A 127,659-nucleotide genomic window follows, 5' to 3' on the forward strand; every position below is an offset into this window, starting at 1 on the left:
GCAAAAATGACAGCCTTGCCTTTCAAGATCTCCCAGTCTCTAGGAGAAGGCATCTACAAAACCAGATCATCACCATTCACTGCCATGGGTTTGCTATTGGAAATGCGTACGGGAGGTTGTGAGAATATGGAGGAGGAAGTTGCTTGTTCTGTGTGGTTAATTATAGAGGAATTGAAATTTGGAGAAGCCTTCACATATGGCTCCCATTACAGACCCCAACCCTTTCGGTGGGGCATTCCAGGGTCTCCAATACGTGTGTCTTTTTCAGTTTGGGCTGCTGTAACCATTCCATATACAAATACCATTTACTGCGTGGTATAACAAATACCAAAGACCTGGGTGGCTTACAAACAACAGAAGTTTATTTCTCATAGTTCTGCGGGCTGGGAAGTCCAGGATCATGGCACCGGCAGATTTGGTATTTATTTGGTCAGGGCTTCCTGGTTCATAGACTGCTCTTTTGCCCGTGTTCTCACATGGCAGAAGGGACAAAGGCTTTCTCTGTGGTCTCTCTTCAAAGTGCACTAGTCCAGGATACCTGGGTGGCTCAGTAAGTTAAGTGTCTGACTCTTGATTTCAGATCAGGTCATGATCTCACGGTTTGTGGATTCCAGCCCCTCATGGGGCTCTGTGCTAACGGCATGGAGCCTGCTTGGGATTCTCTGTCTTTCCCTCTCTGGCTGCCCCTCTTCCACTCTGTCTCTCTAAATTAATTAATTAATTAATTAATTAATTAATATACACTAGTACTCCAAAGGCCCCACCTCCTAATACCATTATCTTGGCCATTAGGTTTTCAACATATGCATTGTTAGGGGAGACAAACATTCAGTCACTGTGTCTACCCTAGTCCAATTTCACCATCCACGATGCTTGACACAATCTCTTTACTCCACTCAGCTTGTGTTATTCTCAGTTTTGTCCTCTTTATTCCCCAGTTGGATGCCCCACTTCTCTTTACTAATCCTGAATCTTCTCTCTCAAAGATCAGCTTATGTCACACCTCCTCTGTGAAGCCGCCTTTGATTAATACAGCCCTCAGTGGTCTCCCGAGTCTGAACGCATCGTTTAGAATCCTACTTTGACACCTGGTTTTGTCCTGCATTGTAACCTCTCTTGTGTTGTTATGGAGGTCCTCTGTTACTGATTTAATAGACATGCTTCCTTTTCTGTTCAACTGAAATTAAAGGCATGACGTGGCAGAAGGCATTATCCAATATGCTGTATCAACTGTAGTAAAGCAGAAGACACTGCAGTCAGTAAATACTCGTTGAATGAATGAATGGGAAAATGCAGGCGTTTTGTTCCTTAGGGGAGATTCAGGATGAAACTCTTTTTTCTTTTTTTAGCACCCACGTTCAATATGAAGAGTCTTCCTCCCTTGTGGCTATTAATTGGCTAATGCTATATTTCCCTGAAGGCCATACATCCATTTACCCATCCATCAAATATTTACTCGGGACTTCACTGTGAGCTACTGCTTGGTTCCCCTGAAGTGAATACGTTCCAAGAACTGATGTCTAAAGGGGAAGGGCCAGCATGTAAAGGGATTTATATCTGTCAGGGTGGGGATACAGAGGACTGAAAGTCAAGGGGAAGTAATAATTTCAAGAGTCAGGGGATGTTCATTCCTGTGCTTGCCGGGGAATGATGTGATCAGACTGGGGACTTGGATGGGGAAGAAGTGTGAACAAAGGAGGAGAGCTCTCTAGAGCTTAAGGCAGCCCAGGACAACTACCACCTCACAATTCTTACACCCAAGTGAGGAGCCTCATCGTCAGCTGGTCGCCTCAGTTTGTGGTGCCTTCCTTTTGCATTTCTGAGCTAATTCCATTGCAACCCTGCACATCTGAATATGGCTTTATTCTATCCTTTGTAGATTGATACTTTGGCAGGAGATAACAGTTCATGATGGGAAGTTTCCTTCAGAATTCTTATGGCATTGCCCACTTATTCCTGGCTTTCACTATGTGTAGAGTTATATGCCATTTCTGATTCTTCATATTTTTTTCAATTTTTTTTCCATGTGTATTTATTTTTTGAGGGGGAGAGAGGATGAGCTGGGGACGGGCAGGGAGAGAGGGGGAAAGAGAATGCCAAGTAGGTTCTGTGCTGAGGGGCTTGATCTCATGAACCATGAAATCATGACCTGAGTCAAAATCAAGAGTCGATGCTTAACTGACTGAGTCACCCAAGAGCTCTTGATTCTTTGTTTTTTATACGTGACCTTTTCCTCTGCCATTGGCCCCATTTGTTAGTATCATCTCTTTGCCCCTCGTATCAATGATAATGTACCTTAATATGTTTAGTTATGTTGTTGATGTTGTTCTTTTTTGATTCCTGCTTTCATCCATTTTAAATTAATTTTTTAATTTACATCCAAGTTAACATATAGTCAACAATGATTTCAGGAGTAGATTCCTTAATGCCCCTTACCCATTTAGGCCTTCCCCTCCACCCACAACCCCTCCAGCAACCCTCTGTTTGTTCTCCATATTTAAGAGTCTCTTATGTTTTGTCCCCCTCCCTGTTTTTGTATTATTTTTGATTCTCTTCCCTTTCGTTCATCTGTTTTGTATCTTAAAGTCCTCACATGAGTGAAGTCCTATGATATTTGTCTTTCTCTAATTTCAGTTAGCATAATACCCTCTAATTCCATCCACGTAGTTGCAAATGGCAAGATTTCATTCTTTTTGATTGCCAAGTAATATTCCATTGTGTGTGTGTGTGTGTGTGTGTGTGTGTATACACACACACACACACACACACAACATCTTCTTTATCAATTCATCTGTCAATGACATTTGGGTTCTTTCCATACTTTGGCTATTGTTGATAGCACTACTATAAACATGGAGATGCAAGTGCCCCTTCCAAACAGTATACCTGTATCCCTTGGATAAATACCTCATAGTGCAATTGCTGGGTCTTAGGGTAGTTCTACTTTTAATTTTTTGAGGAACCTCCAATCTGTTTTCCAGAGTGGCTGCACCAGTTTGCATTCCTACCAGCATTGCAAAAGAGATCATCTTTCTCCACATCTTGCCAACATCTGTTGTTGCCTGAGTTGTTAATGTTAGCCATTCTGACAGGGGTGAGGTGGTATCTCTTTGTGGTTTTGATTTGTATTTCCCTGATGATGAGTGATGTTGAGCATTTTTTCATGTGTTTGTTAGTCATCTGGTTGTCTTTGGAGAAGTGTATATTCATGTCTTTTGCCCATTTCTTCACTGGATTATTTGTTTTTTGGGTGTTGAATTGGATAAATTCTTTATAGATTTTGGATACTAACCCTTTAATTGATATGTTGTTTGCAAATATCTTCTCCTATTCCATTGGTTGCCTTTTAGTTTTGCTGATTGTTTCTTTCACTGTGCCCAAGCTTTGTATTTTGATGAGGTCCTAATAGTTCATTTTTGCTCTTGTTTCTCTTGCCTCATGAGGCCAAGGTCAAAGAGTTTTTTGCCCACTTTCTCTTCGAGGATTTTGATAGCTTCCTGTTTTAAGTTTAGGTCTTTCATCCATTTTAAGTTTATTTTTGTGTATGATGTAAGAAAATGGTCCAGGTTCGTTTTTCTGCATGTCACTGTCCAGTTTTCCCAGCACCATTTGCTGAAAAGATGGCCTTTATTCCATTAGATATTCTTTCCTGCTTTGTCAAAGATTAGTTGGCCATATGTTTGTGGGTCTATTTCTGGGTTCTTTATTCTGTTACATTGATTTGAGTGTTTTTTGTGCCACTGAGTTCTCTAATTCTTTGATCATGCTCTTTTGCCTTAGTCTTCCTCTTTTTTTCAGCTTCATTATTCTCCATATGTTTGTCCTCTGTATCTGTAATTCATTGCTCTACTTCATCCATCATTGACACCCTGGTATCCATATGAGATTGCAGCTCAGTTATGACATTCTTTTATTTCATCTTGACTAGCTTTTACCTCCACAGAAAGGGATTCTAATCTGTTTTCAACCTCAGCTAGTATTCTTATCATAGTGATTCTAAATTGTGGCTCAGACATCTTGTTTGTATCTTGCTTGTTGATTAGGTCCCTGGCTGCCATTTCTTCCTGTTCTTTATTTTGGGGTGAATTCCTTCATTCTGTAATTTTGAAGGAAGAAAAGGAATTAATAAAGTTTTAAAAAATTAAATGCATAAAATTTATAAAAATAAATTTATAAAATTTATTTAAAAATTTTATAAATAAATTTATAAAAATAAATAAGAAAATTAAATAAATAAATAAACAAAGATAACACACAAAAAAATCAAAGGATGCTTTATCCTAGGTGTATTTCGGTCTGGTTGTTGAAAGAAGCTTGATATATTAGAGAAAAAAGGGAAAGATAAGGGGAAAAAAGGAAAAAAAAGGAAAACATTTGAAAATTTGAAAACATGAATACAATAAAATAGAATAAAATAAAATGATGGAAGTAAAATAGAATTTTAAAAATTTACAAAAAGATAAAAAATGTAGAAAAAAATGAAAAACCTTTTTGATAAAAATGAAAAATAAAAATAATTTTTTTCTAATTCTGTATGAAAGAATAAGACAAGAAAAAAAAATTGAATAGATGGACCAGCAAACAGAATGAAATACTATTGAAATGACAACCGGTTTCCCCTAGAAGTCAGACGATGAAGCACCTTATCGTCCATAAACTAAGCAGGCAGAGAGACTTGTGCTGTTCCTCAAGTGCCTAGTTGGCCCAGTTGGGCGGGGCTTAGTGTAACAGCTCCGTTCTCCACTAGATGGCGCTGCTTAGCTTACTGGGGTGGATTGTTGTGGTGCATGTATGTGCCTATGCACATGAGCAGGAGGGGTGAAAATGGCATCACTGAGATACTCAGTCTCTAGTATCAGAACTCTGTGCTCTCCCTGACAGGCAATCAAGCTCTATTCCTTTGTCTCTAGTTTCTGCCCACTCCCTGCTTCTACACTGTCTGTGACCAAGCCCTTAGGCTGCCAGGAAGCATTTGCCTCCTGAGTTTTATCTGTGTTTCCCGACCCCTCGCTTCTGAGGGACTGTGGCTTTGACCTGTTCTGACCCTTTGGGTCAGGTCTCACTAAGCAATGGCCAGGTGCCAGCCCACCCCCAAGAATGTCCATGAGACTGTGCCAATGCCCAGAGACTGCGGCTGGGTGCCAGCCCACCCCAGAAAAAGTGCGATCGTGTAGCAGCAGCATTTCAGGGATTATGGCAAATCACACCCTGTCTCTGTCCTCTCTCCAAAAGCAAAACAGCTCCCTGACCTCCATGAGTTCTCTCTCCCCCAGTTCACCTTTCTGCACCATGTGTGTGCTGAGTTCTGTGGTTCAGGTGGTTCAGATTGTGTTAATCCTCAAATCAGTTTTCTAGGTGTGCAAGATGGTTTGGTGTTGATCTGGCTTCATTTCAGGGATTAGAGACACACAAAAAAACCTTCCATGCTGTTCTCCCATCTTGGCCCCCTCCCTCTGTTTAGTTGTTTTTAAGTCATGACTTTAATTCGGTTAAATTAAAAATTGGATTTTTTAAAAAACTTTTGATCAGCTCTTTGAAAATTGAGATTCATGTTCTTATTTTGTTTGTTTCAAATAATTTACCCTTCTCCATTTTTCTCCCTTTTTCTTCCTGGAATTGCTATTGGGTAGAGGTCTAATACAAACTGTTTCTCTAGTTTTCAGCCCCCTTTCCTATTTTTCATCTCTTTGATCACTTGTTCTTTCTGAGGTTTCTTTAACTTGGCCTTCTGATCATCTTACAGAAGGTTTTCTGTTACCCCATTTTTTATTTTGTATTTGTTATTTCTTGCTCTGAATCTTTTTAAAAAAATGATACCTCATTGTTTCCTTCATGCAAAACATTCTCTTATTTCTCTGAGATTACTAGTTAAAATTTTCCTGAAGGTTTTTCGTAGGCCCTTTTATCTTTTTCTGTTAATTTTGGGGTCTCTCTCCCATTTTCAAAAGTTTCCCTAAATATCATTCACCCCTGGTGGTCCATCCCTGGCTAAGAATATGGTGAGAAGAAGCAGAATGAGTGATCTATCTGCAAAGGCAGGGCTGGCTGATGGCAGGTAGTATGGTAAAGCGATAGGTCAGGGATCCAGTAATTTTCCTGTGAATTGCTCGCAAATATCAGTGGATGTTTTCCCTTAAGCTAGGGTACTGGCAATCTGAAGGAAGGGAGTGGGCATCTTAGCATTTGAAGTGTGGACCTAAGTATTGTGTTTTCAGCAGTATTGTGTTTTCTTCCATGCTTTTCTGTGCCTGATGTGTTCAGCTACAAAGCCTGTCCTGTTCCTGTCCTCCAATATACCTGCCAGTTCCTCTGAGTTTGGGGCAGTGAAGGTGTCTGGGCATGACTCACTTCTAGGCAGACTAAGCCTTCCCCACCCCCAATGCCTTCTGAGGCCCCTGGGTTCCCCTAATTCCTGGACTTTCTAGATTTTTGAAGCTTTAATCAGTTTCTCCCCCTGCAGGCTTTATCTACTATGTAGTCAGTTACCACTATTACTGTCTATCTCCTCCAATTTTTCAAAATCTGTCATCTACTGTCATGCCCTACTCTATTTGCCTTCATAACTTGGGGATTTTCTTCTTTATTCTCTGTCATTGTGAAAATTTTCCTGGACAGAATTGAGATAGACTTGCAATGCTCAGATGGCCATATTTAACTGACAGTTCTTTTCCTTACACTGACCCCTGGATTTCTACTCCTGACTGTCTTTGGAGGCCCCCCTCCCCCTCACCTTCCACCCCACACCCAGCGCTGTGGAATAGGGTTGACAGGTTTGGCAAATACAAATACAGGATGTCCAGCTGAGTTTGAACTTTAGAGAAACAAATACTGCATAGAACATAGGTCAACTAAAAAAATTATTGTTTTCCTGAAATTCAAATTAACCTGGTCATCTTATATTCCATTTGGCAACCATGCTAGGAATGAAGCTTCTCACTCTGGCTTTGATGCTATAGAACCCAGTCCTTCCATCTAACCACTTGGCTGGTGCTCACATAACACTCCCTTGTTCTGCCTGCACAGAGGGCAATGCTAGACCTCTCTGTGTTCAGGGCCTTCTGCAACCTTCTGAAACAAGGTGGGCAAAGGTTGGCTCTTTCCAGATTGCATACTCAGCTAAAGAGTTTGAATTTTAGCCTTAGAGCTTGGGAGAATCTCCAAATAGTTTTAGCAATGAAGTGACCTGATCAGATTTGGATTAAAAAATTATCTTAATGCTATACCTTAGAGGCTAACAAGCCTGGGGAGCAGGGAGACCTTTGGATCCCTGTTGTAGTGAATAATTCAAGCAATAACAATATGGCATCCTGAAGCAGGGCAGAACACATGAGAATGGAGAAGACACATGAGTGGAATATTAAGGAGGTAGGAGCTGCTGGCCTGGGAAATTGAAATCTCTGGTGAAGGGACGGGGAAGGGTTGGAGACGTTTGCTGAGTTGCTGGCTTAGGCAAATGATGGGGAGTAGAGCCTTTCACCAAGACAAGAAACCCAGGAGAACAGATTCTGGGGAGTAGATGGCTTTGCCTTGTCTCCTAAATGATTCTCATTTGCACAGGGGGAAAGGGTTTTCTTCTGGGAGTCATGAATGTGCTTGGACTTGTCCCAAACTCCAGCAAAAAGAAACCACAAGGATGTACCCTGCTTTGTGAAATCATTTGCAAGTTGTCACTCCTACCCTGGCTGCAAACTCAGCTATTGAGGAAGGCTGTTGATTTCCCAGATACAAGCATTAGAGGGACCTGCTCACGTGATGGTCCTAGCCAACCAACCAGTGGGTGACAACTGTGGCCAATTGTCAGCTCAGCAACTTGGGGAAAGAGTTAATCTCATGTTACCTGAGCCCATGGTGAAAGCACAGGGATGGTGGGAGCTGTTCTGTACTCAACCTGAGCGGAGTAACCCAGCCTAGACTGAGACCTGTTAGCACCTGAGGGCGGGGCGGGGCACAGGACCGACTCTCTCATGGGACCATTTTCCTAGCACTTCAGCAGCCTCACTTGCTCTGAACTTTCAGATCACGTCCTTTACATCCAGTTCTCTCCCTGCCCTAAATCATCTGCCTGGAATAATTGTGGCCGAGATAGTTTATCAGCTGCCGTCAGCACATGTCACTCCCCGAGGCAGTGGAAATCCTACGGACTCCTCCGTGGGTGTTCATTTTTTGGCTCACACCAAATCTTATTATTGAACCGAGATGGTTGTGAGTTGAACATTAACTTCAACACCAGTTCTTGGCCCTGTTGATAGTCAAGGCAATGAAGGCAACCGCTCTCTCTGTTAAGCTAATGAGGCAGGGGAAACACTGGGGATGGCAGGTGCGGCCAGCCTTCATCTCTTGAGTGTCTGCGTTGCCCAGGCAACCTCTCCCACAACTGCAAATGGCAGTGTTTTGCTTTTCAACGTTCTTCCGTCTGTCCTGTGTTAGCAAATCAACTGGCCTCTCGTCTTTATTGTCTCAAAGAGGATATAGAATGAACTTGAACGAGCCATCATCTTGGCGATTCAAGGCATGGCTTCCCTTTCGATTTCTGTTGCCGTTGGTTTAATGTTTTTGTTGTACAGCACAGAAAGCACAATTCTGCATGTGAAATTACCAGCAAAAAAGCGGCAAATTGACACAGGGCCCGGGAAAAGGAAAGTGAAGTGTTGGGGGGGGGGTACACTTTTAAACTTGTAGGCTGTGGGAAGGTAGTTCTAAAACTCAGGTTTCCAACTGAATCACTGAGCCCATCGAGAAAGGGAAAGAGAGTTTGCAAAACCTGAAGCACAATTAATTCACATAAGCATTACTGTGCCTGAGTTTGTGTCATTAGATTGTTCATCTTAAGTCAAAGGACAGGGGAATAATAGGTTATCAACAGAGTAGATTGTTCTAAATGGAGAGCTGAGCATACAGGACTTGAGTGGAAACAGGGAGACACTTCACCTTAGGTTATATGAAAAAACATTCATGAACCATGTGAGCTTGCTGTTGGTTTTTTTTTTAATTTTTTTTCAACGTTTATATATTTTTGGGACAGAGAGAGATAGAGCATGAACGGGGGAGGGGCAGAGAGAGAGGGAGACACAGAATCGGAAACAGGCTCCAGGCTCTGAGCCATCAGCCCAGAGCCTGACGCGGGGCTCGAACTCCCGGACTGCGAGATCGTGACCTGGCTGAAGTCGGACGCTTAACCAACTGTGCCACCCAGGCGCCCCGCTGTTGGTTTTTTAATGGGACTACCTTTCTTGAGTAATCATGGACTATGATGAATTAAATTCAACGTTCAAATTCTTAATGCGCACACACACACACACACACACACACACAGACACACACACTCTTAAGCATGTTCTGAAGATAGCCCACTGGTTTCCAAGAAGCACTATCAGGCAGTGGTGAAGAATCTGGCCTCTAGAGTAAAAAGGCCAAGAGGCATGTCCCAGGTCTGTAATCAGCTGAAGGATTTGAGGGAAATTATTCACTGTCTGAGCCTCGGCGTGTTCCTCTGAAAAGTGGGTGTGACAAAAAGAGAAAAAGCCAGGAGGCATTCAGCAGGGTGCCTGGCACGGCCAGCTATTTTGGGAGATATACCTACATCCTTTCCATCTCTCTGACTCCGCAGCCAGATCGTGGCACACACCATCCTGTTTCCTCTGTTTCCTCTTGGGAAGTGCTTTCTACATCTCTGCCGCCCCGTTTCGTTGTTGCTGGCCAGGCTCGAGGCCTCGGGGCTCTGGGTCTGCAGAGGAGGCTTGGTTACTTGCCAGGCTGCGAGGACGGGCTCCCCTTGAGGACTGTGTCTGAGACACTAATGAGATCTCTGTTTAACCGTGGCTGTGAGCTCTGCCGGCAGGTGGGGGAGAGCAGAAACACCTTGCACAACAATTAGCTTTTCACAGCCATTAGCAATTTGTAGTCATTAGCACCATGGAAACATTGCAAATAACACTCAGGAAGCAAATACCACTCTGAGCTGGAACAGGGCTTCCCAGCCACATCAGTCCCTAGTGAGTCAGGGGTCTTACAGTGTGACACCCCTGTGCTTGGTCACTGCTGCAAAGGGGACATACGACCCAAAGTGCCTCTGTTCCTTCCCATCACATCTCTGAAAACGGCTGCATCAAAGCTCATGATTTGTTGCAGTGAAATACAAATCTTTCAGAAGGAAAGCCCAGAAGATGAAGTGCATAATAAGGCAATTCTGAACTCCTGCACAGACCCAGAAATCTAAACTGCATTGGAATGAATGGTATGAATAATTGAAATGCAATTTGAACGAAACCCCAGCGCCGTGCTATGATTTAGTCCCAAAGCTGTTCAGAGCCACACTGCCCAACACTGGAACCACCTATGTGTCTTACAGTAGGGTTTGGTTAAATAATTGTGCTGCACCTGTGTAATGGAGTATAACACAGCCTTTAAAAATAATAGCCTGGAATTTGGATACCATTAAAAAGGTTAGAAAATACTATTAACGTACGATTTTTTTTTCTTTGTAAAAATGATTCACACCAGAAAGGTTGTTTTTGACTGCCGGGAATGATAATGGATGGGTTTTAATTTTTGTTCTTTTGCTTTTCTATTTTATGCTCTTTTTCTAAAATAACTGTGTATACATGTGTAATCCTTTTGAATCAGAGAAAGCAAGAGAGAAAAGGAGCTGAGTGAGGCAGTATGCTTTGTCTGGCAAAGAGGATTTAACACAAATGCAAAAATTTTAAGCAAGTACCTTATTGAAGTCTAACATGCACAGAAAAAAATACACAAATACTAAGTACACAGTTTGACTCTTCACAAGGTGCATAGACCCAGGTGCAGAATGAATCTTAAATACAGTGGTGGTTCTGCTTGTGGTTCCCCACCATGAATCTGGATGGTGAACAATTAGAGTAGGAGAGGAGTGGACAGGGGGTCAGTGATCCCCGTTGGCAAATTGGAAGCCGGTGACAGTGACTCTGGGAGGAGAGGTGGTGAATCTCTGTTTTACAGAAGCCGCCACGGAGAGAAAGGGAGGAAGAGTAACTTGAATCCTGAGTGGAGAAGCTCAGGGATGTCGCTAGGCTGTCAGGCTCTGGAATCAGTGCTTCTCCAAGAAGAAGAAACAACAGCTGGGCAACTAGCAGAAGGCCGGGACGTTCCTAAGGGCTTGACGACTAGACGGTAGAGAAGGGATGGAGAAAGGTGTATAAGGGAAGTTGGGAAGGCTTACGGGTTAGGAAAGAGTAATAGAAAAACCAGTTCCTGGCAACGTGTATAAAAGGTAGAACAGCGGGGAAATTAGAAAGTCTACCTTTGTGCACTGAAGGCCCCTGTGGAACTGAAAGTTGCTCTTGGGGCTAATGGACCAGGGCTGCAGAGCACAAGAGCTCTAGCCTTGTTCAGAAATCACAGCTATGTAGGAGAATGGGATCTGACCTGCTTTTTCTTTACATCTACTGATGCATAGGCAAGCATGGCACTCCTTATAATCCCCTTCACCTAGAAAAACACCCCCACCCCAAATCTTCGCACAGTTATCAAACTTATCCCTCCCACCCCCCCCCCCCCCCCAGTGAAATAACTACTCTGTGTGAACCATGCAGAGGGTGTATTCTGGGCAAGGGGTGCCTCTGGAGAATAGGTGGTAAATGTTGAGGACTTTGGGTGATGATGGCATAAAAGCCACCCCCCACACACACCCCAAAAGAAAGTCAGCTGGGGAGGACCATGCTTGGGAAGTTTTCATGGATGCCATTTTGTCAAAGGCATGTGCCTACGAATTGATTTTCTTAATTAACTCAGTGGTGGCAGGTTGGCATGCATACTCCTTGATCTGCTGACAGCTGGATGTGATACTTTGCAAATACCTCTGGTTAGGTCGTAACGTCCTGTCTTGTCACTTTCAGATTTGCAAGGATAGGGGCTCTGTGGTAAGTCATTTCTACATCCCAGTGCATCCTAAAGTGCCTGGCAGGTACAACACGTTGACTAAATGCTTACTAAATGTATAAAACACACGTCCTGAATTTTCCAGGACAATGCCAATTTAAATACTCCATTGGTTATATATGCTGATTTAAATTCAGAACCGTTGATCCCTGTAGAGTTTGATCTAACTGTGGTTGGAGAAAACTGGTGAGAATTCTCAGGAAATACTTCTCAGTGGTAGCTGCAATACCAGTCAGTGTTGACAGTTCTTCTGTACCATTCTTTGGCTCTAGTGAGGGTCAGACAGAAATAAAGAAGTTCCTAGCAGGGAGGGAAGCAAGAATATTGTAAAACCTAAAATTGAATCCTAATCTTCATGCTTCAGCAACTTCAGAAATTTGTTTGTTTTTAATTTTTTAAGTATAGTTGACACACAGCGTTAAATTAATCTCAGGCGTAAGCATAGAAATTCAACAAGTTTATGCCTTATGCTATGCTCACCACCAGTGTGGTTATCATCTGTCACCCTACAACGCTGTCATAGTCCCATTGAGTATATTCCCTATGCTGTGCCTTTCACCCCCATGGCTTATTCATTCCATAACTAGAAGTTCGTATCTTCCACTCCCCTTCACCCAGTTTGCCTGTCTCCCTATCCCTCTCCCCTCTGGCAACGGTCAGTTTATTATCTGCATTTATGGGTCTCTTTCTGCTTTTTGTTGACTTCTTTTTTGTTAGACTCCATATATGAGTGAAATCCTATGACATTTGTCTTTCCGACTTATTTCACTTAGCGTGACACCCTCTATGTCCACCCATGCTGTCGCAAATGGCAAGATCTCATTTTATGGCTGTGTGATATTCCACTGTGTGCATACACACGTTCCAGAAGTTGTTATAACCAAAACACCTCCTAAACAAACATTTAGTGACTCTTCCTGAGTGCCAGGATGATACCCAAAGTTAAAAATGCAAAAGTTAGACACCGAATCTAGACATGAACTAGAAAAATGGTAACACAAGTTGGATAGTGTTTGTATCATGTAAGATGTGTTTGGTTACAAGTAGCAGGAAAAAAATTGTGGGTAAAACAATAGAAATTTTTAATCATCTCACGAATTATCAAAGTCTAGAAGTCATTGGTTCCAGATTGGTTCAGCAGTTTAATGATATCATCTAATCTAATGATATCATTCTGTCTTTTCACTGTTTTATCCTGTGCCCTTTGGCTTGTTGCCTCATGATCACAGAATGGCTGCTGTAGCTCCAAGTATCATGTTCCCATGCAATTACATTCAAGTCAGGCAGGAGGGAACTGGCTGTTACTCTTTGTAGCAGAAAACATAAATCTTGGGAGAAGATATCATCAACAGATTGTCTCTCTAGTCTCACTGGTCAGAATTGGGTCACATGCCAGCTCCCAAGTCAATCATAGGGAAAAGGGAATGGAATTGCCATGTTTGGCACAAACCAATTATGTTGCATTCTGTCAGGCTGGGGGAAAGTTGCTCTCTTCCTTGAGCATGTTCCACTCCTTAGAAATGGGGACTTCATGACCTAAAGAAGATAGAAAGAAGAGAAAGTCACCGACTGTGTGTGCCCCTGGCTTAAGCTTAGAGTTGTGCCAGGTCAACATACCTGATTTCTCTGATTTGATGCCCTGTCTTCAGCTCTCAATCCCTTTTCCAGGGTAAGGCAAACAGTCCAAGGGTACTGGCAAACCCTGGCTCTTCACGAACACTGGCCTGAGTGCTGTCAGACTCTGCTTTGGCCCCATTCTTCTTTTTTTGTTGTTGTTTTTAATTTTTTTAATGTTTATTTATTCTTAGAGACAGAGCATGAGCAGAGTAGGGGCAAAGTAAGAGAGGGACACAGAATCTGAAGCAGGCTTCTGGCTCTGAGTTGTCAGCTCAAAGTCCAATGCAAGGCTCTAACTCACAAGCCATGAGATCATGACCTGAGCCGAAGTGGGACACCCAACTGACTGAGCCCTCCCAGGCCCCCCCAGTGCTTTGGCCCCATTCTTGAGCTCTCTTAACCTTAACTGCTCAGTCTCAACCAACTCTTAAAAATGCAGCTTGTTGATGTGAGTGGGAGCCTGGAATGCTGGAGGGGAAGGGTGAAAGTCAGGTCAACAGAGGAGATCGAAGCTGATTTTCTTCTGCAGACACAGAGCTCCCTTGAGGATTCTGAACCCCCATGACTTCTGAGTGGGAAGACGGAGAAAGCCCTGCAAGACAGCCAGGATTTGCCATGGATGCAGCTGAAAAGTCTGAGAAGAAGGACAAGTAGATTTTCTTCTTGACGAGCACTGCGTTCTACTTCGTAGAAGCACCCAACAGAGAACTAAGGATTGGTCTTGAGTCTGGGGAAGAAAGTCAAGAAGCACTTAGAGGACATATTTTTGAAGGGTGTTACTTTGGCCAACACACCGATAGACACAGGTTCTGCAAGGAAGTGTAAATTTACTAGTACTGTATGTAATATGATACGATACAGCGCCAGGCAGTGCAATAAACGCAATACGCAACAAGGTAGGGCATGTAATAGGTAATGTAACCTAATATAATCCTATCTGTCAATACAATACACTATAACAGTAACTAAATTTTATTGAGCACTCATCCTGTGATAGACCTGCTACAATGTACTCTCCTTGCATGACTACTTACGATATTCACAGTGCATGTTCCATTATGACCCAGAGATTGGTAACCTGCCCAAAGCCACTTCATCAGATGGTGGACTTGAGACTCTAGGGCCCAGGGCTGTCTGCCTCTGGTTTGCCTTTTCCCTACTGGGGTGTTAAGGAATGTTGTGGTGACAAGACCAGGTGGTGGCAGCAGGCAAGACGGAGAGAGTTGAAGTGAAAAATAGCTCATTCGGCTGGCTAGGGAAATAAAAGAAACAACACCAAAGAGTTATTTTAATTCTGCCCAAATGTTCAGAGAACAAAATAGTTAAAGGTTTCTTGTTAAACACAGTTCAGGAGAGTAAAGAAGAGGAAATGCTGTACCGATAGGAATTATACAAACAGATAAACTTCTTTTTCCAGCATAGAACCATGCAAATTTATGCATGCATTATGAAGGTCTTGCAGTTCATTTGTACATCTCCACAGTCATTCTCTGCCTGGATAGTTGGTTCATTTCGTCACTAACTCCAGCGCTCACTTTATTCTTTCTTTCCTTCATTTATTTACCTAGTCACTTGTCAAATGTTTATTCAGACTCTTTCATGCACCCCTACCAAAAAGGATAATGAAGGTTTAAGACTTAAAAACAAACGAACGAACAAAAACCAAAAAGCTGTGTCCTCTTGACTTAGATGGGATGGAATTAAGAGATAGAGATTTTCTTCTTTAGTTCTGCTTTCAGCTCTCCAGTATTGGGAAGGGCTGTCTATTCTGGACAGACCTCCTTTAGTTCTCTGGCATTGCCATACTATAGAGAGTTGCCTGTCCCTGATTTGTGGCTGGGACACTGTGAAGAACAGAGGACGTATCTAATGCCCGGTGTCTGTCTGTCTGTCTGATTGGAGCATACCCTGGTTCAGGGACCTCCTGTGAGTTTCCATAGGATCTCGAAGACATCAGAGTTTCCTGGAACTAATGAACACAGGTTGGTCCCTTTAAAATTTCCCTCCCCAGGGGCACATGTGTGGCTCAGCCAGGTAAGTGTTCGACTTCAGCTCAGGGCAGGATCTTGCAGTTCAGGAGTTCAAGCCCTGCCTCGGGCTCTGTGCTGACAGCTCAGAGCCTGGAGCCTGCTTTGGACTCTGTGTCTCCCCCTCACTCTACCCCTCCCCCACTTGTGTTCTGTCTCCCTCTCTCTCAAAAATAAAACATCAAAAATAATCAAAATTTCCCTCCCACCTAGGGAGGGCACTAGACTATGGGTAGGGCAGGTGCCTGGGAATTCTCTAAGCCCATTCAAGAGCTACCTGTGACCCAAAGCTATCTACACATTCAATGCAATCCCAATCAAAATTGCACCAGCATTCTTCTCGAAACTAGAACAAGCAATCCTAAAATTCATATGGAACCACAAAAGGCCCCGAATAGCCAAAGGAATTTTGAAGAAGAAGACCAAAGCAGGAGGCATCACAATCCCAGACTTTAGCCTCTACTACAAAGCTGTCATCATCAAGACAGCATGGTATTGGCACCAAAACAGACACATAGACCAATGGAATAGAATAGAAACCCCAGAACTAGACCCACAAATGTATGGCCAACTCATCTTTGACAAAGCAGGAAAGAACATCCAATGGAAAAACGACAGCCTCTTTAACAAATGGTGCTGGGAGAACTGGACAGCAACATGCAGAAGGTTGAAACTAGACCACTTTCTCACACCATTCACAAAAATAAACTCAAAATGGATAAAGGACCTAAATGTGAGACAAGAAACCATCAAAACCTTAGAGGAGAAAGCAGGAAAAGACCTCTCTGACCTCAGCCGTAGCAATCTCTTACTCGACACATCCCCAAAGGCAAGGGAATTAAAAGCAAAAGTGAATTACTGGGACCTTATGAAGATCAAAAGCTTCTGCACAGCAAAGGAAACAACCAACAAAACTAAAAGGCAACCAACGGAATGGGAAAAGATATTCGCAAATGACATATCGGACAAAGGGCTAGTATCCAAAATCTATAAAGAGCTCACCAAACTCCACACCCGAAAAACAAATAACCCAGTGAAGAAATGGGCAGAAAACATGAATAGACACTTCTCTAAAGAAGACATCCGGATGGCCAACAGGCACATGAAAAGATGTTCAGCGTCGCTCCTTATCAGGGAAATACAAATCAAAACCACACTCAGGTATCACCTCACGCCAGTCAGAGTGGCCAAAATGAACAAATCAGGAGACTATAGATGCTGGAGAGGATGTGGAGAAACGGGAACCCTCTTGCACTGTTGGTGGGAATGCAAATTGGTGCAGCCACTCTGGAAAGCAGTGTGGAGGTTCCTCAGAAAATTAAAAATAGACCTACCTTATGACCCAGCAATAGCACTGCTAGGAATTTATCCAAGGGATACAGGAGCACTGATGCATAGGGCCACTTGTACCCCAATGTTCATAGCAGCACTCTCAACAATAGCCAAATTATGGAAAGAGCCTAAATGTCCATCAACTGATGAATGGATAAAGAAATTGTGGTTTATATACACAATGGAATATTACGTGGCAATGAGAAAAAATGAAATATGGCCTTTTGTAGCAACGTGGATGGAACTGGAGAGTGTGATGCTAAGTGAAATAAGCTATACAGAGAAAGACAGATACCATATGGTTTCACTCTTATGTGGATCCTGAGAAACTTACCAGGAACCCATGGGGGAGGGGAAGGAAAAAAAAAAAAGAGGTTAGAATGGGAGAGAGCCAAAGCATAAGAGACTGTTAAAAACTGAGAACAAACTGAGGGTTGATGGGGGGTGGGAGGGAGGAGAGGGTGGGTGATGGGTATTGAGGAGGGCACCTTTTGGGATGAGCACTGGGTGTTGTATGGAAACCAATTTGTCAATAAATTTCATAAAAAAAAAAAAAAAAAGAGCTACCTGTGGCAACTGGATGGCTGATGGCCATGTCCCTGATCTGGCCTTTTGTCTTGACTCGCAGATCCGAATGAAGGTCTCATCTCTCCAGAGCATTGCTCTCTATACTGAAAACCTAGCAATGAGCAACATTCTTTACCCTCTAGAATCGTCCACACTTCTATTTGGCCTCTCTTAGAGTTCCTGTTACACAAATTCCTCAGACTAAGACACTCCCCCCCACCACCCAAAAATCATCCCATCCTGAGAAGGTGTTCCAGATCACCCAAGAGGACCTATGTCGAAATGGCTTGCTACAGTGATGGCAAATGCCCTAAGCAGGTTTCTCCATCTGAGTCAGGCAATCTCCATAAGTGCCATCCCATTACAGCAATGCTCTAGAAAAATGTGTATTGGTGTGATGGAAAGGACACTGGAATGAAACTCAGAACACCACCCCCACGACCACCACCACCAAAGCCTGGGTATTTCTTCCTGCCCTTTGCTATGCCCAGAATTTCTCTACAAAATAAACTGTTCAGATTAAGATAAGGCTCCAGATCCTGTCAAGCTTGGAGAATCTATGACTTTTCGAGGGCTTTGTACATTATCTGCTTTGGCCGTTTGCACTGAGAACCAGACTTCAGAGACTTAGCACACCCTAACGTTCATTCAAGTGGCCAGTGTGTTTGGGCTCAGTGGTATACATCTACCCAGCGTCTCTGGCCTTTGGAGTGCAGGAGGTAGATGGAACTCCCACCCTCGTCCCGGGGGGGAGACAGCAGTTACTTTACAAAAGGACGCTATGGTCTCTGTGGGAGCCAGTCTGTCCTCGTGGCAGAGGGCACCCTGAGCAGAGGACCTACTCTGCACCTCCTGGGCAGAATGCTCTGCAAGCCTACAATCTCAAGCAGCTAGGAATGGAGAGAGGGCAACAGTCAGTTGCGGTGTGCTTGTTTGGAATCCTAAGTCCTATTTGATCTCAGAAATTCGGAAGCCTGTAGGACCTGGAAATGCTAATGCCCACGGGCAGTGCAGTGTGGTGGAAAGAGAACTGGCTTTGGAATCAGTTCTGGTTTGAGTCTCAGCCCTGCCCTGACTGGCTACGTGACTAGGAGCAGGTCTCCTCAACCTGCTGACTGTGGCTTTTCTTGTCTGTCCAATGAGGAGAATTGGGTCTTCCCTGATAATCTCACGCATTGGTCTTGGTTGGTTACTTTTCCTGCACACAGTGTACATCCCCTCCCCCCGGTAGTCTCCGTCATGGTCTAAGGACATTAGGGCAGAATAATGATAAAATTGATACTAGTTTCTGTAGCAAATACAACATTAATAACTTGCTACCAGCTGTTAAGCTCCTAATACCAGACACTCTGCTAAGGATTGTAGAAACATTATTTCATCGCCTGAGGTCATCTGGCTATGGTAAATCTTTGGGCAGGGCTTCACACAGACATCCTGAGTTCAGAGCCAAGATCTTAACCCTATGCGTGCTTCATTCCTCGTGACCAACCAGCCAGATTTCTTTGTAGTCCTGACTGGCAGAGAACGAGATGTGCTGGGTTCTCCACGAACATCAGTAAACAAAACCAATTAAATCCTTTAAAACAGGCGAACACAGCAACTTTAGAATATCGTATGTTAAAAGATGTTTTGTGGAGAAGAATGAATAGGGAAAAAATGGGATCCTATATTCACTAATAGTTAAACAACACTGCCTACTATCTTAAGTAAAGCTTTCTCTTTGGCTCATACAAAATGGACATCCAAATCCAACCATCCACCCCCCTCCACCATCTCTAAAAGAAGTAATTTGTGAGCACCTGCTTTGCTCCAAGCCCCCAAGCAGTGGTCAGATCCAACAGTGAATGAGGTGTTTGTGCCCTCCGGGATTGTTCCAGAGGAATATGTTAATAGGTATACAGTTAGATCATGAATGTCCTGTGTTAGGCCATGGGCAGGGTACCAAGGACAAGTAGACAATAAAAAGCTGACACAGTCTGAGACTATTAACGAAGCCTTCCCAAAAAGGTGACAGCTAAGTTGAGTTAGAGTCAAACGGTTGCAAAGGAGAAGATGAGGCCTTGGTTGGGAAGGACGAAAAGGAACAGCACACTTCAGGACGTGGAACCATCCTATACGATGGCTAAGAGGCGAGATCCAACCAAGGAGCCAAAGGAAGTTCCAAATGGCTGGGGAACAGGGTCCAAAGACAGGGTTGGTGAGAGCTGAAAAGGAGGGCCATATACCCCGCAAAAGAGTTTGAATTTCATTGCAATCACATCTGGAATTGAAGGGATTCATGCCATGGGGGGATGGGGGGTAGAATGTAGGTCAAAATGGGATTCGTGTGTTTTGAAGGTGATTTTGAACACAGCATGGAGAATGGTTTAATATGGCGGAAAGGAGGAGGATAGCATACAGAAGATAGAACCCTTTCGAGAGCATTTGGAATAGTCCAGCCCAAAGATGAAAATGACTCAGACTGGGATTCTGGCAGTGGGGCTGGGGAAAAGTGGGTGACACTGAAGGAGGTTGAGAGAGGTGCTGTGATCAAGACTGAGTGAAGGTGTGGTGAGGGAGGGCACAGCTCAGGGTGGCTATGTCTGTGCCAGGCTCTTGGTCCCTGAGAATAAGGGCTGATATGTTTTGTTCCAGGTTCTTTCTAATTGAGGTAGAATTGCTTTGTGTCCCCAAATTTATGAATCCACCCTCATATATATATATTATATATTATATATTATATTTTATATTTTATATTTATATTATATATATATATATATTTGTCTTTAAGTGTATTAACTAGGGCAATGTGAACTGCTATATCATACTCAAAACTTACAGTGGTTTATCCTCATAGAAGTTTCTTTCTTGCTCATGTGGGACTCTTTGCAGGTAAGCCAGTGGCTTCTCTCTGCATGCAGGTTCAACAAAGCAGACTTCTTTCCATTGTATGGCTTTGCCACTCCCTAGGGTCCCAGTGTTCTTAGCATTCATCTAGTAGAGGGGGCAAGAGAGAGTGGAGAAAGTATCTTTGCTGCTTAGAAACCTCATTTATATATCCTTAGTGAGAGCTTGTCACATTTAGCTTCTCCTAGTTGACAGTTGTTGACCATAGGAATGACACAAATGTTTCATTTCTCTGGTTCAGATAGTGATGGAGGATGACACTCCTCGAAGACACAAAGGACAGGGAAAGGACAACTCAGGAGCTTTCCATCACAGGTGAAACCATGACCATTGTACTGTCACTGAGCAGAGGGTATGGAGATATGAAAGATGGAAATTGTGGGTTTAAGTTCTGGCTCCATCAGCAACTTAAAGCATGACTTGTGCAAGTCACCTTGCTTCTGTGGACTCCAGTTTCCTCATCAGTGAAACAAATGGATTGGGCTATACCATGTTGCCCCAAGTGTGTTCTGTAGAACACTAGTTCCATGAAAATCTATGGGAAAATCTTTTCTGGGAGAATAGTTTTAAGAAATACTATGAACTTGAAACTTCTCCTTGAGGGTAGTCAAGGCTTATAGACATACTGAAGGGTCTTGGAAATCCTGTGGTAAGGAACCTTGTTTGGCTTTCTTTACATTGACTTCTTCTAATCTTGAGATGTGGAATTTACATTATTAATTTCCAAAATTAATGTTTTACCACGAATTATTGGGGGCTATAGTACAGAGAGGTTTGGACTGATGTCAGCAGAATGAGTTCTCTCAGTAGCTAAGCCTCAATAAGGTGAAAAGGAGAAGCTGAGAACCGTGGTAAGAAGGTAGGCACCTTTCATGTGCCAAGAAGCTTATGAGGACACTGACTCCACACCTAAATGTCCCTTTTCTCTCATTATGGACCAATCTCTAGACAGTGGAGTCCCTGCATGTAAGTGAGGTTTGTTGCTGCCTGTGAGACTCTGCCTAGACCCCTCCACTGTTCTGCATGGATCCATCTCCTATGGACAAGCTACTGGTGGAGGTCCTAGATGCTCATCAGTCCCACAGATCAGAAAAGGACTTTGTCACTTGTGGGGTGATGAAACTGAAGGGAAATCCACCTCCTAATCAAGATGGGGCAGGAAAGGTGAATTGGAAATTGCCTTTTGAGCCAGAGCAGTGGTGGAAATCCCATCCCTCTTATGTGTCCTTTGTCACAAGAGACTGTAGTTGATGTTGTTTGTCCACCTCTCAACTCCACAGCCCACCTAAGCTCACTCAAAGCTGTAGAAAGTTCCAGAAAGCTGATGGCTTTCCCCTCAAGCATCTGCTTTGCTTTTTCTAAGCCTGAAGGATTTCTTCAGCAGAAGCTTCTTCTATGGCAGGCAGACACAGCCCAAACGTGAGGGAGAGTTAACTCTTCGACACCAGTCCCCAACTAAGAGGACATGTGAGCTGGTGGTTACATGCCTCAGTCTCCCTATACTCCTCTGGGGCAATTTTGAGACATATTGTACATATCTTCACAGAGTGTCCCCAGTGGGATTGAGCCCCAATTGCCCACTTAAGGCAACCCATGTTTCATCATATCTTTTATTGGTTTTTCTTCCTTTTGTGTCTTTCTCCACTTATTAGTTCTTCCTGCAATTACCACTTGAGGAAACTATCAGAATCCAAGCCCTTATTTGCTTTGGTAGAATCCATAGCAAGATAAAAATTTGTTCATGGGATGCTTCTTAGCTGGTCACTAGACCCCCTTCTTGCTCTAAAATTCAGTGATCACTTATTTGGCCACTTGGAGTGGCCAAGTCCTGAGCCTCGTCCCCATTTTAACAAAAAGGCTGAGAAGGGAGAAGATTTACCACCTTCTGAGTTTAATTATTCATCCAGAGAAGTACTTTTGTTTAAGACTAAAAACAGTCTATATGTCCGGAACCATTTTTTTTTTTCAGAGCAGCCCAAAGCATTGGGGAATTGTGAGCTGGTTTCTGGGACATTTTAAGAACTTAAAATAAGGAATGAACATATTTATATAAGTTAAACATGTTATAATGATCTTCTATAAACAATAGCTTTATTGAGATAAAATTCATATAACCATACAATTTACCTCTCTTTAGAATACAGAATTAAATGATTTTTAGTATATTCACCAAGTTAAAATCATAATCAATTTTATATTTTTTAAGTAGGCTCCACACCCAATGTGGGGCTTGAACTCACGACCTTGATATCAAGAATTGTGTGCTGTACCAACTGAACCAGCCAGGTGCCCCACAAATCAATTTTATAACATTTATATTACTTCTAAAAGAAACCCCAGACCCATTAGCAGTCTCCCCATATGCCCTCAAGGCCCCGACCCCTAGGCAACCACAAAAGTACTTTCTGTCTCTCCATTACTTGCCTCAACTGGACATTTCATGTGAAGAAAATCACACAATATATGACATTTTATGACTGGCTTCTTTCATTTGGCAAAATTTTGTCACGATTCATCCATGTTGTAGCGGGTATAGTATTTCATTCTTGTTTGTGGCTGAATAGTATTCCATGGTATGGATATACCACATTTTAGTCATTCATCAGTTAATGGACACTTGAGTTCATATCCACAAGGACGGCTAGGATTAAAAATGAAAAACAAGTGTCGATGAGATTAGAACTCTCATACACTGCTCATGGGAATGAAACATGGTACAGTTGTTTTGGAAAATAGTCTGGCAGTTTCTAAAAAGGTTAAACAGTAGTTGTGTTGCCCAGAAATTTGATACCTAGGTAACAGTCAAGAAAAATGAAGACATGTGTTCACACAATAATTTGCACATGAATGTTCATAGCAGCGTTCTTCATAATATCCAAAAAAGTGGAAGGAAGTGATATTTCACTGTAATTTTAATTTCCATTTCCCTGATGACTGCTCATGTCAAGTAACTTTACATGTGCTTACTGGCCATTTATAAATCTTCTTAGGGAAAATGTCTATTCAGATCCTATGCCTACTCTTTAACTGTTTTTTAATTAGTATTGAGTTGTAAGAGTTCTTTATCACTCCTCAAATATATACTTTGGAAATATTTTCTCCTATTTTATAGACTGTCTTCTAACTTTCTTAATGGTGTAGCACAAAAGTTTTACATTTTTTTTATTTTTTATTTTTTTTTCAACATTTATTTATTTTTGGGACAGAGAGAGACAGAGCATGAACGGGGGAGGGGCAGAGAGAGAGGGAGACACAGAATTGGAAACAGGCTCCAGGCTCCGAGCCATCAGCCCAGAGCCTGACGCGGGGCTCGAACTCACGGACCGCGAGATCGTGACCTGGCTGAAGTCGGACGCTTAACCGACTGCGCCACCCAGGCGCCCCAAAAGTTTTACATTTTGATGAAGTCCAACTTATCTGTTTTTGTTGTTGCTTGAGCTTTTAGTCATATTTAAGAAAACATTGCCTAATCCAAGGTCATGAAAATTTATACCTGTGATATTTTTCTAAGTATTGTCTACTTTTAGTTCTTACATTTATGTTGTTGCACTTTTATATATAATGTGAGTTAGGGGATCCAACTTCTTTTGCTTATGATTATCCAGTTGTCCCAGCATCATTTGTTGAAAAGACTATTCCTTCCTTTGTTGAATATCTTACTACCTTTTTTGAAATCAATGGACCAGAAGTGTGAGAGTAAAATCTGGACTTTCAATTCTATTCACTTGCTCTGTATGTTTGTTTTTATGCTGGTATCACATTGTTTTGAGTATTGTAACTTTGTATTTTATTTTATTTATTTATTTTTACATTTATTTACTTTTGAGAGACACAACACAATTGGGGGTGGGGGTCAGAGACAAAAGGAGAGACAGAATCCAAAGCAGGCTCCAGGCTCTGAGCTGTCAGCACAGAGCCTGACATGGGGCTTGAACTCACAAACTGTGATATTATGACCTGAGCCGAAGTCAGATGCTTAACTGACTGAGTCACCCAGGCGCCCCTTTGTAGTTCATTTTAAAATTGGAAAGTGTAAGTCTTTCAGTTTTGTTCTTTTTCAAGATTGTTTTGGCTCTTCTAAGGTCCCTTAAATTTCCATATAAGTTTTAGGATCAGCTTGTCCATTTCTATTTAAAAAGCCAGTTTCGATTTGATAGGGCTTACAGATCATTTTGAAGAGTATTGCTATACTAACAATATTAAGTCTTCCAATGCATGAACACGGGATACTTTGTTTCATTAGGTCTTTAATTTCTTTCAGCAGTATTTTGTAGTACTCAGAGTATAATGTTTGCATTTCTCTTGTGAAACCTATTCCTAAGTGTTTTATTCCTTTTGATGCCATTGTAAATGAAGTTATTTTTTAATTGCATTTTTGGTTTATTCATTACTATTATTTAGAAACACATTTGATTTTTGTGTATTGATCTTAGAGCCCTGCCACCTTGCTGAACACCTCTGCTAGTCCTAATAGTTTTTAGTGGATTCATTAGTATTTTCTGTATACATGATGATGTCATGGGCAAACAGAGATAGCTTTACTTCTCCCTTTATAATATGATCACTTTTTTCTCATTTTGTTGTGTAATTGTCCTGGGGAGAATTTAACTGTCTAATTGCCCTACACTAGTATGTTGAATGGCAGTGGTGTGAGAACTTGTCTTGTTCCTGATATTAGGAGGGATGCGTTCAGATTTTTTCTTTTCATGTTTCCATGATGAAACATGGACCAAAATATGGCTCACCATGAGTGAACTGGAAATGTTAGACATTCCTTGGTTTAATGTAGGGCAAGGGATTCGAAGACTGGGAGAGACTGGAATGTTAGAGTGTATTTGTCATTTAAGACCTACTCACCTACACTGGAAGGGGCCAAAATGTACACCTTGCACCAGTGCTCTGAGGAATCGATGTGTGAGGGGAACTGTGCTACCACTCTTCTCTGTAGGCCAGACATCCCCCATAGAAACTGAAGTCACTGAAATGGAAAACTGATGTGCGGTGAGAGTGAGAGTAGCTGGAAACCCTCACCACCAAAGGCCAAGTGAGATGGCTACTGCAATGGACAGGAGAGTCAAAGCAGCAATAAGTAGTCTGACTCGTATAGGACTATGGCTCTGGATGACTAATTAGAGTGAGCTAGAAGTAAAATAAGTAGGAAGCCTACTAAATTCTTTATTGGTAGAAGCAGAAAAATTTTGAGTTGAAGGAACCAAAAAGTTCAACCTGAATCCTAAAGGCAGAGTCATGGCCCCTCAATCAATTCCCAGACTGGAGCCAACTTACAGACCCAGAACCAATTAAACAAGTGGGGGGGGGGGCATGTCCCCTTGAAGAAAGAATTTAGGACTACCAAAAGGTTATATTGTTAATCTTTCTTCCAGTCTCCCTAGAGGGACCTATAGCCTTTTTAATAGAGTAGCTGTATACTTGGGGGAAAGAAGTAATCAGACCCATTGGGGACTACTGGACACTGGCTTTGAACTAAGTACAAGACACCCAACATCTGTGACTGTGCCCCATCAATCGCAGGAAGAGCTTATGGAAGTTAGGTCAATGGAGTTTTAGGTCAGGCCCATCTTGCAGTGGGTCCAGTGGGTGGTGATTTCCCCAGTTCAATAATGCATAACTGGAATAGACCTACTTAACAGATGGCAGAATTTTCCTGTCAGTTCCCTTTAGCTTTGGTGTTTTCATAGGTGTTCTTTTTTAGATTGAGGATGTTCCTTTCTAGTCCAAGTTAGTTAGGTGTTTTTTTTTTTTTTTATCACAAAGGGATGTTTGATTTTTTCATTTTTGCCTTTTTCAGCAGCTATTGAGATTATGATGTGTTGTGTCATTTATTTTTATTAATATGTAAATCATTTTTGGATGTTGAACCAGTTTTATACCTCTTGGGGATAAATACTACTTGCTCATGATGTATAATCCTTTTTATATCTTGATCATGACATAACTTTTTTAACATGTTGCTTGATTTGGTTTGCTAATATCTTAGTGATTTTTGTGTCTATTCATAAGAGATGCTGATCTATAGTTTACTTGTGATATTTGTCGGGTTTTGGTATCAAGGTAATACTGACCTCATAAAGTGAGTTGAGAAATGTTGCTTCCTCTTCTCTTTTTTAGAAGAATTTGTGAAGTATTGATACTGATACTTTTTAAATGTTTGATAGAATTCTTTAGTGAAGTTATGTTTTTCTATTTTCCATTTTATTGTTTGTACTGTAATCTTTATTATATGTCTATGTTTGTTTGTCTTAAAGTTTGTGTGTCTTCTTTGTCTAGTGTCTTAAAGTGGAATGTTAGGTTATTGTGTAGAGGCATTTCTAACATAGGCTATAAATTTCCCTCTCTCTACTATTTTAACTGTCCCATATGTTTTCCTATATTGTATTTTAATTTTTATCCATCAAAGTATTGTTTGATTTCCTTTGTGGTTTCTTCTTTGACCTATTGGATATTTAAGAGTGTTTTTAAATATCAACTCATTTCTGAATTCCCCGAATTTCTTTCTGTTATTGACTTTAAAGTTGATTCCATTGTGGAGATGATCATTTATGTAATTTCAGTCCTCTTAAATTTATCAAGGCTTGTTTTATCATTTAATGTATTTGTGGGGATTGTCTTGTGCACCTGTAAAACAAACACATACGATGTTGTTGGTAGAGAGAGTCTCTCTTAGGTCTAACTGGTTTGCAGTGTTGTTCAACTCTTCTTTTTGTTCATCTTCTGCCTATTTGGTTTATTCATTATTGAAATTGGAGTATTAAGGCCTCCAACCATTGTTGATTTTCAGTGTCTCCCTTCATTTCTGTTAGTTTTTGCTTCGTGTGTTTTAGGCCTTGTTTTTAGGTGTATATGTGTTTGTAATTGCTATATCTTTCTTGGTGGGTTGACTCTTTTGTAATAATTAAATGTCTCTCTTTATCTTTATTAACACTTTCTGTTTCAAAGCCTCTGTTGACTGATAATACTATAGCCACAACAGCTTTCTTATGGTTACTGTTGGTAAGATATATCTTTTTTTCCATCCTTTTACTTATAATTTATTTTTATCTTTGAATCTAAAAGGTATCTTCTATAGATAGCATATAATTGGGTCTTGTCTTTTTATTCAGTTTGACAGTCTCTGCTTTCTGACTGGAATGTTTAACCCATTCATACTTAATGTCACTATTGATAGAGTTAGATTTACATCTGCCATTTTACCTTTTGTTTTCTATGTAGACATTATTTTTCTAAGGCAGTCATAACAAAGTACCACAAACTGGAGGGCTTAAACAACAAAAATTTGTTGTCTCACACATGGAGGCCTGAAGTTCTGAGATCAAGTTATCAACAGGGTTGGTTCTTTCTGAGAGCTGTGAGGGGGAAGGGTCCATTCCAGCCCTCTCTCCTTGGCTTTAACTTAGCTGTCTTTGCCCTGTATCTACTCACATCATCTTCCTTCTGTGTATGTGTGTTGAAATTTTCCCTTCTTATAAGGACACTTGTTGTATTGGATTAGGGCCCATCCTAATGACCTCATTTTAGCTGTACTCCCTCTATAATGGCCCTACCTCCAAATAAAGTAACATTCTGAGGTATCGGGGATTAGGACTTCACCGTATGACTTTTAGGGGGATGTAAATCAAGCCACAACATTTTGTTCCTCTATTCTTCTTTCTTTCACATTCATGATTTTTTTTTCTAGTGTGACATTACACTATACATATTTTTGAGTTATTTTCTTATTGGCTGCTCTAGGACTTACCATCTGTATCTTAATTTGCAGACTCTAGATCAGATTTCTACTGAATTCCAGTGAAATACAAAAAAGATGCTCCTATATAGCTCTGTTGTTTCTGCCCCTTCTTTTGTGCTGCTCTTGTTATGCATTATGCATACCATATCTAGGTAACCACTTCCAAAATACATTTTGTAATTATTACTTTACGTAATTGATGTCTTTCTAAGAAACTGAGAGAGGAAAGGAGAGCAAGTACGTATTTGTAGAGTTTGTTTTATCGACTATTTGATTTGTCATTTCCGGTTCTCTTCATTTGTTGCTCTTGCTTTCAGTTAGCATATGGTGTCGTTACCTTACTACATTATAGCTTTGCTCCCACCTCCTTTTTGCCATTAGCAAATAGATTGCGTTTCTACATTATAGACCACCAAATACAATTACATGCATATTGTTTGACACAGCTGCTTTTTCTATTTTATTTTGATTAAGATTTTAGTTTTAAGTAAGCTCCACACCTAACATGGGGCTTGAACTTACAACCCCCGGATCAAGAGTCACATGCTCTACCAACTAAGCCAGCTAGGCACCTTGACACAGCTGCATTTTATATTTTTAAATTTTTTAAAATATTTATTTATTTTTGATAGAGACAGAGCACAAGTGGGGGAGGGGCAGAGAGAGGAGACCCCGAATCCGAGGCAGGCTCTAGGCTCCAGGCTCTGAGCTGTCAGCACAGAGCCCGATGTGGGGCTCAAACTCATGAACCATAAGATCATGACCTGAGCTCAAGTCAGACGCTTAACCGACTGAGCCACCCAGGTGCTCCTACAGAGCTGCTTTTTAAATAAGCTAAGAGAGAGAAGAAGAAACATGCATTTATATTGTGTTTTACAATTATGTTATTATCTCTATCAGTGCTCTTTTCTTTTTCACGTAGATTTATATTACTGTCTGTGGTCACTTGCTTTCAGCCTGAACTTCCCTTAGTATTTCTTATAAGATATTGTGAGAGCAACAAATTCTCTCAGTTTTATTTATCTGGGAAGGTCTTGATTTTGCTTTCGTTTTTGAAACATTGTTTTTCTGGATATAAGTTTCTTGGGAGACCTATTTTTGAAATTTCAGCACTTTAAATGTATCATGCCACTGCCTTCCAGTCTCATTGTTTCTGATGGGAAGTCAGCTGTTAATCTTCTGGGTTCTCTTGTGCTTGATGAGTTCTTCTTCTCACTGCTTTCAAGATTTTTCTCTTTGTCTTTTAACATTTTAGTTATGAAGTGTCTGGTTGTATATCTTTCTGCATTTATCCTTCTTGAAAGATGTTGAGTTTCTTGGATGTCTAGATTACTTTAAAAAAAAATAAAATTTGGGAGTATTTCGCCATTATTTTATTAAACACATATTTTTTACTCCCTTCTCCCCTTCCTGTCATTCTCCTAGTCTCATTATGAGTATATTGCTGCTCTTTATGATGTCCTACATTTCTCTAAGGCATTACTCAGTATCACTGTTACTGAGGTTGATACACGTTATACAATCCATCTTCAAGATCTTTGATTCTGTCTTCTACCAGTTCAAATCTGCTTTTGAGTCTTTTTAGTAAATTTTTCATGTTAGTTGATTTTTAACTTGGAAATTTCCATTTGGTTTATTTTTATAATTTATATATTATTATTCCTAATTTGATGAGACATTATGATTATACTTATTTTTGAAAGCATGGTTTCCATTAGTTCTTTGAGCATAGTATAGTGGCTGCTATAAACTTGTTTTAGGTCTGTTATCTGGGCCCTCTTAGAGGCAGTCCTTGTTGCCTGTTTGCCCTCACCCCCTGTATTGGTCACACTGGCCTGCATCTGTGCATGTCTCATAATTTGTTGTTGTTACTGAAAACTGAACATTTGTGGTAATATATTGTAGCAACTATGGATACTGATTTCTCATCTCTCATCTCTCAGATTTGTTGTTGTTATTTGCTTATTTGTTTAGTAACTTGGCTGGAGAACTTCAGTGAAATTTCCCATGGGGTATGAGGCCTGTGACGTCATTCTTGAGAACTTGCAGCCTTGGGCGCGGGCACAGTCACCTTTGGATAACCAGTTTTAGCAGGGTTCTCTTTGGCTATTTTCCTGATCTCGCTGCTAAGTCCGTTTTGTCTGTTGGTATCACATCCAGCTTAATTAGGCTCCCCTTACTGCTGGCTGATTACTCTATGGTTTTTGATAATGTCCTTATACATACAGTGCTCCATAGTCTGATCCAACTAATTTGGGACCTTTTATAGAGCTAGCCTTGGAGGTTTTTTCTGACTCCAGAAAGGCTCATCTTAGCAGTTATCTCTTTACCTGATTTTCTCTGGTAATCTAGTTGGCTTAAAGTTTTTCCTTGTTGCTTTCATAGAGATATCAGCCTCCTCTTAATTGTCTACCCCCAAATCATCATTGTTCTTTGAGAATCTCTTAGGATTAAACTTACATTCTATTCCAAATACATGTAGTTGGTCTGGTAAGAGCTTCTACATCTTTTCTTCTTTTTGCCTCTCTCTATGCAAAAAAATCTCAGAGTTAAACTGCTTTGGGCGTGGGAGCAGAGACAATGACCCCCTTCTCTTAGAGCACCATTTTTCCTCTAATGAGCAGGGCACTGCGCAGGAGCAGTAGCCTCTGGTCTTCCCAGCTTGCCTCTCCCAGTGTGGAATATCCTCTGTATGAACAAACTGTGGTGATGATAATTGGCTCTAGTATTTTCAGCTACCTTTGCCTGGAGTAGAACCAGTGGGACTAAGAGTGGGGCTAGAGGGAGGAAGGGATCCCCTGACCTCTTGGTCACCCTTGTTTAGAAATTAGTTTCACAACAGGCAGCTGGAGAGGATGAGAAATGTTGGCACATGTCCATCCCAGGGAGAAATAGCACTTGACTGGTAGCTTGGGGGAGAGGAACCCCTCTCTGGAACAGAGCCTCAAGCATGCTGAGTTGGGGGGAAGGGTAAGGGATGGAGTAGATCATGACTCAAGTGACATAGGCTCTCATTGTTCTTACCACAGTTTATTACATTTTGTTGAATAAATGCTTCTTCATTTATTGTACTCTCTTAGGCACTGCATAGAGATTTTAAATAGTTGTTGGTGTTTTGGTTTTTACTAGTTCAGGTTATTTTGTTAGGAAGTGAGTCTTCAGAGCTCCTCATACTGCCATTCCAGAAGTTATGTCTAATGATATTTAGGTGAAATGTATTAGGGTAAGCAAAGTAGTGTAAAAACAAAGAGAAGAAACCTGAAGTCTAATTAATTTGCCCATTAGTGGTGGTTATTATTTACAGATAGATTATGTGTAGCTCATTAACGGCAAACTTCATTTCTGTTGTAACTCATTAATAAAAAAAAATAGGTTGAGTGATAAGGCTCTAATGTAGGTTGACTTTTTAAAGAAATCCCAAGATTTGGATACCAAATTCCAAAAGAGCATTAAATAAGCCATTTAGAAGATTGAAGAATGGGTGGTTATATGCATTTTCTATGATACACATATTTTAGTATCTTAAATGTCAGTTATCTACCCAGAGTCTGGGTGGGTTTCAGGATGTCTTCTCTGCACCCTCTCTCATGTTTGCAGAGCTGGCACAATAAGAAGCAATTTTATCTCATAGAACACATAGTCTTGGATTTAATTAACCAGGAAATATTTATAGAGTATCTACTGCCTAAAAAGTCACTGTGCGAGAACTCAACAAATGTAGTACAAAATACCTGTCTCCAAGAGGATATCTAAACACATTAAAAAATAACTTGTAACACAATATAGCATAGTTCAATGATAAATGGGTACAGAGGGTCTCGTGCTTTAGGATCAAAGTCATGTTTTAGTTAAAATGGGCTTAAAACAGCAGTAATTTTTTTTCCTCATAAATCTTTAATTTGGGCAGGGCTCAGTGGGGTAAGGCTTGTCTCTGCTCCATGCAGTATTAGCGGAGGTAGTTGGTGGTTGCTGGTGATTAACTGAGGGCTGGAGGATTTGCTTCCAAGATGGTTCCCTTGTATGACTAGTAAATTGGTACCGGCTTTGGGCGAGCAGCTCAACCAGAGCTCTTAGTTTCTCTCCTGGAAAGTTCTAGAAAGAGAGGGCAAGGAAAATGAGGATTTTGAAAGGTCATTGGAATTGCCTACATTAGAATCCAAGAATATTAGAGTTTTGATGAATGAAACCACACTGCAATGAGGAAAGGGGGTTATTGAAGCAGGTTTATCTCTAGTCTATAAAATAAATAGTGAAAGGCAGGAGAGAAATGGGTTGATAGCCAAAGAGACCATTCAGTCAGATAAAGCTTTCTTTCAAATCAAGAAAAACCAAATTATCATTGAAAGCAGATGAAAAAGAAAAATGTCCCATATGTGGCTTGCTTTAGATTTGGTTTCTAATAGTATTTGATTAATCTACCTGGAATTACTAACATATTTCTCGGACTCTTCTGGGGTCTTGCTTTGTTTAGATGCTTCTGTACCCCAAGAAGGGAGAGTCTGAGATTTTTATAGCATTACATCTTCACATAACCTGAATCCAGGTACTTCCAGAAAAGAGTAAGTGGCTCCCTATTGCTGTCTCCTTGGAGAATAGTCTCCTTTGCTGATGCGGAGAAGGGTGAGTACTTCCTGGCATCAACCAAAGTAAAACAGGGCTGAGGGGGCAGACAAAAGTATGAATCAGAGTAGAAATGTGCATAGGAATTGTTAACATTTTCTCCAAAGAGCTGTGTGGCTTTATTCATAATTACCTATTGGTAGCCAAAGCTACATGAGACTGGAAGACCGGTAAAGGACTATGCTGATGGTTTGTCAATAGTAGTTAGAAGGATTATTGGCTGCCAAGGGTTCCCATTGTTAGGAATGAAGGCAAGGGTTGGCAAGGAGGCAATTTAGAGCCACCATTGAGAGCCACCATTTCTGAGAACAACTGCCCCTGATAAGAGTTCTTGCCACAGAACGCTCCAGGGTATAGCGTTCAAGGGAAACCAACTTGTGCTCCTGACAGCATTGATGGGAGCAAACTCAGCTGGGCTTTTCTTGAAGACACTGCAACCCTGACTGGCAAGGTCAGTACACACTGCTCTGAGCCAGAAAGGAAACCCTCCAGGGAGCTCAATTGAGGTGAAAAAACTGGGAGCATTCTTTGGAGGCCAGTGACCCAATCTGCCCTCCTAGCAGACACTGGTCATAACACTGATGAGAAAAATAGGTTGACACTCAGTAGAGATCAAGTGAAGAAGAGATAGTGTAGTGGAAAGAGCATGAGCCTTGGAGCCTAGTTGAGACAGGTTTGTGTACCTGCTCTGGTACTTATTAGTTTGTGCTCATTGATGATGTGTTTCAGTTTCCTTGTAGCCAACATTTAAAATATCCGATCATGGTGTTAGAGGGCTGAATGAGATAAGACATGTAATAGATCCTAGTACATTGCAGGTACTGCAAATATGACAGCCAGTAGTGTTCTTTTCTATCTGGACCTACTTGAAATGAAGGTCATGAGACTCCAAGGGCATCCAGCCAGTTATTGAGTCCTTGAATTGTAGCCTGCTTTTTACATTCCTATGGAAATAATCTAGGAAGCTGTCATTTGGAAAAACCATTAAATAAAGGACTAGAGGCAGACACTGTGCCTGCGAAATTCAGCGCACTGTCACATGTATGTGGACTTGCGACTGATCCTAGAAATGTCATGCACTCAGGGGTCAGCATGCCTGTTCTGTGAATTTCCAATGTTGATTCCAGGACTTACTATCATGAGACTGTTCAAGGGATCATAGTCACAAAGGATTTTGTTTTTGGAAAAAAGTTTTCAACTTGTTTGCTTCTTATACATAAAAGATGGAAGCCACGTTTCTCTTTTAAAAACCCACTGCTTGATTAATTTCTCCCTGCCCAGCTCTAAGCTTCATAGCTGGATCATTTGGGCATCACTTTGCAATTCAAAATCTTAGCTTTCCAAAGATGCTTCTTGATTTGATGTTCCAGGTGGCTGAGAAGAAATGGACATTAAGTGATTGCTCATGGCTTCGAAAGGTCATGATCAGCTTTGTGCAGGCTAGAGAATGTCAATCTGCACCTGAACTTTAAGCCTCATATTTTTCTGATTATGGATATAAATCATGTGACATTGGCAAGTAGCTTATTCTCCTGCATATCCAATGCTCAATTAAGGCAGAACTCAGAGCTGATGGGCACTTCTGCGACTGCCATTTCAGAGGTATATTTATTTCCTTTCTCTCTGAACTCCAGCATCAAAGGAATTTGCACCGTTTGGCTGGTGGGCAAAAGAGAAAGCAATTCCTCACTTAATATGTAATCATTTACACATTTAGAGCTCTCAAAATGTGTCATTCTTTCCTAACTTAAATTATGCACATAATCCGTTTATTTAGGATGAAATACCTGGCACGCTTCCAGGAAATATTGTGAGAATTACAGATGTGAGCATTTAAAATCTGTAAAGTTCATAGATATACTGCTATTTTTGGCATAGCATCTGATAATTGATCTAATAAGGAACAATTTTGAACATTATGAAATATTATTTGCATCTAGTATTCGGTACAGATAAAAATACTTTATGGTTAAAATGTTTCCTGCATATACTGCATCATCAATACACTCAAGGTTAATGAAATAGATTGACCTGTTTGTTTAATAAACAGATGTTTAGTAAGAGCATTCTGTGCAAAGCCTTGAACTAGCATTTTAAAGGGTATCATTATAGCTGAATATATAGACAATATATTTTATTTATGTGTGTGTAAAATTCAGAATGTTATATGGGTTATCAAGGAAATAGTGTGCAGCGATGGTGAATTTTAAGAGGTGATCTACTTAGATAAAACGGTCAAGGAAGGACACCCTAGGATTTAAGTAAAGTAACATTTAAGCTGAGATCTAAGATGAGAAGTCACCTACTTAGGGTATATTAGCAGGAAGGGTATGTTAGAAGAAAAGCAAGTACAGAATCCCTTCAAGGGAGTTTGGCATGTTGTAGAAACTCAATGTAGTGTCACTAGAGAAGCCTGAGCAACGAGAAGAGTAGAATGATACCAACTGGGTTTTCTGATCATCCCTATATAAGATGTGAAGAAGATGGGGCTCAGAGAGCACCTGTTTAGGGAGACAGAAGCAACAACCAACCAACCTGCGCATGATATCTTGGCCTTTTAATAGTCAATCCCAAGCCTGTCCTCCTCTCCTAAGAACAGGGAGATAAGGGAAAAGATGGCTAAAGGGCACAAAAGTCATTGTACCTGGGCTCTTGAAAATTTGTGGTAAGGCTACATGTGGATTTACTTTATATTGTATCCTATCGATTAATTTATCAGTGAGCCCTGACAAAATTCTAGTACAGTAAAAATGAGGAAAAAAGAAATTATGGCAAAGCAAAGTAGAAATCAGCAGTCCTTAAAAAATGAGAAAGTCACTACCAGGAAGGCAAACGTAGAACATAACATTGTAAGAGCAGTTCTGGTTCATCTTCCTTAGCTTCATCCACTACTGGAAGCTGTTGGGGACCTTTTACTTAACTACATTTATGATTTACTTTGTAAAACACAAGGGAATTGCCATATCTAGGAGTTCTGGCTTCTGTATTTCATGACATTTTGTCTTGACTTGGAAGTAAAATTATTTTAATTCTAAGATATAGCAGGTGCTTCTGGAATTGGATATTGTCTTAACTGGAAAAGATGGCCCCTGGAGGAGAGAAGTAGAGTGGGGTTATCCCCAGAATCTTACCTGGGGTCCAATGGGTTGGGATACTGGCATTCGCACACCCAATAGCACTTGAAAGATATGGTACCAACAGTAATTATAAAGGCCGTTGACTTGGTGGGCTCAACATAACCAACCACTAATTCAGGGCATAATGTGCAACCCTAAAGCCCTCTCTTGTGGCCTTAAAGAGCCCCCCCCCCCCCACTACTGGAGGCAGAAGGCAGATTGGGCTGAAAATCAGGCCCAGGACCTAATTGTGAGTCAGATTGAAGAGAAGGCTTGACATGCAGCTTTACCAAATCTCGGATAGTAAAGCAGAAAACTGAAAGGAATGGCATAGGGCCATCTAGATGGAAGAATCTGAGAACCCCACATTATCAGCATCACTTTTGAACTCCCTGTGCCTTCAGAAGTGGTCTATGATTTCTTGCCTAAAAAATATTACAAGGCTCTCCTTGAGGCAGATGCTTATAACATTACTTCCTTACGCTTTGTCCCCCACCTCTCTTATGGCATCCAGGGCAATAACTAGGATTGACTCACTAAGTTTCCCAACCAGTAAAATACTGTTGTGAGAATTCAAATAAAACGTGTGCATTTTAGTTTCTTATTGCTGCTGTAACAAGTTGTCACAAATTTACAAAATAAAATTGTACAAATTTGTTAGCTGACGCTTTCGTAGGTCAGAAGTCTGGCACAGTCTCCTGAGGCTCTAAAATCAAGATGTTGGCAGTGCTGCATTCCTTTTGGGAGGTTCTAGGAGACCATCCATTCCCTTATGTTTTCTAGTTCCTAGAGACCACCTGCATTCTTTGGCTCATGGTCCCTTCCTCCACCTTTAATGCCGGCCATGGCAGGTTCAGTCCTTCTCACACCGTATCATTGTCATCTTCTCTTGTGCTTCTTTCTTCTGCCTAACAGGACCCTTATTATATTGAGCCCACCCAGATAATCCAGTATACTCTCCCTATTTTATTTTTTTAAGTTTGTTTATTTATTATTTTGAGAACGAGAATGCACAAGCAGGGTAAGGGGAGAGAGAGAATCACATGACCTGAGCCGAAACCAAGAGTTGGATGCTTAACCGACTGAGCCACCCAGGTGCCCCATACTCTCCATATTTTAAAGTTAGTTGACCAGCCATTTTAAATTCATCTGCAACCTTAATTCTTCTTTCCCATGTATAACGTACCACATTCACAGGTTCCAGGGATTAGGATTTGACATTTTGGGGAAGTTGTTACTCTGCCTACCACACAACATAAAGATGCTGAAATTAGTGTCTGATGTATAGTAAATGCTCAGGAAACATTTGCTACTATTCCCTGCCTCCATCTCTGGGCTTCTGCTTTCAGATGGAGGAAACCACAACCATGTGAATCAGAGGCATCTCAAACCCAGTGCTCTCCCCAGCTTTCAGTAATACTCTTTTTCTTCGTTCTCTGATGTCCCCAAACTACCATTTTCCTCCAGGCACTTCCCCAGTCCCTATGTCCTCAGCAGCAGCAGATGATATTTTGTTGCCGACTTTGAATAAAAAAACTAAAGCCATCTGCCTTTGAACTACATTAACTTCTGTTCCTCCCACCCATGTATTTACCTACCCCTGCTCCCTTTCTTGGGTCTTTGCCCACTGTCTTGGAACACTGGAGCTCCTCCCTCTTAGTCATGGTTATCTCCTCCACCCATACTCTTGGTGCCCATATCAGCTTCTCTACTCTTCTCACTTCTCTACTTTTTCTCTGCATGTTACCATGGACTATTGACTCCCTCCTTGAGATGCTGTCTGTGATCTCTTGGACAACAAGCTTCTGTGGCACTATTCTCTCCTGGCTCTTCTACCTTTCTCCTCACTGCTTGATCCCCTTCAAAGTCTCCCCTTCCTTCACTTACCCCTTCGTTTGTGGACTATCCAGATCCTGTCCTTGGTTCCTCCTGCTCTCATTTCATTGTAAGGAGGTGCACTGTCATCTCCATCTCATGCATGGTACTCATGTTTTTCATCTTCCAAGGCTCAGCACTTTGGGGAGGGCTTCCTGTGAGCTCTCATCTTTGCCTTTCCTCTGAGAGAGATTGCAGAGCACTCATGACCACCTGTATCTAAGAACTTATATCATAATGTATTGAAATGATATCTTAGCTGGTCTGTCTTCCCTAGGATACTGTATATTACACATGGATAAAGATTTTAGTGATCTTTCTTTCTCTAGTGCCAACTACAGAGGCTGTCACATTCTTTTTATTTTAGAGAGTGCGCATTGTGTGCACACGGGCAGGGGAGGGGCAGAAAGAGAGGGAGAGAATCTTAAGTAGGCTCCACACCCAACCTGGTGCCTGACATTGGGGTCAATCTGACAACTGTGACATCATGACCTGAGTGGAAATCAAGGGTCAAATGCTTAACTAATGGGGCCACCCAGGCACCCCCACAATTAACACCTGATGGAAGTTTGATGAACTTTTGAATAGAAAAGTAGAAAAAATAATGCCAAATTTATGAAGTCCTGCACTTACTCTATCATGTGGAAACTTTACTGTAAATAAAATAACTTATTTCCTAACAAAAGTTGGTAGTGTGATTTGACTTTGCATATGTACCCAAAAAAGCAAAAACGACTTATTTTCTAGATTGGTTAATATATAAACAATATGATATAAAGTAACTTTTCAGATACCAGCTTCCAGTTTCTGTATTCAGAATGCTTTCATTGATCAACACATTTTTGGAACTGCACTTATGGAAATTTTGTAGATTTGTGCAGTGCTCATGTTGCTCTGAAGGTCCATAATATGGCTTTTTTAAAAGTCTCAAAGTCCTGAACTGAGGTCAGATTCACATAATACTTACTGTAGCCTTCACCTAAATAGGTTGTTTGAATGACAATGAAATTGGGTAACTTAGGTCTTAAATTTTCTATTTATGTCAGGAAATCAAGGAGGAGTAGCTATCTTTTTTTCCCTGACCCTTCTCTTACCTCTGCTATAAAACTGCCAAGGTCCCTTGGTACAGTTGCTCTGTTTTACTTGTAAGGGGGCATGTGTGTTTTACTGGCGGATGAAGTGATGTATCCACATGCCAAATATAATTTTGCAAAGTCCTTTGACTTGACGGAGGTTGCAGAAACAGGAGAAGACACTTGGAATAAGTGGCAACATGCATTCTTTGGAGCTTTTCAAATCTGGGAAATACCAAGTTAGGAAATAGAGTTCAGTAGAATCAGTTAGTGGTTCAACCTAACTATGTACTGGGCCTCCCTTCTCTATATCAAACCATATTGAGTAATCCATTTCCATAGATCTGGGTGGCTTCAGAAAATAATGGAAGCATATTTAGGTCACCTGTGGAGTAACTCATGTGGTGGTGTTGTTTTTAACCTAACATGACAGGAAGGGAACTGTCCCAACTTGCTTTGTCTGTACAGGATGCACTCAATAAATATCTGGTGTAATAAATCCAGGTCAGACAAAGTCCCCGATGCTGGAATACAAAGACAAATAAGACAAATTTCTACCCTGGAGGAGTTCACAATGTGCCGGGGCGGGGGGGGGGGGGGGGGTTGGAAATCAGAGAAGCTAAAAAGGAGATATTAAGATCTGGTAGAAGCAAAGTGTTACTGGACTCTAGTAAAGGGTAAGATTAATTGTTAGGTGAATCAGGGAAGGATTCCCAGAAAAGGTGCCATCCTTCAGGACCCAGTAGGCAGAGAAGGTAGAGGAAACAGGAAAGGGTGTTGAGGAAGCATCTACGGGGTCTCAGTGAGTGTCTTCATGGAACATGCTGGAGTTCAGTTGGATGAAGCATGAAAATGCTAAAAGGGAATCAATAAATCAGGTGTGGAAAAGCAGGCTGAGGTTGGGTTGTGAAAAGCATCATAAATCACACAAAGGAGTTTGAATTTCATTTTTCCCATTGAAAATTCCATTTTTAAAGCTCCATGTTGCCTGTAAGAGTGGGTTTCCCAGAGGCTGTTCCTGGGCATGCAAGTTCCATCAGATGTTCAAAGGGGTTATACCACAATACCTATTCAGCTTTTAGTTAAAGATGGAAAGGTAATCATCCAGAGAAGATAGTAGGGAACCTGGTTGTGAGAAATAACATTGGTGGGGAATCTCCTGAAACACGTACAGTCCATCTATCTCTTAGATAACTGAAGCCAAATCAAATTAAACTGTATACCTGGACCTAACAGTTCACCCGCCTCCTTGGATGGATATTATGATCATATTTCTCAGCGAGAAGAGATTGGTCTGTGCTGAGAAGTGTAATAGGAGATGGTTTGATGAGCCATTCATGTGTGCTTCGTTTGAACAGAGGGTTGGTCTTTATCTCAGAGGCAATGGGGGTGTTCGAATTGTTATGTGTCCTTCTCTGTCACCAACAGTGGTAAGCCTAGAGTCAAATTCCACTTTCAAAGGAGGGTCTTTAGGGCATGTGTTCTTGGGTGATGACAGAACTCAGGATTTTGTTTGACTTCCTACATTTGTATTCCCTTGGCTTAATCTACTTAGTTGATCTTATTGCAAGCTTTTGTAACCTCTCTCTGATCCTTTTGGGGGAGAAGAGCTGAGATTAGGAGACTACTGAATGTATATCACTTACCACCGTGCCATCACTTACCAAATAAGGACTTCTTTTTGTTATTGTGGTTTTTTATCAATCCTGTCTCTGTTGCACAGTACCCCATGTTGACAGAAATGGAAAGGTAACATACAATGCGCAGAAATGATTTTCAAAATCTTTTTCTCAGGGTTTTAAGCTCATCACACGGCAAAGTGGACAAGTATGAGGTGAAGAATTAGTGATTGCAAGTCTCCAATCCTTGTGCTGTGAAAGGGACAAGTCCCTAAGTCAGAGCTGCTAAACGGAGCTTCTCATATAATTAGGGAGCTATGGTATCACTATGGCTCAGAATCCTCATCTATAAAATGGGAGTAACAATCAAACCTATTTTACAGAGTCATTGTAAGGATTCTGACTTTGTATATGTATATGTAAAGTGCTAAGAATAAAATCTGGCACGGAACTATTCAGTTAATACTAGCAGGGGCTCTAGAAAATGAGACAAGTGGGAAATCACTTTCAGAGGAAGTCATCCAGGAAGGCTACCCAGAGGAGACGGGATTTAAACTTGGCTTGGAAGGATGGAGATAATTCAATTGAGCAGACAGAAGCAGGGGTGTTGATCCTTTTGGGAGCTGAGTTTAAAAAGGCAGAGAAGAGGGGATATCCAGTGAGGAAGAGACCTCAGAAAGGCAGAGAATAGGAGAAGGGGGCTATTGGGTGGCAAAGCATGCAAAGGCCCTGTTTTCTGTGCCCTCTTGTGTCCTCCTTGGACACTGATGCCCTGCCGTGAGGGGAGCCCTCCCCAACCACCTCCTGAAGGAAAATCCACGTTCTTCTCTGAAAGACACTCCGAGCACTCTTCTGAATCTGTGATCTACCCTGTAGCCAAGAGGAAAACTACCTCAAGGTGTGGTAATTACAGGGAATGACAGAAACCTGGGCCATTTCCCCCACCAAATTCCTACACACAGACTCAAAAAACCATGATTCTATTTTGGGCAGTCAAGTGCTCAGGAAGAAAAGTGCAGGAAATGTGAAATGAGAAGGTGGCAGCAGAATTCCCATCTGTGCAGACACTGAAAGGCTTTTATTTCAGAACGTGAGAGAGAAACTCGGTGAGTCCCTGCAGGGATGGGTGGACGGGCTCCAGTGTGCAGGGCCCAGAGAACAGCCAAGGTGGCCATGGCCATTTCAAACATCCAGGGTCATCAGGCTCCTTTTGTACATGTATTGGTTTGTTGAAAGAGAAGGAAATGTATTTTTAAACATGTCCCCTAGTCTGGGCATTTCTAGACCCTTTAAAATTTGGAGGGGAAGAAAGATTAATGTAGATAATTTATCTTTGTACCAAGAAGAAAACCAATTTTGAAATGTAGCAATGAAAGGTCAATCAATAAAGTATATAGAAGGTGTGATTGATGTGTGCAGGCCAATAAGCCTATGCCTGTTGGTGACAGAAACCTTAAATACAAAAGGATGAAGATACAAAGAGTGAAATGCCATTTATAGTTATTTATACGGTGATACAGCCCCAGATTATTTGAGGTTGCCAAAATTCAAGTTGAGAATCCCAACTACCCAAATGAACACCTGGTTGACACCAACGAGCATCACATTTCTTAAAGCAAATGCTAGACCCAGTAGAGGAAGAGATTTTCACTTAAAAAAATTTTTTTCCATTCTACCATGTGACACCATCGTGAGTGTGGGGAAAAGAGCATTAATCAAGCTGGCAATTCACTTGAAGCAAACATACACTGCCCATTCTGTCACTGTTCAAAATACCAGAGAGACATGTTTCACAAAGGGAACTTTCCTCAATTAAAATTTTTATTAGGGTATGATAGATATGTGCACAAATCATAAATATACAGCTGGATGGATTTTCTTGGTGTGACAATGTCCATGAAACCAGCATCCAGGTCAAGGAACAGGACATTAATGGGATCCCAGATGCCCCTGTCAGTTCCCCTGTACCTTCAAGGGTAACTACTCACATGATTTCTAACATAAATAGAGTTATAGATCATTTACTCTTCTTTCTGCAAATGCTTTCACTCAACATTATGTTTGCGAGATGAATTCACAACATTCATTCATTCCTTCTCATTGTATAGGATTTATTTACTTAAAATGCTGTGATTTACTCATTCTATGGTGAGCAGGCCTGTGGGTTCTTTCCAGTTTAGGACTAACTCCATCAATGCTGCTGTGAATGTTCTTGTACATGTCTTGGATTTGTTGGGTTTATACCAGGAGTGGAAATGCTCGATACCTTTTTGAGTGTTAGCTATTCACTAGAAACTATGAAAGTAGGCTAGACACTGGAATAAGACCACAGGAAAACCCAGTCCTTGTTTGCAAGGACCTCACAATCCAGTGAAAGACAGAGCTGAGCTGCACATGTAGGGGTCAAGCACCAGAGCACCTAGGACAGAGGAGGAAGACAGGCGGTGAGAGTCAGGAAGGCTTCCCAATGGGAATGACACTCAAGTTGACTTTTGAAGGATGAAAAGATAGTGAAGGAGGGACAAAGTGGAGAAGGCTATGGAATAGTATGTAGAAAAGCAGAGATAAGTGAGGAAGTGGGTCAAGGCCATAGACTGCGAGTTAGAGCAATAGAGGAAGGTTGGAAATGCTTGGTGAAGGGGAAGGCTGAGTAGGGTAAGTTGGAGACACATCACGAAGGACTTTGCTTTCCATCTATGGAAATACATACATTATCCTGAATGTGATGGGATGCTGCAGAAGATTCTATAGCCATGGAGGTGTGAGATCAGTTCATTCACGTAGCTATGTGGAGACAAGACAGGAGAAAGGCCTGGAAGCTGAAAGGAGAAGAGAATGTGGTATCATAGCAGATGGAAACTAGGTGATTCTTTGAAGTCTGGTTTTGGCCAATATTCAGGCCAAGAACCTGGGTGGGTTCTAACGGAATATGTTGTATGTGTGTGGGGAGGGGTGTGTTTGTGGGCCAAGTTTCAATGTGCAGAAACCACCCACAGCAATTCATACGGAAAGCTTTTGGGGCCAGCAGGCCACTTTGCTGACATCCAGACTAGTGCAGGCAAGGAGCCCTCTGCTCGAAAGTGGAGAGGCAAAGCATATGTGTCAGGGACTGATGCCAGAAAGCAAGTGTCCTACAACATGGGGCTCCAGCAGTGGTGCCCAGATCTCATTGCTCTCCGCCCCCTCTGGAGACCCAGACAGAATACTGAATGGAAACAAACAGGTTCTGATCTCACCCAGCTTCCTGATAGACTCAGGAAAGGATTCTAGAAAAGTCTCCCAGCCTCCTTTGATTGAAATCATAACTTCAGGAGTAATATTTTATGCAAAGCTTAGCTAAGACAGTGGCCTGGATGGAGCCCAGAAAATTGGTGTTAGGACTCAGAATGGCTCCTTGGTATGGCAGAGAGGTGTCTAAAATGAAATATAATGGGGAAAAAAAACCTGATTATTAAATTTCCTTCTAAGTATGAAATTTGTAATAAATTAGAAAGTATGAAAAATTCATAAAAGCAGCAAACATTTGTCCCACATGCCCCTGGCCAAAGAAAACCGTTATTAAGAGAGATTTTTCTTCCCCTCTTTCCCCCACTTTTCTTCCATCTACGCATTTCTATATAGTTGTCATCATAAGGCAACCTTCATTTTTGCCATTATTGGCATTATCTCATATTGCTTAAAAATTTTTGACCATTTTCTCTTTATTAAAAAAATTAAAATGTCACTTCAAAACTCAAAGAAAATTCTATACAAAAAAACCCACCCATATGTTCCTGCTACCCAGAGAAAATCATTATTCCCTCTTAGTACGTCTCTTTCTTGACATTGTGTGTTCTATTTTTTTTTTCAACGTTTATTTTTTTTGGGACAGAGAGAGACAGAGCATGAACGGGGGAGGGTCAGAGAGAGGGAGACACAGAATCGGAAACAGGCTCCAGGCTCTGAGCCATCAGCCCAGAGCCTGACGCGGGGCTCGAACTCACGGACCGCGAGATCGTGACCTGGCTGAAGTCGGACGCTCAACCGACTGCGCCACCCAGGCGCCCCAACATTGTGTGTTCTTAACTACAAAAATACTGCTTTACCTTCAATTTTCCAACTTTTGAGTTACTACCATGTATTATTTAGTATCCTTCCTAACTGTATTCCATTGTATAGCACCAGATCTTATTGGCATAATTCCTATTTTTGGACACTTAAGTTTCCAAATATTCTTAATATAAACAATGTTATGCTTGTTCAATTTTTAAAAATACATAGTCTGTACATGGAACTGCTCAGCAAAAAAAACACAAAAACAAAAACAATGTAAAATTTTAAGTGTCTATGTGTCACCAACTTTTGATCCAAGAATTATGGACCAATTTATAACACTAGTAGCAAAGTAGTGCCCATCCCCCAAATTAATCTTATAGAAGAAAATGGAACTTTATCTTCTTTATTACTAATGAGGTTAAATATTTATGTGTTTATGGTACATTCTTATTCTTTTGTGAACTATCTGTTCAAAACATCATTTTTCTACCAGCATAGTTCTGTCATGTGGATGTGCTACTGTTTACGTAAGCATTGTTTATGAAAAGGGGAAAAGCAAAGTATGAGGAGTTCTGGCCAAAAAGCAAACAAATTACTGCATGCGCATAGGACACTGTGACAAAACCTCACTGCCCTCCATCCTGCTGGAGTTTTCCAGGTTTTTGCCTACATGTATATAATACTGGAACGAACACCTCTGAGTATAGAGGTTTAGAGAAAATAAAACCTAGTATTAATGTAGAATTCGCTTTTTTTTTTTACAGCAGTGAAAGCCAGTAGTCTGAAAACAGATGTCCATAAAGGCAACATAGGCTAAATTTGTGTGTCTTAAGGTATCTTTTCGGATGTAATATAAAGTATCAAGTATGTTGGGAATCGTGTGTCACGTAATGCTCTCCTCACATATGCTCTTGGGATTGTGGAGGTCTGATGGAGAATGAGGTGTCCTCTGATGCTCATTGTACACGTGCTGGGGGAGACGGAATTGGGAACGTGAGGAAGTGTGGGGTCAGAGATGCTTGCACTCACTCCTTCACCTCGTTCTTTGGAGATCACCTTGCACCATTAAGCATGAATCTCCTGGAGACTGTGTGGAGAAAAATTAGAAATTATCCTTGGTTTTGGATTAAACCTCTCCATGGTTTTTTTTTTGGGGGGGGGGCAGATTTCACTAACACATACTTGCGATCAGTGTGATAATGTGAATATAGGTGTGTGCTTATGTATTTGGTGCTCAGGAATACAAGCGTTTTAAACCTCCTTGAAGTTTTTTTTTTCTTTTTTAATGGATATTCCTGACCACCACTCAAAGCATTTGGGATAAAACCATAATATGATAGTTTCATATGCTTCTCAGGTGATTTTGACGATCTGAAGGTAATTTTGTTTTCTGGTCTCTATTTTGCTGATGTCTCCTATTCTAATGATCATTCCCTTGTATGTTATCTGTTTTCCCTACCGGATCTTCAACTAGTGTTTGCTTCAGTGTTCTCTTCATACGATGAATCCACCAGATTTGTACATGGTATGCAGCACTCTGCCAATTCAGTGCGAGGTTTCCGGACTTTCCTTAGTTTTGGAAACTTCATAGCCATTTCACTTAAAGCATTGCGCCTTCCCATCTTCTCTTGCTGAAGTTCCAATTAGACTTAAGTTCAGACTTCTAATTTAATTCTCCCTATCTCCAAACCTGTCTTTTTGATTTCATACCTCTTTGTCTTTGCAGCACTCTGGGTAATTTCCTCAGATACATCCTCCATGTTATCAATTCTCTCTTTAACTGTGCCAATCTGCTCTCAAAACTGGTCATTGTTCAGTTTTATTTACAGTGTTTCACTTTGAGTTGTTCTACTGGGTTGTCCTATCTGCCTGTTCTTTTTATGTTCTTTCATGAGGGTTTTTATGTCTCTACCTCTTTCAGGATTGCAATTATACTTAAATTTATAGAGAGCTTTAGACTGTTAGTTTATCTTATTCTTTTGGTGCTATTCTTCCCACATGTATCTGTCAACTCCCCCATTTTTTGGACTGCTTCCTTAATCTGTACTTTGTATTTTTTCAGCTAGGATATAGTGTCCTTGTGGAATGCTATGTACTTTAAGATTGGTAGTAGTCCTACAGAGAAGTCTTACACTGGATTTTTCCCGTGTAGTCCAGGAATTTCACTGGCCAGAAATATTTACTATATCTACATTAATATCTCCACTTGGGATTCCTCTGCTATGAGAATGGTCTAAAATTTGAATTCTACACTTACACTGGACACAGATGTTTAAACTGCCATTTGTTGTGGGATCTTTTTTCCATATCTGATCAGTGAGAATTTTGTCAGTAGCTTTAGTAAGGGAATAATGCTTTATAGTACCTTAATACAGTGAGAACAGGTCTTTCTGGGTTCTAGCTTTGTGTGAATTTCAGTTGAAAATCCTTATCTTTCTTAGGCCTAAGGGCCACTCCTGTCTTCTAGACATGTGTAAAAAGACCCAACCCCTGTATGTCCCTTATCCATGTCTGATGTCCTCTGTTCTGGCCTCAACTCATGGACTCACACATTAGTTATGAGATTCTTCTTTATTTTTGGCATATAGAGACCAAGAAACTAAGAGACAAAATTTCTCCCTCCAGTCTTCCTTGCGTGTATGTAAAATAGTCTCATTATATTTCATCCAGCATTTTTATGTCTGTGACCTATAGAGGGATGTCCATATTAAGTAGATGGAATTAGAAAGGGTTATATCAGTCAGGTTTGAGAATCACCACCAACAGGTGTGGTAGAGAATACATGTCTTTGAAACTGGAACCAGAGTTTGAACTGTGGTTTCACCCCTTTCTGAGTAAGTTAGGCTGAGTGACTTAAGCCCTCTTCAAGTGGTAGGTTTCTCCTCAGGAAAATAGAGGTAATGTTACTAGGGATCTTCTTTAGATGTTCTTCCTTTTTGCTCTAAATTACCTCCATTTTCTCCATCCTCCATTCCTACAAAACCTGGGGAAGACTGCAAGTTTCTCATTCAACATTTTCCTTTAAAAAATGTCCTTTAAAAATTCCTTAAAAAATAGGGGCGCCTGAGTGGCTCAGTTGGTTAAGCGTCTGACTTCAGCTCAGGTCATGATCTCACTGTTGTGAGATGGAAGCCCGCATTGGGATCTGTACTGAGCATGGAATCTGCTAAAGATTCTCTCTCCCTCTCCCTCCCGCATGTACTAGTGCACCCCCCCCTTCTCAAAAACAAAACAAAATAAAAACAAAAAAGCTAGTTACCATGGGATGCAGTAGAGGTCATTAGGACAATGATCCCATTCAAAGCAATAGGCCAAATAGCCTGCTGTCTATGTGATCTGTGGCAAGTAGCTTTACTCTGTTTTTCTCACTTCTAAAGTGCCTTTAATCCACCTTATTCGTCTGTTCATTCAACAAATAGCACTGAGTGCTTACTTAGTGCCCGACACTCACGATACTAAATTGAATGACGTTGATAAAGTCACTGCTCCCAAAGAATTTACATTCTGGTGGGGGCAACAAACGGAAAATAAACAAGTAAAAACAAAATTATATATATATATATATATATATATATATATATATATATATATATATATAAAATCAGATAGTGGTAAGTGTTATCCACAGAATTAAAATAGGCTGAAGAGAAAGAAATGGCTGAACACTCTTGGTGGATACCCGGGCAAAGATTCTCTGAGGAGGTGACATTTTAGAAGGGAATATAAGCAAGAATATATGCCATGTGTGTGGGCAGAGGAAGAGCTAGTTTAAAGACTCCAGAGGAGGGAATAAGCTTGGAGTGGTGAGGAACCAAAGAAAGACTTGGTAGGCAAAAGCCAGAGCAAGTATCTTCTATAGTCATAGAGACTTGTAGAAAATTTTCAACTGATGGTTGATCTGATCTATGTTTCAAGAAGTTTGCAGTGGCTGCTATGTGCAAGACTGAAAGCAGAAATGGCAGGTTAAAAGCCATTGTAGCTGGTCAGAAAAAAATGTTTTTATCTGAGGCAAGAGTCCTAGAAATGCATAGAACTGGGCAGATTCAAGGTGAATGTTGGAGTAGGATCAGTAGTGTGTAGAAAAAGGGCTTTTTTGAGTTGGGTGAAAGAGAAGAATCAAGGAAAATTGTCAGGTTTGGGGCTGGAGCAAGCGGCTAAATGTTGGCACCATTTTCCAAAACGGGAAGAAAGAGGTGTGTAAGGGGTAGACCGTGTGTGTGAAGACAGCACAAGCAGTACAGAACTTCTGAGTCACTGCTAAGCATGTGAAAATGTTGCAAAGGCAACTAGAGTCAGGAGTCCTAGGGATACAACATAGTTAAGGATAAATGTCTGGGATTGATCAGCATGAAACTATGGGCTGGTTGGAATCCCTTAAAGAGACTTGGTAGAGAAAAGAACAGGTGAGTACAGAATCTCAAGGTAGTCTTACATCAGAGGTCAAGATGAGTACATGGACCAAAGGAGAATGGAAAAAGTGTGATGGGGGACAGAAATGAAATCAGAAGAGTGTGGTAAGCTTCAAGAAGCAGAAAACAACCCAGTGTGAGGCCAGAAAATTAAGTATTTGAAATGCCACATGAAGGAAATCATGTTTAAGGATCCAGCTGTATCTACGACTGCTAGTTTCTACAGCACTTAAGGGCTTGGGAAGGAGTCCTTAATAATAAGTTTGCCGAGAGGTTGAGAGAGTTTCATTGAAACTCAATAGACGGGACTTACAATACACAGGAAGATAACAAAACACGTGGTTTTATCAGAGTCACTGCAACAAGGAGATTAATGTGCTTCAAGACAAATATAATAATGAATGGATCTAAATGCAGTAATTACACATTATAAGGAAATAAGGATCATGTGTAAGCTGGCACCAGTCCAGAAGTCAAGTTTATCCACAGCTATCACAGAACAATTAGAGTTTTTCACGCCACAATTGACGCGTTTGGGTTTATGGCACAAATGGAACAGTAATTCGTACTATCATTTGATAGCACCATTTGCGTTTAGGAAATCCGTAAAGCTGATAAGGTCCTGTAGGGGCACCTGGGTGGCTCAGTGGGTTAAGCATCTGACTTCAGCTCAGGTCATGATCTCGTGGTTGGTGAGTTTGAGCCCCGTGTTGGGCTCTGTGCTGACAGCTCAGAGCCTGGAGCCTGCTTCGGATCCTGTGTCTCCCTCCCTCTCTGCTCCTTACCTGCTGGCATTCAGCCTCTCAAAAAATAAACATTAAAAAAAGGAGAGAGAGAAGAGCCCTCTGAAGACATGGGTCAGCATGAACCAAACCCGTCTACATTAAAATGTCTCAGAAGCAAGTAGTGGGGAAAGAAAAGACAAGCAACATGGCAGGGAAGTAGAAACCAAGTTGCAGAAATAGCAGAAGAGGTTTTAGGAACCCCCACATCTAACGTTGAATTTTAATAAATTCACAAAAAAAATACATCATGGTGCCTAGAGACAAACCTATACGTACAGACACTTAGAAACCTCCTAATGAAAAAGACAAATCTTCATCCAGTCACGTCCAGTGCACCTGACAAGCCATGCCCAACTCCATAGAGTTTCCTATCAGCATTTACTCACTTTTTCAAATCTTGAGAGAGAGCTAAAGATTACTTGGCATGTGAAGAAAGTCTCTAACATAAAAGGTGGGACATCAAAACAAAGGAGGAAGAAAGGAAACTCAAAAAAAGTTTTAAAAAACTGTGTAATGACCTCAGAGAGAGAAGCTATTTATCCTTAAAAAGGTCAGGATGCTATTAAGAAAAAGAAATAAGGAGAGATTATTATTAGGATAAGAAAGAGTTCTTAGAAATTTACAGGTGAGAGCTAAAGTTATATTCATAAATATAAAATTTGTAAAAGATTTGGACAATAAGGAAATAACTCACAACCTTTTTGTAAAATATAGAGGAAACCTTGTCTCCCTCTATCTCAAAAATAATAAATATTAAAAAAGGGGGGGGTACTTGGATGGTTTTGTCCAACTTTGGTTCAGGTCATGATCTCACAGTCTGTGAGTTCGAGTCCCAGATTGTGCTCTGTGCTGACAGCTCAGAGCCTGCTTCAGATTCTCTGTACCCTTTGTCTCTCAAAAATAATAAACATCAAAAAAATTTTAAATGCAGAGGAAACCAGGAGGCCCAACATCGTACTAACAGATCAGAAGAGAAATATTCCGAGGACGTTTGAACGCCATACCCCCCACTATCAAGACAGAATGCAAACATTTTCTGAGATGTCTTCTAAAGGATGGTTCCACAAGAAAGAAGGAACGATACCCCAAAAACCTGGAATCGATGCAAGAGGGAGAGGAAGGAAATCTCCTGGACAATAGTGAGAAGAAATCCAGTGTGAGCAGTGGGCATAGGCATAAGTGACAGCAAGCAATTTGGGTGAAACCAGAGGACACACAGCAGAAAGAGCTTTATAAAAACTTTAGGTTGATTTATTTATTTTGAAAGAGAGCAAGAATGAGCACGAGTAGGGAAGGGGCAGAGAAAGAGGGAGAGAGAGAGAATCCCAAGTAGGCTAGCATATGGAGCTTGAACTCACAAAGTTGTGAGATCATGACCTGAGCCAAAACCGAGAGTCGGACGTTCAACTGACTGAGCCACCCAGATGCCCCTATAAAAACCTTTAAATGGTCTGGTGGATTTTCTTGAGCTTGGGAGAGTAGATGTAGGAGGCAGAGGGCCTGGGTTCAAATCCTGACTCTGGCACTTAGGATCTTCTGCTAGTCAATTACTCTCTGTGCTGTACCTTTCCCATTGATAATGTGGATTGTACTGGGCCCACCTCACTGCGTTACAGTAAAAATTACATGAGTTACTCTACTCACTGTGCTAAGAGAGTCTGCTTTGGATTCTGTGTCTCCCTCTTGCTCTGCCCCTCTCAAAAATAAATCTTTAAAATATAAAAAATTTGGGTTTGAAATGCTATTTTCTAAAACAAAGTCATGTCAAGTAAGATATTTAAAGGCAGATAACTGATATATAAACAAAGGGATAAATATCCCTGGGGTGCTCTGAAATTAAAGAGTATCGTCCCAAAGATGAGCCAGCAGAATGAGAGAGAAGGCATTCAGGTTGCCCATGCAATGACAAAGTTTAAGTGATACCTGATTTTTGTCTGATCTTTGATGTTTCATTTTCTTTTAAGGTTTATTTATTTTGGAGACAGAGCATGAGAGTGTGAGCAGGGAGGGGCAGAGAGAGAGGGAGACACAGGCTCCAGGCTCTGAGCTGTCAACCAAGAGCCCAATGCGGGGCTGGAACTCACAAACTGCAAGATGATGACCTACGCTGAAGACGGACGCTTAACCCACTGAGCCACCCAGGCATCCTTCCATTTGATGCTTCAAAGCCAAGGTAAGCCCTGAGTACTCTGAGCGCAGCCCCCAGGTATCAACGTGGGCTAGTACTTTTCTACCTCAGTGACCATCTCTGGGGCTTGCCTCCCTCTCTGGCTAGGCTGGTGTGTAGCACTCAGCCCCCACACTGTCCTTAAGGGCTTAATAAAATCACAGGACTAGCCAGCATGGATGAAGTCACTTTATTAGGCATTTTCCTGTCTGGGGACACAGGTGTTTGGGTTTCAATGAAGGAACTGAAATTTCCACAGGTGAGCTAGAGACAGCTGCTCCAGAAACCCAGAGGGGAACCATGGAGTCTTGTCTTTTATGCTATATCTTGGCAATACTCCTTGGTGCTGCTAATGCACCGTGGAGGGCCCGCTCCTTTGTGATGGGCCTGGAGGTGATCATCTTTCCAGTCACGTCAGGCAGAAACCAGGTGATAAAGGCAAAGGGACCCCTTGCTCAAGTCACAGAAACACCCAGGCACCAACGGAGGATGAAATCCCATTCAAAATATCGATGAACTGATATTTGGTGGCATGCAAGGGAAGTGAGGTTTTTCTTTCAAGAAACAAAAATAGGCACAGATAAAATTTTTTTAGACCATCTGAAATTCTGACTAAATAGCCTTGAATGTAGACTGCCCAGGGAAAGTGGTGCTTTCGATAATAACCAGGAGTGCCGAGTTTTGGATTTTAATTTGTTTTAAACTTTTTCCTACTGAAATGATTCATCCCAGCCATTTTTTTGGAGAAAGAATTCTTCCTAGGCTAGAGTTATGGTAAAAAGAAGGGGGATTTGGGAACAAGTATTTATGAAGTGCCCAGAATGATAAGTGGCCCACATCGTCACTTTTAACCACGAAAAGGCTAACGATTGGTTGAAAATAACATCTAAAATCACAAGGCTAACGAGCAGTGGAGGTGAGATTCAAATGAAGTTCTCCTGATCTGAAACGGTGCTCTTTCCTTCACACCACGTTCCTTCTCCCAAATCCAGACACAGAGCTTTGTTTTGTCTTCTGCTCTGCCGCTAACAAAGATGTTGCAATCCATCCACTCACGGAAGTCAAGTAGGACAGTCCCGTAATTTCCAACCGTGAGAATGAGTGCACTTGTCTCTACTTTATCAATTAAGGTTCCTGCTGTGATGTGTTTCCCCATCTTGCCAAGCTATTTAAAAATCTCCATGATGCATTGCTTCTTATCTTGCCCAGTGAAAGTTGGCAAGCACTGTGATCCTTACTTAATAACTCAGGTTACCCAGGGAATAGCCTGGATTAGAAGCTATGATACCCGAAGCTCATGGATAAGCACTCTGAGTCTCCTGTCTGGACTTGATGAATAATTCAGAAGTCTGTTTGGTGGAAATCCAGTTAGGGGTCTGGCAGATTTGATGGCTTCAGAGCTGTGGCATGGGGAATGCTACTCTTCTCCTGGTTCTCTGACTGCTTCTCCTTAAGGGCCAAGGCCTAATTCCCCTAGCCTTTAAAAATTGGTATAACACAAGGTTCTGGTCCTGGCCCTCTTCATTCAGCCAAAAATTATGTGAGCTCCCATTACTTGTGCATGGCAATTGCCTGTTGGCGTTCAGGTCTATTTCTGGCTCTTTCCCTGGTGTGGCCTCAGGTCTTGCGACCCAACTGGTCACCTCTCTGGGTAGCCCCTGTCCTGTGGTTCTAGCTCCTTCCTTCCCCCTTGGTTCCTCCAGCTCCAGGGTTGATGGTAGCTTCCAGATGCTACTGATCTGTGGGTTACCTCATTGCTCCCTGGTTGGCTTTCCAGATCTTCCATCAACTTCTGTATTAAGTCCCAACTGCTTGCAAGAGGCAGAGGACTGTTTTCTTGGTTCTGTCCTGACCCACAGAGACCACCTTCTTAGGCACATGCTACAGGAACTGAACGTGATGGGTTGGCAGGAAAAGAATTGATCACAAAAGGTACTGGAGAGATCTAAGAATCTCTGTGAGGACAAGAAAAGTAGAAGCTCGGAGGTTGCAAGGAAAAGAGCAGGGCTCAAAAATATCCAGGTAGAACCATTTAGGGAAGCCATGTTCTGTGCATGGTGTTGTGCCTTGAGTGCCAACACTGGATACTGGAAATGCTCATTCAGGTCGTGGTCTCTGCAACCATCTGTCAACAGAATAGATTCTGGTCTTTTCCTTCTTCACAACATAGGGAATGGAGTACATGCGTCTGATTAACACAGTCTAGGTCAAGTATCCATCCGTTGTTGCAAGGTTATCTGACATTTTCAGTTCCCATCATGAGATGGGCTCTTTACAGGCACCAGAATTATCTAGATAGAAGATAAATATTTGGATGCTGTGTGGATATTTTAGTTTGGGCAGAGGTTTAGACAAAGATTCAAATGCAATTGGTGGAGTTGGGGGACCCCCTGAAATCATTGGTTAGGAATTGGGGGGAAGAGCACCTGGCTGCCTAGGTCAGTTAAGTGTCCAACTCTTGATTTCAGACCAGGTCATGATCTCACGGTTCATGAGTTCGGGCCCCTGTATTGGGCTCTGTGCTGACAGTGTGGATCCTGCTTGGGATTCTCTCTCTCTCCCTCCCCCCTGGTGCTAGTACCTCTCTCTCTCTCAAACTAAATAAACTTTTTAAAAAAGAGGGAAAACAGCCAAAGAAGGGTAAATTACTAATCAAGCTATTGCCATGGGGGTAAGTATAATTCCTCAGAGGGGGTAGGATGTGGGGCAACTGGATGGGGCTTAATTCCCCATCACATCCCCAGGTGTGGCCTGAGTGGGCTTTGGCAGCTAAAGGAGACCTTCTGGCAAATAAATGTGGGGTCTAGCAGTAAAAAGTTGGACAGGTGTGAACTGAAAAGATGAGGGAGGGCATGGGCTGCATCTTTGCAGCCAAGGTCTGCTAGGAACTGCTGAGCATTGAACATACAACAGCAGACAAGAGAGAAACAAGCATTCCTGGCTTCCCTAAGCCGGTGCTCTTGAGATGCAGACAGGTGAACAGGCAAGGGTGGGGGGCACAGCAATAATACAGCAGCCTCAGAAGCTAGGGCTGGACCTCTGGCCTGTAAGACCCATGAGGATGGGGACAGCACCCTACTCATGTTTGTATCCTGATTGCCTGGAATGCGATCTATTCAATATATGTTTTCTGGCTCAATAATGAACTGCTGGGCACAGCTCTGGGATGTTACATTCATTGTTTCGGTCTCTCACTCTAACCCAACAAGGTAGGTGTGTCACCATTTACGTGGAAGAAAGTTAAGGAACTCATAATTATTCCTGTCTCAGCTTTGAGGTAATGACACCAAACAGTTTGCCTGTCCAGCATGCCCCCATTTCCAAGCCTGGGCTCTCCCTATCAGAGAACTGACCTTCTGGGTTGCAAATGGTAACTCTTTGTTGTATATTCCCAGAAGCAGAGTTCTTTGGGAACAGAAACTATGTCTGTTTTGTTGAACACTGTATGCTCAGCATCTGGGCTAGTGCTGACACATGGATGATTTTCTGAATGCCTTGGATAAATGAATAAGGCTCAGTGGTGGTAACTTCACTGGTTACAAATCTAAGAGGTGGTAGACCTGAGGCCCAAACTGGGTACTTTGCTGAGCATTACACAACTTATCTGTATGCCACAGATATGTGGCCACTAGAAAATTTACGTTGGCTTGAAGACTGCTATTTTAAGGTCAGAATAATGGGACAGGAAGTGTTTGAGGGATGACCAAGCACAACTCTAGGCCTAAAGGGTGGAGAAGGTTCTTCAAGGACGAGGCCCTATTTCCAAAGTTGTGGCTGGACTGGACAACCTTTAAAATTCCCCATAGATTTACATTCTAAGGTTTTTAACTTAATATCTAGCTAAAAGTCAGTGTTTGCTCCAGCACTAAGAACTAATTGACCTTATTAGCTTACTAAATCAAAATAATTTTAAAATGTTGGAAATAAAATATTCATCCAGTACCTGAAGACCCTGTGGAACAGTCATCTCAAACTTTGCACTGTAGGATATACAAAGAGCCACATTCAAAATGGAGGGGAACTGGAAGATCTCTTCTGCCTTATTGATCATGGTCTTATTCTCTTCTTTTTGCAAAATCAACTAGCATGGAATTAATAACTAGTACCAGGGGGAGGGAATAGGAGGTGAGAGATGAACAGGAAATGCAGAAAGAATTTACGATGCACACATCCTGATTTTAGCTAAAATGTGTTCCCCCCAAGAAAGTCCACGAATTGGAAAAAAACATGTTAATTAAATATAAAATCTTCAAGCAGCATTATTCAAAAGCCTACATATTGTTGTCCCCAGGAGATTGTTGGGCAGAACTGAAAGACAGTGGGAACAACAAAGAGAGGTTTCACATAAATTACAATTTTGAGCAGGTAAAGACACATTTTAAGTTTCTTTGAAGCATGTAAAATATTTGCATTGGTTTATTAAAAAATTATTCACCTGGGGTGCCCGGGTGGCTCAGTCAGTTAAGCGTCCAACTTCAGCTCAGGTCATGATCGCACTGTTGGTGAGTTCAAGCCCTGCGTCGGGCTCTGTGCTGCTGGTGCAGACCCTTGAACCTCCTTCGGATCCTGTGTCTCCCTCTCTCTGTCCCCAGCTCACTCTCTCCAAAGTAAATAAACATTAAAAAAAAAAATTCACATCATGCAAGTGCTTTGATAGTGTGAACTTTTCTGGTAAATACTGAAGTAGGATCTAATGTCTACTTTAGCTATTCATCTTCTGGGAAAAAAAAATTAGGGCTGTGCCCCATCAGCTTTTAAATGAAAATATATACCTGCAGCCAATCAGATTAATAGTTACTCAGTCATCCCTTTGACTGGATCACTGATTCAGAAATTCAGATGTGAACATTAGGGTGTATTTCATATGGTTCTCACCACTTAATTATGTTCCAGGACAGTCCTGCCAGAGTACCCACCGATAGGGTTAAAATGACAACTGAAAGCAAAACCCCCTTGTCCACAGAGTCAACATTTCACGACTCCCTCAAGGATCTCAAAACATATTCCAGGATATCACAACGAGAATCAAGAGCAGGAAAAAGACACTGAGCATATTTATATGCCTAATTAAGAGAAGGTATGAAACAGAAATTATGGAGCCCTGATACTCTGTTGACCCTTCTTGTGAGCCCTCATTAATCCCAGAGCCAGATGCATCCTCAGAATCTATCTAAACACATTTCTTCAAAAGGGCACTCCGGACAATTAGGAACAGAACTTTAGAATTCTTTGCTTCCATCACTTAGGGCTGAATATTTCCAGCCATGGGTATCTCCCATAGCTATTGTACCCTGGCTGCACTGAGCTAATCACCTCTGCTTGAGTGTGCCAAGCAAGTTCAAGCATTTGTGCCTTTGTTTATTCCGTTCCCTCTACCTGGAAGTATCTTTTATCAACTCTTCTACCTGTGGAAATCTTATTTATTCTTTGTGGCTCTACACAACAATTGCCATTTTTGTGAGGCATGCCCCGTTGGTGACTTCTAGCCAAAAACAATAGTTTATAATTGTTTATTTTAGGAACTCCAGCTGAAAGGGCCTGAAGACTGTAAAAAACACACACAAAAACTTGTAGCCAATAATGATAACCATCATCATATAGAACATTTATATATAAAAGAAATATTTCAGCCCAAACACAAAGCTAAAGAGGGAAACAGTGATTTGTGAACTGGAATTCTTTTCCCCCATTTCTTTCTCAAAGCTATAGCCTCTACTATAAAGTGAGTCAATATATGAAAGTTTAGTGGAAACCTGAGTTCCTACTCTAAAATGTTTACCAAGGATAGAAATTGAATCATAATACTATTTTGTCCTGGGCCACAGTAACTACTATCAAGGCAAAACCCTCTTCACAAAAATTATTTTAGGAGTTAGCAAATATTCTAGTTCAATCGGTCCCAGGCTGGGCTGGTACCCAGAATCATAAGGGGAATTTTCAAGATTCATATGGGCCTGTGAAACAGCATCTTTGGGGAGTGAGCCCCAAGCTCCCCCTAGGTGAACTGAAGAACCACCAGGCTATCTTCACTGATCATTTTTATAATTAACTGTCTGAGCTGGGGATATTAGCAATATTCCTCACAAGTATATGTCAAGGAACAGAAATATCTGGACACACAGTATTTGAATTCCATTGAAGCAGGGACAGTATTGGCTGTCAGTACACTCATTTTGCTCATTTGGCATTGTAGTTACAGGAGAAAAGGGACTGCTAAAAATGTCAACAAATTTCTGCAAAGCAAAATACTGACTTGTCTTAGCTGAAATACCTCATGGTTGTCTTCAGCTTAAACAAGAAAAGACTGGGGACAAAACTTTGATAAAATTCCATTTGATATACCCAGCCATGAACCATTTTGTTTTAAATGTGAATTGCCAAAAGAGCTTAGTTTTTGAGACCTCTGTTACACAATGACCTCATCTTCTTATATTAGGAAAGAACTTGGATTGGTTCAGAAGTATAAAATTATAATAATAGAGTCTTTAAAAATTAGAATCCCTGAAGGTCTAATACACCTCTGGTTTGGGGATACCAATTCATACCATAAATTAAGATTCCAATTGAGCAGACTGCATTAACTGGATGTTTTCTGACAATTCTCTAAGTGCTACTCTATGGGCAATCCATACATATCTGGTAATTACCTGTTAGTCTCCTGTTAATATGTTCTATTTATGCATGCCCCAGTGGGGAACCAAGGGACACTGAGGATACAAATGAATGAACCAACTCCAACCCTAGTAAGGAGATAATAGGAAGAATGCATTGGACCCTCAAGCACTACATGAAGTTCAACACAGCCTTATCCATCGTGTGGCTGGCAAGCATAAGGACACCTATATGCACTGAAGAATCTCCTAGCTGTGCTCTTTGAGAAAGCTTAGAGACAACAATTAAAATACAGAGCCCAACCAAGCAAAGGTAGACTTCCACCATCCCGGTCATGAGTTCATCTGTTTTTTGTGTTTTTTTTTTTTTTTTTGCTTAAGCTATATTTGACAGTTCACAGGGAATTTAAAACTCATGGCTCTGCTAGGCATGGGAAATACAACATGAAAATTTGTTGGGTTTCCCAGCTAAGCACTGACAGCTTACACCGTGCCTTATTTTTGGCGTGAAGAAGTTGCAATGCTCACGTGCAGCTGGGCAGCTGAGAGAATCTGGCTCACTTTTCACATTTTCTCTGCAGCTACAGCTGGTACAGATGACATGGAAAAGGTGAGAATTTCTTGGAGCAGTTGTCTTTTCCAAAAATGGCCACATTAATATTCCAGTCCCACACCTTCCTGCAGAACCTGCGTAGAGAGAGAAGTACAATCTAATTTTCCTCTCCTTGGACCTGGGTGATGCTTTGTGACCCACCCCCACCTCCACCGCGGACAAGCATATGGAGGAGTGATGGTGTAGGGTTTCTAAGGTTAGGTCATAGAAGCTGATATAGCTTCCACCTGGCTCTGTTTTGGGACACTTACCTTGGAGAGACAAATGACCCCCATTGAACTGCAGTCCCAGCCAACAGCCAGCATCCCCTGCCAACACAGGCATGCCCCTTCAGAGAATTCTACTTGGAGCCTTCCAGTCACCCCACCTGATGCCAAAGAGAAGAGACACAATGTGCCCACCATGCCCCACCAAAATTGCAAACCTGTGAGCAAAATAAATATCGTCATTAGCTTAAGCGACTGTTTCAGGGTGACTTGTTCTGCAGCAAATTGAATGCTTATCTTCTGTGAATAGTTTAAGTCACTTCTCACCAGGAAAACAACAGTCATTTATCAGGGATTCACATATTGTGATATGTGACTTGGAATAATGGTCTTATATCCACTATGTGGTCACATCTGGCCAGCATCATGTGAAAGCCATGCTTGGGCACTGTAAATTCTTTTTTTTAAAGGTTATAAAATACATACTTCTAAAAATGCACGTCTTACAGATTTTAAGTAAAAAAGAAAAAGGAATGTCCCTCATCTCTCAGACCCTTCTCCACACACTCCCCTGAGCACATCTTAGACTCTTCCCCTGTAGGTCATGAGTTTCTTTTTATTATGTTGTCAAAGCAAGCCTAATGATCAAGATAGGAACATGATGATGGTGGCCAGTTTCTATGTGCCAGGCACTGCAGAACTTGGGGAGCTTGAAATTGGCTGTGGTGGGAGTATTTAGAGCACAGGCATTGCAAAATATGAAACATCAGAGCTTTTGGTTCAAAAAAACCAGTTGTTAAATTTACCATCAGGGACGTTTCTCTCTGCTAATTAATACATCTCCAGCACCTAGGACAGTGTCCAGCACATGGAAGGCTCTCAGTATGTGTTTGCTGACTGAATGAATGAATGTTCTAAGTGCAGGCTCAGACAATATTCCTGCTGATGCACTTCTAAAATGAACGTGACCTACCAGTTTTATGAATGAGCATGCTTCTAAAATGTAACTTCTGATTATTCATTGTTTTCAGGCATTTCCCTATTTGGATAATTGGATTACTCTCTGTGGGTCAACAGAGCCAGGGACGTAGCTGAAGCGTGCAATTCACAGGGACGCACAGTGCCCCAATAGTCAACTTGTCACGGCAAAAATTAATTCAAACTCCCTAACCAAAAAGTATCATCCTTTTCATCTCTTTTACCAGCTTTTGTCATACTTCAATGTTTTTTTTTAGGAGTGATCTAGTCAAGAAAAAAAAATTAAAAAGAACATATACAGAAGTACACGTGCACTGTGGGTATATGTGCATGTGCACATGTAGCATGTAGACCTTTTGGGATGGGTCTACATACATATTAAAGATCTTCTTTAAACAGAAATGGTGGGAGGATTGGTGAGAGATGGGGAAGAATGTGTGAATAATGAAATAGAAAAGCGAGAGCAATCCAGGCCTTGTCTGTCAGAGGAAGGAAATCAGATCTGCAAAATGGTTGCCTCCAAAATTAACTACTCAGATAAACAGAAGCAACATATGCACTTTAGGCATAAAAGACCCAAGGCAATGTGGGAATGATCAGGTGGGGACAAAGGCTTCCCCCAAGAGCAACACCATGGACATTATTTAACCATCATGATCTGCTCCAGGTCTCGGGTCACTGACAATAATTATGACTTGTAGAATGACAGACGTCTACATGGCACTTCCCCAAATTCCATCTCCGCTTAAAATGCAAATGCTTTCCAAAGCAGATTTATATTTTCAATTAACCTTCTTGTCGGTTCCAAGAAAATCTTTGGGGGCAGGCTGGACATGAAGGATAGTGGTATTGGTACTGGTTTACTCACCAATTACTCTTTAATGCTGATGCGTGCCAGTGATGGGCTAACCAATGGACATCTCCTTGAATTCTTTTTTTCCTTCCTTTTTTTAAAAAATTCCAGGAAATATTAGGAATCTCAGTTCTGTTTCTATGAAAAAAACTAAGGGTATTTTAAAAAATGTTGTGGCTTTGGTGAGTCATACATCACTACTGGAAAGCAGATATTCTGTGATTCCTTGCTTTTGAGACCTATCGATAATTTCCACCACTAAAAACACAGCCATCTTGTAGCATTTCCAAAAGAAAGGACCCTGGAAAAATTCACACAAGTCAGGAGAAATCTTTATATTCCCCCTGTAGAAATCAAAGAGAATGAAATTAAGGGAATGTCTAAGAACATTTCTTGCATGACAAAGCCTTTTCAGATCAGCAAAATAAATTAACTTACCAAGAAATCTTAAATGAAAGAGTAGAAAAATCAAAGCAGGGCACAATGCATGAGTCCAAGGATGAGTCAATATTAGAAAAACCTATTAGTATAATTCAGTCATTTACAAGTCAAAAGAGAAAAAACTTCTCCTCCTCCTCCTCCTTTTCCCCTTGCCTTCCCAAATAGTTCAGCCCAAAAACTATTAGCTGAGTCCCAGAAGTGGGAGTGTGTTGGGAAGTGAGTGGTGTGAGGCAAGTGTGCACAGGGGAAGGACAGCGGTGATGGATAGACGATTGGTTTTACCCAAGGGTTTGATCACACAGGTAACTATCTTAAGGATATGAGAAGGCAGGTTTTTTTTACTTCCAGGGAAGGGAGTTGTAAACATGGAAAGGGAGAAAACTACAATCTACCTATGCAACTGGATTGGAGTAAATCTATCATGCTGAACTCAGAGGTTTCTATGGATGGATGGATGGATGGACAGAAGGATGGATGGACAAATGAGAAAATACATAGACATACACATACATGTAAGCATACATATATTCTCTAGCTCTGTTCACTAAGAGGGGCTTACAAGCAGTGACACCCAAAGAGGAGTCAACAGGCCGAGATGATGGAGGACGCTAGCAGAAGCAGAAAATCAACAGCCAAGTAGGTAATAGGCCCATCTTATTCTCTGATGTTTAGACAAAGCAAGACTGCTGTGCTCAATTACAGGAGGTACACTTAAAGAACAGATTCCCAGGACAGCCCAGAGGGTCCTATGATTAACAGCGAAAGGAGATGAGATTTAATGTACTGAAAAGAATTAAGGGAAATATAAAAATACTCTTCAAATTTCCAAATGGCTGTCATGAGAAAGAGAGATCAGGTTCATTATCTCCGTGGTTCCAGAAATAGAACAAGGACCAATCCATAGAAATTTCCCAGATAGCGTCTAGGGACAAGAAAAACTGTTCCAACAATTAGACTTACTCCACAAAGGAGGAGGAGGTGAATCACGCGATAGGTCTTCCCTCAGAGGCTTCTAATGACTCATCAGGGCTGTTGCAATGCAGTTTCCAGCCGTGGGTAAAGATTTGTACTAAATTGACGCTGAAGACTTTGTAACTCAAAGTGAGGTCCATGGACCAGTAGCACTGACATGACCCGGAAGCTCAAAAAAAAAAATGCATATTGTTGCTTCCACCCCTAAACCTAATGAATTAGAACCAGTATCTTCGCAGGATCTGTTTGATTCATGTGCACGTTAAAGAGTGAGAAGCAGATGTTGAAGATGTCTTGTCACTCTCCAGCTTCTCCATCCACTTAGGTTTTCAGTCTCCTTTGGTACTCCTCTTTCACCCTGCATGACCTACTAAATGTCCATTTAATAATTAGTTATTAAAGGCAGAAGACCTGAGGTGATTTGGGATAGAGTGGATATAATGAGCTTCCCAATTAGTGTAATCTGATAAATGATTATACAGTTGACCCTTGAATAATGGCAGGGGTCAAGAGCAACAACTCTCCGTGTCAAAAAGCCATGTATAACTTCTGACTCCCCCCAGATGTGTCTAATAGCCTGTTGACTGGAAGCCTTACAGATAACCTAAATAGTCAATTACCACATATTTCATGTATGTATTATATACTGTATTCTTAAAGTAAGCTAGAGAAAATATTAAGAAAATCTTAAGAGCAAATACATTTACAGTACTGTACTGTAAAGAAATCTGCATGTAAGTGGACCAGTGCAGTTCAAAGCTGTGTTGTTCCAAGACCAATTATATTCCTTATTGGTGGGAATTTGGGGGTGGGAGGTAGTCCACTGAAGGTCACTGACATAGAGACGGGTGTGAATGCAGTCATGTATACTCTCCTTGGACCCAATGAATGAGAGCATACCAAAAGCTCTCACCTTCCTCTAGGTTTCTCATTCATTAGGTCTACACTTGAAGCAGAAATGTGAGCCTGCTATCCACTCTCCAGCACTGTGTACAGAAGGGAAAATAACATTCTGCCTTCCGAGTAGCGTACGTGCATGCCTTAGTTTTATCTTCCAGGATTGTCTTATTCTTGTAGAGACAGAAACCTCAAACTTTCAACAGCCAATAGTCCACAAAACTTCAAAGAGTGGACACATAGTCAGACCTCATGTGTAAGACAAGAACCAGGGCATTTAATGACGACTAGATGTTAAATGGTAGGAAGACAGGCCTCACTTCTCAGGCAGCTTCATCATCTTCCAGTCCCCAGCTCCTAACATTTTAGGCTGTGTAACAACCAACTGTTCCCAGGGCTCCTCCCCAATGGCACACTTTCCTTGGGCCTTCCTGTCACCTCAATCTAGAATATCCTCAAGCTGTGTCCTTGCCTGGGTAACCTCTGCTCATCCTTTAAGACTCAGCTCAGGATGCATCTGGTCCTCCAGGAAGCACTCCTTTACCCCCTGACATGCTGCCCTTCTGAGTTGGTTCCCACAGCACCCTCTATCACCATAGACCATTGCCATCCAACAGAAGCACAACAGGGGCTGCATAAATTTAAGTTTTCTAGTACTACAGTTTTTAAATTAAAAAAAAATTTTTTTTGAGAGAGAGCGCATGCATGTGAGTAGGGGAGGGGCAGAGAGAGGGTGACAGAGAATCCTAGTCCTGACACAGGGCTCAAACTCATGAACCACGAGATGATGACCTGAGCAGAAATTGAGAGTTGGCTGCTTAACTGAATGAGCCACCCAGGAGCCAATAATAATAACAGTAATAATAATAATAATAATAATAATAATAATAATATAATAATAATAATAAAGAAGTTTAACTGTCACTATTTGTAGATGATATGATGCTTTACATAGAAAACCCTAGAGACACCACTAAAAAAACTTACAAGAATTCTGCGGACTGTCAGCACAGAGCCTGCTTGAGATTCTCTCTATTCCCATCTCTCCCTGCCTCTCCTCTGCTTGCACACAGGCTCACTTTCTTGCTCACTCTCAAACAAACATTTAGAAAAAAGGAATTCTGTAAAGTTGCAGGAGGCAAAATAATACCTGGAAATCAACTGCATTTGTTTTCTTTTTTTAATTTATGTTTAATGTTTATTTATTTTTGAGGGAGAGAGAGAGACAGAGACAGACAGAGAGAGGGAGACACAGAATCCAAAGTAGGCTCCAGGCTCTGAGCTGTTAGCACAGAGCCTGACACAGGGCTTGAACCCACAAACCACAGGGTCATGACCTGAGCCAAAGTCATTTGCCTAACCGACTGAGCCACCCAGGTGCCTCAGTCGCATTTCTATACAGGAAATAACAGAGAGCAAAATTAAGAAAACAATTCCATTTACAATCGCACCACATAGAACACCTAGGAATAAATTTAACCAAGGAGGTGAAAGACCTGTACTCTGAAAATTATAAAGGTTGATAAAAGAAACTGAAGATGACACAAGTAAGTGGAAATGACACAAATACGCTCCTGGATTGGGAGAACCAATATTATTAAAATATCCATAATGCCCAAAGTAATCTACAGGTTCAGTGTAATCCCTATCAAAATACCAACCTCATTTTTCACAGAAAAAATAATACTAAGATTTGTCTGAAGCCACAAAAGACCCCAAATAGCTGAGGCAATCTTGAGAAAGAAGAATAAACCTTACCACATTCCCAGATTTCAAGATATAATACAAAGCTCTAGTAATCAAAACAGTATGGTACTGGCACAAATACAGACACATAGATGAATGTAACAGAATAGAGAGTCCAGAAATAAACCCACAGTTGTGTGGTCACTTAATCTACAACAAAGGAGACAAGAACATACAAGGAGGGAAAGAGAGTCTCTTTGATAAATGGTGTTTGGAAAACTGGACAGCTAGCTACTTGCTGGACTGCTTACGCCATACAAAAATAACTCAAAATGGATTAATGACCTAAACGGGAGACTTGAGACCATAAAACTCTTAAAAGAAAAAGGCAATCATATCTTTGAGATTGGCCTTGGCAACATTTTCCTAGATCTGTCTCCTCAGGCAAGGGAAACAAAAACAAAAACAAACTATTGGGAATACACCAAAATAAAAAGCTTTTGCACAAGGAAAACCGTCAACAAAACAGAAAGGCAAACCACTGAATGGGAGAAAACATTTGCAAATGACATATCCAAGAAGGGTTAATATCCAAAATATACAAAGAACTCATGCAACTCAACACCAAAAGACCTCAAATAATCTGATTTTAAAAAGGGCAGAGGATGTTAAGAGACATGTTCCCACAGAAGACCTACAGATGGCCAACAGACACACGAAGAGTTGCTCAACATCACTTATCATTGGGGAGATGCAAATCAAAACCACAAAAAGGTATCACCTTATACCTAACAGAATGGCTAGAATCAAAAAGGCAAGAAATAGCAAGTGTTGGTGAGAATATGGAGAAAAAGGAACCCTTGTGCACTGTTGGTAGGAATGTAAACTGATGCAGCCACTGTGGAAACCAGTATGGAGGTTCCACAAAAAAATTAAAAATAAAAACCCTATATATCCAGTAATTCCACTACTGGGTGTTTACCCTAAGTAAAAGAAAACACTGATGTGTAAAGATATATGCATCCCTATGTTTATTACAGCATTATTTACAATAGCTAAGATGTATAAGCAACCTAAGTGTCCACTGATAGATTAATGGACAAATAACATGTAGTATGTGTGTGTGTGTATGTATATAAATGTGTGTATATATATGTATATATATGAATATATATACATATAGCAACATATGGTCCTAAATATACAACATAGATGGTCCTAGAGAGCATATGTTAGGTGAAATAAGTCAGAGAAAGATGAATACCATATGATTTCAGTTATATATGGAATCAACAAAAAGGGAATAAACAGCAGAAATAGACCGATAAATGGGTAAAGGGGTGGTAGGCACAGGCTTCTAGTTATGGAATGCATATGTCACAGGGATAAAAGGTACAGCAGAGGAAATGTAGTCAGTGGTATTGTGATAGCATCATATGGTGACCGAGTAGCCATACTTGTGAGCACGGCATAATGCATAGACGTAGACTTGTTGAAACACTACATTGTGCACCTGAAACCCATGTAACATCGTGTGTCAACTGGGCTTCAATAAAAAAAATTAATCATGTATTTAACCCAGCATACCCCAAATGTTATTTCAACAGGTAATCAAGACTATACTAACAAGTAAGACTGAGCTACTCAGGCTCCCCTATACCAACCATTATTAATTAGATATTTTACATTCTCTTTTCAAACCAAGTCTTCAAAATCCAGTATGTAGTTTATATGTAGAGCACATCTCAATTTAGTTTCAGCAGCTGCATGCAGCTGGTGGTGAGTGTATAGGGCAGCCCAGCCTTAAACCGAAATCATCCACTTACAGGTTTGCCTTCCCTACTAGAAGGTAAGCTACCCAAGGGCAAGGTCAACATCTTACTTGTAGTATCATCAGTGTCCTATCAGTCCCCAGCATGTACTGAGCACTCAGTAAATGTTTACTAGAGTGACCTGAAGGTATCTTGAGAAAAAGTAGAATTTCAGCAGCTGCTCAAATCAAAATATATACTTGTAACAATTACAACAATAAGAATAATAGCTAATATTTTATCTTGGACCATGTTCTGTGCTATCTACCTACCTACCTGCCTACCAAGAAGGCTTCACACCTAGTATGGAGCACAAGATGGGGTTGAACTCAAAACCCTGAGATCAAGACCTGAGCTATGATCAAGAGTTGATGCTCAACTGACTGAGCCACCCAGGTGCCCCTGTGCTCTTTAGATACTTTAGCTCCTTGATCCCTCCCAACAACCCCAAATAACTATTTGCATTATTACTTCTACTTTATGGGTAAAGAAACTTGCCCCAAATCATATAGCTGCTAAGTGGAAGAATGAGGACTTCTGGAAATCATTCTGGAAAACAATGGAAATGGCCAGTAAACACACACACACACACACACACACACACACACACACTAAAGAAAAAGTTGAAAAGAATTTATTTGCAGATGAGATAAACCTGCTCCAGTAGGTAAGCCTTCTCTGGAGTCTCCTTCACCAGCCCCCACTGGTATCTTCTCCGGGGCTCAGTGATCTGCTGAATTTTGCCCTATACAGGGTGTGCCATTCTCCAAGGTTTTCAACCAGCCTTATCTGTCTTCAGATTTATCTGTCTCCTATTTGCCTTCTAAGTTGTGTGCATTCTACCTGTCTTGTCAAACAGGCAGAGATTTCCGCAAACGACTTTAGTGAGTCAAGTCACCTTTCTCAGTGCTCATCCTCTCCCAGTGTACGAGGCAGAGGGGCGTACCCTGCTTCCTTGCACCCCCTCTCCCCAGAGGGCCCTCCAGCCCCACTGCCCTGGCCTGAGCACGAGGGAAGCAATCCCTGCTGATGTGTGTTTTTGTTTAGGGCAAGTAGGCTCAACTGTGCTGAAGAAAAATGATGCAGATTTTAAATTTTGGGGGTGGGGGGTGATGTGTGCCCCCAAATCCCATTATCTGTAAACCACAGGAACCAGAACCACATCTGGCAAAGGAAATAAAGCCAGAGAGGTAAGGAAAGAATAGATTAAGAGAAGCCTTGAAAACAGGCTGGCATTCGGATGTGGTGGAGAATGAAGATCCCCAGAGAGTTTCTCAGCATGGGTGTGAGGTGATGAAAACAGTGATTAAGGAAGATGAAATGCAGGCAGGACGGATTGCAGGGAGGGGCTGGGATCTGAGAGGAGGCAGTCATGCAGGTGGAGGAGACAGAGAGCAAGTCTATGAAGGAATCTATGAGTCTACATCAATTACCATCTGCCCACCCCGAAGTCACTTTACTACCAACTTACTACCAGGCTTTTTTTTTTAATGCCTTTACTATTATTGGGAAGGCAAAAATAAACCTGTGAGGAGCTCAAGAGTTTCATTAAACTGATAATAAAATTCCGTCTCTGCGAATATAATGATTAACCATACGTGTACCCCGCTGAGCGCATGAGCCTTACTGTGAGCACGTGCGACACTCGGTGTAGCAGAAATGGAGCTCAGAAAAATGTATCTTAGGCCCTTGGTCATCACAGAATCAATAAGCATGATGAAAACAGAGGTTTTTTTTTTTTTTTTTAGAGCAGCCCCATGTGGGTGAAGCCCCTATGACAGAAGAGAAATGGTAGCCCCATCTGGAGTGTCCCGAGCCACTGCCCTCCAGGACCTACCACAACCTGTCCACATCAGCTCCTAGAGTGACAGGAGGGACAGGCCAGCTCTTAGGTGGGCCAGCACTGCTTACCAGAACTGTATACCCCAAACCGTCATGTTCTTTAGTTCTGGTTGCAAGTTTAAATGGTCCAGAGATCCCAAAGTTATTGTGATTCAAGTTTAGATCTGGAAAGAGCCGTAGAGAGCATCTAAACCCATTACTTAAGAATATTTTCAAGTTGGGGCACCTGGGTGGCTCCAGTGGTTGAACATCCAACATGATCCCACAATTTGTGAGTTCAGGTCACACTCTGGGCTCACTGCTGTCAGCGCAGAGCCCGCTTCAGATCCTCTGTCCTCCTTTCTCTGCCCGTCTCCCACTTGGACTCCCTCAAAAATAAACATTAAAAAATATATATTTTCAAGCTGCACACCTTCCCCCTCCCATCTACTCATTCTGTCCCCTTCCCTGCTCTGATGCCCACCCCCAGTTTGCACGCCCTATGGCAGTCCCTGAAATCTTCCCCAGGACCCTGGGGCTGAAGAGAAAGCAGTTTGCAAAATACTGAAAAGTCCAGTATTTTTGTTTTGTTCTGGCATCTTGTGACATATGAAAAATTAAAGCTCAGGAAATTAAAACAGGGCTTCCATTTCTAAACATACAACACATAAAATAACCCTAAAAGCCTCCTTCTAGAATGCTAGAAAGCCTCCTTTAGCTAGAGTGCTAGCTATATGCAAATATCCATTTCAGTGCATAAAAAGAACTCACAAAGGCATCAACTCCTCACTTTGAAAATGGGTCTAACCTATGATCCAGCAATTCCATGTGTAGGTACAGGTCCCAGAACACGGTTTACCCAATTCTTCCTGGAAACAGGAGAGGAGCAGATTCTTCCTGGAAACGGGGGTCAGAGGATCACTTTAGTAAATTGCAACCAGGATATTTTTTGAGACCAGCCTAAACTGGATTATACCTGAATACAAAATAAGGGTCTCATTTTGAGGAACTTTTATTCCACATATATGTGCGCACACACACGAACGTAGCCTGTGCATGTGCTGGGTTTACATGTAAAGTATGTCCTTAACTGTGGGTGTAGCCAAAATATTTTGAAAAAATGCTATCTTAGAGAAATTGTATGTGAGTGTAGGAAATGGGTAAGGACACTCACTGAAGCGTCGTTTATAATGAAAGTGCAAAATTCAAAGCAATCTAACTGCTCAACAAGAGAATGGTGGTCTGTTCACGAAACACTATAGCAAAGAGCAGTTAAAATGAATGGACTAGAGCTATGTTGCTGAAATCTAATGCTAAATTAAAAAAAAAAGAACAAGTCGCAGAATATATACAGCGTGTTTCCTTTCATTTAAAGTTTTCAAACATGCAGAATGTATGCAGCAGCCACAGCTGAAAGATGTAGGTGTCTACAGAAGAAGTAGGCAAGTCTGCAGGTTTAACGCAGCATTTATCTTGGGGGCAGGAGGAAGGCAAAGAGGATCAAGGAGGAATCCACATAGTACTCAGCCAGGTCTGAAGTGAGCTGGTCAAAATGTCAGGATAGCCCGGGACTCAATGGTGGCACACAGGTTTGTTACTGTGTTGGTCCTATGCTTTTGTTGATTTAAAAAGAAATGTATGTGTAGGGGTGTCTGGGTGGCTCAGTCAGTTAAGTGTTTTGGCTCGGGTCACGATCTCGCGGTTCGTGGGTTCGAGCCCCGTGCATCAGGCTCTGCATGGACAGTGTGGAGTCTGCTTGGGATTCTCTGTCTCCCTCTCTCTCTGCTCCTCTCCCGCTGCTCACTCTCTCTCGAAATGAGTAAACAAACATGAAAAAAACGTATTTGTCAGTCACACGTACTCACCAAGACCAGACGGCTGACGGGTGGTAGGGTCACCTGGAAGAAACCCAGGGCAGGACCCTGGCTCCCAATCGGGTCTTTCCACACAGCTCCCAGTTCATGATCTGTCTGCGAATGAAGGATATGCATCATTTTGGTCCTTGTCTACGTAATTTTTACCTGAGAGATACTGTTCCCTGCAGCCCACCAAGGCCACATCTGCTCTGGCCAGAAATAGCACAGAGTGCACTCACTATGTGAAGCTGAGCGGCTGATTCATAGTTTGCATCTTGGCTCTGTTTTCCAGCCTCGCTCATGCATTGCAAAAAAAAAAAAAAAAAAAAAAAAAAAAAAAGGTAAGCCACTGAAAGGTCAGTAGAGAGATAATCTAAACAAAAAAGTATAAGCAAAAAAAAAAAAAAAAAGAGAGAGAGAAACACAAAGGGGGGAGGGAGAATCAGTTCTGTGTGAGGAAATACACAAATTCACAGGTAGCGATCAAATTAAAGAATATTATTGAGAAAACTTAAGCAAACAGGGGATGTATTTTAGATGACAGGACTAACTTGAAACAGTACCCTTTTTACAGCCTTTAGGCATGAATACACAATCTAATAGCAGTGGGTTCATTAATTTTTTTCCTAGTCTACAAAAACCAGATGAAGGATACCTTGCCAAGGACCGGAGGATCGTCCGCAGCGATTGATCGTGCTTTGCAAAAGTTCAGGGCACTGGTTTTTATCACTGGATCTTTCCTACTCTTCAAGTTACATAAGAGGCTCTGACTTCTCTTTATTCTGTAAGCAATATAATTCCAGGCACGCTTTAGCCTCTCCGGTGGGTGAGCCAGAAACTTCTGCTGTTGGAGGGGTGACAGTGACAGAAAAAGAAAATACCCTTGTAGTAGAGGGCCTGGAAGAGATCACTCTCCAGAGTCAAGCTGTGAAGTGCACATGACTGTGTCTTATAGATACTTCTCACCCTGGGATGTCTACCAGTCATCAGGAACTGTGAACACACTCTTCGTACCGCTGGAGAAAACGCAGAATTCTGTAGCAGAGTTGCTTCTGTTGTGTGGAGAGCAAATGGGTGCAACAATGGACATTTACTGAGCACATGCCTTTTCTGAATGCTTTACCTCTTTCACCTACCTTCCCAGGAAGGTACTACTGCTAGCCCCATTGTATAGCTCCGAAAATTGAGGCAGGGCAAGGTTAAGTGATGGATGCCTCCAGTCACCTGAAGTGCTGGAACTGAGCCCGCTGGTTCTAATGGACTGGGCTTTTACATGCCACACTGTGTCCGGGAGGTGGCATTTAACCAAGTGGAGGCAGCCATTGACATGACAGCACCAAGTTACATGAGGATCCGTGGGGGCCCTGCCTCAGATCTGGGGGCCGGAAGAGGGAAGGGTTCACCGGCCAAGGTAAGGGGTGGTTCACTATAAATCACAGCCTCTCCTTAGAGCTCTAGCACCTGAGAACACCGGCTGTGCACCCCATGCTGCCTGAGTTACGGCTAATTTCTGTTTTGCACCTCCCCTACCAAGGACAAAAGTAGAGATGGACTCGGGAGGACCATTAAATAAAAACCAAGCTGGAGTTGAGTTTTGCCACCCACTAACTAAATGGATTCATCCCCCTCACTTTCCTGGCCTGTGAAATGAGAAAATGGCCACCGCATAGGATGGGAAGTCAAACCAGACAGAGGCACGGGGAGCTTTATACACGGCCTTGATGCGTGAGGTTGTATTCTTTGTTCCCTTAAGTCACAGCGAATGTTACAACAAGACGCTGTAAACATCTGAGAAAGATGCTTGTGGGTCCCAAACAGTCTTTCTCCGTAGTGTGAATATTAACCTTAGTCGGGCCATTCCCCCTTTATCCCCATCTGTAAGAGGAGGGGTATTAATCACCAAAGTGTCTTTCAATTTTGGTATTTTGGGATTGGTCCCAGATCTAGGAGAAGTGAACCTGGTTTCAAAATGGTAGTTTGGGCACTTCCTCACCAGCTTGCCCTTCTAAGGTGAACAGTCATCACAATCCTGGGGTCCCGCTAATGACACAGGTCCCTGGAAGAAACCTAACAGCCCAGGGAGATTGCAACAGTGGTTCTCATTGCCCCCAAGTTCAAGTGTTAGAGAAAAGAAAACTGGATTCTCTGCCAGAACTAGGTGAATATCTGGTTCCTCAGGCAACCTGCCACTTTTGTTCTGGATACTGACAGATACAAGAGGTCCGGAGTGCAGTGCAGGAGGACCTGTGAGGAAGCTTCTAGCCCTGTGACCTCAGGGGACTGCTTTACTGATAAGTATCCCTTGAAAATGATGTCAGGTCTGGTTAAGTGTCCGACTTCGGCTCAGGTCATGATCTCGCAGTTCCTGAGTTCGAGCCTCACATCAGGCTCTGTGCTGACAACTCAGAGCCTGGAGCCTGCTTCAGATTTTCTGTCCCCTTGCTTTCTGCCCCTCCCCAGCTCATGCTCTGTCTCTCTCAAAAATAAACTGGGATGGGATGGGGGGATGGGGGATAGGGAAGGGAAGGGAAGGGAAGAAAATGATGTCAGGTCTGACCAGCCATGGCAGGCTAGGAGCCACAGCTGGTGGGGAGGGGAAGGTACCAGGCTTCCTACTTCTCTGCATTGGCCTTTCCACAGGGAAATGCCCAGTGTGGTGATGGTAATTCGAGGTGACTGTGGCATGGTGCTGAAGCAGCTATGAGCCCTCTGGATGCTATGCCAGTCTTTCAAGAATGGGGTGGACCCCGTTCCAAAGGAAGTCGGGCCCCCGGGGAGCCTCAGTGCTGTGGCCAAGCACAATGGGTCCATTCTCGAAGGGAAAGGACAGCAGTCACTCTGATCACAGTCTATTACACAGACCCTCCCCAGCCATCCCATCCCCCGGGCTCTCACAGCCTGAAGCAGAGGCAATGGGAAAAGTCACCTGTGCCACAGGAAATCCTGTCGGCAGCCTTGAGATATATCACAAGTCCGAGAATCCAGCGGCCAGAGGGGTTGGCAAGAGATGAACACGGACAGCCCAGGGGACCCCTGTTAAGGATGCATTCTGTGTCTCTAGCAGGCATGCTTGCTCCTGCCCAGGACTCTGCACCAGCATCCCTCCCGAAGCCTGGGTCTCTTCTCACACGGCTGGCTCCTTTCTGCAACTCAACTTTCACCTCAAATATCACCATTTCAGGCTTGCCACGCACACACCTCCTATAAATTCCCATCGTGACACTCCTTTCCCGTTTCATACAGCACCTCCCGCTTCCTCAAAGGACTCCCTTGGTTTATGATTCTTGTTTAGTGCCTGTTTTCCCTTTAGAATGTCAGCTTAATGAGAGTCGGCACCTTCTCTGTCTTCTCCAGTCTATCCCCAGTACCTGGAAAAACACCTAGTAGATAGCAAGGGATCAATAAAATCAGTACAATTAGTTAATTAACGAGTTGATTAGTTCTATCTAGGACAGGTGTTCCAGGTTCTGCAGCCGTGGTGAGATCTCGAGGCTCCAGATGGCTTTCGTAGACAGTTTTGACTCTCTCTCCCTTAAAGATCTGAGACTCCTGCTCTGATCATGGGGACTTGGCTCCCACCATCTGTATTTATACTAACTAATTTTACACCTAGAAATGGTTTTGGTTGCAAGTATATTAGGCAAAGTGTACTGTGATTTCAAGTACCAGGGTACCATTTTTCTCAAATAAGCACAAATCAGGAGGTGTTCGGTCCAGCGTCACTGTGGCGGCTTCACTGTAGAAGGACCTTGCTCTTTCTCCTTTGCGCCCTCTGTTCCTAGCACACGACTTTCATCCGGTGCTTGTCACTTCATGGTCTCAACATGGCTGCTGCAGCGCCAGGCATTGGGTCCAAATGCCAGAGACGGGGCAAAGCAAAGGAAGAAAGAGCCATGTCCCATGATTCTGTTGCTCCTTTTTATTGAGAAGACAAAAGCTTTTCCGGCATCCGTATCCAGCCTCTTTCTATTTACATCTCCTACATTAGTCTTGGGTCACATGGCCACCCCTAGACCAGTTACTGACAAAGGGAAATTACATTACTGTGACTGGTTTAGACTGTCACCATTCATCCCCTGGGGCTGGAGAGAGGACAAATTTCCCTCAAGATCAAAGTATTGCCACTCTCTCCCAAACAAACAGATGTGTCATAGCTAAATGGACCAGAGTGGACGTTTACCCAAAATGAGAGCTGAGCCTCACAAAAACAGAGTTAAAGGCAGATCCCTGGAGCTCTCATGCTTCTGAACTTTCTTAAGATGTGGCTGTTCAAACTGTTTCAATTCCATCATGTGCTCAAATACCTACCCAAAATATTTTCTTTTTTCCTTAAGCTAGCTAGCTCAAAATCACTTCTGAGGGTCTTTGTTGTAGCCACATCTAACTGTGAGCATCCTGCCCAATCAGGCTGGGATGCATGGCTGCTCTAGGACATCCGACAGTCTATTCACACCTCCTTCAACCACGTCGCAGCCCTTTATACCCAACACTCTGCGCCTCCGGAGGTGACCCAAACACTTAGACATGATGTCATCAGCCTGACAACCTCCTTCTCCCCCTCTTCACCTTCAGGCAGCTCTGGCTGAGGTCCCAAGTATCCAGGGAGGCCTGCTGGGTACGGAAGGCCTGCCTTATGTCTGAGGGGTACCAGGCTATTCAGTGGCACCCACCCTGACCAGAGAAGGGATAGAACTGTGAGAGGTCACATCACAAATCTATGACAAAAGCCACAAACACTTCACGCCTTCTGATTGTTATCCCAATACTTTTTTCTTTTGTAAGCCCTCTGATTATCCAGTCCACACACACACATACACACACACACACAGTCATCCACACCCTCACAATAAAGAAAGAACCTAATGAATGAAAAGCCTGGCCAGCCCAGCCTAGTGTTCCATCCCCGCCAACAGCCACAAGGAATCTTTTGTGGGCAAGTATAAGGACTGTCACATGAGTATCTACAGGGATATCTCTGCAAAGCTCTTGCTCGATCATCTACGAACTTATCTACATTCTTTTCCAGTATATACATGGTGCTTCAATAGATCTCTTCAACTTACGTAAATCGTAGACAGTATTTCTCAAAAATGTGTTGTGTGCAACTTACAGGTTTTACGTGGACAAATGGTCCCATGATCAGATGACTCTGCAAACACCTGACTAAAGACAGTTAAATGGCTTCTTCATCACAAGGCATCACAAAAGCCTTCAATATTCCAATATGCATGATGAGTCAACTCTTGGTTCTGGCTTGGGTCATGATCTCACAGTTTGTGGGTTCGAGCCCCATAATGGGCTCTGTGCTGCAGTGCAGTCTGCTTATGATTCTCTTTGTCTCTCTCTTCCCCTCCCCTCTGCTCTATCTCTCTCAAAATAAGTAAACATTTAAAAAAATATTCTGGGGTGCCTGGTTAGCTGAGTCAATTAGGTATCTGACTTTGGCTCAGGTCATAATCTTACAGTTTGTGAGTTCAAGCCCCGGGTCAGGCTCTGTGCTGACAGCTCAGAGCCTGGAGTCTGCTTTAGATTCTCTGTCTCCCTCTCTCTCTGCCCCTCCCCTACTTGTGCTCACTCTCTCTCGCTCTCTCTCAAAAATAAACATTAAAAAATTTTTAAAAATCCCAATATGCATGATGAATAGCTAAGAGGGGGGGGGGGTGTAGAATATGACATCTTCCAAATTCATTTAAACACTGAAATTTTTTCCCTTGGTATATTTTGAAAGGCTGGTGATGCTTTGGGAAACACTGAGAATCAGTGGGATATAGAGGGCAAGTCCTAGAAACTACTACCTCTTTTCAGTGCCAAGAGGCATATTCTGTGACTTGGTTAACTAGGCTTTGTCCAAACCTAAGTATACCCCTTGTGAAGGTCCTAGATAGTTAGAATGGCCCCTTAGCCCACTGGGTCAGAGTCATACATCACCGTTGCTGCCCTGGGTGAAAAGCACCCTGGTCTAGAAGGGAGGACATCTGAGCTGATGATGTTTTTCTCTGTTTCAAAATGAGCATGGTGGGCCACATCACAACAGGGAAAATGTGGTCATTATGGAAGAGTCCAGCATCCTGCCATTTTTCTTCTGTTCCGACCTTTAATGAAAGCAATTTTCATTAATGCAAGCCACACTGACCTTGGTGACACAGAACACGAACTAAAAACTTTTAAGTTTTTATTGTTATTTTTTAATTTGTCTTGTTTAGATCTGCCTTCTCTAAAAGACCACTTGGCAAAACATAACAAAAATATCTTGCCTACAAATGTGCAAACACTTCCCTAAGATATCTGGCAACAACGTGGCTCCCTCATAATATTTAGATGCTTTCAGCATCTTGACACTGACAAAAGGATGTTAGGAGAATTAAATGCAGGGTTGGCAATGGTTCTACCAAAGCCTCATCATGGGACCTCCAGAAGGAAAGTTTGCTCCCTGGAAGCCTTTGCTCCAGGGACAGAGAGATCCACATCAAAGAGGAAAATTACTGGACAAACACATTTATCATCACAGTGTGATAGTATCAGCTGCAGTTTGTGGAACAAGTCTGGGAGAACTTCATCTCTCGCTGAAAAGGTTCAACACCATCAGCCACAGAATACTAAAAAATTCATTGCTTACCCCCAAGATAATTCTTTTTGGGCTGTGTTAATAAGCATCCTCACTCTTCTGAATGTAACTCGACCTGATATTCTCCTAAACAGAATCACTTGAAATGTCTGAGAAGATGAAAGCTTCTGACCACACCCCTGTATCCTGCCTCTGTGCAAAAAGCAAACATCTCCTCCACAGGAATGACAATATGAAAGGGCACGTGGTGCAAGAGGGGAAGAAACGGACAAGGGCATCAGAAGACCGAGGTTCTAGCGACTGTTTAGGCAGCTCTTGTTATGGGGTGAATTGTGCACCCCCCACCCCGATTCCCATGCTGGAGTCCTAAACACCAGCACCTTGGAATGTGACTTCATTTGGAAATAGGGTCTTTATGGAGGTAATCAAGTTAAAATGAGGTCATGAGGATGGGCCCTACTCCAGTCTGACTGATGTACTTGTAAAAAGAGAAGATTGGACAGAGACACCTTTCCTTCTAGATGTCCTGTGATGAGGCTTTGGTAGAGCCATTGCCAATCCTGCATCTAATTCTCCTCAAATCATTTTGTCATGATGATGTGACTAAACATGGGGAAGAGACAGCCATTGACAAGCCCAAGGAGGGACACCGGGAACAGCTTTGTCCCTTCTCGCCCTCAGAAGGACCCAATCCTACCAACACCTTGATGCTGGACTTCTAGCTGCTGCAAGTGGGAGACAATAAATTTCTGTTGTTTATGCCACTCAGTATGCTGTCCTCTACTATGGCAGCCCCAATATACGAACACAAGCTGTGTTCTCAGCAAAGTTTCCCATCTAATATCTCTGGGTCTCAGTTTCCTCTCCTATAGCATTAGGGGGCAAATGACCTTTGAAATTGCTTTTATCTCTAAAGGTTAATGATCAAGGATGAAGGCGCCCCTCACCAATTCCCCTGAGGGGTCATCACACACTATCTTTGGAGAAAAGTTTCCCTCGTACCTACAGATCAATGAATATACAGGCTGAAACTATCTCTGACAGTCTGGTGTGGCCATCCTAATTTTATTTCAGTAATGGCTTTGGGAAGCAAAATGAGGAAGAAAGGAGGCTCAACGTAACTCCTAGGAAAGGCCACAAACTTATAAATGTATATCTTTTTACAAGACATTCATCAACAGGAAAACTTGGCTTGTGACAGATTTTTGGGGAGGTGCTGGGGTGGGCTCACATGAAAAGATCAGTAACGAACGAATGCTGGTCATGAAAGGAAACATGTTCTAGGCAGCTTCCAAGTGCTCCTATCCTGTTCTATCTCACCCATAAAACAAGGTAATGACAATGACTTTCTGCAACATTTATCAGTCTCTCATCAGCATGTATCCTGTTGGATTAAATCCTGGGCTATTAATGCATCTTCAAAGCCTGGAATATAGTATTAATGCCAGAACTGTAATGGGTAAGAAGACTGCTTGGCAACTGAAATTGCAATTCCAAATGCTATTAAACAGACCTGATGTCCCAGTTCCCCATCTCTTCCCCTCACTGAGTAGACTCTCTCCTGCCAATGGAGCTACCAAGATAAACATTCTATGCAGTGATTTTGTCATTGTTAACCAGGGCGACCTTCTTAAGCAGCAGCTAAATGGCTGGTTTAGCGTCCACTCTATTAAAACAAAAATCAACCTACCAGACAAACATAAACCCGGCATTTATTTAAGTGAACTGTGCTTTTATTAGTTAAGGTCCCATGACTCCTGCTCAGGTTCAGTCATTTGCCAGAACTCAGGAAAGCTCTCTAATTTCTATTACCGTTTTATTATAAGGGATGTAACTCAGGAAGAGCCAAATGGAAGAGGTGCATTGGGCAAGGTACAGCGGGACAGTGGTGAGAGGTGGGGGATCCAGAATTTCTATAGCTTCTGAGTGCCCACCCTCCCAGCAAATCAATGTCTTCACCAACCTCAGAGCACCTCTAGCCTTGTAGTTTCGGAGGCTATGAGGCTCCGAATTGGAAACTCTAGTTTCGGATTTCCTAAATCACAGGCCACTGGGGATTGAATTAAACCTCCAGCCCCTCTCTTCTGCCTGGGGTTGGAGGCCAGGCTGACAGCTGGAGCTCTCTCACTGGTGGGCTCCCCCTCTGATGCTATCTAAGGACCCGTATTTGGTCACCTCTTTAGCACACAAAAGACACTTAGCACTCAGGAAATTCCAAGGATTTTAGTATAGTGCTGCCAAAGGAACGCAATTCCAAGGATTTTAGGAGCCCTGTGCCGAGGATGGGGACAAAGACCAAATATATTTTTTTCATGCCACATCGCCACAACCTACCATATTGTCTGGTGCATAACAGTTACATTTGCTAAGGAATGACGTAGTTTCAGCAAGCCACTCTGGAGTTCTTTTCCCTTCTTTCATTCCTTCCTCCTTCCCTCCCTCCCATCCATCCTCCCTCCCCCCTCCCTTCCTTCCATCCATGCTTCCTCCCTCTCTCTCTCCCTTCCCTCCTTCCTTCCAAGAGAGTAGTGAAATTTTTAAGCTAAAACTATACATGCTTTAAGATTCTCCATGTTAGTTGGGTATTCTAAAAAGACAAACCCTGATGGGCTTCTACAACCTTAGGGCATTTCATGCCTCTGAGGTCTCCAGCCCTGGAAAACTCAAAGGAGAAACAACCACAAAGACTCCGTAGAGAAGGAACCAAACCTGCTGATTTACAGTCTGTTCCCGTCTCCTGATTTCATACCTTCTTTTCACTTTCACAAACGACAGTGCTGCTGCCCTAAAGGGATGCGGGAAGGTAGGGCTGGACATTTGCTGGGGCTGCTGGAAGGTTTCTTGCTTATGTCATATGTTGTGCAACATGCCATCAAAAGGACTTCATATTCTGGATAGGTTCCCAGTGAAAGGAGTCCCACCTTATGCTTTCAAAATCCCAAGTGATCAGCGTTTTACTTATCGTAGGGAAAACTGGATTTCTGCCAAAGGAAAATCTGAATTCCAGGATGAGGAAAACATGGACTGGAGTAGGGCTATTTTATATGCATCGGGGCATCTGGGTGGCTCCGTCAGTTAGGCATCCAACTCTTGATTTCGGTTCAGGTCATGATCTCACAGTTCCTGAGGTTGAGGCCCACGTAGGGCTCCTTGCTGACAGTGTGGAGCCTGCTTGGAATTCTCTCTCTGCCCACCAACCCCCCCCAAAATAACTAAGTAAGTAAGTAAATAAATAAATAAATGCATTCCCAGAGAAAACAAAAGTGAAAAACGCACAAAGGTTCCTTCAGAGCTAATATGCTTTCAAAATTGGAGTGAAATTTCAGTTGTTTTTTTTTTAGAGAGAGAGAGAGAGAGAGAGAGAGAGAGAGAGGTGTGTGTGTGTGTGTGTGTGTGTGTGAGAGAGAGAGAGAGAGAGAGAGAGAGAGAGAGAGAGAGAGAATCTGAAGCAGGCTCCATGCTCAGCACTGAGCCCAACACAGGGCTTGATCCTATGACCCTGGGATCATGACCTGAGCCAAAATCAAGAGTCAGTTGCTCAACCAACTGAACCACCCAGGAGCCCCTTAAATTCCCTTTTAAAAGAGGGTTAGAATAAGGGTGTTGAAGTCTTCCATCCGTCATCAGAGCTGGCTCTCAATCTGATGGCGTGTTAGGCTTCTCTATAGTTAATAATAGCCTTCTAATCTTAACAAAAATGAGCTGAAGTCTAGGACCAAACTCTGAACTCTCAATGTAAACAGATGTGCAAGGGGTATTTTTCTTTTTTTTTTTTTTCAACGTTTATTTATTTTTGGGACAGAGAGAGACAGAGCATGAACGGGGGTGGGGCAGAGAGAGAGGGAGACACAGAATCGGAAACAGGCTCCAGGCTCCGAGCCATCAGCCCAGAGCCTGACGCGGGGCTCGAACTCACGGACCGTGAGATCGTGACCCGGCTGAAGTCGGACGCTTAACCGACTGCGCCACCCAGGCGCCCCACAAGGGGTATTTTTCGAGAACATGGTTAGCCCCATTCACACACCCAGGGCCCAACTTCCTGTGGAAGTGTTCCCTTCAAACCTGAGCAAAAAATACAAATGGGGCTCCTGAATTTCCTTACCTGAGTGTCCTCTCTGGCCCCTGCATCCTCTGGGCACATGACAGCGGCATACTGTATCATCACTTCCAGCACTGATAACAAAATGCATCCAGGACCAGATGGTGATACTCAGCTTGCACAGGTTTGCTGGAGACAGATACCTGATACTGGAAGGAAATGTCCCAGGCAGTTGTTCCAAAGCCAGTGGATCATCCTAAAGGTCTTAGAGGGGAGAGGTAGCCAGGAACAACCAGTGAGTCTTTGAAAGAAGGATAGTGAGAGAGAATAGGCTCACCCAAAGGGCACAGAATCCTATCTAGAAGTGGAGCCCAGAGATCTTTTTTTAAGCCACACCCCCCCACCACACAAGGGAAAAGAGGCAAATTAATTATCTTTAAAAATATTTTCTTATTGCTTATTTATTTTTGAGAGAGAGAGAGAGACAGAGCACGAACAGGGGAGGGTCAGAGAGAGGGAGACACAGAATCCTAAGCAGGCTCCAGGCTCTGAGCGGTCCGCACAGAGCCCGACGCGGGGCTCGAACTCACAGACTGTGAGATTGTGACCTGAGTTGAAGTCGGACGCTTAACCGACTGAGCCACCCAGGTGCCCCAATTATTTATCTTTAATATCTCTAAAGAATACTCATCTAGATTGGGTACAGTGGACTTACACGGGGAACATTGTGAAAATATACGTGTGCAAGACCTTCCCTCTCCAACCACCCGCCCCACCATTCTGGCAAACCCTATGTGGGGGCAACCTATGCATTTTATAGGGGCTCCCAGGACTTTCTGATCCTCCCTCCTCCCTGACTTACCCCCAGTTAAGATCCACTGAGCGTTAGTTTGCTATTACACTCAATTACTAGAAAGAAATATATTTGGGTCACATATCTTAATTCCCTGCTGACATACCTTAATGGAATTAATATTTAACAATACACACTTGGCTTAGATCAGAAATGCCTTACAGAGGTTATCTACTTGAATTTTACATCGTTACGCCTTCTGGAAAATCAGTTTCAATCATCTGATACATTACCCAGCATCCATTACAGAAACCCTTCCCCAAATTGCCTGTCTGACAAAAGATGGTCCCTCCCAGCAGAACATGTCTGTCTTTCTAACAGAGAATGACGAGATCATGCAAAGCATTTGCCCTGGTGCCTTAGCTGCTAGAAAACAAGACTTTTTTTTTTTTTTTTTTTTTTTTTTTTAGCAGTAACTGTATACACTGACAAGGATCCTTAGAAATGGCTTATAAGGCAGGGCTGTTCAGAACTTTCTATGGTAACAGAAATGTTCTTTGTCCACATTGTCCAGTTCAGTAGCCAGTAGGGACATGTGGCTACTGAGTGCTTTTAATATGACTGGTGTGGTTGCAGAATGAATTTTCAATTTTAAGTAGCCACATGTGGCTAGTGGCAATATTGAACAGCATCGTTGCAGGGCCACTTTTAAAATTTAAACTTGGGGCGCCTGGGTGGCTCAGTGAGTTAAGCGTCCAACTTCAGCTCAGGTCGTGATCTTGAGGTTTTTGAGTTCGAGCCCTGGGTAGGGCTCTGTGCTGACAGCTCAGAGCCTGGAGACTGCTTCGGATTCTGTGTCTCCCTCTCTCTGCCCCTCCCACGTTCTCTTTTTCTCTCTCTCAAAAATAAACAAACATGAAAAAAATTTAAACTTATAGTTAATACTTACACATGGTAAGACAAAAGAAAAGTATTATAGTAGTTTCAACTTCGGAGCCAATGTTAGGTTTACATTTTAAGAGTGTCACTGACTTTCAGTAATATTACAATTGACCCTTGAACAGCAGAGTTACGGGGGCAGAATTTCCACACACTCCAAAATCCTTCAGCAACTTCTGACTCTCCCAAAACTTTAGTAGTCAACAGAAGCCTTATACAGATAACATACATAGTCGATGAACACGTATTTTATGTTATCTATGTTATAGATAAAGTAGCTTTATAGATCTATCGATTGATCAATAAATAAAATAAGCTAAAGAGAAGAAAATGCTAAGACAGTCATAAGAGAAAATACATTCACAGCACTGTCCTGTGTTTACTGACAACATCCACGTATAAGTGGCCCCGTGCTGTTCAAAGGTGAGCTGTATTTGAATAGCCTTCTGCACATTGGGGGCTGACTGGAAACCTGGCTGCTTGCAGCAAAAAGGAGAAGGGCTCAGGTCATCTGTGGAACAGTGAGACTTAACTGGACGGGCCCTCTGTCCCGTGCTGTCACAGTTAAAATGCTGGGACCTGACGACAGAACTGATGACCATCCTCTGAAATGGGGCCACCAAGCCCCGCCTGGATGGCATGGCCCATACCCTTTCTTCACCCCTCAGCTACGAACCCTCCCCTGTTCCAAGCCCACTGGGGAAAGGGAAGGCAGGGGGTGGCTTTAAGGCTTGCTTTGTTAATTTGCACCTGCAGAGTGCTCTTAAGGAAGAGCCCATTGGGTTTGCAGGGTGTCTCAGTCTTGGCACTAGTAACATTGTGGTTCTATGCTGTTGGAGGGTGTCCTGTGCATTGGAAGATATTTAGCAGCATCACTGGTCTCCACTCATTACATGCCAGTAACATTCCCCACCCATCTCAGTAGGGCCAACCAAATATTTCTCTGGACACTGTCACATATCCCCTAGGGAGCAAATTATCCCCAGTTGGGAACCTCTTAGACAGTAAGTTCTTGGACTACTTAATAGGCCACTTAATAAAGGAAACCAATCCTAGATTTTTGTTTCATTTTTTTTTAATCTCTAGTGTCCAGGGGCGCCCGGGTGGCTCAGTCGGTTAAGCGTCTGACTTCAGCTCAGGTCATGATCTTGCAGTCTGTGAGTTCGAGCCCCACGTTGAGCTCTGTGCTGACAGCTCAGAGCCTGGAGCCTGCTTCGAATTCCATGTCTCCCTCTCTCTCTGCCCCTCCCCTGCTTATGTTCTGTCTCTCTCTCTCTCTCTCAAAAATAAACATTAAAAAAATTTAAATCTATAGTTACTGTTACTCAATACACACTGAAGCATCATTTAGAGGAAAGAATAGAAGGTCACTATCAGTTTTTTTAGGGGCACCTGGGTGGCTGAGTCCGTTGAGCATCTGACGCTTGATTTCAGTTCAGGTCATGATCTTACAGTTCATGAGTTTGAGTCCCACATTGAGCTCTGTGCTGGTAGTGTGGAGCCTGCTTGGGATATTTTCTCTCTCTCTCTCTCTTTCTGCCCCTCCCCTGCTTGTGTGCTATTTCTCTCAGAAATAAAAAATTTTTTAAAGGCCACTATTATTTTTTTTTTTTAACTTTTTACAAGTCTCCCTCAGTGCCTAGTATAGTGTAAGAATCAATAATTATTTTCCAGTTGGTTAATATTTCTACAGGTTTTTAAAAAAAGAAGAAATGTCTACTAACGACTATTTCTGAGGAAGAAAAACGATGGGGAAAATAAATCTTTTTATCCCTTTATGTATATGAAGCAATTTCCTGGCCTGTTGCGGTTTTAAGCAAACAGTGCAAGTCTGAAAATACAGTCTCACCACTTTTGATTAGCACCATGATTGTGGGTGAGGACAGGATGCCTCTCAAGCTCCGTCTCTTCCAACAGAGGTTGGTCTAGGTGCTGGGTCAGGAGGATCCCTTCCTTACCGACTGGGGGAGCCAATCATCTCCAGCACCAGATGAGAACCTCCCAAGAACCTTTGCTGCCAGGTTCCCTGCAAAGAAAACCAGACAGGTGGCTTCAGTTCACAGTCCCTGAGCCCTTAAGCCGCACTCCCCAGCAAGTGACTCTTTTATGGTACAGGTCACAACCAAACTCTGGAGAATAAGCCTGCTCTCTCATGAAAGCCAAACCCACGGCACCTAAAACTTCGGGGACAGCTTCCCACCATGTACACACAGTGCAGCCCAGCAGAAGGAAATGGAAGGCATTCCCACCGTGCCCACGTTTAAATGGACAATCCGTTTGGTACAGTCTGCCCTTCACCACTTTCCTAAACTGTTTACGGTACTTAAAGCTTCTTGGACAAGATTTTTTATTTAAGGAAAAGTATCCCTTTCCAAGTTCCAGAACACTGGCTGGCTGCTTAAAGATCTGCTCTATTCAAACAGCCAGAATCATTAAGGCATACTGCTATTTACCAAGCACAAGGTCAGAGCATTTATTACAATTAGACAAGAAAGGAGAAGTGAAATTCCATCCCCTCCTTTAGAGTACTTTGCTGGAGACATACTGGAATCACCTGGGCAGCTCTTTAAAGTCTTGAGGGTTGGGCCACACACCAGATGAAATCGGAATCTCAGGGCAGTACAAGGCATTAGCCAATTCTTTTCAATAAACGTTTGATGTTAGAACAGCTTTAGGGTTATGGAAAAAATTGCAAAGAGACTACAGACATTTGCCATATACCTTCTAGCCATTTCCCCCTATTATTAACATTTTATAGGAGTCTGGTACATGTGTTACAATTGCTGAGCTAATACTGATACATTTTTATTAACTGAAGTCCGTACTTTTTTCACATTTCTGTAGTTTTTCCCTAGTTTGCTTTCTGTATCCCAGGATTCCATCTAGGATGCCACATTACATGTAGTTGTCATATTTCCTGAGGTTCTTCTGGGCTGCACGAGTTTCACAGACTTGCCTTGTTTTTAATGACCCTGATAGTTTTAAGTACTGGCCAGATATTTTGCAGAATGTCCCTCAGTGGGGATTGGTCTGATGTTTTTCTCATGATCAGACTGGGGTTATGTGCTTTTGAGAAGAACACCGGTGAGATGAAACCATTCTCATCGCACCAGATCAAGGGCACATATGTTGACCTGCCTTGTCACTAGCAACGTTGACCCTAATCTTTTGGCTGAGCCAGTGTTTGTCAGGCTTCTCCAGGACAAAGTTAGTCTTTTGTCCCTTTTTTCTTACTGTACTCTTCTGAAGGAAGTCACCATGTGCAACCCACACGTCAGGGTTATATTCCAGCTCCTTGAGGGCTTAGGATTTACAAGAAATTTTTAGAGTTCTTTGAAATAGGAAATTTGTCTATGTTCTTCCATTTATTTATATTATAGAGGTTCATTTATTTTCTACTTTGGATTTCAATCCAATACTACTTTAATTATTTTGCTGCTCCAGTGTTCCAGCTTTGGCCATCGGGAGTTCTTTCATTGGCCCTATATCCCTTTGTGGTAGTGGTGGTGTTTTTCTGAGCACTTTCTTACTTTTGGGCACTACATGATGCTCTGTGTTCATCTTATTTATTTCCTACCCTAGTCCTAGAATCAGCCATTTATCTAAGTCCTGGTTCCTTTTGTTGAAGAATGGTATTAGAAGCCAAGATCTGTATGCTGGGTGTGCTCACTGCTACAGAGATGTCATCGTTCCTAAACTCTTTCCATTGACAAAATGAGGAAATTATGCGTGTGTATAATAACCGATGCATATATACTTACCTGTAAGTACTTCTGTATGGAACTGTCTTCCTCCACATTAAGCTAAAATGAGTCCATATTGATGTCTCCAACTCTAATCCAATTATCACATGGATGTTTCCACTCTTCCTCTTGCTTTTCTGTAATTTCCTACTCCACACTGAGAAACTTGGCTCCCATCATTGTCTGTTTACTTCACTGATGAATTTCAGTAGGTAGTGGTATCAGAATTGTTAACCTGGACCCTCATGGGAAGCAAGTTGAGCAACTACAGTACAGACTTATGGACAGTTCCTTCTGCCTTTAGTATTACAGACTCCACTCATTTCCAAGGTTACTTAGGTCAGCACCTCTTCTCCTCCGTATCTTCAGTGAGGCTGTTCAATGTATTTGTAATACATTGTTCCGTCACAATTCTGCACTTCACCCCGGGATCCTGATCTACTAAATAACTTTTTAAAATTTGCATAAAATTTCCTCTTTGGCCTATAAAGTCCTATGGGTTTTGACAAATGCATAGTATCATATATCTATCATATCATATAGCTATCATACAGAATAGTCCCACTGTCTTAAATAGTTTTCTGTGCTTCACTTATTCAACCCTTTCCTCTTCCCCTAAAAAATCCTCTGGAAACCACTGATCTTTCTATCATTTCTATAGTTTTGCCCCTTCCAGAATGTCATAGAATTTGAATCATATAATATGGAGCCTTTTCACTGGCTTCCTTCACTTAGCAAGTTGCATTTAAGATTCATTCATGTCTTTTTTTGTGTTGTGATAGTTCATTGCTTTTATTATTTTAATAATATTCCATTGTATAGATGTACCCATTCACCTACTGAGGGACCTCTTGGTTGCTTCTAGCTTGGGAAATTATAAATACAGTGGCTATAAACATTCCCATGCATGTTTTTTTGTATGGATATAAATTTTCTTTTTTTTTTTTACACTTATTTTTGAGAGAGAGAGAGAGAGTACGAGCAGGGGAGGGGCAGAGAGAGGAGACAGAATCTGAAGCAGGCTCCAGGCTTTGAGCTGTCAGCACAGAACCTGACGCAGGGCTCGAACTCATGGACCACGGGATCATGACCTGAGCCGAAGTCGGACGCTAAACTGACTAAGCCACTGAGGCATCCCCAGGTATAAATTTTCAAAATGGTAACTTAAGTTTCAAATCAGTAAATAGTGGTAATTCAATCACTAAATGATAAAGACTACACCTATCTCTGTAAGAAAGTGCCAAACTATCTCCCAAAGCGTCTATACTATCTTGCACTCCCACCAGCAGTGAATGAGACTTCTTTCTTGTTCCATATCCTTATCAGCAATTGATGCCAGGTTTTAAATTTCAGGCATTATAATATATGTGTAGTGTTATCTCATTATTGTTGTAATTTGTAATCCCCTAATGACAAACGATGTTGAGTATTTTCTCACATGATCATTTTCCATCTGTTTCTCTTCTTTGGTGAAGCATCTGTTCGGCTCTTTTGACCATTTAAAAATTTGATTGTTTTCTTCCTGTCATGTTTTAAGGGTCATTTGAATAGTTTGGATAGAGGACCTTTATGAGGTATGTGTTTGGAAATATTTCCTCCCAGTCTGTGGCGTGTCCTTAGCTTTTCTTTTACAGTGCATTCACAGTTTTTAATTTTAATGAAGTCTACTTTCTCAATTCTTCTTTAACAAATCATGCTTTGCATCATATACTTACAAATTCATCGTCAAACTCAAGGTCACATAGCCTTTCTCCTGCGTTTTATTCTAACAGTTTGAAAGTTCTGTATATTACATTTAGATCTATGATCCGTTTTGAGTTTATTTTTATAAAAGTGTAACATCTGGGACAAGGTTCACTTTTTTAAATTTTATGTTACATGGACGTCCAGTTTTTCTAGGGCCATCTGTTGAAAAGTTCATCTTTAATCCATTCCATCGCCTTTCCTCCTTTGTCAAAGTCACTTGATTCTATTTGTGTGGGTCTATTTTGTGGTTTTCTATTCTGTTCCACTGATATATGTGTCTCTTGTTTCACCAATGAACACAGTCTTGATTACTGAAAGTTTACCCTAAGTCTTGACATTGGGTGGTATGAGTCTTCCAGTTTTGCTCTTTTTCAGTATTGTGTTGGGCATTGCTATTTTTTTTAAGCTTTCCAAATGAGTCCAATGTATAGCCAATGTAAGAATCACTGCTTTGGAGGCAGCTGGGAATAGAAGGAAGAATATGGATCTTAGGGGCGCCTGGGTGGCTCAGTTAAGCATCCAACTTCAGGTCATGATCTCGTGGTTCATGAGTTCAAGCCCCACGTCGGCCTCCGTGCTGACAGCTCACAGCCTGGAGCCTGCTTTGGATTCTGTGTTTCCCTTGCTCTCTGCCCCTCCCTCACTTGTTCCCTCTCTCTCTCAAAAATAAATAAATATTTTTTAAAAATTAAAAAAACAAACAAAAGAACATGGATCTTCAAGTCAAGCAGCCCTTTGTTTAAATTCTTGGTGTTCAGGCAAGCCATCTGAAATGTTGGAGCTTCAGTTTCCTTTTCAGGAAATGGGGGATTACAATGCTTACTGGCAGGGTTTTTTGTTTGTTTTTATAAAAGCAATACCTTGGACAACCCCAGCATAGGGATGAACAAGCAGCAATTCACTGGTCAAGATGATTTCCCTTTTCTTCACTTCCAATGCCTTCTTGACTGTTTTCTTAGTGTGCTCTTAGACCATCACATTCCAAATATTAGGAAGGACTAGCATAGTTTATTATTATGAAATATCTCCCAATAGATATGTAACCATATAAGATGGGTTATAATCCAGTGTTGCTTCCCCCGGAAACTGGCAGCCTGAAGAAATAAGCCTGTTTGACAATCTTTTTTAGAAGGAAGTGATTCATGTTGAGCCCATGGGGAATTAATACTGGTCTATTTTTTAACGATTTGTTGAAGGGATAGGAATTTACTGCCTGCATGGAAACAATAATGAGAATAAGTAGCAAATGGCACAAACGATTAAAAAGAGAGAGAGGGTGAGGAAAGTGCCCTTTTTAAAAAATAAACAGGAAAATGACCAGGAAGGACATTTTGAAGCAACAATGGGATCTCTTTATGACTATACACCTTTGTACTTTTAATAATTGGGGCCATTGTTACAGAACACATTCCCCTAAGTGAGATTATTGGGTAAAAAATACAGTTTCAGATATTCGTATAAACGTCTTATTTTCCAAAAAACTCTTCCTTTATTCTACAGAGTAAAAAATACTGTATGTAAGCAAGAAATCAAGCAAACAAACAAAAAATAAAAGTCAGGAAGGGTGATAAGAAGGAAACATAAAAGAACTCATTTACCATCTACATCTATGCTCCAAGCATGCTAAGAATTATACACGTTTAAACAAATTAATCCTCATGGCAAATTTAATACCATTCTCACTGCATAGATAAGAACCGACGTCTTAGAAAAGCTACTCCATGTGCCACAAAGCATACAGTTCACATGTCAGAGCCAGGAAGCCATCCAAGTATACCTGAAAACCAGGCACTCTGGCCCCATCTCAAAAACCATTATGCCATAATGCTCAAATTCTTTAATTTCTGAAAAGGAGAAAGAGTGTGAAAACATTTTTAACTTCCAAAAAAGATGCCCAAAATTACTAGATGTTTTATGAGCGGAATCCTAATTTGGACTAATTTTCTAATATAGCTATCCGAAGAAGTCTGGTAACTGGGCTCAAACGAAAGGATTCTTTCATTTCTTGCAGGACACAGACAGGCACATTTTTACAATGGCCTCCCCAAGACAGTAACCCTCCTCTGGCACCTCCCCAAGAGTCATTAAAGAATCCCGGAGCCCCCGGTACCTCCTCTCAAAAGATCTGCCAGCCCAGCAGAAGCAGTACTAATGAGACTCTGCCACCGTGTAGCAGATGCTGGTGATTCACAGGAAAGAGGGGCCATGTCTGGCTGTGACTCTCCTTCCTGCTGCAAACATTAGGCCGAACCAAATAAAACTGACGACAAAACTCAAAGAGAAAATGTCAGGGGTCAGAAGTGGCCACAGAAACCACCGTGGAACCCAATTAAAAGCTGGTATTTTCCGGCTTTGCTTGTGACAGGTGTTTTTGCCTGCCTGCATCCCTCCTTCCTTTCCCTGGGGTGATGAGACATACACCAGCAGAGTGGAAAACAGTGCCCCAAGAAAGGAACTGTTCTAGAATTCACAGTAGCAGGTGCACAGCAATTTAGGAGTAATTAAGATATTCTAAGAGAAAACAACCCTCTGTCATGTAAACTAGAAGGAGGTGGGGACATGGTAACTTCAGTTTCAGACACTTTATTTGTAAGGGAGACATATGGCTGTCGCCTTGCACCCATGCGGGGAATCCCAAGCAGAGTGTCACTCGTGTGGGGTCTGGTCCTCCACGTTCCAAGTCCAGAAACGACATTTTGTCTACTTATTCAGAGACTCAGGGGCTGCCACGCTCCCTAGCTTAGAAGATCCCAAAACACAAACCAGAATGTCAAGGTGTGCTGGGTGTTTTTCATTTCTAATATTGTTGTTTGGATTCTTTCATTTATAATAGACACATTTTTCTGTTAGTTACTGGGCTATTATCAGGGAGCCGTCCTGTGTCGGTTAGTGGTTGCTGTGGAGGAAGGATGCCCAAACTCAGAGGCTGAAAACCATCAGAATTTGGTTTTGCTCACATATCTAGGGTAGCAGGGCAGCTCAGCTGATCTCTCCCGGGCTCGCTCAGGGTCTCATGCTCACCTGGTGCTTGGGCCACAGGCTGGCTGATGTAACATGCGTCTAGCACAGTTTGGCGATCGGCCAGGACGGTTGTGAGTAAATGAGTTTTGTTTCTCATCACTGAGCAAGTTGGCCTGGCCGTGTTTCCATGGTGGCTGTGCAATGCAATATTCAGCGAAATGTTAAGAGAGAGAGAGAGAGGGAGAAAGTACTTAAGGCCTCTTGAGAATCTAGGCTCAGAAGAGGCACATCACAGGGCACCGGGTTGGCTCAGCTGGTTGTGTCTGGCTCTTGGTTCCCTGGGTCTGGCTCTGTATTGACAGCATGGTGTCTTCTTGGGGTTCTCTCTCTCTACTCACGTGAGCACACGCGCTCTTTTTCTCAAAATAAATAAATAAACTTAAAAACAGCTGGCACATCATGACTTCCACCACATTCTATCAGCCAAATCAAGTCACAAGCCAGCCGATATTTGAGGGGTTAAGAAGTCTCTACCCATTGACAAGCTAAGTTGCCGGGTCACATACAAGCAATAATTACAGCTATTGTGGCATTAATCTTCCATGCCTCCCTCTGTCGGGCTCTTAAAAATTGAATTCATAAGCAGAGGTCACTTGATGAAAACAAACTGAAGGGCGCCTGGGTGGCTCAGTCGGTTAAGCGCCCAACTTCAGCTCAGGTCATGACCTTGCGGTTCTTGAGTTCGAGTCCCCATCGGGCTCTCTGCTGTCAGCACAGAGCCCACATCAGATCCTCTGTCCCCCTCTCACTGCCCCTACCCTGCTTGCTCACGCTCCCTCTCTCTCAAAAAAATAAAATAAGCATTAACAAAAATCAAATATAATTGGATACGACTTAGGGGTTATTTCAACTAGGCTTCCAAACACTCTGATGAACTATACTTGCTCCAAACCCAGAAGGTACCCAACACTAGATTGCCTCTTTCCCTCTCCTACCACACCACCCCCCACCACCCCATACCACCTCCTACACACCCTAAATGTCCATTTGGAGCTGTTCTCTCACAGTGCATTCTTTCTATAGATGCCTGCCACCAAACCCTTCCATTATGCATTGCCTTTTGCCGGTTTCACTCTTATGGTGGCATCTGTTTCCACGTAGTAGATTTACATCTGGCAGCCTCTGCGGTAACTACTATGTCTGGTTTTTAGTTCATAAAAATTTAATTGCTGCTGAAGCTGTTTCAGGAAGAGATAGAGGAAGACGCTGTCTCTTCCTCTCCTGCCCGCTACTCAGGAGCAGAAAGACAAGGGCACTTGCAAAATCTGGGAGGAGAGAGAACCCTTTTGTCTTCCGTCAGCTATTGCTGTAATAACCAGAAATTTATGGCTCTGTGGTTATTATCCAAGTGGGGGAGCCCAAACATCTGTGGGCCACACAGGTTTACTGCATTCACGGGAACATTTTCTGAAGTATCCTGGAAATGAAACCTAGTTCTTTTGCAGAAATTCAAGGAGCCCGAACTCTGTTAGAGTAAATTAGCACTGAGATATTCAACATGGCTTCAAAATGCGTCTTTCTGTGGAGATGAAGTTTCTAGGTCGCTATTCCATTACACAATGCCCTCCTTATGAGAGCCCAAGGGAGAAATTTCTCTCTGCTCTCAGAATGGGAAACAGCTGGGCTGTTTAATACTTGGAATGATTTTGTGGTGGCTGTTATTACAGATATTATGGATCATGTATGTGACGGCCGTCTCTTTTTTGGGCAGTTTAACATCAAAGCAGAGACTCAGCTCTAGAAACTCTATAGGACCTTTTGGTAGGAATATTAGATATTAACCTCACACTTAACTTTGCTTTATCTTTCCTAGCTCTGTAGACTCTCTGTTTTGCCTTCCTCACTCAATTATTTTTGTTTATTTTGTCCTATTTAAGATACTTATTAAGCAGACTTAAATACTTTTTAGAGCCTAAGAGAAATAAGCAAACAAATAAATGCCAGTTTCTCAAGAAAGCTGTAACCTTTCTGAATACTTAAAAGAATTCTTCAATTTTATCTATCTTGACGGAACTCTTGTCTTTTCGATTTCAGATACTGTGGTCCGAGTTTATCGTACTTCTCAATGGTTCGTTATCATTTTTTAATCTAAGAAGAACCCTCTCAATTTCTTCCTTCCTTCCTTCCTTTTCTTCCCCTGACATTCTTCATGTGCCCCTGGGCAACCATTTCAATACTGCAACCCCTTTTGTTACTTTGTGTTCTTATAAAACATATGGTTTAAAAAAATTTTTTAAGTAAAAAATAAATGAAAAAAATAAAAAATAAAAATAAAAAAAACATATGGTTTTACATGCATGAGTCTTAATGGCATGCAACCATTGTTGCTTTTCTTGTTATAAACCTGTTTCCTTTTTCATTCAGTACATCTCGTGTGTACTTGTCTCTAAAGAGCATGAACCCAGGACACTCTGCCATCCACTCCCCAAATTGCCTCCAACACCCACCCCCAAAAGTATGTCTTGAGGGCAATCCTCGTACCCAGAGTGAACACATTTGAGGGTGACAAGGGTGCTATGAGTAATTTCACCAGGACAGCAGGTGCACCCTGTGATCATCCTAGGGGAGCTGAAATGCCTCGTCACCTTATTCAGACAGGACCCTTAGGAACTCTGTGAGAATCCTTTCTTGATATGTACCAACAGTGGATTTGCTGGGTCAGGAGGTACTCATAGACCTCATCTGCTCTTACCACCAGAGTCCCACGCAGGATTTCTACACCAGTTTACATTCCCATCAGCAGTGCGTGAGGGCCCCCATGCTCCCGTATCCCCGCCAACACTGGGCTTATCCCGGTTTTGCCAGTCTGGCACATGTAAACAGATACCTCATTGTCAACTTACATCTTTCTGGCAACTAATGCGTTTGAGCATCTCTTCATATTCTTGTTAGCTTTTTGTACTTTTTCCTTTCTGTGAATTTTGATCTTGTATCTTGGCCCCTTTTCCATTGGGGTCTCTGTCTTACTGATTTGCAGAAGATGATAAGTTTTCCAAAATGAGCACACATTTCTTTGTCTTCTTAAACTGTATGACCAGCATGATTATTCTTTCTTGCAGAACCAGGGTCACATGATGTTGAGCATATGTAATGCTGGGGTTATTAGACACTATAAAACAGAGTTAAACAGGTACCAACAGATTACAATGGACCGAATGGTGCCCCACCCCCAACATTTCATATATCTAAGTCCTAAGCCCTGACGTGACTGTACTGGGAAATGTGGCCTTTAAGAAGATAATTAATGTTAAGTGAGGTCCTAAGTGTGGGGCCCAAATTCACCAAGGCTTGTGTCCTCGTAACAAGAGACAGGTAGTAGGTGGCATGTACATAGAAAAATTTACTTTAGGTGGACTTCCAAGTCAGGTACTGGGAAAACTATTCAACTCACTTAAACTGCTTACCTCTTTGGGCAATCGGAAGCATCAGAACTTGCTGTTTCATGCATGGAATGGCTTATAAAAATCAACCTGTTGCATTTCTAGGAAACTGTTCAGGATATGGACTGTTTTCAGCAATCAGGTATTTCTTCCTCTGAAAATATCAGGAATTCCTCTTTCTCGATTTTCTTTCTTCCTTTCTTTTCTTTCTTTTTAACTCATTTTCCAAAGTGATGTCCTCCTCTGATATCACCAACTTCCCTAGAGGAAAATACATGCGGCTCAGACACCTGTGTTGTTCTTAAAACTGTTTTGTTTCTGCTATGTACAATGTCTAAAGATACTGGAGGGTCTATGATTTTCCCAACTGGGAAGATTTTGTCCTAGGTCCTATGAAATGGTTTCAGGAACCCTGCTAATGATTCTACTGCTTAATTGCATATTATCTGCAACATACCTAATCCGAACACTGTGATCAGTTCCCACAAATGTGCAGGCAACTAGCTGCAAGCTGCTACCATCAACTCCACTAGAAATTATTTACAATACCTGATGGAACACCATGTGGCTGCATTCTACAGACCTGGGCTTATCCCACTGGACTATTCCCCATGAGACTTCACCACTCCAAGGTACCAAAACTTCTACAGAACTCCTTTGAAGTCCTAATGCATGTTCTGTGTTCCATAGAAGTGAACAGAACATGGGCGCCCGGGTGGCTCAGTCGGTTAAGCGTCCAACTTCAGCTCAGGTCATGATCTCATGGTTCGTGAGTTCGAGACCCACATTGGGCTCTGTGCTGACAGCTCAGAGCCTGGAGCCTGCTTTGGATTCTGCGTCTCCCTCTGTCTCTGCCCCTCCCCAACCTGTGCTCTGTCTCTAATACACATATACATATATATATGTAATACATATATATATAAATACATACATATATTTCATATACATATATATATATATATATATGTATGTGTTTAAAAAAAGTTAACAGAACTTGGCCCAACTTTTACTAAATGGTCCCCTCCTCCATGACCACCTTCATCATTCCCACTCTTCATTGGAGAGCTGACTTCTGGTCCTTTGGTGGGGGCAGAGAGGGTACACTCCCTGTATCTTCAGATACCCAAAGGACTGTTTATCTTTTCCCCATCATAGTATTGCTTTTTCCTTTTCATTTCTCTTTGCCAATGTATTTCTTTTTTACTATTACAATATTTGCTGCTTACAACCACCCTCCTTTCCCTGTCTGCCACTCCCATTTGTATATTTTTACTTTCTCTTCTCTTTTCTATCTCCTTCTCCTATTGCTTCTTTCATGCTCCCTGGCTTTGGCTGAGCAGAGCTTCCATTCATTCTCAGTTTGGCCCTATGGGGCATGTCTCCTTCTGTCCCTAAAATTGCCTGGAGAAGCTGTGTGCACACACACACATCTGCACACGTACGTGCGTTTTCCTGGAGCGAGGACTGTGGCAGACCCTATGGATTATCTACGCCCCCAACGATTCCCAATTCCCTATGCCCTTGACTTCCAGTGCCACACAGGCCGAGAGGCTGATAATTTTCAGTTTGCTACCTCTCCTTGGTTTGCTCAACAAGAAGGAAAATACCCTTTGTTGAATAAAAAGCAAAGACTCACTAGGAGAACACCCTGTGCTCTTCATTCTTTCCTGTGATTCTTGCCTGGAATGTAGATTATAAAGCATGGTCATAAGCAGCCAGCTGGCAAACATGAGGCTGTGAGCCTGAGAATGATGGCCTGTACATGAGGCACAAGAGCAGAAAGTTGGAAAGAGCTTTAAGTCTCTGATGGTAAACTTGAGCCACCATCCCAGCTCTGGACAGTCCACCTCCAGACATATTCTTACATGTTTTGAAATACACACACACCATTTTAAAAAGAAGAGGTAAAAATATCAAGAGAAATTCTGAAATTTTCTTCCTGTTCCCAGATCGATTGCTTTGTAGATGCCCTAGAGGCAAGCATCCTATTTTGAAGACCTCTGTTGAATAACCAGGGCATTGCTATTAAGAGAGATCAGCAAAAGTTAAACCAGCAATGATGTAGAAGTGGGGGCAGCGTGGGTGGGTGGGGGGGACACCTGAATGAGTATAGTCTAAGATAGGGTGGTAGTGTTATAGGTCATTTGTGTTTTATATGTAAATGGCTGGAAGGATGTACGTAGCTGATGGTGACAGCTTTCAACTATTTTGTGTTTGTAGCTCTCTACATCAGCCATGTATTAATTTGCATGAAGAAAAACAAAGGAAAGGAAATGTTATTTTAAATATCCCAGTAGTTCAGGGCACCTGGGTGGCTCAGTCAGCTGAGCGACCGACTCTTGGTTTTGGTTCTGGTTATGATCTCACGGTTTGTGAGATGGAGCCACACATCAGGCTCTGTACTGACGGTGTGGAGCCTGCTGGGGATTCTCTCTCTCCCTCCCCCCTGTCTTCCCCCTCCCCTGCTTGGTGCACTCTTTCTCTCAAAATAAACAAACTTTTAAAATAAATAAATAAATATCCCAATGGTTCAATACAGGTCCCTCCCTCCCAAAATTTCCTTTTTCCTTCCAGGTGGCCCTATCATGGTGTGGAGTGTCTACCAATCCTGCAGAGATATTCTCCAAGGCCACCCCTTGCTGGTAAGGACAGCCAGGCAGGTGTGGTGGGGAGGACTAGAGAGGAGGGCTCACTGAAGGTGGCCACCAGCCTGCTCTGGGGGGCGGGGGGTGGAATGAAAAAAAGGAACATCCAGCGGAGCATCACCCTTGCTGGCGAGACCATCCTGCCCTGTATCAGTGGGGTTTTCCCACATTTCATTCTACTTATCACAGACTTGTCCCAATTCCTAGTCTGTCACAGGATGATGGGCGCTTAGCCCTGGAGCACCATCTAGCATGCTCCTGTCTTTCCAGAGACTTAAAGAGCAAGTGCTGAAAGTTAAGGGCATGTCCAAGGTCCAAGAAGTCACATCGGCAGCAGAGTGGGGATCAGAACCCATTTGGTGGCTAACCAGCACCATCACTACCACCCTGCCTTGGGGAATCCTTCTTACAGGCTGGGCATTGCCCTGGGTGCCATCTACATCGTCTCTTAACCTTCTAAAAGCCCTACGAGGTTGATGTTGTCTTCTCCGTTTTACAGTTTAAGAAACTAAGGCTCAGACAGATCACGTGGATTTCCAAGGCTAGAACAAAGCAGAACCAGGAGTGGAACCCAGTTCTTTCTAGCCCTTTCTACCACTTCAGCTGACTCAAAACAGTGTTTGTGTGATCTCTTACACATGTGCCTACAAAGCAGTTTCCCAGAATTCCTCTAGAGGGGTCTTTAGCTATTGGGGTCTCAGGAAATCCATCTCAGGGCCACCTCCCTCTCCCCTTCGGTGCAAAGAATGCTTCCTGAATGAGCCTCTTCGCTCGGCAGCTGGTGATGCTTGATTTGATTAACACCCGGGGACCCATCACCAGACGTAAAGATGATGTCTAATTAATTGCTTACATTAAAGAGCTGGCATTTCCTGCATTCGGTTCACACTTCCAGCTTCAATCATGTTTTCGTTTCAGCAATAATATTTACATGATTAGCAAATAGTCGATTCATACTCCAGTGTGGACCTAAGCTGTGTGTGGGACTTCCCTAAGCAGATGTCCTTGACAGGTGTAAAGAAATAGGCTTTTTATTCACAGCAAGAGCCACAAGCAAGCTCTTCTGCTTGTTTTTAAATAAAAAATCATGCTTGGATCAACAAATATTCATTGAGCACTGACCTATTCTGTGTCAGTCATCCCATTTCCAAGGCCCCGCAGGGGCCAAAAAGAAGCACACTCACTAAGAAGTCACATTACACTTAACTGTGTTTTCTTTCTTCTTGTTCCAAGATCTAGTTGCATAAATTAGGGAAAGCCACTCTGCATCAGACATCTGAAGCTTCAACAGGCGTTTGCTGGCCTCTCCTGAGATCTTATCATGCAAGAAGCAGGGGAGTTTGAGATGTGAAATGACTCCCAGGATGTGAATGGGGATCAAACTGAAAAGAAATGATGCGTCACCAGGCTATCCTATGCAGTATCTTTAATCACAACATGGAAATGACACAGAAAAGCAAGATTCTATCTTCAGACAGCAGGAGATTAGAAGGGCTAAGGCAGCATTTTGGACGACAAAGTTCTTGACAAGGGGTCGAATTCTAACATCACGAAAGTGAGTAGGAACAGATGCCCCAGAACCACCAAAAGCAGTACCACCCAGAGAAGATGTGGCTTCATGGAAGAGGCTTGACTGCAATCAGCTACAAGCTCAACAAAGGCAAGGGCGTGATGTGTGCCCCGAATCACTAATACCTCCATCTGACTGCATTTTATGAAGTATCTACACTTAGGATTGGGTGAGCCCTGCTCTAATTTTCCCTGGCCCTCCCACAATTATGCAGTGTATTCAACCTAAGGAGGTTGACCATACATCATATTGTTCTAATCAGGACACTGATTTAGAACGAAAGGGATTGCAGGTGTAAATTAAGCCCGGAAAATAGGCATCAGTGAAGAATCCTGGACAAACTGGGGTCCATGTTACCTAGCGGTAGCTAACTGACTTCCAACTGAAGAGGCTTTCTGAGAGCCTATCTGGCTGTACCCATCAGTTTCTGGTTTACACGCCTATTTGCTTTTTGAAAAATTCCACGAAGATAGCAATACGTCCAGTGAAACCCAGCTTCTTTTCTTTGAAAGTGTTATTATTGTGTAAATATATGGTGGCAGCTCTCTTTTGAGAGAAAACTTATTTTATTCAAGTTTGCTACACAAGGATCTGTGTTTCCCTCGGCCCCCTCTGTAGTTATGTTTTATATATGCTTTTTCGGGGGACTATTTAGAGGAGAATTCTATCCAGTATTCTCCTTCTTACAAACCAACACAAACACCCTATTACACTGAATGTAAGACACCAATGGTTATAAGATGTATCACTATTATCTGCCATTAAGGAAAAGAAAAAAAAACTCCTCCAATTCAACTATACTCCAAACTCCTTCACATCCAGCTCTCCTGGATCACCTTTCAACTTGCAATTGGCATGTAGCTCCCATTTCCCACATGATATTTATGTCTGTGTCATCAAGAGCATCATGAATGCAGCATTTCTATAAAAAAAAAACTTTCCACTATTTTCTCCAGAATTTTCTTCCAAACAAGTAACATTATCTGAAGGTTTGACGTTGTTACTTTTTTTTTTATCTAACCAGCAAATGACAACAGTAGGTTTTCACACAACAACCAGGATTTTATTCTTTCTTCAGATAGTACTTAAATTGTTTGCTGACTGAAATTCTGAGGGACACTGTCCCATTCTGCCACCATGGAGAACAAGCAAATCTGTTCTGCATGGACAATGGCAACTATATCCCAAATGGCACTGGGCTAACAGATGCCTGGGATTTTACAATGTGAAGTCTGGATGTTCTGGAATAAAATGCAGTAACTCAGTCTGCCTGTGCCCTTCTGTCCCGGGTTATACCGTTTCCCTGATCATCCCCAGTCTGCTTTCCCAGCTGGCTGTGATAACCTCTCTTCTTCTCTATGCTAGCTAAGATTGTCCTCAAGAGCTCTCCTGAGTTTATGCCCAACCTTTATACCCAAACTTTTCACTCTGGAACTCTTCCTAATCTTTTCATTTCAGCTAGCTTTCTGTTTTATGCCCATCAACTGATGCAAGACAAAGCAAAAATGGAAAGGTCAACCAAGATTTTCCATCTCAAAAAAAGACCTGCTTCATCTTTTTTTTTTTTAACGCTTATTTATATTTGATAGAGAGAGAGGCAGAGCTTAAGTCAGGGAGGGAAAGAGAGAAAGGGAGATGCAAAATTCGAAACAGCTCCAGGCTCTGAGCTGTCAGCACAGAGCCCAACATGGGGCTCGAACCCACGGACAACGAGATCAAGACCTGAGCCAAAGTCGGATGCTCAACCGACTGAGCCCCCCAGGCACCCCTGCCTCATCTCTGTTTTTATGAAGAAAAGCCACAGCTTGAGAGTAGGGAGGTAGTTCTTAGTTCTGGCTGTGAAGTAAAATAATTTGTAACAATTTTTTAAGAGTAGATTCCAGTGGGCTATCCTAAGACCCACTGACTCAGACTCGAAGGGTTGGGAGCAGAATTGGGGGAAAGAAGGCACTTGTATTTAAAAAGAGTTCCACAGATTGATGTGATATGTCATGTAGGTTGTGAACCATTAGGAGGAGGAGAACATTAGGCAACTTTTCAGTTTATGCAGGGACAAGTCTACTGACATCCACCAACACAAATGTGCAGTCAAGAAGACCCAACTCTAAGTGTGCAGGAGAAAACAATTTCTATGGATGGACCCCAATTCTATTCAAAGCATAATATTCACAGCATCCTGTACTCAACATGATTAAACCAAGGGATAGGAAGGATATTGCAAATGACTCGGCATGGGATGGACACGTCACAGTAAGGCAGGAAATAAAGGATGAGATTTTCTTTTTCCAACCTTCCAACAACCCCAAATGCTGCCTGGTCTGAGGCCATAAGGAAGGTGACCTCATCCTCCATTCTCAGGCCACAACTTTATAGGCCCATTTTAGGAAAAAACAACCTGAGCATAATTCTGGTTCTCTGATGGGGAGACAGTCTGTAGCCTTAGAGTGGAAAGTTGTACTGATGAGGGCCTCTCCCCAGAAAATATGCAAATCTCTGCACTAAAGGACTCAGGAAGAGGTGTTTATGGCTGTGGGAGACACTCTCCCCTTACCTCCATTTTTAGCAAATGTTCTTCTGAATTCTAGGTAAGGTATTACCCCTTCTCATCTCGGGTAAGTAAATACCCAGTGATTCCACTCTTAGATCTGTGGTTTCTACACTGTGCCAGGGAATGCACAATGCAGTTTCCACACCAAAGCCCAGACCACCCTTGACCTCTTAGCTCCGGGGACCTCTTGCTTATAACCAAGAAAGAGTCTGAGACTCTGTCTCCTGTGAATTTCAGCCCAAAGCAGGGGCTGAAAGCAAGAACACAAGAGGCACACATCATTGCAAATCAGTGCTAATGGTTGACATAAATATTTACACTGTACTTACTCTCTTGCTACTACATGAAACACACATTGTGTGGCAGGCCCTTTATCCACATTATTCGTTTTATCCTCACCATAACCCATGAAGTAGGCTGCATGGTCCACCCCAGTGACAGAAACAGACCCAACTTAAGCCACACCCCCAGGGTCATGCAACAAACAAGGGCTGAATTTAGGAATTAATCCCAGATCTGATCCCCAAGTCGAAGGTCTCTCAAACACTGGTTGCGCTGGAAAGGCAGTGAGGGAGAAGTAATATGGACTGATGGATGGGTAGATGGATAAATGTATCATAAATACGCAAAGACACATTTAATAATAGAGTCTATTATACAAGCTAGGTGGTTGTTACATGGGTATTCAGTGAGTGATTCTTGCTGTTTTGGAGGTCTAAAAAAGTTTGAAATAAAGCTTTGGAGTGAGAAAGCAAAGCAGGGAGGGAATCAAAGCCATGCCAATTAAACATTCTTTCAAGGATGTGTCTCATGCTTCTCTAATTATGTGTTTTGGAATTTTAAATTTAGTTTCACAAATATGTATTGAAGCTCTATTATGTACCAGGCCTCAAAATACCTGGCAGCTTAAAATGCTACACGAACGGCAGGTGACGTGAGGACACAAGACGGAACCCTCCTGGGTTCACACTCAGCAGCTGACACTGACCCAGTCTGCCACCCGAGGCCAACTTCGATAAAGGGCCATAATCAACGTGTAAAGTGCCAAAGGAACACAAGGATGGAAAGGTGGCTGGGAACAAATAACATCTGAATTGGACCTTGGGAGAACACGTAAGAAGTCAAAAGATCTGAACAGTGTTTACTCAAAACACTTCTGTCCCCAAACATATGGGTGTTTTTTCCCTCCACACCAACCAATTCTCTGAAACCACCTGGATGTCCCACAATACAGTTCACTTCTTTTTTTTAAAAGTTCATTTACTTATTTTGAGGGGGGCGGGCAGAGAATCCCAAGCAGGCTCCATGCTGTTAGCATAGAGCATGACACAGGACTCCATCCCACGAACCGTGAGGTCATGACCTTAAAATCAAGAGTCAACACTTAACCGACTGAGTCACCCAGGCGCCCCCGAATTCATTTCTGACACTGTGTGGACTTATCCAGAGCCCACAGGTTAAGGGCTCAATCTCACAAGACTGCCCTCACTTCAGAGGCCGACGCAAGGTTGTGGGGTCTTTGTTACCACGCCAGTGGCACTTGTGAGCACTGGGGATTCTTTCTAACTCCTACACGCTGGGCTGGCGCATTCGATTCCCACAGATTCCTTGGACGCCACTTTGCCATTTCTGTTCTGGGAGTTGGCAGTCTCCTTGAGCCCTACAGGAAAGGGAAGGCGACCCAAAGCCTCTGGGGTTTCTGTACCTACTGCTTTCCTCCCCGCACAAAGCCTCTTTCCAGAGGAAGGAGGGGCTCCCAACTTCCAGGAGCTTTCTCTGTCGCTCCTCTTCCCCACCATTTTCTTTCCTTCCCCCTCACCTCCCTACCAACAACTAGGAGCTCCCGCCCCGCCTCACCTGCATCGAGATGTCTCCCCACCTCCCTGCCTGCACACCTGCAAACCTTCACGTTCTACCAGAGGCCAGCTTTGCTCCAACTCATTTCAACTACTAAGTGCCCTTAGGGTCTTAGCTTTTGAAAATCATAAGACTACCCCCCCCCCATTCTTTGGTAAAACTCTGTTTTTCCCCATACAGTAAATGATGCCTATATAGGACCTGCGGGTGCAGTGGGGGAGGGGAGGAGGCAGAAGCAACAGCAACTGCCAGAGAGGGAGCATCAGTGAAGATCTTAAAAATGTCATTCCATCAGTGTTCTTACTGCCGCCTTTAAATTTGGCTCATCCCTTGAGCAAAGAAGGAAAGGCTCACTCCACACCCTCCTTCCTGCTCTTGGGTCTCAGGAGAATTTCACTTCCACGTGACCTGCTCTAGACTAGAGGTTGAATCCCAAGGTGACTTGAATTCCTAAAGAAGCTGAGCCTCACACCTTGAGAGCTGCCTCGGTCTTAGTTACTGCTGACTCTCCAGAGGTTTTCTCAAGAAATGCAGAAGAAGCCCAAAGCTGCTAATCACCGAAGCATAAAACAGTTTAGAAATATAATGATTTATTTATGCTCAGTGTATGGCTGGTGTGCCCGTGTGTTCTTTAGACAATTATAACACAAGATCCTTAATGTGGGGCCATGTACTTCCCGAGTTTCCTGTACCAGTAATCACCAAGGGGATTCACTATTTCCATTACTGCTACCTGTCCACGTGTGGCTCGTCTCTTGCCCATTTGCAGAAATTTCTCCTTTGATCCCTGTGGCATGCCTTTGACTAGATCCTTTCTTTGGTTTTAGTTCTCTCTCTGGTTCATGTGACAGTCTTGTGTGTCAACCATGAGGTCCAAAGGAGAAATAACTTGTCAGTTAAAAAAAAAAAAAGCCAAAAATGCAGATGTTTGAAGAAAATATTAACTGGATTATTTTCTCCAACAACTACTCACCCCAAATGAGGACTCTATATTAAAAAGGCTCCTGGTTTAGGGGCGCCTGGGTGGCTCAGTCGATTGAACGTCCAACTTCGGCTCAGGTCATGATCTCCCTGTTTGTGGGTTGGAGCCCCACGTTGGGCTCTGTGCTGACAGCTCAGAGCCTGGAGTCTGCTTCGGATTCTCTGTCTCCCTCTCTCTCTCTCTCTGCTCCTCCACTGCTTATGCTCTGTCTCTGTCTCAAAAATAAAAATAAAAACATTAACATATAATAATAAAAAAATAAAAAGCCTCCTGGTTTGAAGTCGATAAATACCCATAAGGCCTATCTCCTATTATACACCCATATAGGTAGGAGCCAGAGATATCTCTCCCCGTTTAGCAGAAAGAAACTTTCCTGATCACAAATTAAAACTCTCCCTTTTGGCTGTACATTTATCAGCAGACTTACTCACAATGGTCTCATTAATGATGACTGGGAACAATAAATCATTTCTTTCTACTACAAAGGCTGCTCAAATTAGTTCAAAATGGCAGACCTCCTGTTGAAATGAACCTTCCCTGGGTCAATGATGTTTCTTGGAAAAAAGTAAAAGAGGAAGGTTTGCAGTGGGGTGGGACCTACATTTCTAGGATTTAAAGGGGAATATTTAGCAGCATGTGGCTTCATCATCTTACATATTTTTTTAATGTTTATTTATTTTTGAGAGACAGAGACAGAGCATGAGTCAGGGAGAGGCAGAGAGAGAGGGAGACACAGAATCTGAAGCAGGTTCCAGGCTCTGAGCTGTCAGCACAGAGCCCAATGCGGGACTCGAACTCACAAACTGCGAGATCATGACCTGAGCCAGAGTCAGACGCTGAACAAACTGACCCAGGAACCCCTATATATGTTCTTTTTGAAATTTTTTTTAAATGTTCATTTATTTTTGAGACCGAGCAAGTGGGGGAGGGGTAGAGAGAGAGGGAGATAGAGAATCCAAAGCAGGCTCCATATGGTCAGCACAGAGCCTGATGTGGGGCTTGAACTCACAAACCGTGAAATAATGACCTGAGTTGAAATTAAGAGTTGGATGCTTAACCGACTGAACCACACAGGCACCCCTATGTTCTTAAACAATATCCACAAGAAATATTGACCCAAAATGTATTGAATTCTTGTTTATTTTCACCCCAAGAGTTGAATACTGATTATTCCTTTGAGCTTTTATTATTCAATGAAAATAATACAAATACACAGAGTATACGTGTGCTCAACACCATACCCTCTCTATTCTTCCTTTCCCTCAGTGATAGAGGAAGCTTCCTTTTATTTCAAGAATACAAATTTAGATCATATGACCAACAAATTCTAACTTGATGTAAATAATACATTGATTGGGCTTTGCAGTTCTGACAACAATAAATCACCAAGAGCTCAAGCAGTGATCATTTTGAATTAGATCCAGAAATCTATCTATTTAACTTGGTAGTCTTCTCCACTGCCTTCTTGGTACTGGACAAAATGCCCAAGAAATTTCCCTTGCAACATCCTCCTCCACGAATAATGCAGATACTTGCAAAAAGTATCCCTCACCTAAAAAGACATTTTGGGAAGCACATGAAGTATTTTAAACTCAAGGCAACATTCAGACCTGTTAAGTATTTTTCAACTCCTCTGAAGACTTCAATAAAGCAAGAAGAATCCATATGCCTCACTCTGTCAGCCTGACTTAAAGGAGGATGAGGCAAGAATCATCCACATGCAGAGTTAAACAATGCAATTTTCCAAGTATACACCTGCTGTGAGAATCAGTAACTTCTTCTCAAACCAGCAAATTGGTTTCAAGTATTTGGTTCACTGGTTCCATCCAACAACCACGGACAAGAGGCCACCTCCGGAGTGAAAGAGAAGGGGGTGGTGAATCCTGGCAAAATGTGTTCTCATCAGAATTCCTATGCTTTTTACTGCACGGATGGTATTTGCAAAACTCTTTGGAAAGAACACTGGGTTTAATTTCAGGCAATCCTCTTTGCTGGAATTTTCACAAAAAGCTTTTGCGGAGTGTTCTATCTCATTTCAGGAAAACAACTCGTGCTATGGAGCTCTTTCTATAATGTGGTATTTTCTGGATTTTAGATTTTTCTTAACATTGCAGCCAGATTATTCTTTCAAAAATAAAAGTGATAGTCTCTAGAAAGGTGTATCTGAAGTAACTGGCCCTTCTCCTGAGCCATGCGCTCTGGGAATATTTGTCAGAAAACCTGGTTCTTGAATTAAGAGAATATCTGTGTCCCTTACTCTCGGGCAAGAAGTCTGTGTTTTCTCTTTTCTCCTTTCCTGCCTTGTCATTCCCCAAGCACCATGCACCTTCCTCTTCAGCCAACAATATCTAGTATCACTTCCACAAACTGACTTCACTCTCCTGCTCTCTGAGGGCTTCTGGGCCAATCCCTGCACCTTAGGAAACGCCTTCCATTTTCTTCCTCTTAGGATAAAATGCTCATGTGGAAACTCGAGCCCAAGGTACAACTACTTCTGTGATCAAGAGCAAAGAAAGGTTTTTTGTCAAGCAGGGTCTTCTGCTTAAGAGGACACACTTTCAAAGGGACATACACAAGAGGAAAGGGGACCTATCCTAGCCAGTCCTTCCAACCGGTTATGAGCAACTTAATCCCGTGGATGGTCCCCAGACCTGCCCTCCATTCCCATCTGCCTATCCCACACTTAACACGAAAATGGCCAACCTTAGAACATGTCTCTCAGAACATCTTGCCTCCACTAGTAACTGGAGTCCTCTTTCCTTCATATTGCCTGTGTCCCTCTCAAGACACACAGAAGCTTAGGAGGTTTCAGGACCTAAAACTACTGTTTTAGAGACACTATGGGTTAACCAGGCCTTTATGGGCTGGCCTAGGAGTCCTACTAACATGAATTATATTTTAGGTACAGATAACCTTATACTCCTACTTGTAAAGGGAGCTTAGAGTTAATAATGTTGTTCATCACTAGCCCAGTATCTAAGAGAAACTGAGTTACAAACAACTGAATTATGGAAAACAAGTCTTTGAAAAAAAATGAGAGAACTGGACTGCTTTTTTGGGGTTTGCTTGCTTTTTCTTTCTTTTCCTCTTTCACATATGTATTCATTCATTAAATATTTATCGATCACCCTCTCAGGGGCCAGGATCAAAGCAGAGACTCCCTGCCCTTGTGGGGCTTACAGCCTACAACAGAGACACAACAAAACAAGGAGAAAAAAGGAAAAGGGAAACCGTATCTAGGGCATGTGGTAGAAAGGATGGGCACACAGTACTCTGCTAGGAGTAACAGGTCTAGTCAGAGAAGCCAAGGAAGGCAGAAAGGAAGGTTCCAGTAGAGAGGACAATGTGTGCAAAGGCCCCATAGCCAAAGAAGACTGGTGGGGCCAGGGAATAAATGGAAGCCCACGAGGAACACAGACAGGGAGGGGAGTGGGGGCCATATGAGGCTGATAGCTGGACAGCCAGGGTCCCTTACAGGGCTTTGTGGGGCAGAGCAAAAGAAAGCCTCTCCAAGTCTTACCTCGAGGAGGTGACACATCAATTGGGCATGTTTAGCAGGCTACTCTAGTCACAGTGTGGAGAAACAATGGTGCCAAGACTGGCTTCTGGCAGTCCACTTACAGAAGGTCATGGCATGAGTCCTTTTGAGAAATAATGGCTGCTCAGAGTGGACAGAGACAGATCAAGAGACCACTAAGTGGGAAAAGAGACAGGATTTGGCAGTGGGGTGGATAGGAGGGCTGAAGTTTGGGAAGCACAGAGGAATGACTCTTGGGTTTCTTGTGTCAATTTGGGCTTTGGCTGTATCATTGACTACTGTCTATGATTTTAGGCACTTACTGTTTTTCTCACCTCATGTTTTTCACCTTGAAGGAAAAATTTCCTGCTACTTCAAAACTAACAATGCACTGAAGCCCCTCAGCATTATCCTACCGATCCCCTCAAATCTGTTTTTAATATAGACAATTCCCAAATGATTTATGTTTATAGTTTTTAATTTTTTTCCATGTTTATTTTTGAGACAGAGACACACACACACAGAGTGTGAGTGGGGGAGGGACAGAGAGACAGGAAGACACAGCATCCAAAGCAGGCTCCAGGCTCCAAGCCGTCAGCACAGAGCCCGACGCGGGGCTCAAACTCATGGACCGTGAGATCATGACATGAGCCAAAGTCAGACACCTAACCGACTGAGCCACCCAGGCGCCCCTCTGTTAATAGTTTTTAAACTAAATTTGGTCTCTCCCCTTTATCTGGTTTCTCTACATGGTGTGGTTTCCTTCACTGAAATGGGAAATCTGAAATTTTGATATAGTGGTGGAGGATCTTTAGTCACAAATAATTCAATCCAACTTGGACCAACTTTAACACAAAAATAAATTTACTAAGAAGAACACAATCGCGTCTCAAGGCATCAAATAGAACTGGAACCAAGACTCAGAGGCAAACTGAACCTGCCCAGAATTTCTCTCCATATTGTCTGCTCTTCTCTACACAGTGGCTTCAGACTTTGAGCACGTAACTTGAGCTTTCTCCAACCTTCAATCCGTACGACCGCCCTGCGCCAGTCCCCATATTTACATGCTCTGGGTTTTGCCACAGAGACTGACCCTCAGTCCCTCACTGTCTCAATTCCAAATCTCCAGGATGGGAATCGAGCCAGCGATGGTCAGGTGTTTGATCCTGGCCAATGAACTATGGCTGGGGGTGGGTGGGTGCAGGAATTCGGAGAAGAAACAGCCAATGCCAATTCTGAGTTCACAGAGAAGGGAGAATTGTTACAGAGTTGGCAGACACCCCATATAGAGGAGGAGAGAAACAATAGCTCCTTTACTTCAATAAACACGTATTGAGCGCCAACCATGTTCCATGATCAGTCCAGGCCTGTGGATACAAAATAAGTGCAGCAAATTCCTTCTTCAAGCAGCGTAACACCCAGAACTGCCTGTGAACACCTTGGCCTCTACTTATATGTGGTCACTTACCTACAGCACATGCCTAAAAACTCACAGCGTACTACAGAGAACCAACACGTATGGCATTCATACCGTGCAACCAACACTTAGCTCTCCTCTTGCCCCACGCCAAAACTTTTGCAGACAGCGGGGCGAAGCTACAAAATTTTATTTCCAGTGGCTGACAGATGCCAACAAGTGGGCAGGAAATAAAATGCAAAACCTACAATGCAGATAACGGTGGCTGTTCCATCTACCATCATTTCATCCGTCTTCAAGGTAAAACGTATCTACCTGTACACTCACCGGGAGAAAAAAATGTTCACCGAACATCTCCAACGCTTCAGACAAGTTTCCAGAGAGGCCCATGCAGCCAGAGCAGACAGCACATCCGACCCCGAGGCCAAAGACTTGGAGCCTGGACACACCCCAGCTGTGGGACCCAAGGTGGGTTGTGCACTTGTAAAGTGAGGCTCACACCTACCTCTCAGGGTCAGCGTCGGGTAGCGGGAACAAAAGGGAAGAGTCTGAAGGGAGAAAATGATGCACTGAGAAGGCAGTCTGGATGGAATAGGAGTTACAAGCAAGAGTATGGAAGTAGGAACCCACAAGGATCGCAGGGAGGCTGGGACTGAAAGAGAGGATTTACAAACGGGAGGCGGGGAAGTAAGGAAGAGCAGGAGTAGATGGACACGGGCCAGGCAGCATGAAGATTCCTTCCAGACCTGCGCGGGATGACCAGACAGCTAATGTACAGCTTAAGCCCCAGTGTTCCCTGACACGAGACGTGCCCCTCGCCTTGCAGACATAGTTGTACAGAATCCTGCCTTTTCGTACACATCAGAAAAAAAAGCTACCTAGTTATTATAGTACCTGTCACCTACAAACAAAGAAAAGAGAACATGACTCCCTTCAGCTTCCTTATCCAGCAGTTTCCCCTCCATTCTATGCCTCTCAATCCCCCGTTTTATGTTTCCTTTTCACGGTAAGCTTAGATTCAGATTAGCAGCCTCTCTAGAAAGTTTTCATCTCTTCAGTGTGTCTTCTATATTTGTCCTCTAGCAGATCTTATTTTTGCATTCGCAGATTTTACTAAATCCCCACTCATTTGTATGAGCACGTATTTTAAGTTTATTTATTTATTTTGAGAGAGAGAGAGAGACAGGGAGAGCGTGCACACGGGGGAGGGGCAGAGAGAGGGAGAGAGAATCCCAAGCAGGCTCCATGCCCAGCACGAAGGTCCATGTGGAACTCAATTTCATGACCCTGGGATCACGACCAGAGCTGAAATCAAGAGTCCATCGGTTGAACCACCCAGGCGCCCCAAGACTACAGGCATTTTAAATCCACGGTATTATTTTCAAGTCTCCTATTGCTGTCTCAATGTGATTCCAAATACAAAACAGATAATAACAAGCTACTTTTAATTTAAGAAGTAATCACAACATCACGGAAAAAAAAATACTTCTGTTTTCAGAATTCATTCCCTTTTATTTAGGACATGCATGCTCAGCGGTGGGGATAGGGCCACAGAGGGGTAAAATTGGTTCTTCTGACACACGCACACACGTGTGCACACACACACACAAACACACCCCTTGCATATCATAGTGGCTGTGGCTCTCAACCCTATGGGACTTCATAGATACCCAGCATACCTATAGTATTAACATGTCATGATGGGAGGAAGTAATTAGGGGGAAAATGTCTAAAAAGACACTTCAGTGGGAAATTGAAAAAAAATTTTAAGGTAAGGAAAACAATTTAGAATGAACCTATACTTGCACAGTACCTGAGTTTACAGAAGAGTTAAATACAGTTTTTCATTTGATCTCCACAAACACCAGGTGAATCGAGTGCTATTAACCTCTTTTCCAGACATGTTAATTGATCATCAGAGGTTACTTCCTAATTGTGTGACTTTGGTGGCAAAGTTACCTCCTCCATCTATGACAGTACAGCATATACATCCTTTTAAAGCAGAAACACAGTTACCTACACTATCGGCACTTGGGGCAGGATAATTCCTGGTTATGGGGGGTGTTCTGTGTACTCTAGGGTATGCGACAGCACCCATGGCCTCTGCCCAGTTGACACCAGTAACACCCCCTTCACTACCCCCCTCCATCAGTTGGAACAACCAAAGATGTGTCCAGACATTGCCAAACGTCCCCTGGGGAATGAGGTGAGGGGAATCACTCCTGGCTGAGAATCACTGACTTAAAGCCTACTTAAAGGGAGACTACCACCTATAGTTTTTCAATTCATATGTGGTGTCATGATAACTAATAGCTATTGAGCATCGCTGGTCACCAGGCACTTCCTATGTATCGGCTCATTAAATGCTCCCAACAGCTCGGTGGGGTACATACTAGCCTCACGCCCATCTCGCAAAGAAGAAAAACTTAGCCCAGAAAGACTGTAGTTAGTAAACTATAAAGCTAGGATATATAAATGTTGGTCTTTTATTTATCACAAAGAAGTACTTGGGGGGGCATCTGGGTGGCTCAGTCAGTTAAGCCTCTGACTCTTGATTTCGGCTCAGGTCATGATCTCACGGTTTAAGTTCGAGCTCAGCGTTAGGCTCTGCGCTGACAGCATGAAACCTGCTTGGGACTCTCTCTCCCTTCTCTCTGCCCCTTCCCTGTGTTCTCTCTCCCTCAGAATAAACAAACATTAAAAAAAAAAACAAAACAAAAAGACTTGAACATGTGACCCAACTATAACTATTTTATTCATACAAAATAATCTACATTGTGATTATGATTATTAGGTTGATTGAATTTAAACTCAGGTCTAAGCACTAACAACCACGTCTGCTTCAGACACAAAATGCCCTCAGCCATTCTCCTCAATTCTGCATTACTTCCTCTTTGATGTCCTGTTTTACATACAGGTGGTAAGTTTCTTGTAGGTGTTTTTTTATTCATTCACTTTTAATCTACTCTTAATAAGCTCAAAAGGAAACCCTAGCAAAAACATGTCCAACATAAGGATGGATATGTTAATACATGAGTTTTTTAAGTTATAGCCCTATGTTTAGGATCCCGTTGTTATAAAAGTGTGTGTATATTGAAGTCATACTTAAACACACGTACAGGAAAAAGATTGGAAATGCACATCTCATCCTAGTAGGATGTCTCTATGGGAAATAAGATAACAAACATTTTTGTCTTTTCGTTTATCTGGCTTTTCAATCTTTTCTATGATAAGTACATTTAAAAATCATACAAGTAATGGGGCACCTGGGTGGCTCAGTTGGTTGAGGGTCTGGCTCTTGATTTCAGCTCAGGTCACGATATCACAGTTTGAGTTCAAGCCCCACATTGGGCTCTGAGCTAACATTGAGGGGCCTGCTTGGGATTCTCCCTCTCTCTGCCCCTCCCCTGCTTGCACTCCCTCTCTCTCTCTCTCTCAAAATAAGTAAACTTTACTTAAAAAATCATATAAGTAATCATGTTTTAAAAGATGATTGGATCAGTTAAGTGTTTAAGAGTTTAAAGGGTAGAAAAAAAGTTTTATGTTACACGAGGTCCCTAAATTCAAACTGCTTACAGAGTAACAAAGAAGGAATACCATGCCCAAAGATGATCAGAGACAAGACCAGTGGTTCTCAAAACCAATTCTCTAATAAGACTGAATGATAACTTTTTCAAATGTTCAAGGATAACAAAATTCTAAGAGAGAATTTAAAGTTCCTTACCTTTACATCTTCCCTAAATCTTAGATATCTGCTTCTGCTTGTTTCCAGTTAGATTATAAAAAGGTGAAATATGAACAAATGAATGGACAGCAAAATTTAGACATCTGAGTAGCTTAAAGTACTTATTTGGTGAGATAGGTAATCACACGCATATTTTTTTCATGACTTCCCAATACTCTGATAGCTAAGAGTTGAGCAAGATTGGATTCCAGGGAGGGCCCGGTACCTAATTTTTCTATGCAACTTCCATCAACTGGCATGTTGTAGGAGCCCATTATGGTATCAATGGGTTTATCAATGAATGAATAAATACAATGAGCAAAGTGTTAAGCATCTAAAGAAGAATAAAGGAAAACAAGTGATATGAGAATTGAGAGAGAGAGATGCCAGGATGAGCTAGTGAGGCAGACTGGCTAGTTGTTCACCAAACAATTGCCCTTTTCTCTCATGGGCACACTAGACATTTCCCAGCATGCCTTGTGCTTAAGGGTAGAAACATGATTGTTTCACTTCCAAGAGAATGTGGGAAGAAGGCAGCAAATCAGAGCTAGACAAGGCCCATAGGCTGAAGGGAGAGGATTCTGAGGACCTGGAGGTGGGGAGAGCCGCAAGAGAGAAGAAGCCTGAGTCCTTGAAACACTGTCTCAGGGAGAACTGCCCAACCAGGAACACTGCATTGCACTGCATTATGGTAAGTCTCTGGATTTGGGGAGCTGCTATGTTAGTTAGCTTCCCTAATACACGTGGTTCAATCTGAAACCATCCAAGTGCTCAGAACCAACCATGGCACTTGTTCAGAATAAAAGCTTTTTCAGAGAAGCTGCTTCATAAAATCCCTAACACTGCCACTCATCTGTTTTGCCTCTAGAGACAGCAGTACCACCATTAATAGGATAAAGGTAGATACATAAATAAAATACCTAAGGTCACATCTGAACTAAGACATGTAAAACAAAAAAACTCCCCGTGAACCAAATGTGCTTACAAAGGTCTTCATTTCCAAGTTCCTTTAACTAGTATAACAAAGGGCATGCCTGTTTTCACCATGGGTGGGAGATAAACATTAGCATCTGAAAATATGGCAAGAACAAAAATTTGTGTGGAAAAGTATGGATGGTGGATGTCCAGCAGACCCAAGGTAGCCATCTTGGATCCTACCCTGTCCATTTCCAGTTAATGTTTATTGAGCACCTACTATATATGAGACACTGCCAGTGGAGTATATAAAGGGAGATACACTTCACACTCACCACTGGAGATATAAAGGGAGAGAAGGCAGCCACTGTACTCAGGAAACGATCTGTTCAGGAAACAGGTGTGCACACCATCAATTTATAGTGTGAAATAGGTATTTCTAGTCTATTCAAATAGGACACAGTGGGAACACCAAAGGAGAGGTGCTTACCTCTACCTGGGATAATTTCACACAGGGATCCTTAAATGTCCCAAATCTCTCCTTGAAGGGGCAGCTTCTGTGACTCTTCTCCAGTTTTACATAAATTAACAGCTTTGACCAAATATTAGCTAATGACCCAGATGTGAAAACACAATAAAAAATTTGGAGATCCCCTTACCATCAAGAATTTGAGGGGTGCCTGGGTGACTCAGATGGCTGAGTGTCTGACTCTTGATTTCGGCTCAGGTCATGATCTCAGGGCTATGGGATCAAGCCCCACGTTGGGCTCCATGCTGAGTGTGGAGTCTGCTTGGGATTCATTCTCTCTCTCCCTCTGCCACTCCCCTGCTTGCACTAATAAAAAACAAAAAAGAAAAAAAGAAGAACTTGAGCACGTACCATCTATGTATATGTATTCGTAGTCAACATCTGCTAATGCTATGTAATATAAGAAAAATAAAGAAATGCAATATTAAATTTGAAGTGAATATAAATCTACTGCATTTCCCCCTGTAGTAAGTGTCTTCGGGCAGATACCTTGAAACTATGCAAATCCCTTTGTTCTTCCAAGATTTGCCCACTGTTGTAGCATCCCTTGGTGGTCCATCTGCAGCAATGGTCACTGAAGGGAGTGCCTGTGGGGCTGGCGATTTGCTGTGCCCTTCAGTATGTTCATTTTTTTTAGAGTTCTACTGCCAAGAAGAGTGGTCAGTTCTCCCCCATATACAGTCCATCCTCATTATTAGGAATTTGACAATTCGCCTTCAGGCTGAAATTTGTTTGTAACCTCAAAATCAGTACTCATGGCACTCTCTTGGTCCTTCATGGGCACATCCAGAGCAGTAAACACTTTGAGATTCATGAAGTACACACATTCCCCACTGAGGCCCAACAAGGCAACATTCTACCTCTTTCTTTTGGCTCTCCTACTGTAAAGAAGTGTCCTTTTTCTGACCAATCGAATGCCACACTTTTCACATTTTTGTGCTTTTTGTTGGTAGCTTCATTGTTTAAAATGTCCCCCAGTCAGAGTGCTGGTGTGCTGTCCAGTGTCCCTAACTCTGTGCCCTACAGAGAAAATGTGTAGTTAAATGAGCTTCCTTTAGGAAGCTCATGGTACTGTTGATGAATGAATCCACAAATGAAATTAAATAGAGTCTTTAAACAGAAAAATAAAACCAGGTTATGTTTGGAGCAGCTGATAAAGAGGTTCTGACCCAAGGCTTACAGGAACCTAACCCTGTATTTCCCCTAGGAGCAATGGTTCAGTATGAGCTAGCTCAGATTCACACAGTGACGTCATAGAACTTAACCACAGCAAATAACAAGACTTGACTGTATCTATTTTATCAGTTACTTATTTATATCACCATTAACTCATAATTTTTATTTTATGGGTTACAATCTAATACCATCATTACCTATCCTTTTGCTCAAATTGTTCCATTGTGGCCATTGGGATAGTAACTTTATAGTGGCAAAGTCTAAGGTGACCATCTTGACCAGCCGATTGATACCAACTTGGACATCATAAATGCTGCGATTTGATGTACCGAGAAGGATGAGGAACCACTTGTGTGGTGCTTCTGATGGGGACGCATGGCCTCAATCCAACCCTACGATTCCAGACAGGCCTCAATTGCGGGACATGTGGTGAAATAAACTAATCAGTATTCTTTGGAAGCTGTCAAGGTCATAAAGGAGAATGAAAGACTGAGGAGCTGTTGCAGATTATGGGAGGGCAGAGAGAAAGAACAGCTAAATGCAATATGGAATTCTGAATTGCATCATGGGAACAGCAGCGATAGAAAAGGACAGGAGTGGAACATCTCAAAGTGAAGTTCAAATGACGCCTTTAGTTCATGGCACCATACCAATGTTAATTTCCTGGTTATGATAATTATATTACAGTATATAATATGTTAAGAACAGGGTATACCGGGACGGGGACATCTAGAAACTCTTGGTTCCATTCTTGCAAATTTTCTGTAAGTCTGTAAGGAGTTCAAAATTTTGACCATCGACTGGCCTTGCATACCCTGATTGCAGAAATGGTCGGAGAGTGGGGCAACCCCATTTCAGATCCTATGAGTTTGCAAAGCGTTCACTTTTCCAGGTCGTTTTTCAAAATCCAAAACCTTTGGCAAGTAGTGAATAAATAAGTGCTTTCTGCTTTAAGATATTATAGAGGATTTGGTTGCACATGGGCAGGAGACTTCCCTCTTAGCTGTTAACCTTGGGCCAGCCATAAACTCAGTTTCTTCATCCATAAAAAGAAGAGGCTGAAATGAATCATCTTACCTTATATCTCATATCTGTTACAACATAACATCTTATTGTTTTAAATTAACCTTGTTATTCAGTACTTGAAATCAGGAACTGCAAAAATACCATTTTGGATGCTTATTTATTCTGCTTTCTTAATAATCAGCAGTAGTGTTGACATTTCGTAGGAAATCCAGGAATCAAATGACAGTGGTTGGAAGAAATTCTGCAGCAGTGCCTCCTGAAGCTCATTTATAAAAGAGATACAGTTGACAGGCTCACAAACAATATAAATATATCTAAAGAATCAAAATTATGCATTCCTTTCAAATGTGTAAGTCTACCAACCATTACGCGGAAAAACAGATTAAAAATTTGCACGTGTATAATGACTTCCGATAACATTTTCCACACAAGTGTCTTTAGATGGAGATGAGGTAGAACTTCTAATTAGCCTCTGGTAGAATATTATTTAGGAGGACATCCATCACTGGTAGAAGAAAATGCACATCACATAATGATAAAATATCACGTTCAGAACAGCAACGTTTTATATACATTTCATCCACCTTCTATTATTAAGGAAATTCTGTCAGATGTTGCTATGTCAGCTGAGAACTTTGACTTCTGCCCATTTTATGATTAATGCCACTGGGGAAATAGCAGGAGAGTGAAATGAGAGAGAAAGCAACGAACGTGGTGTTCACGGTACTTGTCACTCTGCCAGGGCGGCAGAAGGGCTGAGTGAAGAAGTTGAATGTGAATCCTCTGGGGGCTAACAAGATGAATTCTTCTCTTCCTCTTCTCACCTGACAAATTCATCAGTTCATTCAGAACAGTAAAGAAAGAATTAGAAACGAGGAAAATGACAAGAATGGGGTTCAGTTTAGGGCATTTTGCATGGGTAATAATTCCCCACCCCATTTTATAGAAGGCAAATGGTACTCTGTTAAGAAATTAAAATGTAAAGGGGGCACATGAGTGGCTCAGTCGGTTGAGCATGCGACTTCTGCTCAGGTTATGATCTCATGGCTCATGAGGTCGAGCCCCACAGTGGCCTCACTTCCGTCAGCCTGTCAGTGTAAAGCCTGCTTCAGATTCTCTGTTCTGTCTCCCTGCCCCTCCCCTACTTGTGCTCCCCTAAAAAATATTTTTTTTCAACGTTTATTTATTTTTGGGGGGACAGAGAGAGACAGAGCATGAACAGGGGAGGGGCGGAGAGAGAGGGAGACACAGAATCGGAAACAGGCTCCAGGCTCCGAGCCATCAGCCCAGAGCCTGACGCGGGGCTCGAACTCACGGACCGCGAGATCGTGACCTGGCTGAAGTCGGACGCTTAACCGACTGCGCCACCCAGGCGCCCCTAAAAAATATTTTTAAAAAAGAAATTAAAATTTTGAGCCATCATTAATATGCATTTAATTATTTTTTCCAAGATAAACTCATCAGGTTTTGAAAGTTGATCCTCTGATCACTAATAAATTTAATTTTAATAATGAAATCTAGTATCAACGGAGCAGAATGGTAACCAGAATAGCATGGAGTTAATATCATGGACTCTTATCTATTTGTTTTCTTCCTCATTCACCTGATCAAGTAATTTCATTCTCTGGGCCCTATTTCCTCATCTTTAACATGACAAAAATATAAACCATACTTCATAGGGTTGTCATGCAAAATGTTTAGCACAGTATCTAGTACATAGTAAGCACTCTACATAGACTACAGAAGAAGACAGAAAAGAAACACAACAAAATATTGTGTTCACCCTGCAGAGTAGGATTATGGGTGATTATCTTTTCCTGTTAATAAAGGAAACATCCCTTATTTTGCTAAATTTCCTAAAATGGACAAGCATTTCTTCCATAATCAGGAAATGTGTTGTTTCATTTAATGTTTCTTTATGTATTTTGAGAGAGAGAAAGTGAGCAGGGGAGGGGCAGAGAGAAGGAGAGAAAGAAAATCCCAAGCAGGCGCTGCACTGTCAATGCACTGCGAGGCTGACACGGGGCTTGATCCCATGAACTGTGAGATGGTGACCTGAGCCAAAAGCAAGAGTCAGATGCTTAACCGACTGAGCCACCCAGGCATCCCAGGAAATGTTATTTTAAAAACCAAGCAGGGTAAACAAGAGCTGTAAATTCACATATACATTATTTTATGTTCTCCTGTCTTTTCCATAATACATCATCTAGTGATTTCGGACCCGGGAAAAACAATGGGTGTAGACAGCTCAATTTCACTTAATCCAAGTTAGGCTGGGTTTGCAAGGAGTCTTGAAGGACAGAAATGAAAAATGATCAAATCAATGGGAGAAGGTGGAGAACACAGAAGTGAGATCTGGAGGCAGCAGCAGAACTTGAAGAAATAAAAACACAGGAGAGGAAGAAATCAGAGAAGAGGCATCACCAAAATTCTCACGGACCAGATTAGTTGCAAAAGGAGCATCAGAAGAAAGGACGCACCGGATATCTGATGGGGAGCGTTTTGAACAAGAACTATCCATAGGATAATTAATTTCATCTGTCAAATATCTGAAAAAGAACTTCTACTTCGAGTTCACTGTGGTGACTGGATCTGGCCGCGCCACTCCATCACCATCAATGGCTCTTTTCCAGTCCTGCCTCTGAGGTTAATCATTACCTGTGCAATGATTTCGAAATTCTGTGAAGAGACTTCTGACAGCGATAAGGATACAAACAACCAGCAGATTAGACAAGAAACTTTTTATTCACACTTCCTACTCCTAATTAAACAGCCACTTTATCCTTGATGACTGCTATTCCACGAAACTAACTCCTCATGGAAAACACTGCCAACACCCTCACATAACCCCCAAGGTAGACTGGGGAGTAACCTCCCCTACACCTCTCTGAGATCGTAGACTTCTTTTAACAAAATGTGACGTTGCCTACCCACCACTCATCACTGGGATGTATTTTCCAGCAGGGCTAAGGTCATATCACCACTTCACACTCCCGGCAGTCAATTGCCTCCATGGTAAGGCATACATCCTGTGGCCATAGGAGAAAATTAAATTGGCAGTATGACTAGGGGTTGGATCCATGACTTGATTTCATTTACTCTGAGAACCAGATGGCTGCCCATCCAGTCGGGAAAGGGTCAAGGTGAGATGGATGATCCGGTAGGCTGTGAACAGAACCACATACCCAGTTCAATTCCATGGACTTCTATTTTTATGAATGGCTAGAGACTCTTTACTGGTAAATTACTAAATGCATTATTAAGGGTTACTCAAGTTGTTATTAATAAACTAAACTTGGTCTATTTATTTATTCTATATTCTCCTAACATGGCTTAGTGCCCGGCAATGCTTGCCAACGTTCCAAAGCTCCCACTGGGCATGCCTCATAGAAATAGAATTCTTGTAAATTTTTAGAAAGGATATTTAGGGAGGATCCTCACCCCTACAGATGTGAGTTGGTCAGGTTTTCAGTTATTATTCATTTAATTATTAATTATTGTTAATTTAATTATTGTTAATTCCTTTTTAATCATCAATTGCTCTTGGTTTAGCATCTTCATTATGAGTTTCATTTACTGTGGAGTGTTTGGCTAACAAATACTGTATTTATGTTAGTCCAGACCCTATGCCAAGATGTTTATAAGCTCATTTACTGCTTTTTTTTTTTTTAATTTTTTTTTCAACGTTTATTTATTTTTGGGACAGAAGAGACAGAGCATGAACGGGGGAGGGGCAGAGAGAGAGGGAGACACAGAATCGGAAGCAGGCTCCAGGCTCTGAGCCGTCAGCCCAGAGCCCGACACGGGGCTCGAACTCACGGACCGCGAGATCGTGACTTGGCTGAAGTCGGACGCTTAACCGACCAAGCCACCCAGGCGCCCCTCATTTACTGCTCTTAACACCCCTTTGAGGCAGGTATTATTATTGCCCTCATTTCACAGTGAAAAAACTAAGGTACAGAGAGGCTAGATAACTTGCCTGAGGTCACACAGCTAGGAATTGCAGTTAGGAATTTGAACTCAAGGATCTTTACTTTAGATTGAGGGTCAGCAAACTTTTTCTGTCAAGGGCTAGATGGTACCTATTTTTGGCTTTGTAAGCCATTTTCCATTGAACTGTGCTGTTATAGCCTGAACGCAGCCATGGTTGCTACGTCAACAAATAGGCATGGCTGTGTTCCAATAAAACTTTATTTATAAAAATGGGCAGCATGCATGATTTAGCTTATGGGCCACAGTTTACTGACTCTTGCTTTAGAACGCTCACTGTTCACCTCTATGTCATTAACATTTGCCTTCTTAACTTCTAGTGAAGCGCCTATGCAGATTAGGAGACTAAAATATTCTAATAGCTATACTGAGACAGGAAGGCATTGCAATTCAGATATTAATCAAGCATGCCCTTATTGCTAAAGAAGATGTAAAATCTATGTTCGTACAGCAGTATATTCATTACTGATGTGAAGAAATTTTGTTTTTTTAATTGCAACATATGATCAAGTTAAGCAGAAGATTCGATCATTTAAGCTCATACTGCAATTTTCTACAATATAAAATCTATGTATAAGCTTGTCATTTGATTTTAAATAAGTATACAATCCACCTATTTTGGGCCCCATTGCTTTATATAATCTATTTGGACCCCAGGAAGTAGGGAGGCCAAGGGATCTTTGGAGCTACCAAGGATCAATACGGTCTAAAAATGCTCAGGAGACACCACTCTCAAGACTGAGGGAAGCTTCTGAGGCCCCATTATGTCTGGAAGGAGAACCCAATGCCAGTGGTAAGGAGTGAGGGCATTTTATTGTTTTCAGCAGTTGTACACAATGGTTCCTCTTATAAACTGAACTGTGTTTCTCCAAAATGCATATGCTGAAGGCTAAACCCCCCATGTGACTATATTTGGAGATAGGCCCTTTAAGCACGTAAATAAGGTTAAATGAGATCGTGACTGTGGGGTCCTGATCTGACCTGATGTCCTTCTAAGAAAAGGAAGAGTGACTAGAGCTGTCCTCATTCTCTTTCTCTCTCTCTCTCTCTCTCTCTGTCTCTCAGTGCACATACAGAGAAGAGGACAGGTGAGGACAGAGCAAGAAAGCAGCCATTTGCAAACCAGAAAGAGGACCCTTAACAGAAACCAACCACGCTGGCCAAGGACTTCCAGCCCCGACAACTAAGAGAAAATAAATGCCGGGGCACCTGGGTAGCTCAGTTGGTTATCCAACTTCAGCTCAGGTCATGATCTCATGGTTCGTGGGTTCAAGCCCCACATCAGGCTCTATGCTGACAGCTCAGAGCCTGGAGCCCGCTTTGGATTCTGTGTCTCCCTCTCTGCTTGTTTCTCTCTCTCTCTCTCTCTCTCTCTCTCTCTCTCTCTCTCTCTCTCAATGAACACTAAAAACAAAATTTTAAAGAAAAGAAAAGAAATGTCCATGTATAAGCCAATCTGAGTATTATGTCATGGCGACCTGAGCCGACTAACATAGCTCCCAACTTTAGAATGTGAAAAATAATATGAACTTCCATAAGATGTTAGTCATATATTCACTATCTCTTGACTGAGATTATATACAAATGCATACGTACACACAAATAATTCGATATGACGACTTCAGTAATGCCCACATGTTACTATTCATAACAGTATATAAATATCTTCGGGACAAATAGGTTTTGTGGGGTTTTTTATGTTTCAACCCCCTTACAACAGTAATTCCATTGACTACCCTGACATCCCCAGTCTTCTGGGGAAAAAAAATCATCTATTCCCAGCCCCTTTTAAGTCTCACTAAATTTGTACTACTCTTGGCTCAGTCCCTCTCCCCCAGCTGTGCCCTGACTGAGGGTAGGGCATGCACAGAATATAACATGTCAGATGCAGTTTAAGAAAATGATCTAAGTGCAGGAATCCCAAGGGCCAGAACAGGCTTTAGGCCAAGGAAGAATCATGGCAGCAGTTACACTGAATGCTGACCTCGTGCCATGTAACTAATCACGTTTCATTCTTATGGGCCTGACACTGGGAGCCCAATGGGAAGAAGCACCAACATCTTCAACTTGAACCTCTGTATAATTATTTTTTATTTACGTAAATTCAAGTTATTTAATATACAGTGTAGTATTGGTCTCTGGAGTAGAACCCAGTGATTCATCACTTACATAGAATACCCAGTGCTCATCCCAACAAGGGCCCTCCTTAATGCCCATCACCCATTTAGCCCATCCCCCACCCACCACCCCTCCAGCAACCCCCCTCAGTTTGTTCTCTGTATTTCAGAGTCTCTTATGGTTTGCCTCCCTCTCTGTTTTTATATTATTTTTCCTCCCCTTCCCCTATGTATATCTGTTTTGTTTCTTAAATTCCACATGAGTGAAATCATGATACTTGTCTTTCTCTAACTTATTTCACATGGCACAATACACTCTAGTTCCACCCATGTTGTTGCAAATGGCAAGATTTCATTCTTTTTCATCGCCGAGTAATATTCCATTGCATATGTGGCAGATATATGTGTATATATACACACATGCCACATCTTCTTTATCCATTCATCAGTAGATGGACATTTGGGCTCTTTCCATAATTTGGCTACTGTTGATAGTACTGCTAAGAACATTAGGATGCATTGCCCTTTTGAATTGGCATTTTTGTATCCTGTGGATAAGTACCTAGTAGTGCAATTGCAGGGCCACAAGGTAGTTCTATTTTTAATTTTTTGAAGAACCTCCAAACTGCTTTCCAGAGTGGCTGCACCAGTTTGCATTCCCATCAACAGTACAAAAGTGTTCCCCTTTCTCCGCATCATTTGTTAATTTTAGCCATTCTGACTGGTGTGAGGTGGTATCTCATTGTGGTTTTGATTTGTATTTCTCTGATGATGAGTGATATTGAGCATCTTTTCATGTGTCTGTTAGCCATCTGGATGTCTTCTTTGGAAAAGTGTCTATTCATGTCTTCTGCCTATTTCTTCACTGGATTATTTGCTTTTTGGGTATTGAGTGTGGGAAGTTCTTTACAGATTTTGCATACAAACCCTTTATCTGTCATTTGCAAACGTCTTCCATTCTGTCAGTTGCCTTTTAGTTTTGTTGACTGTTTCCTTCACTGTGCAAAAGTTTTTTTATCTTAATGAGGTCCCAATAGTTCATTTTTTTTTAATTTACCTTGTTTCCAGAGACATATCTAGTAAGAAGTTGCTGTAGCAAAGGTCAAAGAGGTTGCTGCCCGTTTTCTCCTCTAGGATTCTGATGGTTCCCTGTCTCACATGTAGGTCTTTCATCCACTTTTAATTTATTTTTGTATATGGTATAAAAGTGGTCCAGTTTCATTCTTCCGCATGTTGCTGTCCATTTAAACCTCTTCCCTATATCCCTTGTGAAACTTATCCTTATAAGCACTTAATATTGTTAAACAGAAAAGGGATCTAGACTGGGGGATTTTCAACCTTGGCTTATCATCTGTATTACCAGAGTAGCTTCTAAAAACATGGGCACCTAGCCCTACCCTGAGGGAGTGGACTCTGAGGAATTATGAGGTATCTACACTCCTTGCACCCTCCCGATGGCAATCGAATGCAGCTACCTTGACACCATTTCTCAGATTTGCAATTTGATCATGGCATTAGATGAATATAACCCATGGCCTCAAATAATGGCCACCCCATATCCTTGCCCATTCCCCTGTAACTTTGTAGCACCCAAGCATCACACTTTGGCCAAGAGAATTTTAGGAAACTTGATGCAAGAAGAGATGTGGAAAAGTGTTTGCTTACATGTTTCCATTTCTTGCCTTCAATCCCTGCCACTGCAATGAGAATATCCCAGCCTAGTCCAGTGGAATGATAAGAGGCACATGGAATAACACGGAGTCATTCCGGGCAAGGGTAGGCTAGACCAGCTAGCCTCCGCCCTACCCAACACTGCAGATGCATAAGCAAGCCCAGCTATGGTCAATCAAGACCAACCCAGATCAGCAGAATCACCTAGTGAACCATAGACTTGGGAGAAATAATTAATGGCTATTATTTTAAGCCAGTAAGGAGTGGAGGTAGAGGAGGGTTTGGAGGATGTGTTCCACAACACAGCTGGCTGATATAACTTTGGTTCAGGGGTGCCTGGGCGGCTCAGTTGGTTAAGTGTCCAACTTCAACTCAGGTCACGATCTCACAGTTCATGAGTTCACACCCAGCGTCGGGCTCTATACTGACAACTCAGAGCCTAGAGCCTGCTTTGATTCTGTGTCTCCCTCTCTCTCTGCCCCTTCCCCACTCGTGCTCTCTCTCTCAAAACTAAACATTAAAAAAAAAACTTTGGTGCAGAGCAACCAGGGGGACAGAGCAACTCAATGAAAGTCTAACATTGATGCTGTCAGAGACTTTTGCAGAACTTTTCAATTTACATTCCATAGGAATGTAAAAGAATGTAATAGAAAGGAAAGAGAGGGTTTCCCAAGGTCAAGTATCTGGGAAATGCTAAGTTAAAGTTTAGCTTAGCTGGTTTCTTTACTGCAGAATTCCAAAGCCTTTAATGTGAGCCATGGTAAGTCTTCTAAAGGAAGAAATTATAAGCAATGTTTCCAAACATATTTGAGCAGAGAAACTTCACTTTCCTCCACCCCCATGCTGAGCATTACATGAAATGAATATCCTGTAGAACATATTTTGGACATTATCTAAGGCAAATCGGTCTTTGTCCTGCTTCCGTGTTGTTCCAGAGAGAAGAACAACAGCATTTAAAGCGTGAGAGTTACAGTGATAGGAAGTGGAACTCAAAGAAGTCAAACAAAGACTTGGCAACTATGAGAGTCATCTGAAGACAGACTCGCCTGCCTAGGGAAGCAGTGGCTCTAAACCCCAAGACTGAAAGCGTCCAATCAGAGATAAATATGAGGTTTAGAAATTTTTTGTGTGTGACTACTAGTTACTTTCATTAATATTTAATAGCATGAAAAATTTAGATTCTTTCAGTTAAAGGTAGTATGATGGCTACTTTTTTTTATTTTAGAGAGAGAATATGAGTAGGAGAGAGGAGGAGAGAAGAAGGGGAAAGGGGGAGAAGGGGAGAAAGAGAGAGAAAGAGACAGAGAGAATCTTAAACAGGCTCCATGCTTAGTGCAGAGATCTATGCAGGGCTTGATTCCACTGCCCTGGGATCATAATCTGAGCCAAAATCAAGTCAGGCACTCAACCAACTGAGCCACACAGGTACCCCTATAATGGGTCATCTTATGTGTTGACTTGGCTGGTTATGGTGCCCAGTTGTTTGGTCCAACACTAGCCTAAACATTTTGCACATGTGATTAACATTTATAATCAGTAGACTTTAAGTGAAACAGATCTGTCTCCACCCTGTGGGTGGGTCCCAGCCAATCAGACTCCCTCAGTTTCCCTCTCAATCTCTCTCTATTCACACTCAAACACACATGCACACAGATAGTCTTGGTCTGTTTGGAGAGCCTTGGCAAAATACAAGTAGCTAGCAAGCATCATTTATATTTTAATCACTGTCCTGGATTTAAAATATCCCCTAAAAATTCTTCTCTAGCTGCATCCCAGTACTTGTCCCTGGCAGATCAAAGTGCTAGGTTTTCCATTTGTTCCTCTGAGGACTCTCCTAGGCAGTCAGCTGAGAGGAGAGCTCATAGTTGCATTATAGTGATAGCCAGCAGGTGACATTTCTAAAATTCCCTTTTTAAGAAGGGCCGATTTTATGGGTCACCTTGGGGTAGCCTCGTAATTTTGCAGCTGTACAATATTTGTGAAGAACTGACAGTCCCTTACAAGCCACAGTGACCCAACTTGGCAGGGCCCCAGAACCTATTTATGGCCTGAAATACAGGGGAAGAGGTTACAGGAGGTGGTTCTCCTCTGGAATTGAGTCAGACAGATGATAACACTCCAGGTCAGAGTTAACACAGAGTTTCATTTACTGCATCAAGTTCTCTGAATGATTTCCAGGGAGCCTAATGGGAGCCTAAGTAAACCACTACAGATCTTGTGGGGATATCCAATACTCATTTAGGGAAAAACAAAATAAAAACAAAAAAAACAAACCAACAAACAAAAGAAAAGAACTGGAGAAGGTCAACCAGAAAGAAGACTTTAAAATAGGAGGGGTACCTGGATGGCTCAGTCAGTTGAGTGTCTGATTTCGGCTCAGGTCACGATCTCACGCCTCATGAGATCGAGCCCCACGTTGGCTCTGTGCTGACAGCTCAGAGCCTGGAGCCTGCTTCGGAGTCTGTGTCTCCCTCTCTCTGCCCCTCCCCTGCTCATGCTCTCTGAGTCTCTCTCTCTCTAAAGTAAATAAACATTTAAAATTTTTTTAAAGAAAATAGGAGAAATAAATAAGGAAGAGACTACATGTAGTCCAGTGACTGTGGGGATCCAGAGCCAGAACCACCACCCTCCCATGTCAGGCGCCCTGTTCAAGTATTTGTCCCAAGCCTTCTCACACTGTAGCAATGACCATCCGTAACTAGTTCCTCGAGGACAGATTCCTGTACCAATCATTCTTCTACCTCCTGTACCTAGTTCAATGCCTGGTACATAGCAGGAACTTAGAAAATGTTCGCTGAGTAAATGAACGCATAGAGGCATACAAAGCACTTGGCATCCATGTAGCTAGCGTATCTAGGCAGCACTATTTCTCACCTGACCATTGGGCATAACAAGCCCATCGTGACCCAGAGCCTGAGAATATTTCTTTCGAAACGTGCCCTGATAAATATGTGCAGATGTGAGTTCTCAAAATCTTTAGGGCTGGAGTCTTCCAACTGTGTATGTATATTTGTACTATTTCACAAGGGTTGCCATAATAATGCACCATGGCAGGGCGGGGTGGGGGGCACGGGGTGCTTCAACAATACAAAGGCATATCCTCACAGTCCTGGTAGCTAGAAATCTGAGATCAAAGTGTCAACAGGGTGCATTTCTTCTGAGGCCCCTTTTTGGCTTCTAGATGGCTGTACTGCCCTGTGTCTACACATGGTCTTC

At 42.2% G+C, this 127,659-nt stretch overlaps 1 protein-coding gene and 1 long non-coding RNA gene across 46 annotated transcripts; both read right to left on the minus strand.

Moving 5' to 3' along the window:
- Positions 1 to 12,982: 12,982 nt before the first annotated feature.
- Positions 12,983 to 56,286, minus strand: LOC125150123 (uncharacterized). Of its 7 annotated transcripts, XR_007146234.1 has the most exons (9): positions 56,224 to 56,255; positions 45,465 to 45,514; positions 43,103 to 43,211; positions 40,438 to 40,644; positions 38,795 to 38,998; positions 37,713 to 37,882; positions 14,565 to 14,782; positions 13,531 to 14,257; positions 12,983 to 13,449 (listed from the first exon to the last, which is right to left on the minus strand). It is a non-coding gene; the product is annotated as an uncharacterized LOC125150123 (long non-coding RNA). The 7 variants fall into 7 exon arrangements; XR_007146235.1 differs by lacking the exons at positions 40,438 to 40,644; positions 45,465 to 45,514 and having other exon boundaries at positions 56,224 to 56,286; XR_007146236.1 differs by lacking the exon at positions 45,465 to 45,514 and having other exon boundaries at positions 12,983 to 14,257; positions 56,224 to 56,286.
- A 38-nt stretch (positions 56,287 to 56,324) lies between these two features.
- Positions 56,325 to 114,650, minus strand: LOC125150120 (uncharacterized). 39 transcript variants are annotated; one of them, XR_007146217.1, is made up of 16 exons: positions 104,353 to 104,501; positions 94,784 to 95,020; positions 94,223 to 94,488; positions 84,719 to 84,895; positions 81,201 to 81,401; positions 76,457 to 76,625; positions 73,732 to 75,692; positions 73,460 to 73,566; positions 71,189 to 71,585; positions 70,773 to 70,826; positions 70,543 to 70,647; positions 69,486 to 69,574; positions 68,925 to 69,066; positions 61,065 to 62,832; positions 59,264 to 59,379; positions 58,755 to 59,086 (listed from the first exon to the last, which is right to left on the minus strand). XR_007146217.1 is itself a non-coding variant. In XM_047829502.1 (7 exons), coding segments are annotated over exons 1-7 (588 nt in total). In that variant the 5' UTR covers positions 76,459 to 76,578; the 3' UTR covers positions 61,150 to 62,586. The 39 variants fall into 39 exon arrangements, 2 of the variants coding, with proteins under 2 accessions (XP_047685458.1, XP_047685457.1); XR_007146221.1 differs by having other exon boundaries at positions 71,189 to 71,374; positions 71,500 to 71,585; positions 73,460 to 75,692; XR_007146227.1 differs by adding an exon at positions 56,325 to 56,384 and having other exon boundaries at positions 58,928 to 59,086; positions 71,189 to 75,692.
- Positions 114,651 to 127,659: the final 13,009 nt, after the last annotated feature.

The sequence above is a fragment of the Prionailurus viverrinus genome, chromosome D4 (assembly GCF_022837055.1).
Source record: "Prionailurus viverrinus isolate Anna chromosome D4, UM_Priviv_1.0, whole genome shotgun sequence".
Lineage (NCBI taxonomy): Eukaryota > Metazoa > Chordata > Mammalia > Carnivora > Felidae > Prionailurus > Prionailurus viverrinus.

Excerpts from the sequence above, each read along its gene's own strand:
- LOC125150120 (XM_047829501.1), bottom strand. The coding sequence starts at position 73,772 with ATGAAACGGGAAAGGAGTGTCACGATGGGAATTTATAGGAGGTGTGTG. Across the intron at positions 70,827-71,188 it reads ATCCTCCGGTCCTTGGCAAG|GCTGGAAAACAGAGCCAAGA; the intron begins GTATCCTTCATC and ends TGCATGAGCGAG. Across the intron at positions 62,632-70,542 it reads CCGTCAGCCGTCTGGTCTTG|CTTCCGGGTCATGTCAGTGC; the intron begins GTGAGTACGTGT and ends TTTTTTTTTGAG.